Source organism: Pongo abelii, chromosome 6, assembly GCF_028885655.2.
Source record: "Pongo abelii isolate AG06213 chromosome 6, NHGRI_mPonAbe1-v2.0_pri, whole genome shotgun sequence".
Taxonomy (NCBI): domain Eukaryota; kingdom Metazoa; phylum Chordata; class Mammalia; order Primates; family Hominidae; genus Pongo; species Pongo abelii.
In genome coordinates this window covers 5,027,578-5,171,756 of record NC_071991.2, presented here as the reverse complement: position 1 = coordinate 5,171,756, position 144,179 = coordinate 5,027,578, and the positions used below count along the sequence as shown (strand labels likewise).

The 144,179-nt window shown below is 46.4% G+C and overlaps 1 protein-coding gene and 2 pseudogenes across 4 annotated transcripts; 1 reads left to right on the top strand and 2 right to left on the bottom strand.

The window, feature by feature from the left end:
- Positions 1-50,690: 50,690 nt before the first annotated feature.
- On the bottom strand, positions 50,691-119,566 carry RBAK (RB associated KRAB zinc finger). 4 transcript variants are annotated; one of them, XM_054545651.2, is made up of 9 exons: positions 77,288-77,904; positions 76,836-77,001; positions 75,612-75,670; positions 66,340-66,466; positions 65,982-66,077; positions 53,721-60,216; positions 51,684-52,681; positions 51,387-51,522; positions 50,691-50,990 (listed from the first exon to the last, which is right to left on the bottom strand). In XM_054545651.2, exons 3-6 carry the CDS (start codon positions 75,624-75,626, stop codon positions 58,307-58,309), a joined length of 2,148 nt encoding a protein of 715 aa, XP_054401626.1. In that variant the 5' UTR covers positions 75,627-75,670; positions 76,836-77,001; positions 77,288-77,904; the 3' UTR covers positions 50,691-50,990; positions 51,387-51,522; positions 51,684-52,681; positions 53,721-58,306. The 4 variants fall into 4 exon arrangements, with proteins under 4 accessions (XP_054401626.1, XP_063581969.1, XP_054401625.1 ...); XM_063725899.1 differs by having other exon boundaries at positions 76,836-76,929; positions 77,492-77,904; XM_054545650.2 differs by lacking the exons at positions 76,836-77,001; positions 77,288-77,904 and adding an exon at positions 119,402-119,566.
- Positions 77,938-92,436, top strand: LOC129047400 (speedy protein E18-like; annotated as a pseudogene).
- Positions 119,567-119,590: 24 nt separating the features above from the next.
- On the bottom strand, positions 119,591-130,381 carry LOC103891055 (XK-related protein 8-like; annotated as a pseudogene).
- Positions 130,382-144,179: the final 13,798 nt, after the last annotated feature.

The following is a 144,179-nucleotide window of genomic DNA, read 5'->3' as shown; positions in this document are numbered from 1 at the left end:
CATGAGCCACCACGCCTGGCCCGATGCCTTGTAAAATTTATTGATTTATTTATTTATTTTATTTTTTTGTTTTTTGAGATGGAGTCTCGCTCTGTCGCCCAGGCTGGAATGCAGTGGCGCGATCTCAGCTCACTGCAAGCTCCGCCTCCCAGGTTCACGCCATTCTCCTGCCTCAGCCTCCCGGGTAGCTGGGACTACAGGCGCCCGCCACCACGCCTGGCTAATTTTTTATATTTTTAGTAGAGATGGGGTTTTATCGTGGTCTCGATCTCCTGACCTCATGATCCGCCCACCTCGGCCTCCCAAAGTGCTGGGATTACAAGCGTGAGCCACCGCGCCCAGCCATGCCTTGTAAATTTATATCTGACATTCCTGTCACTTTAAAAAGGCACGCAGATTCCGTCTAATATATGACTTGTGTTGTCTGTTTTGGACAACCGTGTTTACTTCTCAGGGGAAATACAGCTCTTTCGGGCATTTAAAGATATATTTGATCTTTGTATGCAAGATGTAGCAGGCCCGTTCCTCAATAACAACCACCTGGAAAGAAACACAACAGGAAATCTCTTGTGACTGTTCTTCCTCTCTGTACCAACAGCAGATATTATGCCAAAGCAGCCATCTGTGATTCTGGTTATCTGGGGATGCAGAACACTCAGGTCTACAGAGACAGCCTTGTGTGGCACCAAGTGACCTGGATGTAACACTGCATTATCTAGAGGAACGAATGAATGAACTGCGTGTTCTTGAAACGGCCTGCCATGTCTACCGCCACACCACCCTGAACGTGCCTGATCTCGTCTGAAATTGCTTGCCATAATGGTTTTTATTTTTCAATTAAAAACAATTTTTTTTGAGATGGAGTCTGGCTCTGTCGCGCAGGCTGGAGTGCAGTGGCACGATCTTGGCTCACTGCAACTTCCACCTCCCGGGTTCAAGTGATTCCCCTGCCTCAGCCTCCCGAGTAGCTGGGAATATAGGCATGCGCCACCACGCCTGACTAATTTTTGTATTTTTAGAGATGGAGTTTCATCATATTAGCCAGGCTGGTCTTGAACTCCTGACCTCAGGTGATCCACCCACTTGGCTGTTACCTCTCTCTGCACGTGAGTGACATCATTGTTCTCCATCGGCCTGGAAGCATTCTCCTTCTTCCGCTCTTCACTCCAGGTTCTAGGAATGTGTGAGTGTGGAGTGCACTGGTTAGAAGTTCTAATCCTTGAAGTTGGAAGAGCCAGAAATCTAACTAGAAGCAGGTTAGGATTAAAAAAAAAAAAAGTAATTCTAGAACTTTGGGAAGGTGAGGCAGGAGGATTGCTTGAGGCCAGGAGTTCAAGACCAGCCTGGGTAATGTGGCAAGACCCCGTCTCTACAAAAAATACAAAAATTAGCCAGGCGTGGTGGCACATACCTGTACTCCCAGCTGCAGGGGAGGCTAAGGTGGGAGCCTAGGAGGTTGAGGCTGCAGTGAGCTGTGATCGTGCCACTGGACTCCAGCTTGAATGACAGAGGGAGAGTCTGTCTCCAAATCTTTAAGGCAGCACCCGAGCCCTGGGAAGAGCAGGTGTGCAGTTGGGTTCCAGAGGCATCTGGCAAACCAGGTATCGCCAGGAATCTTTGGTCCCTGTTCTGTGCTTCTGTGACTTTCTTCTCATGCTGACTTTGTCTGTGTGGCCAGAAATAGCATAGCCACAGCTCCTCTCCTCATGGCTGCAAGTTCTGCCGAATCTCCTTTCATTGATCTAATTTGAAAGCTCTTCGGGGAGGATTCCATGGGTCCAGCCTAGCTCAGGTGTATTAGGTCCTCTGTCCAGGCAGCTGTGCACAGGGGCAGGAAAGGACTGGTCCCAGAGGAAGATGAGGCCTCGTGAACATTACCACTGTCCACTCCAGGAAGGAAAACTTTGTTCACAGGGCCTGGGTTTCTTTGTGCTTTTTTGTTTGTTTGCTTGTTTTTGAGACGGAGTCTTGCTCTGTCACCCAGGCTGGAGTGCAGTGGCCCAATCTCGGCTCACCGCAAGCTCCGCCTCCCGGGTTCATGCCATTCTCCTGCCTCAGCCTCCCCAGTAGCTGGGACTACGGGCGCCCGCCACCACGCCAGGCTAATTTTTTGTATTTTTAGTAGAGATGAGGTTTCATCGTGTTAGCCAGGATGGTCTCGATCTCCTGACCTCGTGATCTGCCCGCCTCGGCCTCCCAAAGTTCTGGGATTACAAGCGTTGAGCCACTGCGCCCGGCCAGAAGCCACTGTTTTGTAGGAAGCCAAGTCCCACTGGGAATGACTCCCTGTTAGCGTTTAAACCGGTTATTGTCATCTTTAGTACACAGATTGCCCTGTCTATCCAGGACTTTCATGGTCTCTGTGCTTTTCATGTTATTTCATGAATAAACCCATGAGAGGCACATCTATAGAAATTATATTTACATGAAAATTATATATGAATAAATTACATAGAAATTAGACATATGTATTAACTATGTAGATGTTGTATATATATAAAAAATACATAGACATTGTCTATATATATATTAGACATGTATGTAAACTACATTGACTAATATATATGTATGTATATACATATACGTACAGTATGAAGACGCCAGGCATGATAGCTCATGCCTGTAATCCCAGCACTTTGGGAGGCTGAGGTAGGCGGACCACCTGAGGTCAGGAGTTTGAGACCAGCCTGGTCTCATGGTGAAACCCCGTCTCTACTAAAAATACATACATTAGCTGGTTGTGTGCCTGCAATCCCAGCTACTTGGGCAGCTGAGGCAGGAGAATCATTTGAACCCAGGAGGCACAGGTTGAAGTGAGCCGATATTGCACACTGCACTCCAGCCTGGGCAACACAGTGAGACCCCATCTCAAAAAAAAAAAAAAGTCACTGGCTTCAGCAGCCTTTAGCCCTTGGTCATAAGTTTTCTAGAGATCAGAGAGTGGTCTGGAAGAGAACCCAGGCTCCGTAGGGTGATTGGGGCTCTGGGCTTCTTTGTGGATTGTCTGTCCCCACTCCCACATAGCTCTCGGTCCCTGCTGCTGCCCCCGGGCTGTGCCCTGCTTCCTGCCCCTCTGCATGCGCTTGTCTCACTGTTGGGGAAACTTTGGGTCACCCATTTGCCTATGAACATCCCTCACCACCCCAGCAGCCTGTGTCCGGGGGGCCCACCGCAGCCCTTTCTACCTAGCATCCCCCCTTGACCTCTGCCACAGTGAGGAAAGCCCCCCAACCCTCACATGCTTTTTTTTTTTTTTTGAGATGGCGTCTCACTCTGTTGTACAGCCTGGAGTGCAAGGGCAGGATCTCGGCTCACTGCAACCTCCGCCTCCTGGGTTGAAGCGATTCTCCTGCCTGAGCCTCCCTAGTAGTTGGGATTACAGGCACCCGCCAGCACATCCATCTAATATATTTTTTGTAGAGATGGGGTTTCACCATGTTGGCCAGGCTGGTCTCAAACTCCTAACCTCAAACAATCCGCCTGTCTCAGCCTCCCAAAGTGCTGGGATTACAGGTGTGAGCGACTGCACCCGGTCGAGATTTTTTTTCTGATTTTTTTTTCTCTTCCACAAAGTGTAGTAAAGTTAGGGGTGTGCTCAGCTTCCTGTATAACCTAATATGGGGAAAGCTGACCTCGGAAGGGGGTAAGATCAATCTCCTCTACACCTTTGCCATGGTACCCAGTGCCAACCACTCCACGTTAATCAGCCATGTGCTGTTCCAGGGGTCACTGTCATTCGGGGGCATGGCTGTGGGCTTCACCCAGAAAGAGTGGCAGCAGCTGGACCTGGAGCAGAGGACCCTGTACCAGAATGTGATGCTGGAGAAGTACAGCCACCTGCTCTCTATAGGTGAGGAAGACTTCCCCGTGATCCTCAGGTTACGTGAACTGTTTTTGTTAGTTGTATAAAACTGGGAAACTGCTCACACACTAAAAGTGCTAGGCTGGGCATGGTGGCTCATGCCTGTGATCCCAGCACTTCAGGAGGCTGAGGTGGGAGGATTGCTTCAGCCACAGCTGTAAGACCTGACCTATACAAATTAAAAATAAAAAATTAGCCAGGTATGGTGGCATGTGCCTGCAGTCCCAGCTACTTGTGAGTCTCAAATGGAAGGATCACTTGAGGCCCGAGTTCAAGACTAGCCTGGGCAACATAGCAAAACCCCATCTCTACAAAAAAATTAAAAAATTAGTTGAGGGTGGTGATGCATGCCTGTAGTCCCAGCTACTCGGGAGGCTGAGATGGGAGGACCACTTGAGTGCAAGAGGTTGAGGCTGCAGTGAACTGTGATTGGGCCATTGCACTCCAACCTGGGCAACAGAGCAAGACCTTGTGTCAACAATAAATGTGCTTGGCCTTGGGTTTCAGTGGTCAGAGAGTCTCGATCCTACTTGGAGTCCTTGTGAAGTTACCTGCCAAGGGAAACAGCTCTCTGTGGCTGAGACGTCCACCTTTGGTTTTGCAGGCTGAACTGTCTGCTTGCTTGGAAGGCCCAGCTGGCTCAACACAAATCCTTTAACTGTTTCTCCCGGACAGGGTGACAAGTCAGCAAACCAGCTGTGATCTCCAGTTTGGAGCAGGGGAAGGAGCCGTGCATGGAGGAGGAAGAGATAAGGATGTGGAGCTTCCAGGTGAGCGGGTGGCCTGCAGGGGGCCGGGGGATGAGGCTCCTGCAAGTCTGCAAAGCAGAACCCATGGATGTTCTCTTGTTTTGTTTTTTGAGATGGAGTCTTAGTCGTCCAGGCTGGAGTGCGGTGGCGCAATCTCAGCTCACTGCAACCTCTGCCTCCCAGGTTCAAGCCATTCTCCTGCCTCAGCCTCCTGAGTAGCAGGGATTACAGGCGCCTGCCACCATGCCTGGCTAATTTTGTATTGTAGTAGAGACCGGGTTTCACCATGTTGGTCAGGCTGGTTTCAAACTCCTGACTTCAGGTGATCCACCCGCCTTGGCCTCCCAAAGTGCTGGGATTACAGGCATGAGCCATGGTGCCCGGCTGGATGTCCTCTTGTTTCAGGCAACTGTTTTTAAAAACCTGGGATCTTGGCTGGGCACGGTGGCTCATGCCTGTAATCCTAGCACTTTGGGAGGCCAAGGCAGGTGGATCATGAGGTCAGAAGATAGAGACCATCCTGGCTAACACGGTGAAACCCCGTCTCTACTAAAAATTACCCGGGTGTGGTGGTGGGCACCTGTAGTTCCAGCTACTCGGGAGGCTAAGGCAGGAGAATCGTTTGAACCCGGGAAGCAGAGGTTGCAGTGAGCCGAGACTGCACCACTGCTCTCCAGCCTGGTGACAGAGCAAGACTCATCTCAAAACAAAAAAAAAAGAAAAAAAGCCTGGGATCTTTGCAAGCAGCTGTGGACATTTGGCCTTAAACCTTGAGATGCCTCAGTGATCCTGCCACCTGCACACATCACTACATGATTCCTTTCCTGTCCCTGGATTTTAGAGAAAGTTATAGTCTATTTTTTTTCTTTTTTTTTTGAGACAGTCTGGCTGTTGCCCAGGCTGGAGTGTAGTGGTACGATCTTGGCTCACTGCAACCTCCACCTTCCAGATTCAAGCGATTCTCCTGCTTCAGCCTTTTGAGTAGCTGGGGTTACAAGCATGTGCCACCACCATGCTCAGCTAATTTTTTTTTTTTTTTTTTTTTTTTTTTAAATAGAGATGGGATTTCGCTACGTTGGCCAGGCTGGTCTTGAACCTCTGACCTCAGATGACCCTCCTACCTCTGCCTCCCAAGGTGCTGGGATTACAGGTGTAAGCCACCATGCCTGGCCCTCTTTTTTCTTGTTTTGAGAGAGGGTCTTGCTTTTTCACCCAGACTGGAGTGCAATGGAGTGATCGTAGCTCACTGCAGCCTCCAACTCTTGGGCTCAAGCAATCCTCTTACTTCAGCCTCCTGAGTAGCTGCTACTTCAGGCACATGCCGTCACACTGAGCTCACTTTTTTTTTTTTTCATTTTTGTAGAGATGGGGTCTCTCCCTATGTCATCCAGGATGGTCTCGAACTCCTGGGCTCAAGCGATCCTCCTGCCTTAGCCTCCCAAGTAGCTGGGACTACAGGCATGAGCCCTATGCCTGACCGTCTATTTTCATTTGTCCTTTGATTCTGCTCTACTGTCCCCACTAAGACCTCGATTGCTAAGTCTTCCTGTAGAATCTTCAGTATTTTCCCTGTGGTTATAAAACAGGCTTTCTCCTGTGTCCAGAGATTCATTGATCTGCCCTATGTTAAAGTAGCTGTTGTTTTGTGCCATTTGTTCTTCTTTTCATCATTTTCTTTCACTGTGAAATGCCTCAAAAACATATTTTCTACACGTATAATTTAGTCCCCTTTCTCTTCTTCACACCCACAAACTGGTGAAAGCCATTCCTGTCCTTTAGTGTACTTAATGACTTTATTTATTGTTGAATAAATAATCCAGTGTCACTCACACTGGAGTGTAGTGGCGTGATCTCGGCTCACTGCAACCTCCGCCTCCTGAGTAGCTGGGACTACAGGCGCGCACCACCACACCTGGCTAATTTTTGTATTTTTAGTAGAGATGCTGTTTCACCATGTTGGCCAGGATGGTCTTGATGTCCCGACCTCCTGATCTGCCCACCTCGGCCTCCTAAAGTGCTGGGATTACAGGCGTGAGCCACTGCACCTGGCCAACTTGATGACTTTAAATCACTGCTGTCTCCCTCCCAGCTCACCTTCGTGTGGCATTGATTCATGCTGATCACCAAGTTTCTGCTGTAGAAAACGAAGGGGCTGGGTTATTTGGAGCTGGCACCATCTTTTCTATTAAATGCTCATTCAGGGGCCAGGCATGGTAGCTCACGCCTGTAATCCCAGCACTCTGAGACGCTGAAGCAGGCAGATCACATGAGGTTTAGGAGTTCGAGACTAGCCTGGCCAACGTGGTGAAAATCCATTTCTACTAAAAATACAAAAATTAGCTGGGCGTGGTGGCATGTGCCTATAGTCTCATCTAATCAAGGGGCTGAGGGAGGAGGATCACTTGAGCCCCAGAGGTTGAGGCTACAGTGAGCTGTGGTTCCTCCAGCCTGGACAACAGTGCTTGACCCCATCTCAAAAAAAAAATCGAAGATCAGTTCGCACCAGTTATGGAATCAGAATTAAACCCTCCAGGCATGGCAGCTGTCACCTGTAGTCACAGCACTTTGGGAGGCTGAAGCTGGAGGACTGCTTGAGTCCAGGAGGTCGAGGTTGCAGTGAGCTATGATCACACCACTGCACTCCAGCCTGGGCGAGACCCTGTTTCTTAAAAAGAAAAAAAAGCAACTTGGCTCATCTTCAAGGTTTTTTTGTAGAGATGTCTCACGATGTTGCCCAGGATTGTGTTGAACTCCTGGGCTCAAGCAATCCTCCCATCCCGGCCTCTTAAAGTGCTGGGATTACAAGTGTGAGTCACTGTGCCTGGCCGATCTTAGAGGTTAATGTCAACTTCGTCTACTTCATCCATCTGGTTACTCTACTATCCAGCCTAGTATATTACCTTTTATATGACTTTTAAATTGTTTCAAAACCATGTAATATGGCTCCATTCTGCCAAATGAGCTGTACTCAGTATAACCCCATGGGGAGAAGAGCTGTTATTTCATTTGTCTGTGTTTCTTTGAGAAGCCCGGGGCGGGGACACTCCTTGAATCCCTCTTTGGATCAGGACAAGGATTCTTTGTCACGCGTTGGTTCAGGACGCTGCTAATTAATTGATGATCCACACCAAAATCACGTGGGGAACTTTAAAAATATCCCTGGCTGGATCTCACCCTAGAAATCTGACGGGGGAGATGGTCTTTACCTCTCAGAAATTCAGCAGTTCAGCTCAGGAACTTTTTTTTTTTTTTTGAGACGGAGTTTCACTCTTGTTGCCCAGGCTGGAGTGTAATGGCGCAATCTTGGCTCACTGCAACCTCCACCTCCCAGGTTCAAGCGATTCTCCTGCCTCAGCCTCCCTAGTAGCTGGGATTACAGGCATGTGCCACCATACCCGGCTAATTTTTTTGTATTTTTAGTAGAAATGGGGTTTCTCCATGTTGGTCAGGCTGGTCTCGAACTCCTGACCTCAGGTGATCCACCCGCCTTGGCCTCCCAAAGTGCTGGGATTACAGGCGTGAGCCACTTCAGCCAGGATATACTTAATTATACAGACAACTGTGTATATGAAGTTTTTTTTTTCTTTTGAGATAGAGTTTCACTCTTGTTGCCCAGGCTATGGGAAGAAATGAAATCATTACGACAAACAGATCTAAAAAGCATGAGAACATCCTAGAGGGATGCAGGGGTGTGTTCCGAGTGTGCTACAGACGGGTGATTTTTTTTTGTGTTGCACTGGTGAACAGAACATAATTGTGAATCTGTAGACATACATACCATAATATATAGAAGATCTATAGAGGCTTTCTATGCTAAATTATACCCTTCTGTATTTGTGATATAGAACTGGAATAAGATGAATATTATTAAACCAGAGAGGCCCACTGCAGCACCACATACCAGTTCTTCTGTTTGTCTTCACGTATTAGAGAGCCCCTGAACCTGGAAGCTAACAATTTCATGACATCTGATAACTTACAGTCGACTAAGTTATAAGTTATATTTCTGGCTGGGCTCGGTCACTCACACCTGTAAACCCAACACTTTGGGAGGCTGAGGTGGGTGGATCACCTGAGGTCAGGAGTTTGAGACTAGTCTGGCCAACATGGTGAAACCCCATCACTATGAAAAATACAAAAATTAGCCGAGCATGCTGGTGCATGCCTGTAATCCCAGCAACTTGGGAGGCTCAGGCAAGAGAATTGCTTGAGCCCAGGAGGCAGAGGTTGCAGTGAGCTGAGATCGTGCCACTGCATTCCAGCCTGGGTGACAGAGCAAGACTGTCTCAAAACAAGTTATATTTCTATATTAGGACTCTACTTTCTGGCAATACGATGGACTGTCTAAAGTGAAAATCACCGGGGCAGTGGCTCATGCCTGTGATCTCAGCACTTGGGAAAGTCAAGGTGGACAGGTCACTTGAGCCCAGGAGTTCAAGACCAGCCTGGGCAACATGGTGAGACCCTGTCTGTACCAAAAAAAAAAAAAAAAAAAAAAAAATTAGCTAGGTGTGGGGGCATGCGCCTGTAGGCCCAGCTACTTGGGAGGCTGAGGTGGGAGAATCCCTTGAGCCCAGGAGTTTGAGGCTGCAATGAGCCATGGTCGTGCCACTGCACACCAGCCTGAGCGACAGAGTGAGACTCTGTCTCAATAAAAATGAAGTGAAAACCCTTCCACTGAAAACAACTGGACGTGACAGACAACAACCGCTCACATCTTTTTAGGTGCGTAATTCAGCTCTCAGGAAAATAAGTTTCTAGGTGCCAGCTATGTAGAAGGTACTGAAAACCAGAAATAAAGTCTGTGAGTTGATGCTGTAGCTGTTTTATGGGTTTTTGTTTACTTGGAAGCTTGAATGTTAAATGGTATAGAAGGGTAAGAAACAAGAACTTGGGGGCTGCACAAGACAGAACTGGCCCTGAAATAACTCAGAAGCGCAGAACTTTCCAAAGCTGTACATCCAGGGAGACGGCAGACTGGAGACAGAAAGCTTGTCTGTCTCTCCTTGGGCTCTGGGTAGGGCAAAGTTTACCTGGATGAGTCCATATGCACTGGCCTGCATCTCATCTAAGAATTTGAACTTACCCTACTCATGTTCCAGTTGAGAAACTGAACAATCAGGCCAGGTGCAGTGGCTGTAATCCCAGCACTCTGGGAGGCTGAGGAGGGTGAATCACCTGAGGTCAAGAGTTCGAGACCAGCCTGCCCAGCATGGTGAAACCCCATCTCTACTACAAATACAAAAAGCTGGGCATGGTAGCACACACCTGTAGTCCCAGCTACTCGGGAGGCTGAGGCAGGGGAATCGCTTGAACCCAGGAGGCAGAGGTTGCAGTGAGCCGAGATCACACCACTGCACTCCAGCCTGGGTGGATTTTGTCTCAAAAACAAACAAAAAACCCATAACAGAAATGTGTCGTGGTCTTTGAAACAGCTTTTGGAAGCAAACAATATTTTGGAAAGAAGACTCCCTCAACCAGTGTTTCTCCAGAATCTAACATAACCTCAGTGAAGTGCATCTTGTTTAGGGACAGGGGTAAATGGGATGTTTCTGTACCTTCCTCTCAATTGTGCTGTGAACCTAAACTGCTCTAAAAAAGTCCTTAAAAAGAGCTGTCGTAGGCCAGGCGTGGTGGCTCATGACTGGAATTCCAGCACTTTGGGAGACCAAGGTGGGCGGATCACAAGGTCAGGAGTTCAAGACCAGCGTGGCCAACATAGTGAAACCATCTCTACTAAAAATACAAAAAATTAGCTGGGCATGGTGGTGGGCACCTGTAATCCCAGCTACTCCGGAGGCTGAGGCAGGAGAATCGCTTGAACCCAGAAGGCGGAGGTTGCAGTAAGCCGAGTTCGCACCATTGCTCTCCAGCCTGGGCAATAGCGTGAGCCTCCATCTAAAAAACAAAACAAAAAACAAAACACACACACACACACACAAAAACCCAGCTGTCTTAAATCTGTTTAGGGGCGATCATGTTCCACATATTGGTAGCATCTGGGGAGAAGGCTGGGAGGCTCTCCTGCTCCAGGGGTAGGGCTTTTGTGTTTCAGGTTCCCTGACACCAGCCTCAAAAAGCCACAGATAAGGATGGAAATCGTATGAAGAGACTCTTCCTCTTTCCCAAGACTCCTGAAGCCAGTGGCAGCTTCCATCTTGGCACTCCTCACTGGCATAGACAAAATTCTTCCCAATCAGCCTAGATAGGCATGCACGTTCGCCAGCCAGGAGGTTAGGTAGGCAGAGATTACCTGCACTGACTGTGCCTCTGAGGTTCCCGGCTCCTAAGTGGGCCCTTCAGCAGGTATTATCTGTTTTGAGACAGGGCTTTGCTCTGTCACCCAGGCTGGAGTACAGTGCTGCAATCATAGCTCACTGCAGCCTCCACCTCCTGTGCTCAAGTGATCCTCCCGCCTCAGCATCCCACGTAGCTGGGATTATAGGCACACAGCAGTATACCTGGCCAATTTTTGTAGAGGCGGGGTTTCACCGTGTTAGCCAGGCTGGTCTCAAACTCCTGGACTCGAGATCCTGTTGCCTTGGCTTCCCAAAGTGCTCCACTGCGCCGAGCCCAATAACATTTTTCATCCTCACACAGGGGAGTGGGGTAGAGGGTGCCACTGGCATCCAGTGAATACTCACTGAGCTGAGCATTTTATAATGCATGGGACATCCCCCAACAGCAAAGAACCATCCAGTGCAAGACGTCAACAGACGCAGCAGCACTAGGCTGGAGTTGGATGGGTGGTCCTTGCGTGCCATAATTAGGTTTACGTCCAGCAGACGTTGGGGAGGCTTAGATGGCTCCGAAATGGCGAGATTCTCCTCAGTGGGGGAAATCTCAGGACAGACACCACCTGGCACCCAGCATCAGGGAAAATCCGCCTGGAGGCCCATCCCCGGCGTCCTCTGGCCGACCATGCGTTGCAGGGCCTCCTGCATGTTCCGGTTCTTCAGTGTGTAGATGGCCAGGTACAGCAGCAGGGTGACGTTGATGTAGATGAGCGAGACCAGCTTGTCCTCCTCAAGGGAACGGCTGCTCAGGGGCCTGGCATACATGGACGTGGCACAGCCGTAGTGGAGCACGGCCACGGTGAGGTGGGACGCCACCGTGCTGAAGGCCTTGCGGCGGCCTGCGACTCCCCCCAACGCCCAGGATGACCACCAGCACCCGGGTGTAGGAAAGCAGGATGAGGAGCAGGGGTAGCACCAGCAGCAGCAGGCAGGCCACCAGGAGGACGTGCTCCTGCAGGGCCCGGCACCCACAGGCCAGCACCAGCACGGCCGGGAGGTCACAGAAGATGTGGTTGACCAGGCCGCCACGGCAGCTGGAAGATGGCCGCGGTGAGGCCCAGGGCCAAGACAGAGCCACCCACGCAGCAGGCGGCCAGCAGGCCCCAGCAGACATCCGTGGTCATGAGCCGAGGGCAGTAGAGTGGGTGGCCAGGTAGCGGTCTAGGGCCATGGCGGCCAGCAGCAGGCACTCGGAGCCCCCCAGAGCCACGAAGAGGCCCATCTGGGCGGCGCAGGTACAGGGGGCCACAGCCTGGCCCCTGGAGGGCAGGAGAAAGCCGGCCAGCATGCGTGGCGTGAGCACCAGTGTGTAGGCTGCCTCCACCGCGGACAGTGTCCCCAGGAAGAAGTACATTGGCGAGTGCAGGGTGGGGTCCACCAGGGCCAGGCCCAGGATCAGTAGGTTCCCCGCCAGGGTGGCCAGGTAGACTGGCAAGAAGAGGGCGAAGAGCAGCACGTGGAGCCCCGGGGACCACGCGGAGAAGCCCAGGATCACGAACTCCTGCAGGGCTGTCCCATTGGACTCAGGCCAGCAGCTCGCATTGGGGTCTGCGGCAGGGACAGGAGTGCAGGCTGGAGAGGTGTCAGTGTGACACCTCCCTCCCAGACACCTGTATGCCTTTTGCCTGTCCTAGGCCCCAGAACCCCACGCCCAGCCTTCCGAGGGTTACCCCTTCTCATTCTGACCCCACATTCTCCTAGGAACCCAGAATCCTCCCCTCAATCCATCCTGGGCACCCCTTACTTCCCCCCATCCAATGTCCCCCGGAAATTCAGATGGCCGGAGCTGCTGTGCTGTGCCCTGCATGCTTCCAGGCACCCAGGGGTCTCCTTCAGACCTGGCCACTCACCCTCCCAGTTCTATCCCGCCTCCTAAAACCCACCTTGTCCATACCTAGGGAGCCAGGTATCCTGGTTTCCAGCCTACAGTGAGGAGGATGAGCTGCACCCAGCAGGGAAGAAGGACTGGAGGGAGTCTGGGTTCTCCCAGGTGATCTCTGCATGGAGTGGGCTGGTTCTGAGTGGCAGGAACGACCAGTCCTGCAGACAGAGCCACGTGGGTGAAGGCTTAGAAGCAGCAGGAGAATCCTCTGTGCACAGAGGCTGCCTGACCCCCTGCACACCTCCCGGCCCTGAGCTGATAGAACAGTGCATCCGTCATTTCTCCTGCCCTGGGACGGGTGCTTTATGATTCCCTTTTCTTCCCCTTTGCTGGATTCAGGACAAACCCATTGCAATACTGGGTTCATCATTTCTCCCTCAGTCAGAGAGAAAATAACTACCAGGGAGGAGCATCCACCCTCTCCACGGGGGCAGCCGCCTCGTGAGGAAAAGCAGCCTTCACGAGTCAGAGCACCTGCTGCCATAGTCTTGAGGAGAATTCCAGTCCTTCCTCTCAGATGCAGAATCATATGTCATCATCATTGTTGAGACTGGGTCTTGCTGCGTTGCCCAGGCTGGAGGGCAGTGGTGTGATCTTGGCTCACTGCACTCTCCACCTCCTGGGTTCAAGCAGTTCTCCCATCTCAGCCCCCCAAATAGTTAGGACCACAAGTGTACACCACCTGATCTGGCTAATTTTTCTATTTTTTATTTTTTGAGACAGTGTCTCATATCACTCTGTCGCCCAGGCTGGAGTGCAGTGCCAGTGGTGCAATCTCAGCTCACTGCAGCCTCTGCCTCCCAGGTTCAAGTGATTCTCCTGCCTCAGCCTCCCGAGTAGCTGGGACTACAGGCATGTGCCACCACGCCCAGCTAATTTTTGTATTTTTAGTAGAGACGGGGTTTCACTATGTCGTCCAGGCTGGTCTCAAACTCCTGACCACAGCTGATCCACCTCAGCCTCCCAAAGTGCTGGGATTATAGGTGTGAGCCACCACACCCAGCCCATGTTTTAAAATTTTTAAAAACTTTACATTTTTTTAAATTTTAAAAGACTAACTTTTTTAATTTTAAAAAGCTTATTTTTTTAAAAAAAAAGCTTAAGCATTTTTAAAATTTAAGGAACTTTTAAAAAACAAAAATTAATTTTAAAAAACTTAAAAATTTTTAATTTTAAAAAAACTTTTAATTTTTTTAAGTTTAAAAAAAAAAAAAGCTTTGTAGAGATGGGGTCTAGCTGTGTTACCCAGGCTGGTTTCAAGCTGCCAGCTTCAAGTGAAACTCCTGCCTCAGCCTCTTGAGTAGCTGGGACTACAGGTGTGTACCACAATGATCAGTTAATTTTATTTATTTTATTTGTGTAGACATGGGAGTCTTGCTATGTCGCCCAGGCTGGTCTCGAACTCCTGGGTTCAAGTGAGCGTTAGCCTCCCAAAATGCTGGGATTACAGGCATGAGCCACCACACCCAGCCCAGAACCATATTTTCTACTGCCTCCTGAACAGTTCCATCAACCCTTCCAACTCAACCTGTCCCAAGCTCAATCTGTTATTTCTAACCCAAGCCTCCCCGCTCTTTCTGGGAATGGAGCTGGCCCAGTGACGAAATCAGAAAGATTCATTCCAGATTAATTCTCTTTCCTGCACCCTCTAATGCAACTGGGCACCACAGATGCACCTGCACCTTGGAAGTTCTGATCTCTTTCTCCCGAGTCCTGTTTTCTCTTTCCTTTCTGAGAAAGAGTCTTGTTCTGTCGCCCAGGCTGGAGTGCAGTGGCGCGATCTCGGCTCACTGCAACCTCCGCCTCCCTGGTTCAAGCAATTCTCCTGCCTTAGCTTTCCGAGTAGCTGGGATTACAGACATGTGCCACCACACCTGGCTAATTTTTGTATTTTCAGTAGAGAAAAGGTCTCACCCTGTTGGCCTGGCTGGTCTCGAACTCCTGACCTCAAGTGATCCTCCCGCCTTGACCTCCCAAAGTGAGCCACCAGGCCTGGCCCTGTTTTCTCTTTCCTAACAGATCCTCCCTGATCTTCCAGTCACAGCCAACTTCTGAATCACTTTTCCATGCCACCAATTAGAATGGCCCTTCTGATCCACAGGTATCAATTCTTTGCTAAACCATCCCTTTCGACCATCAGGGTCGAATCCACACTCCTTAGCATGGCACTCGTGTTTTTTTTTTTTTTTTTTTTTTTTGGAGATGGAGTTTCGCTCTTGTGGCCCAGGCTGGAGTGCAATGGCATGATCTCAGCTCACTGCAACCTCCGCCTCCTGGGTTCAAGCGATTCTCCTGCCTCAGCCTCCCAAGTAGCTGGGATTACAGGTGCCCACCAGAATACCTGGCCAATTTTTTGTGTTTTTAGTAGAGATACGGTTTCGCTATATTGGGCAGGCTGGTCTTGAACCCCTGACCTCAGGTGATCCACCCACCTCGGCTGCCCAAAGGCACTTGGGGTCTTTCACAAGGTCATGCCCCACATCATCTTTTGTTCCCTTCTCCTGTGCAACACGTACCCCGGTTGGAGTGAGGGACTCACGTTCTGAAGGCACCGTGACTTTGCTCAAGCTGTTCTCGTTTCCTGGATCTACCCACCTGGGAAAGTTCTAGTCATCCTCCAAGGCTGCATGCATACGCCACGTCCTGGGTGATGACTCTTGTTCCCCAGGCAGGCTCAGTGCCACCCTCTAATCCCACCATCATTTAGCCAACTCCACTAAACTCAGTTTCCTGCAATCAGAGATTTGAATTGTGTTTATCTGTGTTGTTTGCTGAATTATCAAAAGTGAAGGAATGGCCGGGCGTGCTGGCTTACACCTGTAATCCCAGCACTTTGAGAGGCCGAGGTGGGCAGACCACAAGGTCAGGAGTTGGAGACCAGCTTGGCCAACATGGTGAAACCCTGTCTGTACTAAAAATACAAAAATTAGCCAGGCGTGGTGGCGCATGCCTGTAATCCCAACTACTCGGGAGGCTGAGGCAGGAGAAACACTTGAACCCAGGAGGCGGAGATTTCAGTGAGCCGAGATCGCGCCACTGTGCTCCACCATGGGCGATAGAGTGAGACTCCGTCTCAAAATAAGTGAAGGAATTAGTTATGCTGTCCTTATTTCTCCCTAATGTGTGCCTCCTCTCAGTGTCCCCCTGACTTGGGGTTCTGGCCCTGGAACCTCAGAGAGCCAGAGGCTCCAGCCTTGTGCAGCAGTCAATTGCTTCAAATACTGTTGGATCCTCCCCTAAAAATGCCCCTTGGCATTTGCCATCAGTTACCATCAATCTCAGATGAGGTACCTTCAATAAATCAGCTTCAAATTACTAGAATCACATCCATCTGCACACCCAGCCAAAGGTCAGCCATCCAGCCTTCCTCTGGACTCATTCAACTGAGGCACATCCTTCTCCTCCTCCTCTTTTTCTTCCTATACCCCAATCCTTAAGACTTTGTACTCCTTTAAAGATGCCTTAAAGAACTAAAAGTAGATCTACCATTGGATCCAGCAACCCTACTCCTGAGTATCTACCCAGAGGAAAATACATCATTATATGAAAAAGACACGCATATTTATAGCAGCACAATTTGAAACTGCAAAACTGTGGAACCAGCCCAAATGCCCAACAATCAATGAATAAAGAAAATGTGGTATGTATATATATATCACAGACTACTACTTGGCCATAAAAAGGAATGAAATAATGACATTCGCAGCAACCTGGATGGAGTTGGAGACCATTCTTCTAAGTGAAGTAACTCAGGAATAGAAAACCGAACATCATATGTTCTCACTTATAAGTGGGAGCTAAGCTATGAAGATGCAAAGGCATAAGAATGATATAATGGGCTGGGCACGGTGGCTCATGCCTGTAATCCCAGCACTTTGGAAGGCTGAGGTGGGCGGATCACAAGGTCAAGAGATCGAGACCATCCTGGCCAACATGGTGAAACCCGGTCTCTACTAAAAATACAAAAATTAGCTGGGCATGGTGGCGCATGCTTGTAATCCTAACCACTCAGGAGGCTGAGGCAGGAGAATCACTTGAACCCTGGAGGTGGAGGTTGCAGTGAGCCGAGGTCACGCCAGTGCACTCCAGCCTGGCGACAGAGCGAGACTCTGTCTCAAAAAAAAAAAAAAAAAAAAAAAAAGATACAATAGACTTTGGGGACTCGGAGAGAAAGTTGGGATCGGGGTGGATAAAATACTACACATTGGGTACAGTGTACACTGCTTGGGTGACAGGTGCACGAAAATCTCAGAAATCGCCACTAAAGAGCTTATCCATGGAACCAACCACCACCTGTTCCCCAAATACCTATTGAAATAATTTTAAAAAGCTTTACTCCTTTGAAACTGAACACAAACTCGCCTTCCCTAAGAAGCCTTACCTGGCTAGGTTGACGCACTGCTTCAAGACACTTACACACCCACCAGGGCGGATGTCCACCAATGCCCATCAAACTACCGGATCAGGCTGATACTGACATTTCATCATCAGAGCCGTTCCTTGATATTTAACTAATGGTTCCTCTCCTCACAGGAGGCTGGTAGTATGTTGAGGTTGTTTTTGTAGAGCTTAGACCAACAGCCACTGCATTGAGAAGCATGAAATCCGTCTTTGAACATCTACCGTGTAAGGGTGAGCTGATCAGTGTATGAGCTCGTTTCCGCACGTGAAAATAAGAGTTGGACCAGACGATTTTTTTTTTTCTTTGAGACGGAGTCTTGCTCTGTCACCCAGGCTGGAGTGAAATGGCGCGATCTCGGCTCACTGCACGCTCTGCTTCCCGGGTTCAAGCGATTCTCCTGCCTCAGCCTCCCGAGTAGCTGGGACTAACAGGCGCCCGCCACCACCCCTGGCTAATTTTTTGTAAATTTTTTAAAAATTTTGTATTTTTGTAGAGACGGAGTTTCACCATGTTAGCCAGGATGGTCTCGATCTTCTGACCTCGTGATCCGCCCACCTTAGCCTCCCAAAGTGCTGGGATTACAGGCGTGAGCCACTGCGCCTGGCTTATTTATTTATTTTTGAGATGGAGTTTCTCTCTTGTCAGCCAGGCTGGAGTGCAGTGGCATGATCTCGGCTTATTGCAACCTCTGCCTCCAGGTTCAAGCAATTCTCCTGCCTCAGCCTCCTGAGTAGCTGGGATTACAGGCGTGTACCACCACACCTGGCTAAATTTTTTAAATTTTTTTTGTATTTTTAGTAGAGACTAGGTGTCACCATGTTGGCCAGGCTGCTCTTGAACTCTTGACTTCAGGTGATCCACCTGCCTTGGCCTCCCAAAGTGCTGGGATTACAGGTGTGAGCCACTGTGCCCGGCCTGATTTAGTGCTTAATTTAAATGATGTATAGAAAACATCTCCTGCAGTGGTTCCTGTATTTAGGAAGTCTTATTTTTTGTAGGGACAAGGTCTCACTCTGTCACCCAGGCTGGAGTGTGGTGGCATGATCACAGCTCACTGCAGCCTCAACTTCCCAGGCTCAAGTGATTCTCCCACCTAAGCCTCCTGAGCAGCCAGGACCACAGGTGCACACCACCATGCCCAGCTAATTTTTTAAATTATCTGTAGAGACAGGGGTCTCGCTATGTTGCTCAGGCTGGCCTCGAACTCCTGGCCTCAAGGAATCCTCCCACCTCAGCCTTCCAATGTGCTGGGATTATAGGCATGAGCCACTATGCCCGGCCCAGGAAGTGTTAAAGAATAAAAATTACCCAAATCGCAAGATGTCCTTAGTCCTTTTACTTTGCTTCTGCTCATCACATGCTTGTTACAATCTACACTGGTTGAAAATCTCAGGATGGAAGACATATCTGGAGAGATTAAATAACCAGTGGGGGAGAGAAGAAAATGCAGGCATCTGGGTGGCAGAGGCATGCGATAGTCAAGCATCACCTCCTACTGCTCCGATTCCAAGACCCTGGATGCCTTTACGTTTCCAGCCCGTCTCTTTCCCCTTTCCCAGTCCCCAGATCTCCAACCCCAGCTCTTCCTCCATGCTTTCCTGGACAATGGCCCAGAGACGCTGACACTGTCTCCAACTTTCCCTTCCTCGGCAATATCCCCATATTCCCTCTAAATACTGATGGAAGTGAGAGAACAGAAGACAATGCCTACTGCTGTTATTATTACTGCTATTTGTTGAGAAGTTACAATGGGCAAGTGATGTGCTAAGTGCACCATAAGCACACTATATTTATTTATTTACTTATTTTTTGACATGGAGTCTTGATCTGTCACCCAGGCTGGAGTACAGTGGTGAGATCTCAGCTTACTGCAACCTCCACCTCCTGGGTTCAAGCAATTCTCCTGCCTCAGCCTCCTGAGTAGCTGGGATTACAGGCGCCCACCATCACGCCCAGCTAATTTTTTGTATTTTTAGTAGAGATGGGGTTTCACCATGTTGGCCAGGATGGTCTCTAACTCCTGATCTCAAGTGATCCACCCGCCTCAGCCTCCCAAAGTGCTTGGATTACAGGTGTGAGCCACCGCGCCCGGCCAAGCACGATATTATTTAATCTTTGCAAGACTACTGTGTGGTAGTAGGCATTATTATTATTAATTTGCAGAGGAGAGGCCGGATGTGGTGGTGCAGGCCTGTAGTCTCAGCTGCTTGGGAGGCTGAGGCAGGAGGATCGCTTGAGCCTCAGAGTTTGAGGCTGCAGTGAGCTATGATTATACCACTGCACTCCAGCCTGGATGACAGAGCAATACTCTGGTCTCTTAAAAAATAAAGTAATTGATGATGGAAGAAGCTGAGCCTTAGAGAGACTGACTTGGTAAAGGAGTCACATAGCTTCTCTCTGAGCTGGGACCTGTCCCCAGGACTGACTGATTTCAAAGTCTGTTCTTGTATGTAGGGGGATCCTGCCGTTCTGTCTCTCTTATCAGTCTGTATCTTCCCACCCAAATGCGGAGAAAATGAAAAGGGACTGAAAGAAAGAGAAAGACTCAGAGGCACACAGAGAAAAAGAAGTGCAGAACCAGAATGAGGCACATGACCAGAGGTTGTATGTAGCAGGGAAATTAAAAGTGAAGACATTGGATGGAGTGCCCCCTGCTCAGGTAGCTCACCAGGCTCTGGGCTACAAAAGAGAAAGGAGGGATTAAGAGAGAGAGATTTGGAATCTTCCATGTCCCACCAGCCTTCTGTACCCAAGACTCCCTTTTTATAGGATTTTCTCTTTACTTTAAACATGGGTTTCAGTTGGGTGAATTCTTTTATATATATATTTTTCCCCAAGAGTCTCACTCTGTTATCCAAGGCTGGGGTGCAATGGCACGATCTCGGCTCATTGCAACTTCCGCCTCCCAGGTTCAAGCGATTCTCCTGCCTCAGCCTCCCAAATAGCTGGGATTACAAGCATGTGCCACCATGCTTGGCTAATTTTTGTATTTTTAGTAGAGATGGGGTTTCACCATGTTGGCCAGGCTGGTCTCAAACTCCTGACCCCAAGTGATCCACCCACCTCAGCCTCCCAAAGTGCTGGGATTACAGGCATGAGCCACCATGCTCAGCCATCGGTGAATCTTTTTTTAATTTATAAAGAACAGAAGTTTATTTAACTCATGGTTCTGGAGACTGGGATGTTGATGAATTCTTTTTTTATTTTGAGACTGAGTTTCACTCTTGTCACCCAGGCTGGAGTGCAACGGCACGACCTCAGCTCACTGCAACCTTTGCCTCCTGGGTTCAAGCGATTCTTGTGCTTCAGCCTCGTGAGTAAACTGGGATTACAGGTGCCTGCCACCGTGCCTGGCTAATTATTGTATGTTTAGTAGAGACGGGGTTTTACCATGTTGGCCAGGCTGGTCTTGAACTCCTGACCTCAGGCGATCCACCTGCCTCAGCTTCCCAAAGTGTTAGGATTACAGACGTGAGCCACCACGCCCAACCTCAGTTGGTGAATTCTATCAAGAGCTTTGAACTCAGTCCCCAGCACCCACACCCCAAAAGGAACCATCCCTGGAGGAAGAAGACTGGAGTATGTAACGTTCATTTAAAAGAGACATCTGGCCACTTTTTAATGAATGTCTGTAATCCCAGCACTTTGGGAAGCTGAGGCGGGCGGATCACGAGGTCAGGAATTCAAGACCAGCCTGGCCAACATGGTGAAACTCTGTCTATACTAAAAATACAAAAATTAGCTGGGGATGGTGGCAGGTGCCTGTAATCCCAGCTACTTGGGAGACTGAGGCAGGAGAATCGCTTGAACCTGGGAGGCGGAGGTTGCAGTGAGCCGAGATCATGCCATTGCACTCCAGCCTGGGCATCATGGCGAGACTCTGTCTCAAAAAAAATAAATTAAATAAAATAAAATAAGACATCAGGCCAGGCGTGGTGGCTCACACCTGTAATCCCAACACTTTGAGAGGCCAAGCTGGGAAGAGAGCTTGAGGCCAGGAATTCGAGACCAGTCTGGGAAACATAGAAAGATCTCGTCTTTACTAATTTTTTTTTTTAATTAGCCTGGTGCGCTGGAGTGCACCTGTAGTCCTGGAGTCCCAGCTACTTGGGAGGCTGAGGCGAGAGGATCACTTGAATCCAGGAATTCAAGGCTACACTGAGACGCGATCACACCATTGCACTCTAGTGTGGACGACGGAGCGAGACCCTGTCTCTAAAAATTTCATCTCACATACCAGCGTGAGACCCCCTAGCAGAGTGATTAGAGTGTGGGTTTAAGCCAGACTGCCTGGGTAAAAGCTCTCCCACTAACTAGAGACAAGTGACTTAACCCTCTGCCTCTGTTTCCTCAACTGCAAAATGAGGATCCCAGTGGAATCGATTTTTGTAGAGGGATGAAGACCGAATTAGTTAATGGATGTCAAGTGTTAGAACATAGGAAGTACTAAGTAAGCGTTGTTAAAGCATTGCTAATAGTGTTATTGACTCTACTTAGCTGGGAGGCTAAAAAACAAGCAAATAACAGACATGTCCAGACTCAAGACCGTCATACCTGAGTTCCAGCCCTCTCTAACTCTCCACTCTTTAGCTGGCCAGGCTCAACTGGTCACCTTCCTATCCTGGAAGGAATACAAGTTTAAGTATTAAGTTTAAGTTTGAGTTTAAGTTTGAGTTTAAGTTGAGGAGAAGATGACTTGGGTTCTGGATGGAAGAAGTCCAGGTTCCAACAGTCACAATATGGACCCAGCGTAGCTTTGTGGTCTCAGCCTCCACCATCTTCTACCTCACTCCTTACTAGCTACACAACAACCTGAATGTGCCCCAATCACTCATTTCTCCCAGATCTTTTTGTTTTTGTTTTTTGGATTTTTTTTTTTTTTTTTGGAGGTGGAGTTCCACTCTTGTTGCCTAGGCTGGAGTGCAATGGCACGCTCTCGGCACACTGCAACCTCCGCCTCCCAGGTTCAAGTGATTCTCTTGCCTCAGACTCCCAAGTATCTGTGATTACAGGCATGTGCCACTACGCCTGGCTAATTTTGTATTTTTAGTAGAGACGGGGTTTCACCATGGTTTTGAACTCCCTAACCTCAGGTGATCCACCTGCCTCGGCCTCCCAAAGTGCTGAGATTACAGGCATGAGCCACCATGCCGGATCATTTTCCCCGATCTTATACATACCTCTCCAATATCACAATGACCTTTTCCCACCTGGAAATTTACTCATTCTTCAGGCCCAGATGAAACATCAGCTCCTCTGTAAACAAAAGTAATACCGAGCAGAGTCAACTGTAGAAGGATTTTGTAGGAAATGGGAGGAGACAGACTCTACCACACCTTTCTCCCTCATCTCTGTCAATCTTTCAACTTCTATTCCCAGTAAGAAGGGAATACTTACACTCTTAATAAGAAAATAGTTACTTAATAGGTTTCCCAGGGCCCACTTAAGGGTCTGGCTTGATCCAAAGCCCCAGGGCCTCATTACTGATCTTCTCCCTCAACACCTTGGTGCCTAAGGGGCAGGATGGTCTCTGAAGGATGAGGGCTGGAGGGATGAGAGGGAGTGGAAGACTTGGGAATTCAAAACTGCTGAATCCTGGGGGAATCTGAAACTTCTGGGCTGCGGGATTAGGAGGCCACCTCCCTGCAGTGATGAAGAGACTATAGTAATTTTTTTTTTTTTTTGGGACAGCGTCTCAACTCTGTTGCCCTGGCTAGAGTACAGTGGTGCAATCTCGGCTCACTGCAACCTCCGCCTCCCAGGTTTAAGCGATTCTCCTGCTTCAGCCTCCTGAGTAGCTGGGACTACAGGCACGTGCCACCACGCCCGGCTAATTTTTGTATTTATAGTAGAGATGGGGTTTCACCATATTGGCCAGGCTGGTCTCAAACTCCCGACCTCGTGATCTGCCCACCTCAGCCTCCCAAAGTGTGGGATTACAGGCGTGAGCCAGTGCGCCCAGCTAGCAAGTCTTGGGATAAACTTGAACCTAGGGAAATGAATAGCCAAAATACCTATCTCCAGAGAGGTAGGCAGCTCTCTGGAGAGAGGAGAGGAAAGTTACAGCTCTGTCCACATTTTCTTAAAACGTAAACCAAAGGGTGGCCGGAAGACGGATGATCTCAGAGTGGACTGATTCTGGGTGTAATGTGAGCAAGATGGTGGACTAGGAGGTCCTAGCCGTTGTACTCCCACAAAAACAATGATTTAACAACTATCCACAGACTAAAATAGCTCTGGGAGAACTCCCAGAGTCCACTTAAGAAGAAGCAGCCGCTGAGTAGAGCACAAAAGCCAAGAACAACTGCATAGAAAAGAGACACGACACCACCAAAGGAACACAACACATTTCAACTGACCAAACCCAAAGAAGAGGAGATCTATGAATTAAAAGAAAAAGAATTCAAAATAACTGTTTCAAAGAAGCTCAGCATGTTACAAGAGAACAGATACAACTCGTCAAAATCAGATAAACAATATATGAACAAAATGTAAAGTTCAACAGAGATACAGAAATCACAAAAAAAGAATCAAATTCTAGAGCTGAAGTAAAAAGGGACTAAAATGAAAAAATGCCATATAGAGCTTCAACAGCAGTGGCTTATGCTTGTAATCTTAGAACTTTGGGAGGCTGAAGCAGGCAGATTGCTTGAGGGTAGGAGTTCAAGACCAGCATAAGCAACAGGGGAAAACCATCTTTAAAAAAAAAATTAAAAAATTAGGTTGGTATGGTGGTATATACCTGTAATCCCAGCTACCCAGGAGGCTGAGGTGGGAAAATCACCTGAGCCCAGGAAGTCAAGGCTGCATGCAGTGAGACATGATTACAGCACTGCACTCTAGCCTGGGTGACAAAGTGAGATCCTGTCTCAAAACAAAACAAAACAAAATCAGTGAACATGAAGATGAAGATAGGTCATTTAAAATTATTTAGTTAGAGGAGAAAAAGAGGCTACAGTGAGCCATGATCATGCTACTGCACTCCAGTGGGCAACAGAATGAAGGAGGGAGTGATGAGAAATTGGTTAACAAGTACACAAATACAGTTAGATAGAAGGAATAAATTCTAGTGTTTCATAGCACAGTTGGGTGACTATAGTTAGCAATAATTTATTGTATATTTCAAAATCGCTAGAAGAAAATATTTAAAATGTTTCCAACACAAAGAAATGACAAATAGTTGAGGTGATGGATATCCTAATTACCCTGATTTGATCAATACACATTGTATGCATGTATTATACCTTGAGGCCAGGGTTTTGAGACCAGCCTAGGCAACGAAGCAAGACCCTGTTCCTGTGGAAAAAAATTAAACAATTAACCAGGCATGATGGTATGCACCTGTGGTCTCAGCTACTTAGGAGGCTGAGGCAGAAGGATCACTTGAGCCCAGGAGTTCATGACTGCAGTAAGGCACGATCACACCACTATACTCCAGCCTGGCTGACAGAGCAAGACTTTGTCTAAAAAAAAAAAAAAGTCGGGCTAGGTGCGGTGGCTCACACCTGTAATCCCAGCACTTTGGGAGGCTGAGGTAGGTGAATCACAAGGTTAGGAGTTCGAGACCAGCCTGGCCAACGTGGTAAAACCCTGTCTCTACTAAAAATACAAACAATTAGCTGGGCATGGTAACAAGTGCCTGTAATCCCACCTACCTGGGAGCCTGAGGGAGGAGAATCGCTTGAACCCAGGAGGTGGAGGTTGCAGTGAGCCGAGATCGTGCCCCTGCACTCCAGTCCGGGCAACAGTGGGAGACTCTGTCTTAAAAAAAAAAACAAAAGTCAGCCGGGCCTGGTGGCTCACACCTGTAATCCCAGCACTTTGGGAGGCCGAAGCAGGCAGATCACCTGAGGTCAGTAGCTTGAGACCAGCCTGGCCAATGTGGTAAAACCCCGTCTTTACTAAAAATACAAAATTAGCTAGGCGTGGTGGCATGTGCCTGTAATCTGAGCTACTAGGGAGGCTGAGGCAAGAGAATCACTTGAACCTGGGAGGTGGAGGTTGCAGTGAGCCAAGATCGTGCCAATGCACTCCAGCCTGGGCAAAAAGAGCGAAACTCCATCTCAAAAAAAAGTCTCATCAAAGAAGAACCACAGATTCACTGCTGAATTCTACCAAACATTTAAAGTACCAATGCCAATTTTTCTCAAACTTTTCCAAAAATCGAGGGGAAGGAATTCTTCCAAAATCATTCTACAAGGCCAATATTACTCTAAGACGAAAACCAGACAAGAACACAACAAGAAAAGAAAACTACAGGCCAATACCCCTGATGAACACAGATGCAAAGATCCTTAACGAATTACTAGCAAACCAAATCCAGCAGCACATTATAAAGATCCTTCACAGCCAGGCACAGTGGCTCATGCCTGTAATCCCAGCACTTGGATTGGGAGGCCAAGGCAGGCAGATCACGAGGTCTGCAGTTCGAGACTAGCCTGGCCAACATGGTGAAACCCCATCTCTACTAAAAATACAAAAAATAGCTGGGCGTGGTGGCACGCACCTGTAATCCCAGCTACTGGGGAGGCTGAGGCAGGGGAATCACTTGAACTCAGGAGGCAGAGGTTGCAGTTAGCCAAAATCGCGCCATTGCATACCAGCCTGGACAACAAGAGTAAGACTCTGTCTCTCAAAAAAAAAAAAAAAAAAAAGCCAGGCACAGTGGCTCATGACTCTAATCTCAGCACTTTGGGAGGCTGAGGCAGGAGGAACACCTGAGGTCAGGAGCTCGAGACCAGCCTGGCCAACATGATGAAACCCTGTCCCTACCAAAAATACAAAAATTAGGTGGGTGTGGTGGCGGGTGCCTGTAATCCTAGCTACTCGGGAGGCTGAGGCAGGAGAATTGCTTGAACCGGGGAGTCAGAGGTTGCAGTGAGTGGAGATCATGCCACTGCACTCCAGCCTGGGCGAAAAGAGTGAAACTCCATCTCAAAAAAAAAAAAAAAAAAAAAAAAAAGCTATTATCAAATGACAAAAATAACAAATGCTGGTGAGGAGATGGAGAAATGGGAACTCTTATACACTGTTGATAGACTGTAAATTAGTACCATCATTGTAGAAAAGAGTATGGAAGTTCCTCAAAAAACTAAAAAATAGAACAACTATACGATCCAGCAATCCCCATCTTGCATATATAGCCAAAGAAAAGGAAGTCTCTGTGTTGAAGAGACACCCACACTCCCATGTTGATTGCAGCACTCTTCACAATAGCCAAGATTTGCAATCAGCCTGAGTGTTCATCAACAGATGAATGAATAAGTGTTATAGATACACAATGAAATACTATTCAGCCATAAAAAGAATAAAATCCTGTTATTTGGGGCCACATGGATGAGCCTAGAGAATATTAGATTAAGTGAAATAAGCCAGGCACAGGAAGATAAATACCACAAGTTCTCACTTGTATGTGAAAGCTAAAAGTGTTGATGTCGTGGAAGTGGAATAATGAGGTGGGAGGATCACCCGAGGTCGGGAGTTCGAGACCAGCCTTACCAACATGTAGAAACACATCTCTACTAAACACACACACACACACACACACACACACAAATATCTGGGCATGCTGGCTCATGCCTGTAGTCCCAGCTACTGGGGAGGCTGAGGCAGGAGAATCGCGTGAACCCAGGAGGCAGAGGTTGTGGTGAACAGAGATCACGCCATTGCACTCCAGCCTGGGCAACAAAAGTGAAACTCCATCTCAAAAAACCAAAAAAACAAACAACAACAACAACAACAACAAAAAAAACAAAAGAAAGTAGCATAATCGTTACTAGAGGCTGAGAAGGATGGGAGAGGATAGAGAGTGGTTGGTTAACAGATACAAAATTACAGATCAGGTGCGGTGGCTCATACCAGTAATCCCAGCACTTTAGGAAGCAGAGGCAGGCAGTTCACCTTGGCTCAAGAGTTCAAGACCAGCCTGGCCAACACAGTGAAACCCCGTCTCTACTAAAAATACAAAAATTAGCTGAGCATGGTGGTGCATGCCTATAGTCCCAGCTACTCAGGAGGCTAAGGCACAAGAATCACTTCAACCTGGGAGGTGGAGGTTGCAGTGAGCCGAGATGGCACCACTACACTCCAGCCTGGGTGACAGAGCTAGATTCTGTCTCAAAAAAAAAAAAAAAAAAATTACAGCTAGATAAGCAGAATTTTAATGTTCTATAGCACCATAGGGTGACTATAATTGACAATAATTTATGGTATATTTTCAAATAGAGCAGATTTTGTGTGTTTTTCAGTACAAAGAAATGATAAATGTTTGAGGTGATGAATGTGACAATTTTAGTGATTTGATCACTACACATCGTCTACCTGTATTCAAGTATCACACCGTGCCCATAAATATGTACAATGATTATTTGTCAATAAAATAAAAAAACCCACTTCACCAATATAACTGCATTTTCTTCCCCTTTTTGTGCTATTGTCATATAAATTATACCTTCTGAGATTATCAACACAGTTTTTATCATTGTTTCTTTTTTCATTGTAGTTATTTTTAGAGACAGGGTCTTGCTGTGTTACCAAGGATGGAGTGTGGTGGCTATACACAGATGCAGTCAGAACACACCACAGTCTCAAACTCTTGGGCTCAAATGATCCTCCTCCTGCCTCAGCCTCCCAAGTAGCTGGGTCTACAAGCACGTGCCACCATGCCTAGCTTATGCAGTTGTCTTACAAGAAAGAAATGAGTTACAAAAAAAAATACGTTTATACTATTTTTTTTTTAAATTCTTTTTGAGATGGAGTCTCGCTCTGTCACCTAGGCTGGAGGGCAGTGGTGTGGTCCTGGCTCACTGCAAGCTCCGCCTCCTGGGTTCACGCCATTCTCCTGCCTCAGCCTCCTGAGTAGCTGGGACTACAGGCACCTGCCACCATGCCTGGCTAATTTTTTGTGTTTTTAGTAGAGATGGGGTTTCACCTTGTTAGCCGGGATGGTCTCGATCTTTTGACCTCGTGATCCACCCACCTCAGCCTCCCAAAGTGCTGGGATTACAGGCATGAGCCACCATGCCTGGCCTCATTTATACTATTTCTTACATTCACCTAAGTGGTTGCCTTTATTGATGGCTATATTTTTTCATGTGGATTTGAGTTACTGCCTAGTGTCCTTATATTTCAGTCTGAGACTCCCTTTAGTATTTTTTTTTTTTTTTTTTGAGATGGAGTCTCACTCTGTCACCCAGGCTAGAGCGCAGTGGCACGATCTCAGCTTACTGCAACCTCTGCCTCCCAGGTTCAAGCAATTCTCCTGCCTCAACCTCCCTGAGTAGCTGGGACTACAGGTGCCTGTGCCACCACACCTGGCTAATTTTTGTATTTTTAGTAGAGACGGGGTTTCACCATGTTAGCCAGGATGGTCTCAAACTCCTGACCTCGTGATCCACCTGCGTCCGTCTCCCAAAGTGTTGGAATTACAGGCATGAGCCACTGCAAGTGGCCCCTTTAGTATTTCTCATAGGACAGGCATCCAAGTGATGAATTCTATCAGCTTTTCTTTATCTGGGAATGTCTTGATTTCTCCTTCATTTTTGAAGGATAATTTCACTGGTATAGAGTTCTTGGTTGACAGTCTTTTTCCTTCAGCACTTGTAATATTCATTCCATTGCTTCTGGTCTCCATGGTTTCTGATGAGAAGTCAGCTATTAATCTTATAAAGGTGTCCTTGTATATTATTTTTTCTCTTACTGCTTTCAAGGTTTTTCTGTCTGTAGCTTTCCACAGTTTTTTGTTTTATTTTTTTAAGATGGAGCCTCACTCTGTCACCCAGGCTGGAGTGCAGTGGCACGATTTTGGCTCACTGCAACCTCCGCCTCCTGGGTTCAAGCAATTCTCCCTGCCTTAGCCTCTTGAGTAGCTAGGATTACAGGCACCCACCACCATTCCATAAGGAGGGAACCTGGGAGGTGGAGGTTACAGTGAGCCAAGATCGTGCCACTGCACTCCAGCCTGGCGACAGAGAGACGCTTTGTCTCAGAAAAAAAAAAATTAGCCCGGCTAATTTTTGTGTATTTAGTAGAGATGGGATTTTGCCATGTTGGCTAGGAGGTCTCCAACTCCTGACCTCAGGTGATCCTCCAGCCTTGGCCTGCCAAAGTGCTGGGATTATAGGCGTGAGCCGCACCTGGCTGTTTTCCACAGTTTGACTATGATATAGTTAGGTGTGGATCTCTGAGTTTATCCTACTTGGAGTACATCAATCTTCTTGGCTATGTAGATGAATATTTTTCATCAAATTTATGGAGTTCTGGCCACTATTTCTTCAAATACTTTTTGTTCCCCTTTCTCTCTCCCCACTCCTTATGGAATTCCAATTATGCATATGTTGCTATGCTTGATGGTATAACACAGGTCTCATAAGCCTTTCTCCCCTCTTTCTGCTCCTCATACTGGTTAATTTCAATTTACCTATCCTCAAGTTTGATGATTCTTTCTGCTGCCAGTTCACATCTGCTGCTGAGCCCCTAAAGTTCTGACTCAAAATTTCTATTTAGTGTTTTTTGCTGTTACTGGATTTCTGTTTTTGATTTTTTGAGACAGGGTCTTACTCTGTCACCCAGCCTACAGTGCAGTGACATGATCATAGCTCACTGTAGCTTCAGTCTCCTGGGCTCAAGTGCTTCCTGAGTAGTTGGGACTACAGGAATGTGCCACCATGCCCAACTAATTTTTAAAACTTTTGTAGACATGGGGGTCTATGTTGCTGAGGCTAGTCCCGAAGTCCTGAGCTTAAGAAATCCTCCCACCTCAGCCTCCCAAAGTGTTGGGATTATAGGTGTGAGCCACTGCACCCAGCCTCTAATAGAGATACCTAATTTTGATATCTATTGATATTCTCTATTTGGTGGAACATTATTCTTCTGCTTTAACTGTTTAGACAACATTTCCTTTAGTTATTTGTACATATTTATAACAGCTTCAAGTCTTCATCTAGCAAGCCCAACCCTGGAACTCCTCAGGGCCAGTTTGTATTGACTACATTTTATACATTTTGTGTATGAGCCACACATTTCTGTTTCTTTGCACGTATCACTTTTTCCACATAAAAAGACTGGGCGTGGTGGCTCACGCCTGTAATCCCAGCACTTTGGGAGACCGAGGTGGGTGGATCACGAGGTCAGGAGTTCGAGGCCAGCCAGGCCAAGATGGTGAAACCCCGTCTCTACTAAAAATACAAAAATTAGCCGGGCACAGTGGCGGGTGCCTGTAATCCCAGCTACTCAGGATGCTGAGGCAGCAGAATCACTTGAACCAGGGAGACGGAGGTTGCAGTGAGCTGAGAATGTGCCACTGCACTCCAGCCTGGGCGACAGAGCAAGTATCCGTCTCAAAAAAAAAAAGAAAGAAAAAAGAAAAAACTGGAGATTTAAAATACTGTATTATGGTAACTCTGGTAATCAGATTTCCTTTCCCCTTTTCAGATTTTCTTGCTCTTGGTTCTCATCTCTGCTCAGTTTAGTGTTTAGCTACCAACTGTACAGCTTTCCTTAAATGCTTTAAGCGAATAAGTCTTCCAGTTTTTGCCAAGGGTCCTCTGTGTGTTGGGGCCCATCTTCAACACCCCAGCAGCTGACAACTGTGCACTTAGCTTTCACTTCTTGCTAGTTCAGTGTCTCAAGGACAGCAGATGTGAGACACTGGAGGTGTCCATGGTACTTCACAGGCATCTGCATGATCTTATACATTGTATGTCCTTCTAGATCACTGGAATATGTTAGACCTTTTCAAAACCCTGTATAGACCTCTCATGCTCGAAATGATCATTTTATGCTTTTTGGCCAGCCTCTTGTGTGTCTTAGCTGGTACTGTCACTCCAGGGAGCTGCAATGTTATCCAATTGCTACTGATTGTTTTTGAAAAATGTCCTGGGAATGGGGCTTTAACCTTCTAAGGGAGTTGTTACTGCAATTGAATAAAAGTCCTCTGAGGCCGGGTGTGGTGGCTCGCACCTATAATCGCTGCACTTTGGGAGGCCAAGGAGGGTGGATCATGAGGTCAAGAGATCCAGACCATCCTGGCCAACATGGTGAAACCCTGTTTCTACTAAAAATACAAAAATTAGCTGGACATGGTGGCACGTGCCTGTAGTCCCAGCTACTTGAGAGGCTGGGGCAGGAGAATCGCTTGAACCCAGGAGGTGGAGGTTGCAGTGAACCGAGATCGTGCCACTGCACTCCAGCCTGGCAACAGAGCAAGACTTTGTCTCAAAGGAAAAAAAATAAAGTCATTTGAGTCGGGCTTTTCTAGGCAGTTGCCTTATAGGTGAAGTACTGACAATTCTCTGAAGATAGGGCTTTTTGGCGAGTTTCAAACCCATTTTCTCTCAAATGGTTGCTCAATTTTTTTTTTTTTTTTTTGAGACAGAGTCTCACATTGTCACCCAGGCTGGAGTACAGTGGTGCGATCTCGGCTCACTGCAAGCTCTGCCTCCTGGGTTCACGCCATTCTCCTGCCTCAGCCTCCCAAGTAGCTGGGACTACAGGCGCCCACCACCACGCCCAGCAAATTTTTTGTATTTTTAGTAGAGATGGGGTTTCACCATGTTAGCCAGGATGGTCTCAATCTCCTGACCTCAAGATCTGCATGCCTCGGCTTCTCAAAGTGCTGGGATTACAGGTGTGAGCCACCGCGCCTGGCCCAAATTGCTGGTTTTTACAGCTACTGTGAGCAAAGGTTGTTGGGTTTTTTTTTCCGAGATGGAAGGGTCTCACCCCCATTGCTCAGATTGGAGTACGGTGGCATGGTCGTGGCTCACTGCAGCCTCGACTTCCTGGGTTCAGGCGATCCTCCCACCTCAGCCTCCCAAGTACCTGAGACTACAGGCTTGTGCCACCACGCCTACCTAATTTTTGTATTTTTTATAGACATGGGGTCTTGCCATCTTGCCCAGGCTTGTCTTAAACTCCTGGGCTCAAGCAATTTGCCCACCTTAGCCTCCCAAAGTCCTGGGATTACAAGTGTGCACCTGACCAAGCCTATTGGATTTTAAGGCTGTCAGAGTTGGGAAGAAGGAAATGGGAAGGTCACATGCCACAAAGCTCATTGGTCTTGTGAAAAGAAATTAAATCTTGGGACCCCAGGCTGGGCGTGGTGGTTTACGCCTGTAATTCCAACACTTTGGGAGGCCGAGGCGGGCAGATAACCTGAGGTCAGGAGTTTGTGACCAGCCTGGCCAACATGGTGAAACCCTGTCTCTGCTAAAAATACAAAAATGAGCTGGGTGTGGTGGTGCACACCTGTAATCCCAGCTACTCAGGAGGCTGAGGTGGGAGAACTGCTTGAACCCAGGAGGCAGAGGTTGCAGTGAGCCAAGATTGTGCCACTGCACTCCAGCCTGGGCAAAAGAGCAAGACTCCATCTCAAAAAAAAAAAAAAAAATCTTGGGACCTCAAACTCGTTAAGCCAAAGGGAAAAGTCAAGCTGGGAACTGGGTTGTGCAAACTTGCCTCCCCATTTTTGGGTTTCTAAATAAGATGGCTACAAGATGAAAAGCTACAAGCCTCCCTCACATTTTGCCCACAAGGAAATTCCTAGTGAGCTGCAAGATCTTTAAGGTGTTTCTGTTAAAATTTCACCGGGCAATGTAAACTGATAGCTTACCTTTTATAGGTGCAGTCAACCCCCTGCCCACCAGACACAAATGCATATCTGATTGCTCCCCTGCCCCATTTTGTCTATGTTATCTTATGTAAAAAAAAAAAATACAGGCCAGGCACGGTGGCTCATGCCTGTAATCCCAGCACTTTGGGAGGCTGAGGTGGGCGGATCACCTGAGGTCAGGAGTTCGAGACCAACCCCGGGCATCATGGTGAAACCCCGTCTCTACTAAAAATACATATATTAGCCAGGCGTGGTGGCAGGCACTTGTAATCCCAGCTACTTGTGAGGCTGAGGCAGGAGAATCGCTCGAACCCGGGAGGCGGAGGTTGCAGTGAGCCGAGTTTGTGCCACTGCACTCCAGCCTGGGCAACAGAATGAGACCCTCTTTGGGGGCAGGGAGAAGCAGATTCACTGAACCAGACAACAGGCATCAATGACTATGTTTCCTACCTCCTTCTTACATGAAAATTGTGTACTTCTCAATATCTTGCCCTTTCCCCTTTAAAGGTGGAGCCTCAAAATTATTTTTGGAGAAAGACATAGACCTGTCTCCCAGGTGTGCATCGTTAACTTTGGCGACTAAACCTCCTAAAATGATTGATGGTTGTCTCATCATTTTTCTCGACTGACAATCTTAGAGATATTCAGCTATTTTTCTTAAACTCCCCGAATTGTTATAAGCTTTTGGGTTAATTTCTAAAGTTAAGAAAAAATTTGGTTTTGACCATTTTTGCCAGGATTTGTGTGGCTTTTATGGAGGAGGAGATTTTCAGTTATTTTGGGGTTTTTTGTTTGTTTGGAGACGGAGTCTCGCTCTGTCGCCCAGGCTGCAGTGCAGTGGTGCAATCTCAGCTCACTTCAACCTCCGCCTCCCGGGTTCAAGCAATTCTCCTGCCTCAGCCTCCCAAATAGCTGGGACTATAGGCGTGCACCACCATGCCTGGCTAATTTTTGTATTTTTAGTAGAGATGGGGTTTCACCGTATTGGCCAGACTGGTCTCGAACTCCTGACGTCATGATCTGCCTGCCTCGGCCTCCCAAAGTGCTGGGATTACAAGCATGAGCCACTGCGCCTGGCCGATTATCAGAGGTGTTTATTCTGCTGTTCTGGAAATGATCCTGCCTCCCAACTTAACTTTGATTCAGTAAATGAAAAAATTGTAAATGCAATATTGTGTTTTTACAAAAATATTGGCAAAAAATTTGTTAGTTTCTAACCAGCCCGGCAGAGGTTAAAGGTTTTCCTGCATGCAGTTGGTGGAGGGTAATTTGTCAAGCTTTCTGGAAGGAAATTTGGCACTTGTCCCTACAAATTGGAATCCTGAATTTCCTGTTTGGTGGATCCCCTTGGGGCAGAGACTCCATGGAGTTAGAGAGGGAGCATTTTCCTCCCAGGCCTGAGGGCAGAAGGAGGGCGTTTGCGGAACAAAAATTAAGATTCAGGCCGGCGTGGTAGCTCACGCCTGTAATCTCAGCACTTTGGAGGGCCAAGGCGGGTGGATCACGAGGTCAGGAGATCAAAACCATCCCGGCCACCATGGTGAAACCTCGTCTCCACTAAAAATACAAAAATTAGCTGGGCGTGGTGGTGCGTGCCTATAATCTCAACTACTCAGGAGGCTGAGGCAGGAGAATTGCTTGAACCCAGGAGTCGGAGGTTGCGGTGAGCCGAGTTCACGCCACTGCACTCCAACCTGGTGACAAAGCAAGACTCTGTCTCGGTGGGGGAAAAAAAAAAAAAAAAAAAAAAATTAAAGCTCAGTGCTCCTGGGAAAAGCAACTGCAATTTGTCGTCAGAGGTCAGTGTTTTGCCCTGTTCCCCTGGAGAGAGGAGGGACTTCCTCCAGGTGTGTTCAGGAGTCCCCACAAATAGCTTCAGGAAATTAGAGGCCTGGAAGGGTCCCCCTGTCTTCACAAGCCCAGGCCGTATACTCTGGAGCCAAACACAGCAGCCCAAGAGGGCGGGAATCACATTCCCATGGGCGGTGCTATTTCTTCCTTCCTTCCTTTCTTTTTTTTTTCTTTGGAGACAGTTTCACTCTTGTTGCCCAGGCTGTAGTGCAATGGTGCGATCTCGGCTCACTGCAACCTCTGCCTCATGGGTCCTAGTGATTCTCCTGCCTCAGCCTCCTGAGTAATTGGGATTACAGGCATAAGCCACCATGCCCTACTAATTTTTGTAGTATTTGTAGAGATGGGGTTTTACCATATTGGCCAGGCCTGTCTCAAACTCCTGACCTCGTAATCCACTCACCTGGGCCTCCCAAAGTGCTGGGATTACAGGCGTGAGCCACCGCGCCTGGCCAAAGTGCTATTTCTGTTCCCATTTTGTGGAAGAAGAAATGAGATATTAATGGGGTATTTGGGGTACGGGCTGGAGGGGTTGCTTCTCAGCCAGTGTCTTTGCCTGTAATATTGTCCCCCATTTCATGCATACCCCAACACTGAAACTTACCCCATTGCTCTTGCAATAGACCGAACATGTTCCCCCCAACATTTATATGTTGAAACCTACCCTCCAAGGTAATGGTATTATGAGACACGGGCCTTTGGGAGGTGATTAGGTCATAAGGGTGTTACCCTCACGAATGGCATAGTGCCCTTATATTAATAAAAGGGATGGCTGGGCGTGGTGGCTCACACCTGTAATGCCTGCACTTAAGGAGGCTGAGGCGGGCAGATCACAAGGTCAGAAGTTCAAGACCAGCCTGCCCAACATGGTGAAACCCCGTCTCTACTAAAAATATAAAAAATTAGCTGGGTGTGGTGACGGATGACTGTAATCCCAGCTACTTGGGAGGCTGAAGCAGGAGAATGGCATGAACCCGGGAGGTGGAGGTTGCTGTGAGCCGAGATCACGCCACTGCACTCCAGCCTGGGTGACAAGAGTGAAACTCCATCTCAATCAGTCAATCGATCAATCAATGGGACCCCAGAGAGCTCCTTCCCTCTTTTTCCACCACATGAAGACACAACTAGAAGTCTGTGATCTGGAATCCAGAAGACAACCCTCACCAGAAGCTGACCATGTACCCTGATCTCAGATCTTCAGTCTCCAGAGTTGTGAGAAATAGATGTCTATTGTTGATAAGGCAGACAGTCTACGGGACTTTGTTATGGCAGCCCAGACTGTCAAAGACAGCTCTAGAGGGGCTATGTGTCCAGGAGGGGATGAATCAGTCTTTTACTTCTTAAGACAGGGTCTCGCTCGGTCACCCAGGCTGGAATGCAGTGGTGTGATCTCAGCACACTGCTACCTCTGCCTCCTGGGCTCAAGCGATCCTCCCACCTCAGCCTCCCAAGTAGCTGGGACTACAGGCACGTACCACCATGCCCAGCTAATTTTTGTAATTTTTGGTAGAGACAGGGTTTTGCCATGTTGCCCAGGCTGGCCTTGAACCCCTGAGCTCAAGTGATCTGCCCACCTCGGCCTCCCAAAGTGCTGGGATTACAGGCATGAGCCACCGCACCTGCCCTCTCCTTTACTTCTCAGCTATGAATGTTCTCCCACATCCTGGGACTCCCAGCCTGCTCCCAGGCTTCACAGAGTCCTATCTGATGAAGTAGGGGAGCACCAGCCACCCCCTTATCTCTCTAGCTCAGCCTATCCCCTCCAGAGGCTCTGGACTTCTCTCTAGGGCAGCCTGACCTAGGGGCGACACAGGAGTTTCCTTGACACAGGTACTATCTCTGAACATCTCTGCCTCCATCTCTGTTTTGAGGCTGGTCCATGGAGTCAACGAAGGGGTCCCCTCCTCTCCCCCCAAACCCTCATCTTAGCTCCTGCTTTTCCCAGGCCCTAAGATCCTGGGGGCAGGTCTTATGGAGGGGGAGCCCTTGTGGGGCTTCAGGGACCTGCACTCTTTAGGAACAGGCACAGGTCTGGATGTTGCAGGCACAGGTCTGGATATTGACGGGAAATTGCGGTCAGGGCGGACATACCACTGCCATGAGCGCCTCCCACCCAGAGCTGCTGCCAGGCAGACGCTGCACCACCCATTCCCGGCATCTCCCACGATTTGGTCTTCAAGCCTTCACCTCATTCTCTGCCCACCTGGGTCTTGTCAGCCCCAGAGAGAACCTGAGTCCAGAGGAGAAGCAGAACCCAGGCCACTGGGCAGTGGCAACCGCAGACGCACCGACATCCCTGGGAGAGCCTGAGTCCACCCCGAAGAGCTCAGAGCCTGGAATAAGCAGCCCAGCTGAGAGCCCCGCTCCACCGCCCAGAGGAGCACCAGAGTGAGCTCGGCCTGGAACCCAGAGACCATCTTCAAAATCTCATCCCCAACCTCTCACAGATGCCACCCTGTCCCTGGCCCCTCTGTAATTACTTTCTTCAGCCCCTTGTTCCCTTCACAGAATTTTTTTTTTTCTTTTTGAGACAGAGTCTGCCTCTGTCGCCCAGGCTGGAGTGCAGTGGTGCAATCTCGGCTCACTGCAACCTCCGCCTCCCGGGTTCAAGCAATGCTCCTTCCTCAGCCTCCCAAGTAGCTGGGATTATAGGCCCACACGCCAGACTAATTTTTTTTTTTTTTTTTTTTTTTTTAAGACGGAGTCTCACTCTGTCACCCAGGCTGGAGGGCAGCGGCGTGATCTCGGCTCACTGCAAGCTCCGCCTCCCGGGTTCACACCATTCTCCTGCCTCAGCCTCCAGAGTAGCTGGGACTACAGGTGCCCGCCACCAGACCCGGCTAATTTTTGTATTTTTAGTAGAGACGGGGTTTCACCGTGTTAGCCAGGGTGGTCTCAATCTCCTGACCTCGTGATGTGCCCGCCTTGGCCGCCCAAAGTGCTAGGATTACAGGCGTGAGCCACCGCACCCGGCCGATTATTTTAATAAGATGATTGACCATCTTCCTTATTAGATTGTAACCCACAAGGACGTTTATGTTGCCTGCGGTGTCCCCGGGTCCTAAGACAGCCCACCTGCTGATGCAGTTCTGAGTGCTGCCACCAGGGGACAGGGCTGCCTCACACTTGTCCTGGGGACAGAGCAGCCCTCACACCTTGAGGACTTTTCCCTTGGTTGGGCTCGTATCTGCACCGAGCCGTATCTGCACGTATCTGCACCCGGGAATACTCTACTCTCTCCCTGAGGTGTGAGTGGGGATGCTCCCAGCTCCAGGAGACACAGCTGTGGTGTCACTGGCCAGGGTGCAGCTTTCTAGAGAGGTTCTATTTTCACACCTCCAAGTTCAGACCTTTTCTTTCCCTCTTGCAGACTGGGGCAAGCGACCACCCAGCCCAGTGTAGAGGGGGTCTCCTGTCTTACCACTCTTCATTTAAACTTTTTCTTTTTTTTTTTTTAAGACATAGGGTTAGATCAGCCCTGTCATCCCAGCACTTTGGGAGCCCCAGGTAGGCAGATCACGAGGTCAGGAGATGGAGACCATCATGGCCAACATGGTGAAACCCCATCTCTACTAAAAATACAAAAATTAGCCGGGCATGGTGGCGGGCTCCTGTAGTCCCAGCTACTCATGATGCTGAGGCGGGAGAATTGCTTGAACCCAGGAGGCAGAGGTTGCAGTAAGCTGAGGTCATGCCATTGCATTCCAGCCTAGGCAACAGAGCAAGACTCCATCTCCTTAAAAAAAAAAAAAAAGGACACAGGGTCTGACTCTGTCCCCCAGGCTAGAGTGCAGTAGTGCAATCATAGCTCACTGCAGCCTCCAGCTCCTGGGCTCGAGCAATCCTCCCACCCCAGCCTTCTGAGTAGCTGGAACTACAGGTGTGCACTACCACACCCGGCTAATTTTTCTATTTTTATTTTTTGTAGAGATGAGGGTCTCACTATATGGCCCAGGCTGGTCTCGAACTGCTGGGCTCAAGAGAGTCTCCTGCCTTGGCTTCCCAAAGTGCTGGGGTTACAGGCATGAGCCACTGTGCCCAGCCTTCACTCTGACTTTGAACAGGTCTCCTGTTGGCAGCCCACTGCACATCTCCACCCTCTGGCGTATATGTTTCCTCCAATCCCAGAGCCTTTTCCTCTTTGGCTCCCCTCCCGAGGAGTGATTGCCTCTGAAGAACTTGGGCTTCAGGGTTGAGACAGTCTTGCTCTGTTGCCCAGGCTGGAGTGCAGTGGCGCGATCTCGGCCCACTGCAACCTCCGCCTCCTGGGTTTAAGCGATTCTCCTGCCTCAGCGTCCTAAGTAGCTGGGATTACAGGCACCCACCACCACACCCAGCTAATTTTTGTATTTTTAGTAGAGACGAGGTTTCACCATCTTGGCCAGGCTGGTCTTGAACTCCAGACTTCGTGATCTACCTGCCTCAACCTCCCAAAGTGCTGGGATTACAGGCATGAGCCACTGCACCCGGCCTGGGCTTCAGCTTTGCTCTCCCAGGCATTGCCATTAGTAATGTTTCTCCTAACACTGTGTGGAAGTCTCTCTTCTACCTTCAACTGTATTCATATTCCCTTTACGTTTGTGGGGTTAAGCCAGAAAAGGGGGGTGGGGGCTGGATGCAGTGACTCATGCCTGTAATCTCAGCCAAGGCAGGAGGATCACTTGAGCCTGGGAGCTCTAGACCAGCCTGAGAAATATAGCAAGACTCCGTCTCTACAAAATAAAATTAAGAAATTTGCTTGGTGTGGAGTGCATGCCTGTAGTCCCCACTACTCAGGAGGCTGAGGCAGGAGAATCACTGCAGCCCAGGAGTTTAAGCCCAGTCTGGGCGACAGAGCGAGACTCTGTCTCAAAAAAAAAAAAAAAAGTCCTCATTTTGGATTGAGTGAGTTACAGTGGGGATTGTTTGTGCCAAATCAGTTTCTTACAAGCTCCTCAGTAGGTTTCAGGGGAAGCTTCCATGTCATGTCCTTCATATTTTGGGGGACAGTTGCTGCTTTGGCATGGTGGTTATCATGAGGCAGTGGGATGGAGAGAAGCAAAGGCGATGCAGCTGGTCCATATCCCCAGCAAGTGCAAGCACACATAACGCAAGCGTCGCAAACACACATAACCATGCTAGACACATTGCAAGCGCACATAACAGACGCATTGCAAGCACTGATAACCATGCCAGACGCAATGCAATCACACATAACCGTGCCGGACACATTGCAAGCGCAGATAAGCATGCTGGATGCAGGCAAGCACACAAAACCTTGCCGTATGCGTTGCAAGCACAGATAATCATGCCGGAGCCATTGCAAGCGCTCATAACCCTGCTGGACACATTGCAAGCGCAAATAACCATGCCAGATGCAGCCAAGCGCACATAACCATGCCGGACCCATTGCAAGTGCAGGTAGCCATGCCAGACACATTGCGAGTGCAGATAACCACGCTGGACGAAGGCAAGCGCACATAACGGACGCATTGCGAGATTGCAGGCGCACATCAGCATGCCAGACTCCTTGCAATCCACGTAACCATGCTAGTTTGGGGGTTGATACCAACCCCTCTTCCTTTCCTAACTTTGTAATCCCCCAAGCCACAAACACCAGTGTCAGATGCATAGCAGTCAAAATCTGTTTTATTATGAACTACACTGAACTGGAGGAAGCAGATGGACCGGGGCGCGCGGGGGGGTGGGGGATGTTGGGGGGCGGGGCCGGGGCAGAGGGACCGCGTGGGTTTCCCAGCACTTTGCACCTGCCAGTCACAGGTGAAGTTAGAAAACCACAAAGGTCTTCTGTTAGGAAAAGCAGAAGGAACTGTGGACCAGGCTGTCCCAGAGAGACCAGCTAGGGAGGGGACAAGGTGTGCTTGGCTCACTCGGCACTTTTGCAGCACTCACCATCATGGCAAATCCAGGTGACAAGAGGGTTGTGGGACTGGAGACACACCCCTGCTTCCTGGAAGGCGTGAAAATACCCCCCACCCCCACCCCCGCAAGAGGAGACAGGAGCCCAATATCTGAGGCATTTCTATATCTCGGTTTCTTTCGCCCAGGCTGGCTGGAGTGCAGTTGTGCAATCTTGGCTCACTGCAACCTCCACCTCAAGCCATTCTCCTGCCTCAGCCTCTCGAGTAGATGGGATTACAGGCACCCACCACCATGCCCAGCTAATTTTCTCTCTTCTTTTTCAAAAATATATTTTAAGTAGAGATGGGGTTTTGCCATGTTGGCCAGGCTGGTCTTATACTCCTGGCCTCAAGTGATCTGCCTGCCTCGGCCTCCCGAAGTTCTGGGATTACAGGCATGAGCCACTGCGCCTGACCCAAATCCCAAATTTCTCAATGGCAAAACCTGGAAACCCAGTTTTTGGAAATAATTGAATCCCTGGCACTTCCTTCTCAGATGACTGGGCAGGATATACCCCAAACACATGGTAAATGGAAACTGGGGTACAGCAAATAGTGACTTTTTTTTTTTTTAAACAAAGAGGCCCAGCATGGTGACTCATGCCTATAATCCCAGCTCTTTGGGATGCCAAGTTGGGAGGATCACTTGAGCCCAGGAGTTTGAGACCAGCCTGAGCAATAGAGTAAGACCTTGTCTGTACAAAAAATAAACTAGCCAACATGGTGGCATGTGCCTGTAGTCCTAGCTACGTGGGAGGTTGAGGCAGGAGGATCGCTTGAGCCCAGGAGGTGGAGGCTGCAGTGAGGTATGATTGTGCCACTGCACTCCAGCCTAGGCAACACAGCGAGACTCCATCAAAAATAATAATAATAAAATTTAAAAATTAAAAAAAAACCACTTCACCAGAGAAATATCAACAGCCTAGAAGTCATCAACTGTGTGCTCCAGTGGACTCAGGCTGTGGGGAGGGATGTCTTTTCTGAAGAGTGGAAGGGAGCTGAAGAGCTCCATACCTTTCAGGTAACCCCAGAGAGAGTCCCAGCAGAAATACCCACGGGGAGAGGGAACCTGCCATTCTGCGGGTCTGAAGTGTGAAGAGGTCCCCCCATTCATTCAAGGCAAGAGCCAGGTCCTCAGAAGGCCATTTTCTAAAGTCTTAAAAGAAAAAAAAATAAAGAGACAGAGTCTCACTCCGTCACCCAGGCTAGAGTGCAGAGATGCAATCACAGCTCACTGCAGCCTCCACCTCCCGTGTCCAAACAATTCTTCCTCCTCACTTCCCAAGCAACTGGGACTACAGGCATGCACCACCATGCCCGGCTAATTTGGAAATTTTTTGTAGAGACAGGGGCGGGGTCTTGCTATGTTGCCCAGGGTGGTCTTGAACTTCTGGCCTCACGAGTTCTTCCCACCTTGTCCTCCCAAACTGCTGGGATTACAGGCATGTGCCACCATGCTGGGCCATGGCGGGGGGATTTTAAGTTACAGATTCAATTTCTTGTGTCAGTTTCAGTAATTTTCTAGAAAGTTGTTGGTTTTATCCACATATTTAAATTCATTGGCATGGCCAGGCACGGTGACTCACACTTGTAATCCCAGCACTTTGGGAGGCTGAGGTGGGTACATCACTTGAGGTCAGGGGTTGAAGACCAGTCTGGCCAACATGGTGAAACCCCGTCTCTACTAAAAATACAAAAATTAGCCAGGCGCGGTGGCACACGCCTGTAGTCCCAGATACTCAGGAGGCTGAGGTGGGAGGATTGGTTGAACCCAGGAGGTAGAGGTTGCAGTGAGCCGAGACCATGCCACCGCACTCCAGCCTGGGCGACAGAGCTAGACTCTATCTCAAAAAAAAAATAAATAAATAAATAAAATAAAAGCAAATTAACAAATAAAAAATAAATTGACATAGAATGTTGATAATGTCTTATAGGCTCTGCAATAATGTCTCACTTTTCCCCTTCCTAATGGACCGGAGGTGAGGACAGAGGCTGGCATTCCAGGCAGTGGAACAGTGTGAGCCAAGCTCTAGCACAAATGCTGGAACGGCATCTGGCCCTGCTCGTCTGGGGGTTTAGGCAAACACTGGGGATGCAGAGGAGGGTCCCAGTGCCAGGTCCTGCGGATACCTGATGGGCATTCACCTGGTGGTAGAAGTAGCTGCCATGTGATTGGGTGGTTTTATCAGCCTGGGGTCACAGAGACAACCAAAGTGCCACCTAAGCCACACTGTTGCGCAGCTGTCACATCTGCAGCCTCTCCTTGCACCATTCAGGGTCCCCCCTCGCTCCTGATGTCTGCACTACGCACATTCACCCAGGCCCAGTGCAGGCTGCTGCTCCACCAGCCACACCCGCCCCGCCTGAGCTCAGCTGATTGTCCCAGCCCTGCCTACCCATCACTCCCAGCCCTGCCATCCGCACAGTTCTGCCCTCTCTGAGGCCTCCAACTCAGGCCTCCCCATTTTTTTTTTTTTTTTTTTTTTTTTTTTTTTGAGATGGAGTCTCGTGCTGTCGCCCAGGCTGGAGTGCAGTGGTGCTATCTCGGCTCACTGCAAGCTCTGCCTCCCGGGTTCACACCATTCTCTGGCCTTAGCCTCCCGAGTAGCTGGGACTACAGGTGCCCGCCAACACGCCCGGCTAATTTTTTGTATTTTTAGTAGAGACGGGGTTTCCCTGTGTCAGCCAGGATTGTCTCAATCTCCTGACCTCGTGATCTGCCCGCCTTGGCCTCCCAAAGTGCTGGGATTACAGGAGTGAGCCACTGCGCCTGGCCCGCATTTTTTTTTGTTTTGTTTTGTTTAAAGAGATAGAGTCTTGCTCTGTTACCCAGGCTGGAGTGCAGTGGCATGATCATAGCTCACTCTAGCCTCAAACTCCTGGGCTCAAGCAATCCTCCTGCCTCAGCCTCCTGAGTAGCTGGGATTATAGACACAGGTAACAATGCCTAGCTAATTCTTAAATTTTTATGTAGAGATGGGGTCTTGCTTTGTTGCCCAGGCTGGAGTACAGTGGCATAATCATAGCTCACTGCAGCCTCCAACTCCTGGGCTCGAGCAATCCTCCCACCTCAGCCTCCTGAGTAGCTGGGACTGCAGGCCCCTGCCACCACACCAGGCTTAGTATTATTTTTTATAAAGATGGGGTCTTGCTATGTTGCCCAGGCTGGTCTCAAAATGCCTGGACTTAAGCAATCATCCCACCTCAGCCTCCCAAAGTGCTGGGATTACAGGTGTGACCACCATACTTACCCCTTTTCTTTTCTATTTTGAGACTGAGTCTCGCTCTATCACCCAGGCTGGAGTGTAGTGGCACGATCTTGGCTCACTGCAACCTCTGCCTCCCAAGTTCAAGCAATTCTCCTGTCTCAGCCTCCGAGTAGCTGGGATTACAGGCACCCACCACTATGCCCAGCTAATTTTTGTATTTTTGGTAGAGATGGGTTTTCACCATGTTGGCCAGGCTGGTCTTGAACTCTTGACCTCAAATGATCCACCTGCCTTGGCCTCCCAAAGTGCTGGGATTACAGGCGTGAGCCACCACGCCCAGCCTAACCCCTTTTCTAGATCCTCCCACATCTCCCCTGCTCGGCCACTGAGCCTGCTGAAGGCCAGTGTCACCCTGGGCCCGCTCCTCTGGCTTGGCTCAAGTGAAGACCTACCAGACAATGAGCCTGTGGCAGTGTAGAAATGCCCAGCTATGCCCCCAGCTATGCCCAGGACACAGCAGGAGGAGAAGGTGTCATCACTTTAACCACAAAGCTTTAAGAAATAGTGGTTTTAGGCCGGGCATGGTGGCTCACAGCTGTAATCCCAGCACTTTGGGAGGCCAAGGCAGGCAAATCACTTGAAGTCAGGAGTTCGAGACCAGCCTGGCCAACATGGTGAGACTCCGTCTCTACTAAAAATAGAAAAATTAGCTGGGCATGGTGGCTCACACCTGTAATCCCAGCTACTCGGGAGGCTAAGTCAGGAGAGTCACTTGAACCTGGGAGACGGAGGTTGCAGTGAGCTGAGATTATGCCACTGTACTCCAGCCTGGGTGATAGAGTGAGACCCTGTCAAAAGAAAGAAAGGAAAGAAAGGAAGAAAGGAATGAAAGAAAGAAAAGAAAGAAAAAGAAAGGAAAGAAAGGAAAGGAGGAAAGGAAAAAAAGGAAAGAAAGAAAGGAAAGAAAGGAAGAAAGGAAAGAGAAAGGAAAGAAAGGAAGGAAAGAAAATAAAGAAAGAAAGGTTGTAAGCTGGGTGCGCCTGTAATCCCAACACTCTGGCAAGCCGAGGCAGGTGGATTGCTTGAACCCAGGAGCTCCAGGCCAGCCTGGGCAATGTGACAAAACCCTGACTCTATTGAAAAGAATTGTAAAGAAATAGTGGTTCTTTACCTCCCAACAGAGAACAATGTGCTCCTGTGAGTAGTCAATTTATTTTTATTTACTTATTTTTTTTGAGACAGTCTTGCTCTGTCAGCCAGGATGGAGTGCAGTGGTGCGATCTCGGCTGACTGCAACCTCCGTCTCCCGGGTTCAAGCGATTCTCCTGCCTCAGCCTCCCGAGTAGCTAGGATGACAGGCGTCTGCCACCACGCCTGGCTAATTTTTGTATTTTTAGTAGAGATAGGGTTTCACCATGTTGGCCAGGCTGGTCTCGAACTCCTGACTTCAGATGGTCCGCACGCCTCGGCCTCCCAAAGTGTTGGGATTACAGGCATGAGCCACCATTCCCAGCCCCACTTATTTTCAATCATTGCCAACTTACCCATCTATCCATGAGTGTAAATTTCACTTTCCAGCCTTTGAACAACAGGACTCTAGCATTTTACGCAGTCCCACATGATCACCATTGGAGGCAATAGTAAAGTGGAAACGGGCTGGAGTGTCTGGCAACAGCCTCTCTGCATAGCGTCTGACAGACACAGCCACCTGCGTGCTTGTCCTCGGTGGGAGAAAAAGCCTTCGAGAACTGAACGCCTGCCAAGCTGAGCGTCGTGTGACACAGCAGGAACTACGGCCCATTTCTGCCGACAGGAGCTTGTGAAAGTGTTTATGGAAAAGAAAAGCAATCATTTTCGTGCACACACACACTTGTATGCAGAAGACAGCCCATCCTGGGTTTGCGGCTACAATAGTCAAATGCTGTTTCTGGAAACTATTGGTCAGGACTTTTCAGTTAAAACGGAAAACAGGGCTGGGTGTAGTGCCTCACGCCTGCAATCCCAGCATTTTGGGAGGCCAAGGTGGGCAGATCACTTGAGGCCAGGAGTTTGAGCCAGTCTGGGGCAACATACGAGACCCCCGCCTCAAAAAAAAAAAAAAAAAGAAAAAAAAATTTTTTTTTAAAAGATTAGCCAAGGGTGGTGGCGCATGCCTGTAGTCTCAGCTACTTGGGAGACTGACGCAAGAGGATCACTTGAGCCCAGGAGTTTAAGGCTGCAGTGAGCCATGATTGTACCACTGCACTCCAGCCTGGGCGACAGAGCCAGACTCTGTTGAGAGAAACAGGGAAAGGAAAAGGGAGGAGGAGAAGGAGAAAAGAAAACACTTTGGGAGGCTGAGGCGGGTGGATCACTTGAGGTCAGGAGTTCGAGACAAGCCTGGCCAACATGATGAAACCCCATCTCTACTGAAAATACAAAAATTAGCCTGTAATCCCAGCTACTCAGGAGGCTGAGACAGGATAATTGCTTGAACCTGGAAGGTGGAGGTTGCAGTGAGCTAGGATCACGCCACTGCACTCCAGCCTGGCGATAGAGCAAGACTTCGTCTCAAAAAAAGAAAAGAAAAAAGAGAAAAGAAAAGGAGAGAAGAGAAAGAGGAGAAAGGAGAAAAAGAGAGGGAGAGAGAGAAAGAAAGAGAGTGAGAAAGAAAAAGAAACAAAGATAGAAAAAGAGAAGAGAAAGAGAAAGAAAAAGAGAAAGAGAAGTAAAAAGAAGAGAAAGAAAAAGAAAAAGAGAAAGTAAAAAAAGAGAGGCCGGGCGCCCGGTGGCTCACGCCTGTAATCCCAGCACTTTGGGAGGCCAAGGCGGGCAGATCATGAGGTCAGGAGATCAAGACCATCCTGACCAACATGGGGAAACCCCTCTCTACTAAAAATACAAAAAATTAGCTGGGCGTGGTGGTGGGTGCCTGTGGTCCCAGCTGCTCCGGAGGCTGAGGCAGGAGAATGGCGTGAATCCGGGAAGCAGAGCTTGCAGTGAGTGGAGATCGCGCCACCACACTCCAGCCTGGGCGACAGAGTGAGATTCCATCTCCAAAAAAAAAAAGAAAATGGGAAGGGAAGAAAAGGAAGGAGGAAGGGAGGAAGGAAGAAAAGGAAGGAAGAAGGGAGGAAAGGAAGGAGGAAGGGAGGGAGGGAGGGAGGGAAGGAAAGGCAGAGAAAGAAAGGAGGCCAGGTGCGGTGGCTCACGCCTGTAATCTCAGCATTTTGGGAGGCTGAGGTGGGTGGATTACCTGAGATTGGGAGTTCGAGACCAGCCTGGCCAACATGGAGAAACCCCGTCTCTACTAAAACTACAAAATTAGCTGGGCATGGTTGCATATGCCTGTAATCCTAGCTACTCAGGAAGCTGAGGCAGGAAAATCGCTTGAACCTGGGAGGTGGAGGTTGCAGTGAGCTGAGATTGCACCATTGCACTCCAGCCTGGGCAACAAGAGCGAAACTCTGTCTCAAAAAAGAAAAAGAAGAGAAAGAAAGAAAAGGAAAGGAAACTCCTGTGAACTGATTTTCATGACGCAGGTGTTGGCCCGAAGGTTTCAGTGTGGTCAGCAGCTGTGGGTGTGTTGGGTTTGGGGGCGGGGGGTTGACGGGATAAGGAACAGGTGGGCTACATCACAATCAACCACTTGGGAGAGGAAGCTTTACCTGAGCTAAAGACGATGGGATACAACCGGGTCTCAATTTATATCAGGCCTAAAAACAGAATGCCAATTAGCAACCATACGAAGCAAATAGACAACACCAGGAGATGCCAGACCTCAAGGCAGCTCCCCTAAATTGCATCCCTCTTTGGGCACTGTGCCGTGGCAGAGCGGCCAGGCAGGAGGCCAGGGCAGACCTGCAGGGTGAGGCATGCCACACAGAGAGAGCAAAGGCTACGCCACTCTCAGTGTAGCTCTGGGGGTGCAGGGGCAGCGGCAGTGACAACCTCCCAGGCGTGATGATGGGCAGGGACGATCGGGGGGGCGCCTCCACCCACTCTCCATTCTCCATAGTGCAGAGGGAACCTGGCCCAGTTTCTCACGGAGACTGAGGGGACCGGGAGGAACAGACAAGGATCTGAAAAGGCTGCAGGGTCCCTTCCGGGCGGGGCTCCGAGCACAGAGCTGGCTTTGCTAGTTGACTGAGGTCTGATGGATATAGTAAACTGCATCCATTTAACTGTGTGGTTTCAATGAGTTTTGACATAGATATGTACACCTGTGAAACCGTCGCCACAAAGAAGATGGGCCAATCACCCCCTGTATTAGTCTGTTTTCATGTTGCTATAAAGAAATACCCAAGACTGGGTAATTTATAAATGAAAGAGGCTTAATTGACTCACGGTTCACATGGCTGGGAGATCTCAGGAAATTTACAGTCATAGCAGAAGGCGGAGCGAACACCTTCTTCACCAGAGTGGGTGGGAGGAACTGGCACTTATAAAACCATCAGATCTCGTGAGGACTCCCTATCACGAGAACGGCACGGAGGAAGCCACACTGATGACTCAACCACCTCCCACCTCCCACCACCACCTCCCACCCCTGACACCTGGGGATTACGATTCAGATTACAATTTGAGATGAGATTTGGGTGTGGACACAGCCCAACCATATCACCCCCAGAAGCTTCCCTGTGCCCCTGTCACCCCATCCTTTCCCACCCTCATCCCCAGGCAATCTCGGATCTGCTGTCAGTGTAGATTCCAGTTTTTTTTTGAGACAGGGTCTCACTCTATTGCCCAGGCTGGAGCACAGAGGTGCAATCACAGCTCACTGCAGCCTCAACCTCCTGGGCTCAAGCGATCCTCCCACCTCAGCCCCCTGAATAGGGACTACAGGAGCACACCATCACACCCCGTTAATTAATTAATTATTATTATTTTTGAGACAGAGTCTCACTCTGTTGCCCAGTCTGGATCTTGGCTCACTGCAACCTCCCCCTCCGAGGTTCAAGCGATTCTCCTGCCTCAGTCTCCCGAGTAGCTGGGATTACAGGTGCGCACCACAATGCCTGGCTAATTTTTTTGTATTTTTAGAAGAGACAGAGTTTCACCGTGTTGGTCAGGCTGGTCTTGAACCCCTGACCTCAATCCACCCACCTTAGCCTCCCAAAGTGCTGGGAGTACAGGTGTGAGCCATTGTGCCTGGCCTGCGATTTTGCCTTTTCTAGGATTTCATCAAGGATAGAATTATATGCAGTATTTGGCAGGGCGCGGTGGCTCACGCTTGTAATCCCAGCACTTTGGGAGGCTGAGGCGGGCGGATCACGAGGTCGGGAGATCGAGACCATCCTGGCTAACACGGTGAAACCCCGTCTCTACTAAAAATACAAAAAAAATTAGCCGGGCGCGGTGGCAGGCGCCTGTAGTGTCAGCTACTCGGGAGGCTGAGGCAGGAGAATGGCCAGGAGGCGGAACTCTCAGTGAGCCGAGATCGCGCCACTGCACTCCAGCCTGGGGCGACAGAGCGAGACTCCGTCTCAAAAAAAAAAAAAAAAGAATTATATGCAGTATTTTTTAGTGGCTTTTTTTTTTCAGAATATGTTTCTGAGACCCATTCATGTTGCATGTATCAGTAATTATTTTTATTGCTGATGAACATTCCCTCATGAGGCTATATCATGGTGTTTATCCATTCTACCTGTTGCTATTTGGGTTGTTTCTAAAATTCGGCAATTATAAATCAAGCTGCCATGAGCATTTGTGTACAAGTGTTTGTGAGGCGCGTGCTTTCATGCCTCTTGGGTAAGTGCCCAGGCCATGGAATGGCTGGGTCATAGGCAGGTATGGGTTTAACATTTTAAGAAACCACCTGCTGGGTGGGGTGGCTCACGCTTGTAATCCCAGCACTTTGAGAGGCCGAGGTGGGCGGATCACCTGAGGTCAGGAGCTCGAGACCAGCCTAACCAATATGATGAAACCCCTGTTTCTACTAAAAATACAAAAATTAGCTGGGCATGGTGGCACACGCCTACAATCTCAGCTACTCAGGAGGCTGAGGCAGGAGAATCACTTGAACCTGGGAGGCAGAGGTTGCAGTGAGCCGAGATTGTGCCATTGCACTCCAGCCTGGGCAACAAGAGCAAAACTCTGTCTCAAAAAAAAAGAAAAAAAAAAAAAAAGCCCACCAGGGCTGGTATTTTTGAAGTCATTAAAACAGAAAGTAACAAGGGTGGCTCCAGCATGTGCTGTTACTGAGGCTGAGGCCAGGAGGCTCAGTGTGGTGAGCAGTGCTCCGTGGGAGAGTAGGACTAGACACGCTTGCTGTGCCCAAGTCCGTCAGCATGCTCCTCTGAGATCTCAGGGGGCCTTGAGTAAGAGCCGAGTGCCCCACCATTGGAGAGGTTAGGGACCAGCAAATGGGACACCCACAGGCTGCAGCATCTAGAGGTGACAGAGTCAGGGGCAGAGTGTTCAGACAGGGCTACAAGTGACAGTTAAGGACAGAGCACAGAGTGGCTGCAGATGACAGGTCAGGGACCAGGTGCACAGATGGAGCTGCAGGGACCGGAAGCACAGGCAAGGCTGCAGGTGACAGGTCAGGGACGGAGTGCACAGACAGGGCTGCAGGTGACAGGGACCTAGTGTACAAACCCAGTGCAGGTGATGGACTGGGTGCACAGCTGGGGCTGCAGGTGACAGTCAGGGACCCGGTGGACAAATAGGACTGCAGGTGACATTGAGGGATCGAGTACACATGTGGGGCTTCAGGTGACATGGGCAGACTGAGTGCAGAGAAGGGTCTGGGGACGTCAGCATCAGGGACTGGAGGACACAGCTGCTTCGTCAGAAGACAGAGACAGTGCCTGAATAGGAACACGGGGCCCAGAGAACTCAACCAGTGCAGGTGCCTCCTGGAGACAGGGCCAGGCCTGGAGCTGGGAGGAACCCAGAACAGCCTGGCCTACCAGGCACGGGCCCATCCCAAAAGGAAACAGCACTGCTAGCTAAGAAAGAAGTTTATTATTTCTAATAAATGGATGTAGGGGTGGGGTCTGGAGAGGGCACACGGCCGTCCCCTGCCAATGCGTTGAGGCCCACACTCCTTGGGAGTGGACAGGGAAAGCCCCATGTTCCCCGGAGCCTGTCGCCGTGGCCTGCTGCCCTGGACGCCTCTCACGGAGCCGCAGGTCTTCCTCCCCGGCTTTCTGGTCGCATGGCCACCACAGCCCCATCAATACAGCCAGAGTCCGGGGCCAGGTGTGAGTCTGCCTGCAGCTCTCCGTCTCCGCCAGCCTCGACTCCTGGGGAAGGGGATAAAGGGGGGCTTCCTGGTGCTGGCTAGAAAGGGTGATGCTCTCCAGCCAGGCAGCCCCCTGGTCCTCTGTGCTGTCGCTGTTCCTGGGGGGGGGGGGGTGGGGGAATCGGGGACGCTGTCCTTGTCCCGCAGCAGGTGCCCTGGGGGTTCCAGGTGTGTGGTCGGCCTCGAAGCCAAGGGGCCCAGCAGCCCACCCCATGTTCTCCACCCTCTGACCCTCGGGGCCCCACCAGTCATCCTCCCACCCCTGTCTGGTCCCCTGTCCTCATCTTTCTGTCTCCTCTATGCCTTTCTCTGGGTCCCTGACTTCCTCTCTTCCCGTCCATCCCCCCGCCCCCAGTCCCCTTCCCCCCCCTCCACTCCAGCATGGGGCGGTTGAAACCTTGGAGCAGGTTCTGAAGGCCTTCCTGGGTGTTAGCATCCGGGAGGGGAGCGGCCTTGGCGGTGGGGACCGGGGCGACCGGGAGCAGCAGCAGCAGCAGCAACAGCAGGGGCCACATGGCCTGCGGGCAGGGCGGCTGTCGGGGGACAAGGTGGGCGTTAGAGGCCCCGCCCCCTCTTCACGCCCTTTCCTCTCTGCCCTCTCGCTTCTGCGTGCCAGGCTTGCACGTCCAGCACCCTTCACCTGCCCCCACGGCCCGCCTATGTCTCCCGAGCAGCCCTGAGTTAGCCCACAGACCAGTCACCGGTCTCCGGCTCCCCAGGGATTGTTAGATCCGGACAGTTGTGCCCCAGAGCTGCCCTGGAGCTCGGACGCCTCCACAAGCCTGAGCCGCGCCCCCGCGTGCTGGCCACGCCCTCGAGCCCGAGCCACGCCCACCCACTGTTAACGCTTCACCCAAGCACCTACGCAATGACCACGCCCTAGTACATAGCCACACCCATTCTCGGCCACGCCCCCAGAGTCACCAAAGTCTCCACTCACCAGCCACGCCCCCACTGCAGAAGACCACGCCCCTGAGCACGGCCCTGGAGACCCACGCGGGCCTGGCCCTCTTCAGTGATCCCCAGTCCAGCCCCAGTGCAACAGCCCAGGTCCCCGAGTTGAGCCTGGGCTCAGCATCCGGGCCAGCCTCTGCCAACCTCAGCATGGAACACAGTCGTTTCCGGTCCCTCACGCTGGTTCATTCTCCATTCTTCTTGAACATACGGGGAATATTCATAGTAGCTGTTTTAATGTCCTGATCACTAATTCCATCATCTATGCCATTTCTGGGTCTTTGTTACTTTTCTACTCATTATGGGTTCTGTTTTTCCGCTTCTTTGCATGCCTATTTTTTTGTTTTTGTGTTTTTGAGATAGGGTCTCACTGTTGCCTGAGCTGGAATGCAGTGGCATGATCATAGCTCACTGTCGCCTCAAATTCCTGGGCTCAAGCGATCCTCCCATCTCGGCCTCCTGAGTAGCTGGAACCACAGGTACACGCAGCCATGCCCAGCTAATTTTTAAAATTATCTTTTGTAGAGACGGAGTCTCACTATGTTGCCCAGGCAGGTCTTGAACCGCGGCCTCAAGAGATCCTCCTACCTCAGTCTCCCAAACATTACCAAAATATTCTTATTTCTTTGAGAATCTTTAGCATAGGTGGTGCAGTTTGTTCTTTGGTGACTGAGTTCCTCAAATGTCTGGTTATTTTTGCCACAACTCATTTTCTCCAGGGAAGTGCTGCAATCTTGCCTGGAAAGAAAAAATAATCACATAGCTACTTCCTGGTACGGGAGGTTAACCCCATTTCTGCTTTTTAGAAGCGGTTTATACAGGATGTTGGCCGGGCTCAGTGGCTCACACCTGTAATCCCAGCACTTTGGGAGGCCAAGGCGGGTGGATCACCTGAGGTCAGCAGTTTGAGACCAGCCTGGTCAACATGGTGAAACCCCGTCTCTACTAAAAATACAAAAATTAGGGCCGGGAACAGTGGCTCACGCCTGTAATCCCAGCACTTTGGGAGGCCGAGGCGGGAAGATCACGAGGTCAAGAGATCGAGACCATCCTGGCTAACATGGTGGAACCCCATCTCTACTAAAAATACAAAAAATAAGCCGGGCGTGGTGGCAGGCGCCTGTAGTCCCAGCTACTTGGGAGGCTGAGGCGGGAGAATGGCATGAACCTGGGAGGCGCAGCTTGCGGTGAGCCGAGATTGAGCCACTGCACTCCAGCCTGGGTGACAGAGCAAAACTCCATCTCAAAAAACAAAAACAAACAACACACACACACACACACACACACAATAAATAGAGATAGGGCCTGGCTGTGTTGCCCAGGCTGGTCTTGAACTCCTCAGCTCAAGATCCTCCCACCTCAGCCTCCCAAAGTGCTGGGATTACAGGTGTGCCTGGCCTGCTTCCCTTCTTTGAAGAGCCTAGCATCTTCATATCTGGACATAATTTGGGATGGAATAAGGAACAGTGGGTGAATTTTTGGCCTCAGGTATAAAGAAGTAGTCTTGCATTTATGTCTTTTGCCATAATTTAGAGACAACTGAAAAGTTCACCAACCTCAAGCCAAGCACCAGCAAATATGGGCGTGGGTGGAGAAAATCTCCTGTGAAATGGGCACTTCCGGTGGGGGTGAAGGGCGAGCCCCTGCCTTGCTTGAATACTGACTGGTGGTTCTGGCCAAAGGAGTGTGACAGCAAAGGGAGCCATTGTGGGGGAATCACACCCCCAAGTCCCAACCAACTCCCAGATTCCCCCTCCTTCAGCAAAGCATTAGTCACCTGTTCACACTTCAGCTTAACCCTCAATGAGTAAGGTGGAATGAAAAGCACATGGCCGGGCAAGGTGGCTCACTCCTGGAATCAATCCCAGGACTTTGGGCGGCCGAGTTGGATGGACCACTTGAGCCCAGGAGTTTGAGTCCAGCAACACAGCAAGACCCCGTCTCTACGAAAAAAACAACAAAAAAAATAAATTAGCCAGGTGTGGTGGCATGCACCTGTAGTCCCAGCTACTCAGGAGGCTGAGATGGGAGGATTATTTGAGCCTAGAAAGTCGGGGCTGCAGTGAGCTGTGATTGCACCACTGCACTGCAGGCTGTGGTGAGAACCAGACTCTAAAAATAAAAGAAAGAAAAACAAAAAACAAATGCCTTCCCACCAAAAAAAAAAAAAAAAAAATGAGGCATGCAGTCTATGCCATCCAATGTCACGTCCTTCTTGCTGTGCTTTTACAAGCTCAGCCAGCCCTCACCCAGAGTGCTTTTTTATCCCAATGGTGCAAAGTCTTGGTGCCCCGTTTCTTTCACTCACTTACATCTGTGCTGTTAACTGTGTATCTGACATTTGCTCAAAGGTTTAGCTGAATACTTTTTAAATAATTTTCCATCAAATCAAACTCAGCATTATATTCATTCACTGCCAAGAAAGGTCACCCCTATGGTAAAAGTTAAGATGAATCCCGAATTCAGAAATGCAAAAAACAATTTGTTTAGGGAAATATGAAATGTTACACATTAGCTTCTTTATTGAAGAGGCAGCTCAGACCTATTTATATATGCAAAAGTATAGGATGACAAAGTATGTAATGACTCTTTAACCTTCCCAAATATTTCACTTAAAATATACATTATGCTAAGCCTTAAGGACAGCGTAGGAAATCTTAGTAGTTGCCATCAAAATTACTATAAACATGTATTTCCTGCACAGAATTATGCAAAATCTGCCATTTAATTCCTGTTATGCAGCATATTCATACACATCTAGAAAAATATGATTAGAGTGATGAGCGACACAAATGTTAGCCATTTGTGATTTTAGAAAAAACTTTTATGGAAAGTGTAACACACATGCAGAAAAATACACATATCTTAAGTGCACAGCTCAGAACACACTCAAATATTTAGCACCTAGGTTTAGAAACAGATTATTCCCAGCACCAGATAAATGCCCCTTCAGCCTTGGCCAAGGGTAACCGCTATCCTGATTTTGAACCACGTATACAAGTTTTGCCCATCTTTATAATTTATATAGAAGGAATCATACAGCATGTTGGCTTTTGTGTCTGGAGTCTTTCATTCAGCAAGGTTTGTTAAATTCAACTGTTATTGCACGGACTTCTAGTTCATTCATGCTCACTGTTTTACAGTATTCCATGGAAATATGCCACTTCTTTATTCACTCCATTGCACATGTGCCTTAAGATAGTTCTGTTTTGTGCAGTTTTATGCTATAAATATTCTAGTACATGTCCTTTGGTGGACAGACACATGCATTTTTGCTGGGTTTGGATAAAACAGTATACATATGCTTGGCTTTAAGTGCCAGCTTTCAAAAATGGTTTTATCGATGAGCAATTCCACCAGTAGAGTACAGTTCCTCTTGCTTACATCCTTGCCAAAACGTGATGCTTTTTCATGCTTTTCATCTTAACCATTTCCATGGATGGGTAGCAGTGCTACATGTTTTAAATTTCCATTTCCCTGATTACTAATAAAGCTAACATATCTTTTCATGCTTATTGGCCGTCTGGATATCCTCTAAAGTGAGTGGATATCCTCTAAAGTCTTTTGCCTTTTCCAGTTTCCCCCTTGTTGATTTGTAGGTGCTCTTTACATATTCGAGATCAGGGACCAGAAAACTATGAGTGCAGACCAAATCCAGACTGCCACCTGGGATTGTGAATGGTTTTACTGGGAAGCAGCCATGCTCATTTTTTTTTAATGCATGGTGTACGGATGCTTTCACACAATAGCAAAGATGAGCAGTTGTGACAAAGCCAAAAATTTTCACCATCTGTTGCCTTGCTAAAAAGTTTGCCAACACTTTTGCTATACTCAGTGCTGTTGTCACATACATGAACTGCAAATATCTTCTCCTCCCCATGGTTTCCTATTCATTTTCTTACTGGTGGTCTTTCTGATAAATAGAAGTTCTCAAATTTAATATTAAGTTCTAATTTTATGGGTTAATACTTTTTGGGTCTCAATAAACCTTTGCTTACTCCAAGATTACAAACTGTCCTAAGATTTCTTTGTAAAGCTTTCATATTTCATATTCAGATCTGCAATCCACCTCCAAATAACTTTTTTTTAAATTAAAAAATTTAATTGGCAAAGTACATTTACTGGAAAGAACACCCTTTCCCCCACTACACTTCAATGTCACCTTTCTCAAAAGTCAGGTATTGGTACACATGTGGGTCTACTTTTGAATCTGTATGCTGTTCCACTAGTCAGTTTTTTCATCCTTGTGCCAAAATAACACCTTCATTATTTCTATGGCTTTATAACAGGTCTTGATATTTAGAAATTTCAATCCTCTCTGTCCATTCTACAGGGTAGCCTTGACAATTATTGGCCTTTTGAATATGCATATGAATGAATTCTAGAATTAGCTTGTTAATTTACATTAAAGAACTTGCTAGGATTTTAAGGTTGCAATGAATTTAGGAAAAAGCAATAGTTTTGAGATTGTCCTGGAATCCTATCCCTCTCCTCCTTTGTAATTTTCTTTTCTGGATACAGTTCTTCAAAGCATATTAACTCATTTTCTCCCCCTAGGCACTTGAGGGATCTTTTAAGTGGCATTGCTTTTCAAAATTTCATTTTCCATGTTTTTTGCTGGTATATCATAAAATGCTTTTTGCATAAATTTTATGCAGGGAACTTACCAAATTTACTCACGGCATCTGCAAATAGAGATTTATATTCTTTTTCGTTTTTAAAGTTTTACTTCTTTTCTAATCTCTATGCCTTTTGTTTGTTTCTTGCATTAGTTTTCTGGTTAGGTCCTTCTGAACAATGCTGAATAAAATCATTGACAGCAGATATCCTTGTCTTATTTTTATAATCTTAGGAGAAATGTTCACTATTTCATCATTAAGCATACTGTTTGTTGTAGTTTAAGTCTCCTTATGCAATTAAGGAAGTCCCTTTCAATCCATCATTTGCTAAGATCATAAACGAACATTAATTTTACCACAAGAATGTTCTGCATGCCAGATTACTTTTCTACAGGTGGTGTATAATAGCAACTGACTTGTGAATATTAAGCCACCTTTGCATTCCTGGAACACAATCTATTTGATTACCATTTTACCTTTTCCCAGAACAAATCCATCTTTGTTTTGTTTACCCAGTATCAGGTCATATGACCACTATAAAACAAGTTACTGGCAAAGAGAATGAAATCATTATTATTTTGACTAATCAGGATTCCCCTGTGTCACGTGAAGAAGCGGTAGGTACCTAAACTGTTCCAGCAAGAAATGGAGCGAGGACATTAAGTTAATTGATCAAAAAATATCTGCTAGAAACTTGAATCAATTTGTTCTGAAATACTGGGAAAAAGGAGAATGCACAAAACAATGACACTGTATTTGTATCAAACAGAAGTTTGTGAATAAAATTTATAAATTATAAAATATTGGCACTAGGCACACTCAAACCTATGGGTTAAAACAAGGGTGGTGTGAGAACTGGGGATATTTTAGAGTATGGGCAGTATGCTGTTCTCTTTCACTGAAATAGACTTAAACAATTCCAAATTATGTATGTATAGTTTATCAAAATAGTCTTTAGAAAATCTTATCTTACTCAGATGCAGTTGAAAACTTTACAAAACCACTGCCTCCTCTACTAATGAGGCATTTGTTAAAAACCCATTTGTAAATTCCTCTAAATAGAAAACTAGGTATTTTACCATTTTATACCTATTAAATATTATCTCGCCAACAATATGTCCTGTCTTAATACATTTTGCCATCCTAATACTCAAATAAGAAAACTGCCTCTTCACAAGTCGTCCAATTCCAAACTTGCATAGAATTACCATTAGATTGCATTTTTAAGACATGATAAAAAACGGCCATATACTTATGTAATGCTACTGTCCTCATGATCAACTCCTGACAATTTAAAAACTTCATTTTATACAATGAAGATTTATTCAGAGCTTATAGCCTCTGAGATCTTTCCTATAAACACCTGATTTTACATTAAAAATATGGCTTTTAGAACAAATTTCCAAGACAATATATTTTCCACATTCACCATATTGACAGATTTTGCCTTTGTATGATTCCCTGATATGTAAATACAATTTGAATCCAAAATAAATATTAAATATTTATAAAACTTCACTCCTGCATAAATTAGTGTCCGATGAGTTGTATGATCTTACTGAAGGCTTTGCTTCTTGTTACATTCTTCGGGATTCTTCTCTGTGAAAATTTGGATTAAAATGACTCTAACGCCTAAATGCTTCTCACCATTCAGGAACACGAACTCTCAGATAAATGCTTTGACTTCCTATTGGATTTCCCATATTCATTATATTCAGAGTTTTCTAAAAATTGAGATCTGACTTCAGAGATTTTCCACATCAAGTACGTTCATATTTCCTCTTCTATGAATTCTCTGATGGCTATTGAAGGCTGATCTGTGGTGGAATTTTTTCCCACATTCATTACATTCATAGGGTTTCTCTCCTGAATGAGTTCTATAGTGTACAGTGAGGTATGACTTCTGAGAAAAGACTTTCCCACATTCATTACATTCATAGGGTTTCTCTCCTGAATGGCTTCTGTAGTGGACAGTGAGGTTTGACATCCGAGAGAAGACTTTTCCACATTTACTACATTCATAGGGTTTCTCTCCTGAATGAATTCGATGATGTATGGTGAGATATGATTTCTGAGAGAAGAATTTTCCACATTCATAACATTCATAGGGTTTCTCACCTGTGTGTACTCTTTGATGTCTGAAGAGGGATGAATTATGGGAAAAGGTTTTCCCACATTCACTACATCCGTAAGGTTTCTCTTCTGAATGACTTCTATAATGTTCAGTAAAGTATGACAACTCAGTGAATAACTTTCCACATACATTACATTCATAGGATTTCTCCCCTTTTGGAAGTGGCTGGTGCCCATTGAAGGCTGAATTTACAAGGAAGGTTTTCCCACATTCATTACATTCATAGGGTTTCTCTCCTAAATGAGCTGTATGATGGTCAGTGAGATATGACAACTGAGAGAACTTTCCACATTCACTACATTCATGGGATTTCTCTTCTGTGTGTACTTTCCGATGTCTAATGAAGGCTGAATTTAAATTGAAGGTTTTGCCACATTCATTACATTCATAGGGTTTCTCTTCTAAATGACTTCTATAATGTATAGTGAGGTATGACACCCGAGAAAAGAATTTCCCACACTCGCTACACTGATAGGGCTTCTCTCCTGTGTGTGTTCTCTGATGTGTAATCAGAGTAGACTTTCGGTAGTAGGATTTCCCACATTCATTACATTTATAAAGCTTCTCCCCTGTGTGAGTTCTCTGATGGTCACTGAGAGCGGACTTGCGGGAGAAGGATTTCCCACATTCGTTACATGGATAGGGCCTCTCTCCTGAATGATTCCTCTGGTGTAGGGTGAGATGTGTCTTTTGGCAGAAGGTTTTCCCACATTCGCTACATTCGTAGGGTTTCTCTCCTGAATGAGTTCTTAGGTGTTGAGTGAGGTGTAACTTCTGACAAAAGGTTTTCCCACATTCATTACATTTATAGGGCTTTTCCTCTAAGTGTGATCTCCGATGTACAGTGAGGGTTCCCTTTTGGCTGAAGGATTTCCCACACACATTACATTCATAAGGTTTCTCTCCTGTGTGAGCCCTCTGGTGGATGATGAATTTTGACTTTTTACAAAAGGATTTTCCACATTCACTGCATTCAAAGGGCTTCATTTCCATTTGTGATCTCTGATATGCATTAAAATTTGACATCTGTATGAAGTCTGGTCCAGAATCATTCCACTCATAGGGCTTCTCCCCTATGTAAGCTCTCTTATGAGCAATAAAAACAGCCTCATTGTTTAAGGCTTCCATGCATTCGTTATATTCAAAGGGTTTCTCCAAAATATTAATTTTCTGAAGAATATTTTCTTCATTTTGAGAATAGGTGTCCTCATTTTGATTAAATTCATACATTTTCTCTCCATGATATGTTTTCCCACATTCATTACACTCATCAGGTTTTGTCCTGGCATAGCTTCCATCACTACTAATTAATTCTGAAATAGATTCTAAATTCTTTCCACATGAGACACAATTATGAGCTATTATGCTTGAAGGAACAAGGCTTGTTTCCATGTAAATTTGACTAAATGTATTCTCTTTCTCTTCAGTCAGGGTTTTGCTGTTGATACAAGCAGCTTGCCTTGAATGTTTGTCTTCGTTTTCTTGGATTCTCTCTATCAGGTCATCAACTTTCCAGACTTCTAAAAAGGAAAAATAGTAAACAAACTTTGTAAATCTGAACACACTAGCTATGGAAAGGTACTGGTATTCAAGAGCCCCCACTGTGGGGTTGACTCTGGCTTTAGAGCCAATTTCCATAAATAAAAATAATTACAAATGCATAGTTCTCTTTTTCCTTTGATTTGTAATACAAAACATAAACACACACACACACACACACACACACACACACACACACACACACGGTGAAAAAATTAAGGTGAGATAGTGGTAGAAAATAGAAGAGTAAATTCATATTGAATACAGGTAACTTTGTTGCTTTACAAATATTATGTTTCGAACTTTGGTAGAAAAGGTGAAATACAACCAAATGATGAGCAGAGAAGTGGTTGAAAGTGCACCAGATCCATGCAAAGATGGGAGGACTTAGATCAAATGGGATCAGGAGGAACAAAAACAGGTGCTAGGTCTCCATGCAAAGGAAACACTCCATTATGGATTACATTTGGGAGACATCTATTACAATTTATATTAAACTGCAAGATATTGCTTCATATCAAGACTACGATGGTGGCATCCCCACTAGCCTAGACCCTTCCAAAATCCATGCCTTACTAGTCTGCATATAAATGCAAATAAACATTCTGAATGCTCTGATTTCTTTATGTTTACAGAGAGGATTCACATTCATCTGGAGGAGAGATCCAGGCATGTGAACGTCCAAAAGAAACATAAGATAGACCAGAAGACAAAGTATCTTTTTTTTTTTAGATGGAGTCTTGCTCTGTCACCCAGGCTGGAGTACAATGGCATAATCTTGGTTCACTGCAACCTCCACTTCCCAGGCTCAAGCGATTCTTCTGCCTCAGCCTCCCAAGTAGCTGGGATTACAGGCACACGCCACCGTACCCGGCTAATTTTTGTATTTTTAGTAGAGACAAGGTTTCACCATGTTGCCCAGGCTGGTCTTGAACTCCTGACCTCAGGTGATCCACCCGCCTCAGCCTCCCAAAGTGCTGGGATTACAAGCATGAGCCACTTTGGCTGGCCAGGGAATATCTTAAAAATAAGATCATGCTGGGCATGGTGGCTCAGGCCTGTAATCCTAGCACTTTGGGAGGCCAAGGTGGGTGGATTGCCTGAGCTCTGGAGCTTGAGACAAGCCTGGGCAACATGCAAAACCCTGTCCCTACTAAAAAAAAAAAAAAAAAAAGAAGAAGAAGAAAAAGAAAAACTAAACAAAACAAAAAACCCAAGATCAGATAGTTGAAGTGTTTTGAAAGTCATATTTAATACTAGCTAACCTTCTTAGCCGTTAAATTCTGCTTTCCCTGCTTGCACAATATAGCACAGTGGTTAAGAGCATGACCACCAGAGCAGGACAAGTCAGTTCAAACCCCCAACAATTTACTAACTAGGGCACTTGGTCAAGTTACGTAACTGTGATGCAGTTTCACTCATCTGAAATATGAATATGAGTGCCTAAATCATAGGGTTGTCAAAGGACTGAATTAGTACATGTAAACTGCTTAGAACAGTTTATAACATAAAACAAATGCTCATTAAGTTGAGCCATTAATTTTCTTTCAATTTGCTGACTTAAATTTCCTAAAACCAGTCATGTCTCTGTATAATTATTTTACTTAATTCTGAATACAAACAAGAGTTCCCAAACTCCTGGGTTTCATTTGGTGTAAAATCTTATATCTCAGATTCCTAAAGCTGCCCCTATGATGTACTTTTATTTTTATGTATCTTAAAAACTTTTGGATCCACTAAACTATTGTTAGCTGCTATCACCCACATTCAATGCAACCCTGATGGTACTCTGCTCAGAAATCTACATCTCTGAGCTCCAGCATCCCAAACACCAACAGAAGAAACAGGTTATTAACGATATTTTTCACTACTTGGATTCACAATATATATCCAAGCTAGCATTCCATTAATCTGCCAACATCTTCTGCTCCTGGAAGCCTAGGCTATGCCTTGCTTATTCTCAGCCACAAGTCTGTGCTCGTGATCTTCCCCACTCAATTTGACTTCTGGTGTTGGCTATACTCAAAATCTATCTATACTTTGGGGGAAACTTGAAGACATTTATCAAATCTCTTTCCAGTTCATTGAATCTCTTCCCCTTACATTTTAAAATAGCTTCTTAAAGTTGCACAATGTGCATTGGAGTATAAATTTTCCATGTGAAAGCTGAATTTTAAAATAGTTCATGCAGCTATGATCTTATTTCCTAACCAAAACCTATGCCCCTGGAAAGTATTCATATTTTCTTTGAATCTCTCTGAATAGAAATTAAAGTAGTTCCTAATCTGATGGGTGCTTACAGGTTCTAATCTAACCCCTATCTGTTTTATCAGAATCCATGGTTCAGAATAAATGATCTCTCAATGGATTAATGATAAAGATCTTTCTTTTACCTAGCTCCTTGGTAAGTCAATAAAAACCTACTGAATGCCTACTGTATGTTGCATTATCAAAATTAAAAAGAAAATTAAAAAGGTCTTTCCTATTTGGAGGATTATAATTCAGGTAGAAGAAGCTCAAGCAACAAATATATGCACCTACCTATCAGAGCATATAATCATTTAGAGCATATATTCCTATCAAAGCATAGAATCACAGAGCATATACTCCTATCAGAACTTATATTCAGAGCATATAATCCTATCAGAGCATATACTCATAGAGCATACATTCCTATCACAGTATATAATCCTATCAGAACATATAATCTTTGAATATATAATCCTATCAGAGCTTATAGAGCATACACTCCTATCAGAGCATATAATCTTAGAATATAGAATCCTATCAGAGCATATACTCACAGAGCACATAATCCTATTAGAGCTTATACTCATAGAGCATACACTCCTATCAGAGCATATAATCTTAGCATATATAATCCTATCGATCATATAATCACAGAGCATATAATCCTATCAGAGCTTATACTCATAGAGTATACACTCCTATCAGAGCACATACTCCTATCAGAGCATATAATCTTAGAGCATATAATCCTATCAGAGTGTATAATCATATCAGAGTATATAATCATATCTAACTTTTTGTGGTAACAATCGCTGAGTGGAATAGATAGTAAGAGAAGGAAAAGACTGGTGGTCAATGAATCATGAAGGAAACTTCAAGGAGTCAACCTTTTAAGCTCAAATGTAAAGGATAAAGTTCTAAAGTTTATTGCTCAACAATGCAAATACAGTTAACATTACTGTATACTTAAAAATGGGTATGATGGTAAATTGTATGTTATGTGTTTTTTTTTGTTTTTTGTTTTTTGTTTTTTTTTGAGATGGAGTCTTGCTCTGTCACCCAGGCTGGAGTGCAGTGGCGTGATCTCGGCTCACTGCAAGCTCTGTCCCCTGGGTTCATGCCATTCTCCTGCCTCAGCCTCCTAAGTAGCTGGGACTACAGGTGCCAGCCACCACGCCTGGCTAATTTTTTTGTATTTTTAGTAGAGACGGGGTTTCACCGTGTTCACCAGGATGGTCTCGATCTCCTGACCTCATGACCTGTCCGCCTCGGCCTCCCAAAGTGCTGGGGTTACAGACGTGAGCCACTGCGCCCGGCCAAGTTACGTGTTTTTTTAACCACAATTTAAAATTAAATGAAGGGGGCCGGGTACAGTGGCTCACGCCTGTAATCCCAGCACTTTGGGAAGCTGAGGCAGGTAGATCACAAGGGTCTAGGCTAGTGGGGCAGTTCACTCTGTTGAACTCCTGGCCAACAGACTGAAACCCCGTCTGTACTAAAAATACACAAATAGGCCAGGTGTGATGGTGCATGCCTGTAATCCCAGCTACTCAGGAGGCTGCAGCACAAGAATCACTTGAACCTGGGAGGCAGAGTGTATCATGAGCCAAGATTGCGCCACTGCACTCCAGCCTCAGTGACACAGTGAGACTCTGTCTTAATAAATAAATAGGCTGGGCACAGTGGCTCAGGCCTGTAATCCCAGCACTATGAGAGGCCGAGGAAGGTGGATCACAAGGTCAGGAGTCAGAGACCAGCCTGACCAATATGGGGAAACCCTGTCTCTACTAAAAATATAAAAATTAGCCAGACATGGTGGCATGTGCCTGTAATCCCAGCTACTTTGGGAGGCTAAGGCAGGAGAATCACTTGAACTTGGGAGGCAGAGGCTGCAGTGAGCCGAGATTGTGCCATTGCACTCTAGCCTGGGCGACAAGAGTGAGACTCCATCTCAAAATGGAAGGAAGGAAGGAATGAAGGAAGGGAGGGAGGGAGGAGAGAAGAAAGGGAGGGAAACTATGTATTATCTGGGCAAGTAAAATGCAGATGAAGGAAAAGGACAATGATCATTTGAATGGAAGATGGATCCACTGTAATCCAGGTATGGGAGAATACTGAACACTAACGTCAAAAGAAACAGAATGTGCTGACGATCTGCAAGGCATTTCACAAAAGACAAAGAACACAAACCATCGAGAGAAGACTAGCACAGTCAAATACTGGGAGGTGAGGAAGGTAGACAGAATTCATGATTTTGGAATGTGCACAGTTTATCATCAGACATTCTGAGAAAGAAGGAAGTGAACTATCTCCCTGGTACTGCTATGTTGTCAAGTAAAATATTCAACTAGACTCCAGGTTAAAAGTGTCAGATATATGAATTTGGACGCAACTTGCAAAAATACACAGGAAAAAAGGTCTTAGAAGTTGAGATTAGATAAACTCTTTTAAGGGATACAAAGAAAACCAAAAAAGTGGAAAACAGGTTCTAGGGGGACACTCCTGAAAAGGCAAGAAAAGGAACCGACATTCACTTATGAAACTCACACTTCCTGAATGTCTACTATGGACATAGCATGATTCCAGTTATGGGGAAGGGGAAATGAACACACAGATGGGTCATAAATGAGCACTGGGGAAAGAGATGAAGGCTGAGGGAGTGCTATAGTGTCACATCAACTGAGCATGGACTTTGGGAAATAATGTACACCACAAGCTGTGACTCAATTCACAAGCATAGGTGGAGGACGAGGTTTTGGTATCTGAATGCCTGAAGAAGTAAATAAAATTGAGGGCAGAAAATAAGTCCAAGGTATTTTTAAAGCAAGGAAGGAAAGAAAATGGAAGATAGAATGAATATAAAAGTCTCAAGTTACTTTTTATGTCAGACTTCTGAATGCCCCAAAACAAAACAATTCTGTAAGGCCAGGTGCCTCAGGACTGTAATCTTAGCACTTTGGGAGGCTGAGGTGGGCGGATAACTTGAGGCCAGGAGTTCAAGACCAGTGTGGTCAACATGGTGAAACCCTGTGTCTACTAAAAATACAAAAATTAGCCAGGTTTGGTGGCAAGCGCCTGTAATCCCAGCTACTCGGGAGGCTGAGGAAGGAGAATCGCTTGAACTTGAGAGGTGGTGGTTGCAGTGAGCTGAGATCATACCACTGCACACCAGCCTGGGTGATGAACAAGACTCTGTCTCCAAAACAAACAAACAAACAAACAACCCACAAAAATTCTGTAATGGCAAGGGAGTAAATAAGTTACCGACAGTGCTGGAGAAAGAGGAAGTAAATGGGTCCCCTGTACAGGTTAGAATGAAAAAATCCCTACCAATGTAAATCAAATGTAAAATCAACAAAAGAGTTTAGGGAAGGAAAGTGATATTTGGGGGTTGGGAGGTGTTACTGAGGGTACCGAATACATATAAACAACTCTTTAGTCACTCCCAAAGGTTTGGGATGAGCGTTTTTTAACATTTGATACTCTACTAACTTACCTGGACTATGCTGACATGGAAATTCACCTTCCATTATCCACGGCTCCTCTCCCTGCTCCAACTTAATGATGACGTTTGGCTTGGTGATATCATACCCTGTTAATGGGAAAAGAAGAAGGACTTGGGCAAGCTGCTTGGCTTCAGAATCTCCGAAGTACAAGATGTTGCCACCTCACAGGCTGCATAACAGAAGTGCTCCATTTTTTACCTTATCAAAGTTAGAACCTTTCAATGAAGAATAATATAAACACTCCAGCTAGTGCCCACAAGGAATTAAATGGTGTCATCACTTATTTCTTCAAACTCAAGGATAAAACCCCATTCAACTGAGAGCATTCAGAAAGCAAGCCATCCTCACCCACAGAAACTAGATGGCTGTAGTTCTCCAACATCACATCCCTGTATGTTATCTTCTCATCAGGGTCCAGCTGCTGCCACTCCTCCTGGGTGAAATCCACAGCCACATCTTTGAATGACACGGGCCCCTGTAACAGCAACATGATCAGAATTGGGAGATATGGAAAAGGGATAGGGGGATAACATTTTACAAAGCTCACTGGTAAAGTTAACCATGAACATTGTATACCTTATTTTATGTTACAGATTATGGAAGGGAAATAATATTGGAAATCATATTGGAAACACATATCCTTTGGGGTCATATATATATATAAAATATATATATATATTACCCCCACAAAAATAAAAACCCAAAACACAACTGAGCTCCTATTTTGCAACTGAACTGAGTTTTGGGGATATAAGATGAGTAAAACACCATGCCTGCTCTCAAAAAGTGGACAACCTATTAAGGAGATAAACACATAAACAAACACAAGCATTTCACTCCTTGTCACTTCTTTTAGTCTTCCTTGCTGCCAGACCCTCCCCTTCTCCTGGACCTCTTCATGTTGGAGTGCCCACCACTCAGTTCCTGGTCTTCTTCGTCCTAACTCACTGCTCTGGGGCTCTCACCTAGTTTCAGCTCTTTGTTCTTTTGGCTCTTTTATTCTCATAGTCAGTGGCCTCTGGCTATCTGCATGGCTGAGTTTTATCTCAAACATCTCAATCTTGCAGCAATAAATATTGGTTAAATGAATGAATGCCCAAAGCTGTTATTAGGGTAATGCAGACAAGGTGCAGAATGATTTAACAAAAGAGGATCAAATTATTTTAATTTTATGCCATCAGATTAGGCTTCACAGACTCAGTTAACTCGGAGTCTTTAAAGATGAACTGTGTATTCTATGGGATGAAGGGGAAGAAGAATATGATGAGGTGTAAAAAGTACCAATGGCAAACAGGAAGCAGCTTCAATTTTTAAGAGGTTGGGGCTGGGCATGGTGACTCATGCCTATAATCCAAGCACTTTGGGAGGCCGAGATGGGAAGATCGTTTGGGCTCAGGAGTTCGAGACCAGCTTGGGCAACACAGTAAGACCTCATCTCTGCTAAAAATAGATTAAAAAAAAAAATTGGCTGGGCATCATGGCACATGCCTGTAGTTCTAGCTACTTGGGAAGCTAAGGCAGGAGGATTGCTTGAGCCTGAGAGGTCAAGGCTGCAGTAAGCTGTGAATGCAACACTGCACTCCAGCCTAGGCAACAGAGTGAGACCTTGTCTCAAGAAAGAAAAGAAAAAGAAAAACTCCTGGGCTCCAACAATCCACCTGCCTTGGCCTCCCAAAGTGTTGGGATTACAGGCTTGAGTCAGCATGCCCCGCCCAAACTTGTAATTTAGAAAAAGGAAGTGCCCAGTAAGCATGTTGCATTATCCTATTATTTATAAAGAATATTTCAACAAGGGGTTCAAATCCAGTGATACAGCTAGGACCATGTAGATCCCAAGAGATAGCAGAGGCAGAGCCGCTAGGCTGTGGGCTGAGAAACTAAAGCAGAACATACAAGCTTATCCACAGGCAAGCCACAGGAGCTGATAAAATCACCAAAAGAGAGTAATAACCTTCTGGGTTAAGTTAGTCCAGAAGGCAAGGAGGTGGAGAGGTTACAACACTGATCAACCAATCAATAACATAAAATTACATGCCAATACCACTTACATCAATACAAATACCCAAAATGAAACATAACCAAACAAAATCCAGTACCAGATTAAAAATATAATATACAATAGCCATATGAGACTCATTCCAATAATATAGACTAGTTTAATATTTGGAAATCTATTAATATGATAAGCCACTATAACACAGCAAAGAAGAAAAATCTCGTATCCATGAAGATACTTGAAAAATCTTGACAGAAAAAGCTGATTTAAAAAAACTAAAGAAAATAGAAACTGATGGATACTTCATTAACATCAATATTATGTATATACACAAATATAAATATTGCACCCTAATACGCAACAGCACGTATGATATATATGTGACATATGTATTTCAATTACACACAAGCACATATATGCAGTTTGCGTGTATACACACACACACACACACACACACACTTATGCCTCAGTCTTCTCAGTCCAAAAGTCAGGATTTTACTTGACAGGAAAAAACTACATACCTTCCCACTAAGATCAAGAACAAGGTATTAATAAAACGCTCATTATCTACAATTAGAGAAGAGAAAACAATTAGAGGAATATAACTAAGAAAAAGTAAAAGTGTTCGGGCATGGTAGCTCACGCCTGTAATCTCAACACTTTGGGAGGCCGAGGTGGGCAGATCACCTGAGGTCAGGAGTTCGAGACCAGCCTGGTCATCATGGTGAAACCCCATCTCTATTAAAAATCCAAAAAAAAAAAAAAAATTTGTTGTATTATTAAGGTCAACTTAATAATACAAAGATATCAGTTACTCTAAATTACTTTATAAATATGCAATCCTAATAAAAATACCAAAAAGCTTTTTCCTGGAACTAGATAAGCTGACACTACAGTTCATATGTGGTGGAAGAAAATCAAAAACAGGTCAGGGAAAAACACCATTTGGACATGGACAAAACTGGATCCAGGCCAGGTGCGGTGGCTCATGCCTGTAATCCCAGCACTCTGGAAAGCTGAGGCAGAAGGATTGCTTGAGGCCAGGAGTTTAAGACCAGCCTTGGCAACATAGCAGGACCCTGTCTCTACAAAGAAAAAAATATATATATTAGAAAAAATATATATAGAGAGACATGAGGACTTCTGCCCTCAGTTGTGATAAACTAACAGGTAACAGGTACTGGATATACCCTCCAACCTGAAACAGCACATACCAAAGAACAACAACAAAAAAAATCAAAACCAGACAGAAAAATAAAATGGAAAACATATATGAAGGAATGGTTTTTTTTCTTTTTTTTTTGAGGCGAAGTCTCGCTCTTGTCTTCTAGGCTGGAGTACAATGGCTCAATCTCGGCTCACTGCAACCTCCGTCTCCCAGGTTCCAGCGATTCTCCTGCCTCAGCCTCCCAAGTAGCTGGGATTACAGGCATGCACCAGCACGCCTGGCTAATTTTTGCATTTTTAGTACAGATGGGGTTTCACCATGTTGGCCAGGTTGGTCTTGAACTCCTGACCTTGTGATCTGCCTGCCTTGGCCTCCCAAAGTGCTGTGATTACAGGTATGAGCCACCACGCCCGGGCTGAAGCAATGGTTTTCAAGGCACTGATTATCAGGCAGTAGAGTTATCTATGAGTGACGGGAAATAAACAAGGTGAACCAATCAACTTCTGCCTTGAGTGTTTCCAGGCCATGGAGCAGGGAAGAAGAACAGAGGCAGATGTGAGGAGAAACAGTTGTGAGACGGGAAAATGGGCAGGAAATTACAACCCGTAAGGAAGAAAAGAATCAGTCCATCAAAACTGGCCCAGAATTGACACAGAGTTTACAACCCGCACAGAGCACTGAGTTCATCATTCTATTCCACATGTTCAAAAAAATTCAGACAGGCAAAATGTAAAAAAGACCCACGCTAACCTTCTACAGATAGAAACTACAATATCTGAGATGAAAATTATACTGGACAAGATTAACAGCATCGTGGAAAAAAGAGATTAGTGAATATAAAGACAGCAACAGAAGTTACATAAAATGAAACAGAGAAAAAAGAATTAAAAGCAAATAAAGAGCAACAGTGTGTTGTGGGAAAATTTCAAGTGGCCTAATATACAGGCAACAAGAATCAATGGAGGGGAGGTGGTGGGTATTTGAAGAAATAATGATAAAAATGTTCCCAAAGTGATGACACCATAAACCCAAGATCCAAGTTCAGTGATCCCCAAAACGGAAACATGAAAAAAATGATACCATGACATATTGCAATCAAATTGCCCAAAACTAGTGATAAAAAGTTTAAAACAGTAAGGGGAGAAAGACGAAAAGATATGTTATATATAGGGGAACAAAGATGAGTATGAGATTAGATTTCTCTTAGAAAAAAATGTAAGCAGGAAGACGATAGAGAAACATATTTGAAGCACTGTGAAGAAATATCCAGCAGAAACACCTTTAAAAGCTAAGACACAATGAGGACATTTGCAGACATACAAGAATTCGTCAACTAGAAGAAATGTTAAAGAAAGTCCTTGAGGCAGAAGTAAAATGACAGCAAATAAGAATTTAGATTTACACAAAGGAATGAAGAGTACCAGAAATGGTAACTGTGTATTTTCTCTCATTACTTAAATCTTTTTAAAAGATAACTGGGCTGGGTGTGGTGGCTCACACCTGTAATCCCAGCACTTTGGGAGGCTGAGGCAGATGGGTCACCTGAGGTCAGGAGTTTGAGACCAGCCTGGCCAACGTGGAGAAACCTCGTCTCTACTAAAAATACCAAAATTAGCCGGGCGTGGTGGTGGGTGTCTGTAATCCCAGTTACCCGGGAGGCTGAGGCAGGAGAATCACTTGAACCTGGGAGGTAGAGGTTGCAGTGAGCCGCGATCGCACCCCTGTACTCCAGCCTGGGGGACAGAGTGAGACTCCATCTCAAAATAAATAAATAAATAAATAAATAAATAAATAAATAAATAAAAGATAACTGTTTAATTAACAACAACGTAATAGATTCTGTGTGGCACTGATACCACCTGTAAAAATAAAATGAACAACAGTGTAAAGACCAAGAGGAGAGAAATGGAAGTATCCTATTGTAAGCTTCTCTTACTCTAAGAAAAATGGTATATTACTTAAGAATAAACTATGATAATTAAAGTTGCATACTATAAATTCTAACTCACTAAAATAACAAAACAGTGTGATAGCTAAAAACCCAACAAAAGATATAAAATAGAATCATAAAAAATTATCAATTAATCAAAAGGAAGGAAGACAAACAAAGACATTTTAAAAAGAAACAAAGAAGATGAGACTAAAAGAAAACAAAGACAATGGACTATAACCTAACTAGTTTTATCAATAATCACATTACATGTAAACAGTCTACACATTCCCAATTGAGACAGAAATAGACTGATAAAAACAAGCAAGATCCAAATCTTGCTGCCTACAAGAAATAATACTTTAGATATAAAGATGCAAATACATTAAAAGTAAAAGGATGGAATAAGATATACCATGCATGCATTACTCAAAAGAATGCTACATAAATAACAAAGTACATTTCAGCCTGGAATATTAGCAGGGATAAGGAAGGCCATTTTACAAAGTGGTTAATTAATCAACAGGACATAATAACCTTGAACATTTATGTATCTAATATAATACATAAAGCAAAAAGTGGCAAAATTACAAAGAGAAACAGAACCACAAATGCAGCAGATTTCAATCCCCTCTCCCCTACAATTGATACAAGTAGGCACACAATCAACAAGGATATAATACACCTGAACAACGCAACCAACCAACTTGATCTCATTAACATTTATCAAACACTCCGCCCAACCAGAGCAGAGCAAGCCATTTTCTCAAGCATGCGCAGAATTTTCCCAAGACAGATCCTATTCTGAGCCATAAATTTAAGAGGTTCCATGTAGTGTTCCAGACAAAAATTCACAATCCAAATCTAATCATGAAGAAAGATCAGGGAAACCTAAATTTAAAGACGTCTATAAAATCATTGGCCTGTATTCTTCAAATATTATAATGGCACTGAGGAACAAATCCGTATTAAAAGCCTTAAAAAGCATGAAAACTAAAGGCAATTGACAGTCCTAGACTGAATCTTCTACCAAAAATTAAAAATTGCTATAAAGGAAATTACTGGGAAATTGGCAAAACTGGAAAATGAACTATAGTTTAGATAAAAGTATTAAATCAATGATAAATTTCCTGAATTCAATTACTGTGCTATGGATATTTAATAGAATGTTCTTGATTTTATGAGATATAATCTAAAACTTTATACGGTAAAGAGACATGACAAATCATACCCACTATCAAATAGTTCAGAAAAAAAAATATAAATATATATACATACATATATGTATATATGCATATAAATGATTAATGTGGGAAAATGTTAAGAATGAAGTATCTGAACAAAAGGAAATATCTGGGATTTCTTTGTAAAATCCTTGCAATTTTTCTGAAAATCTGAAATGATTTCAAAATAAAATGCTGAACAGAAAATAATGCTATCAAATATATATTATATGTATAGATTTGCTATCAAATATATAAAATATATTTCAAAAGGACTCAGAAACCAACTTAAAGGGATTCCATCTGGCCAAAGATGGAGCCACTTAATTTTCAGAAAGAATCACAACTTCGATGTACTGAAATATTTACTATCTGTTTAAACCCACGAGCTCATAATGGTAACAAAACAAAAAAACCTTCCTGCTTAGAAGCCTCCTCAATATTTTAGAAACTGTCTTTCCTGCATGAATTACATAACCAAATAGAGAATAGAAATTTGTCTTTAGAAAAGTATTCTAGGCCAGCTATGGTGGCTCATGTCTATAATCCCAACACTGGCAGGTCAAAGAAGAGGATCACTTGAGCCCAGGAGTTCAAGACCAGCCTAGGCAACATAGTGAAACCTGTCTCTACTAAAAATTAAAAAATCTGCTGGGCATTGTGGCACATGACTGTACTCCCAGCTACTTGGGTGGCTGAAGTGGGAGGATCACTTGAGCACAGGAGTTTGAGGCTGCAGTGAGCCATAAATGGCCAGCTTGGGCGACAGAGTGAGACTCTGTCTCCAAAAAAAGAAAAGAAAAGAAAGGTATTTTCACTAGTAAATAAAGAAGAAATGGTAGAATTAGCAGATCGCCATTTTGCCTCCCCTAATGAACTAGTAAATCACAGCAATAATCAACAGTCAATAGTTCTTAACTTCACAAAAACAAAGAAGGTAACATGTGCCTCCAGAAGTAGACAAATGCCACGTATGGTACAGCTGTGTGAAAAGAACTGAACATAAACCTTATTAGACTTCCAGATCAAACTACCAATTTTACAAGGCATACAAGATATTTTTTAAAAATGTGCTAAAGGTGAAACAAGGGTAACACAATCCAAACTGAGGATAACCAACCCAGTTTCTTCAAAACAATGAGTACGCAAGAGACATACTATGGGAACTATTAAAAGATTTAACCCAACTGCCACATGGATTAAGAAAGAGAGTATTATGGGTTATTCCTAGCCCCTTTTAAAAGATTCCTTATTAGTCAGGTGTGGTGGCTTACACCTGTAATCCTAGCACTTTGGGAGGCCAAAGTGAAAGGATTGCTTGAGGTCAGGAGTTTGAGACCAGCCTGAGAAATACAGTGAGAATACATCTCTAGGCTGGGAGCAGTGGCTCACGCCTGTAATCCCAGCATTTTGGGAGGCTGAGGCAGGCAGATTGCCTGAGCTCAGGAGTTCGAGACCAGCCTGGGTGACCTGGTGAAACCCAGTCTCTACTAAAATACAAAAAAATTAGTCGGGTGTGGCAGCTTGCACCTGTAGTCCCAGCTATGTGGGAGGCTGAGGCAGGAGGATCTTGTGAGCCCAGGAGATTGAGGCTGCAGTGAGTTGTGATCACGTCTCTACACTCCAGCCTGGGTGACAGAGCAAGACTCTATCTCAAAAAAAGAAAAAAAGAAACAGAACAAAACAAAACAAAACAGACTTCATCATTTAAAGACAAACAGAAATACTTACAGATGAATGTTTTTAAAAGCCAAGAAAAGAGAGACTCCATGGAGAAAATATCAGTTTGGAAGTAACAGATGTCAAAGGCAGACAAATGGTCCTGGGAGGCAGGGGCTAGGAAATGCCCGCTGGATTTGACTGCAATTAAATCACTGGTAATCTTTACTGACTGACTCAGCAACGTGAAAAGGACAAAACTAAAACACTGAGAACTGAAATGAGAAACAGAAATGAGGAAATCTTCACAAGAGAGTAACTGTTTATATTGTTTGCTGTGCAACCCAAACAGAAAGATGAACAAATATTTGAAGGATGATCACGTCATTCATTCCCCCCATGATCTAGGACTCAACAGTAAAACAGAATTCTGTCCACTTGGATCACAATATTTCCGTCCCTGGAAAAATTACATGCACCAAGTTCTCCTTGGGCAGCAGGCCCTCTGCTTACATAAGCACCAACAATAAGCCATAAGTTACAGTAATTTGATGGTTGTTATTAGGAAAGCTATCCGCAATTATATCAACCGGAAAGAAGAAATTTTTCCAAGTCCTAGAAAATCTTTCAAATCCACAAGTAACAAAATTGGTTTCTCCTTATAATCAATGCAAACGATGCCATGGATGGTGATATGGTTTCGATTTGTGTCGCCGCCCAAATCTCATGTTCAATTGTAATCCCCAATGTTGGAGGTGGCGCCTGGTGGGAGGTGATTGCATCATGGGGGCAATTTCCCTTTTGGTGCTGTTCTCCTGACACTCAGTGACTTATCACAAGATGTGGTTGTTTAAAAGTGTGTAGCGCCTCCCCCTCCCTCTTCCTCCTGCTCTGGTGATGGAAGATGTACCCGCTTTCTCTTCACCTTCCACTATGACTGTAAGTTTCCTGAGGCCTCCCCAGCCATGCTTCCTATGATAGAGCCTGCAGGCATGAGCCAATTAAACCTCTTTTCTGGATAAATTACCCAGTCTTGGTTATTTCTCTATAGCAGTGTGAGAATGCACTAATACAGATGGCATTTTCCTTTTGTGATGACTGCCAAGAATATCAGTCCTGGGTGCGGCTCAATTTCAACAGCCTTAAAATATACTACCCACACATACAACCTTCACAAATTTTTTTTGGTGCTGATCTGCCACACTAACTACATTTTACAGGACAATGTCTATTTCCACATTCCCATTTTAAAATATGAATCCTGGCTGGGCGTGGTGGCTCATGCCTGTAATCCCAGCACTTTGGGAGGCTGAGGCGGGAGGATCACCTGAGGTCAGGAGTTTGAGACCAGCCTGGCCAACATGGTGAAACTCTGTCTCTTCTAAAAATACAAAAAATTAGTTGGGCATGGTGGTGCACGCCTGTAATCCCAGCTACTCGGGAGGCTGAGGCAGGAGAATCGCTTGAACCCAGGAGGTGGAGGTTGCAGTGAAGCAAGATCATGCCACCGCACTGCAGCCTGGCAACAGAGCAAGACTCCATCTCAAAAAAAAAAAAGAAAAAAAAAGTATGAATCCTTACAAACCTCTTAAAATGCATCATAAAATAAAGTTGAGGAACATATATACAAGCATGAAAACTCACCTGCAATGTGTTCATTTTCTGCTGCTCTTGGAAACGTGCAGAGACTGTGGCTGGTAGACCTAGAGGGGGAAAAGCAGGTCATTGAAGTCATGAGTGCTCTGGCCTGCAAAGGCAGGAATCTCCTGCAAAAGAACCACAAAAGAAAGCCCAATAGGCTAACACCCTGTGAACGCACGGCCTACAAACACTTAGAAGGGCCTAAAAGAGTGATACAAGGTTTCCCCATGTTGGCCAGGCTGGTCTCGAATTCTGGCCTGAAGTGATCCGCCTGCCTTGGCCAACATGGTGAAACCGCGTCTCTATTTAAAAATAACAAAAAAATTAGCCAGGCGTAGTGTCACATGCCTGTAGTCCCAGCTACTCAGGAGGCTGAGGCACCAGACTCCTTTGAACCTGGGAGGTGGAGGTTGCAGTGAGCCGAGACCACGCTGCTATACTCCAGACTGGGTGAGACACTGTCTCAAAAAAAAAAAAAAAAAAAAAGTGATAGGGGAAGCGTGCACTTGTAACTTTGTAACTCTAAGATAATCAGGTACTAATTAGATGAGTTAGACTCTCATGGGTAACACGACTCCTTTTACAAATAGTCTGCCATCATCAAATACAACCTGCAAAAAGAAAAAAAAAATTCCCATTATACGGCTCATGCTTTTTGTGGTTTGTTTGTTTGTTGAGACATGGTCTCAACCTGCCACCCAGGCTGGAGTGCACTGGTGCATTCACGGCTCCACTGCAGCCTCAACCTCCTGGGCTCCATTGATTCTCCCACCTCAGCCTCCTGAGTAGTTGGGACCACAGGTGCATCCCAGCATGCCCGGCTACTTTTGTATTTTTTGTAGAGTCAGGGTCTCCCTATGTTGCCTAGGCTGGTCTCTAACTCCTGGTCTCAAGGGATACTTTTGCCCTAGCCCCCGCAAAGTGCTGGGATTACAGGCGTGACCCACTGCATCCGGCCTGCATTCTCTTATTGTCTCTTTAAACTGGTTAAAATCAAAGAAGCCATAGGAATTGAGTATGTGAGCTCTCAGAAATGAAATGAATGTGTACAAAATATGGTTTTCTTTCTAAATTATCTAACTGAACTTGGTTATTGCTGCACCTAATAATCTTCTATTAAGAACACTAGGATATGGGAGAAAGAACACTGGCCTGGGAGATAAGACTCCTGAGTTCTACTATGAGCAACTCTACCCACAAAGCCGGTGACCCGGTCAAGTCACCCACCTGCTAAGGCCCAGTCTCTTCCCCTAGCAACTGAGGCAGCAGGACAGAATCCCTGCAGACTGTTTCTGCATTACTACGAGTCTCCAGGGCAGATCTAACGGGGGAATCAGCAGACACTCAAATGAGAGAACAGAGGTGCTGAAGGACGTTTAGAGGCGGTCGAAACCTGGAGCACGGAAAGGAGGAGGAAGGGCTGTTAGGGGTTAGGGGGGAGTGGAGACGACGTCCGCAGCTGAGGCTGGTGACACCCTCCACGCCCCCGTAAGACTCGTCCTCCCAGATCTTCCCATGCAGCGCCTGTTCGGTGCAGCAGGACCCTGCCCTCAAACCCAAACACACGTCTCTCTCGAAAGCGATCGGGACCCTCCCCCTGCCCCACACTCTAAGGTCCCCAACACACGGTGACTTCACCCAGGCCCTTCTCGTTCCGGGCCCGAAAACCCAAGACCTACCCTCCTAGGGCTCCGCAGCCTCTGCCCCACAGCTCCCGAGAGGCCGGGGCGGGGCTGCTGTCGCTGGCGCGCGTCTGCTCTCGAAGTCCCCTCTTGTCCACCTCCCCAAGGCTGTTCTGCTCCCGAGGGGCCCGGGCCGGGCCTAAGGGGCAAATCCAGGCGGGTGTCCTTCCCGGGACCCAGATACGCCTCCCTGGGGCTCACCGTACAGCAGCGGCCTGGGCCAGGGGCCTCCAGGACACACACGGGCCAGGCCCGGGTCCCGCCCCTCTTCGCCTCCGCCGCCACCTCCACCACCTCCCGCCCGGCCCCTCTGGCCCCAGCGCCGCCGGCTCCGGGGCTCACGCTCGGGGATCCCCGCTCGAGCCTCCACCCGGCCCGCGCGAACCCTGGCCCGCACAGCCCCGCGCCCGCCTAGTTGCTGGCCGGGCGGTCAGCGTCCAGCCCCGCAGACTCCGCGATTCTCGTCCACTGGAGGCCAAAGCCTGGGAACCAGAGCAAGCGGTGACCTGAGGACGCACAGGAAGCGAGGGCAGTGCGGCGGCAGCGCGCGTGCGCGAACACGCACACAGGGAGAGGTGCACACGCGCAAGAGTGCACCGGAAGTCCGCCTCCAAGGCCCACCGCTGGTCCCAGGACAAGTACCGTACTCGGTATTTCCCATGAGCCTACGCGCCCTCCAAGTTTAGGGGCCGTTTTAAATGTCTCTACCCTGCCTAAAGGTTAAGAAGCTCCAGGCTATATGAGCTTTGGCAGCCCTGATCCCCGGACTGAACTTCGCATTTGTCTTTACTCCCTTTTAGGGTCAAGTCCAGGGCTGCGGGATTGGGTCCTGGAGCCCAAGGCCTCTGGGTTAGAACCGAGTTTCCCACAATGAGAAGGAAAGGAAAGAGTGTATCGTGGTCACTGCGCTGAAATGCTAAGAGAAGTTTCACTCAAATACTAGGACAGGATAAACGCCCAGCGATGCTTTCCAACGAAGAGAAAGAAAATAGAATTTGTGGCTGGGCGCGGTGGCTCACGCCTGTAATCCCAGGACTTTGGGAGGCCAAGGAGGGCGGATCGCGAGGTCAAGAGATAGAGATCATCCTGGCCAACATGGTGAAACCCCGTCTCTACTAAAAATACGAAAATCAGCTGGTCGTGGTGGCTGCGTGCCCGTAATCCCAGCTACTCGGGAGGCTGAGGCAAGAGAATCGCTTGAACCCGGGAGGCGGAGGTTGCAGTGAGCCGAGATCGCGTCACTGCACTCCAGCCTGGCGACGGAGCGAGACTCCCTAGCTTTTCTAGATCACACAGCGAATGCCTAAAAACTGTAGAGAAATCAGGAAATACACAGATCGCACAAAGAAAAGAGATACCTGTGATCTTACCTTCCCCAGGAGGATTATGTTTAGGGTTAGGTTATGTTGACCAAAACGAGTCAAAGTCTGTAAAGAGTTTTGTTCTGGGCCTCCTATTTGAGTGACCATGGCTGGTGACACAGCCTCAGGGCGTCCTGAGAACGTGAGCCCAAAGTGGTTGGGTTATAGCTTGGTTTTATACATCTTTGGCAGTTACAGGCAAAGACATAAATCAATACATGGGAGGTATACATTGGGTGAGTCAGGAAAGGCTTTCAGGTCACTAGTAGATTCAAAGATTGGCAGTTGGTTCAGAGTTAAGCGTTGGCTGAACAGTTGGAAGACGACATAAAGAAATGGGCCATTGCGGTGGCTCATGCCTGTAATCCCAGCATTTTGGGAGGGTGAGCTGGGAGGATCCCTTGAGGCCAGGAGTTCAAGGACAGCCTGGGCAACACAGCGAGACCCCCACCTCTACAAAAAAAAAATTATCCAGGTGTGGTGGTGCATGCCTGTAGTCCCAGCTACTCAGGAGGCTGAGATGGGAGGATCACTTGAGCCTGGGAAGTTGAGGCTACAGTGAGCCATGATGGTGCCACTGCACCCCAGCTTAGGCAACAAAGAAGAAAAGAAAGAAAGAGACAGAAAAAGAGAGAGAGGAAGGAAGGAAAAGAAAGAGGGAGGGAAAGAAAAGAAAAAAAAAGAAAAGAAAAGCTTGAGTTAAGATAAGGGGGATTGTGGAAACCAAGGTTCTTGTTATGTAGGTGAAGCCTCAGAACAGGCTTTAGAGAGAACAGATGATAAATATCTCTTGTTGGATCTTAAAAAGTGTCAGACTCTCCAGAAAAGATCTGGAGTCTTTTCTGTAAGGGAAGGAGATTCTCTACGGCATGCAAATTTCCCCCAAAGAGATGGCTTTGCAGGACTATTTTAAAGTGTGTCAAAGAAAATATATTATGGGGTAAAATACTATGATTTCCTTCAGGGACTGCTATCTGTCATGTGATGCTATATCAGAGTCTGGATGGAGTTGGGTATCTTACTGATACAAAGAGCCTGTTTTGTCAGTCTTATGATCTCTATTCTAGTGTTAATAATGTTGGTCAGCTGTGCCTAAACTCTGAAGGGAGGAGAGTATGACAAGGCATGTCCGACCCCCTCCTTCCCGTCATGACCTGAATTAGTTTTTCATGTTTATTTTGGATCCTGCTGGCCAACAGGGGAGTCCATTCAGTTGTCGGGGCTTAGAATTTTATTTTTGCTTTACAATTAAAATGTCAATTTTCAAAAATGGGATCATAAGGACAATGATTCATCACAATTTTTTGGTGAAATCTAACAGTGTTCTTGCCCAGTTGTTTCATAAAAACTGGTAAGGAAAAGACTAAAAATAAATTCTTCTGAGGCCAGGCACAGTGGCTCACACCTGTAATCCCAGCACCTTGGGAGGCCCAGGTGGGCAGATCATGAGGTCAGGAGATCAAGACCATCCTGGCCAACATGGTGAAACCCCGTCTCGACTAAAACACAAAAAATCAGCTGGTGTGGTGGTGCACGCCTGTAGTCCCAGCTACTTGGGAGGCTGAGGCAGGGGAATCACTTGAACCCAGGAGGCGGAGAATGCAGTGAGCTGAGATCATGCCACTGCACTCCAGCCTGGTGACAGAGCAAGACTCCATCTCAAAATAAATAAATAAATAAATTCTTCTGTTAACCTAGAATATTCTTTCCACAAGCTCAGAAAATAAAACAATTTTATTATGGAATAAACATTAAACCAGACTGTGATGCCCATCACAGGTGATCAATTAATGAGATGCAAAGAGAAATGAAGCCTCCTTTTTTTTTTTTTTTTTGAGACACAGTCTCGCTCTGTCGCCCAGACTGGAGTGCAGTGGTGCGATCTCGGCTCACTGCAACCTCTGCCTCCCCAGTTTAAGTGATTCTGCTGCCTCAGCCTCCCAAGTAACTGGGACTACAGGCACGTGCCACCACGCCTGGCTAATTTTTTGTATTTTTAGTAGAGACGGGGTTTCGTCATGTTAGCTAGGATGGTCTCGAAATCCTGACCTTGTAGTGTGCCCGCCTAGGCCTCCCAAAGTGCTGGGATTATAGGTGTGAGCCATGGCGCCCAGCCAAAACCTCCTTTTTATATAGCCTGGCAGATATGATCCATTGCATACATGCTCTCAAGATAAACAGTAACTCATCCTCATGTAAAACGACTTGCTATGCATTTTTTTTTTTTTTTGAGACAGGGTCTCATTCTGTCATCCACGCTGGAGTGCAGTGGTGTGATCTTGGCTCACTGTAAACTCCACCTCCTGGGTTCAAGTGATCCTCGTGCCTAAGCCTCCCGAGTAGCTGGAATTACAGACATGTGCCATCATGCCCAGCTAATATTTGTATTTTAGTAGAGACAGAGTTTCGCCATATTGGCCAGGCTGGACTCAAACTCCTTTCGATTTCTGTGTGGCTTCAAGTGATCTGCCCGTCTTGGCCTCCCCCAGAGTGCTGGGATTACAGGTGTGAGCCACCGCGCCTGGCCTGCTATGCATTCTTAAACACTCATCCTAAATTCACCTGGAAATCAAGGTGGCCACCCATGCTAGTTAATTACCTGTATCCGATGAAAAAACAAAACTTCTCATATCTCCTTGACAAGCAGGTAGTAACTGCTCAAGGTGCCTAGGCTAAACTCCCCAGGTAACAGGAATATAGGGACACTATCTTCCTCGAGGTTTACATTTCAAAGACAAGACTCTCAGGCTCTTAAGAAAAAAATTCCTGGGTTGTGGCCAGGCGTCGTGGGTCATGCCGGTATCCCAGCACTTTGGGAGCCCGAGGCGGGTGGATCACCTGAGGTCAGGAGTTCAAGACCAGCCAGACCAACAAGGTGAAACCCCGTCTCTACTAAAAATACAAAAATTAGCCAGGCGTGGTGGCGGGTGCTGTAGTCTCAGCTACTCAGGAGGTTGAGGTGGGAGAATTGCTTGAACCCAGGAAGAGGAGGTTGCAGTGAGCCGAGATCGCACCACTGCACTCCAGCCTGGGCAACAGAGTGAGACTCTGTCTCCAAAAAAAAAAAAAAAATATATATATATATATTCATTCCTGGGTTGTAATGTTGGCAAGAAGTTCATTTACCTTTTTAAAAGATTTAGATACATATCAAAGGCACAAAAGTTATTCATATTACAAGGCTTATCAAGGAAATACTCTTTAAAAAGGAGAGGAGAAAAGGTTAATTTACCTTTTGGCAAATAAGACAAATTTAATTTTAATTTTAATTTTTTATTTTTATTTATTTATTTATTTATTAGAAAATCCATACAGTGAGGGCTGGGAACGGTGGCTCACATCTGCAGTCCCAGCACTTTGGGAGGCCAAGGCAGGCGGATTGCTTGAGGCCGGGAGTTCGAGACCAGCCTGGGCAACATGGGGAAACCCCATCTCTACTACAAATACAAAAATTAGCTGGGCGTGGTGGTGCGCACCTATTGTCCCAGCTACTCTGGAGGCTGAGGCACGAGAACCGTTTGAACATGGGAGGCAGAGGTTGCAGTGAGCCAAGATTGAGCCATTACAATCCAGTCTTGGCAACAAGAGCAAAACTCTGTCTCAAAAAACAAAAAACAAAAACAAAGAGCCTCTTTTCCATCTCTCCGCCACAGAGTTGTCTGCAGTAATTTCATTCACTTTTCTCCTCAGGGTTTACTGGGTTTCTGGGTCCCAGAAGGGGAAGTTCTCTTCAAGGTACAGAAACCACAACTCCGCAGAGAACTGCAGAGATGGCAGCGTGACCAGACCCTGGTCAGGTGTGGCGAGGCTGCTAGGCTGAGACTTGGGCTGAACTTCCTCTGCAGGACTTATTCCCATCAGCACCAAAGCCGCTGGAGGGGGTCATCCAACAGCAAAGGAAGCGGGGGCACAGCTTGGAGGCTGTTTCAGAAGGTCCCACTGAGCCAACGACTCAAGGCCTGGCCACAGCCCTCCCAAGTGAGGCCCAGATCATATTTCACCATGCTCAGAAAACCTTGTCTGCGGCCAGGCGCGGTGGCTCACGCCTGTAATCCCAGCACTTTGGGAGGCTGAGGCGGGCGGATCATGAGATCAGATCAAGACCATCCTGGCTAACACGGTGAAACCCTGTCTCTACTAAAAATACAAAAAAATTAGCTGGGCGAGGTGGCGGGCGCCTGTAGTCCCAGCTACTCGGGAGGCTGAGGTAGGAGAATGGCGTGAACCTGGGAGGCAAAGCTTGCAGTGAGCCGAGATCACGCCACTGCACTCCAGCCTGGGCGACACAGCGAGACTCTGTCTCCAAAAAAAGAAAGAAAACCTTGTCTACTCATTTCAGTCCATAGTGACTTTGCTTTCTTTAGGATCTCTCTTACGCTGTCCAACCCAGAGAGTTCCAAATCTGAATGGAGTCCAATGATGGAGTTAAATCAGGCCCCACCTCAGTTTTTGAATTATAATCAATAGGGCTGGGTCCCAGCATCTATATCTTAATGTTCTTCCATGTGATCCTCATGCTGAAAGGCTGGTATTTGCAAATCCCTTTTTTTGGGGAGTGAAGGGTTTTTTTAGAGATGGGCCTCACTCTGAGGCCCAGCCTGGAATGCAGTGGTGGGATCACAGCTCACTGCAGCCTGGAACTCCTGGCCGCAAGAAATCCTGCCACCTTGGCCAACCAAAGTGTTGGGATTACAGGAGTGACCACTGTGTCCGGCCAGGAAAGCCCTTCTGTTTCACTTGAATGGTGTTTCTGCAGCACACCTACAGCCATTGCTGTATTAAACTGCATCATTGCGGGAAAAGAAAAGGCAAGAGGTGACTGTTTTGCTTTTTTCTGAACATATCAGACCAAACCTGGGCTGTTCAGCCTTTTTTTTTTTTTTTGAGATGGTGTCTCGCTCTGTCACCCAGGCTGGAGTGCAGTGGCACAATCTCGGCTCTCTGCAACCTCTGCCTGCCAGGTTCTAGTGATTCTCCTGCCTCAGCCTCCCAAGTAGCTGGGATTACAAATGTGCACCCCCACACCCAGCTAATTTTTTCTATATTTTTAGTAGAGATGGATTTCAACATGTTGGCCAGGCTGGTCTCGAACTTCTGACCTCTGGTGATCTGTCTGCCTCGGCTTCTTAAAGTGGTAGGATTACAGGCATGAGCCACCGCGCCTGGTTTGCCCATTTTTTGACAATGTATAAACATCATTTAAGATGGGCACTGCCTCAGTGTAGTGTGTCTAGACAAGGTGGCCAGAAGAGGGGAATATGCAAACCAGACTTGAAGACGGGTTAAATCAGAGCTTTTCACTTCACAAAAGAGAAATTGTAACAGGGTCAGAACATTGATCTTCTAATATTTGAAAGCCTGTTAACTAGGAGAGAGATAGCAAACTGTTTTGTTGTAGGAGGACCCACTCAGCTCTGATGGCTTAAAGCATCATGAATGCAAATTTAAACTCCAGAAAAGCAGAGTTTCCTAACAATGGGACTTCCACAGCAATGGGATCTGCTTCCTCGTTCAGTCTGTGCCTTCCCCATGAGCAAGAGAATCCTAGGAGAGCCACAGCCCATTAGGAAGCTGTGTGGGAACTCACAGGTTCTTTGTTTATTTTTTTTGAGATGGAGTTTTGCTTTTGTTGCCCAGGTTGGAGTGCAATGTTGCGATCTTGGCTCACTGCAACCTCTGCACCCCGAGTTCAAGTGATTCTCCAGCACCCCCTCACCCAAGTAGCTGGGATTACAGGCACCGCCACCATGCCTGGCTAATTTTTTGTATTTTTAGTAGAGATGGAGTTTCACCATGTTGGCTAAGCTGGTCTCAAACTCCTGACCTCAAGTGATCCACTCCCTTTGGCCTCCCAAAGTGCTGGGATTACAGACGTGAGCCACTGAGCCTGGCCGGGAACCCACAGGTTTTTTGGATGGTCTCTGAATGTCATGCAACTCTTTTATTTTTTATCAAAAAAATTTTTTTTGCCACAACGTCTTGCTGTATTGCCCAGACTGGAGTGCGGTGGCCAGATCATAGCTCACTGCAGCTTCTAACTCCTGGGCTCAAGCGATCTTCCTGTCACGTGAGTCTCCCAAGTAGCTGGAACACAGGTGCCAGCCACCACACCTGGCTAATTTGGTTTGGATTTGTTTTTTTAGAGATGGGGTCTTGCTATGTTGCCTACACTGGTCTTGAACTGCTGGCCTCAGGCAATCTTCTTTCCTTGGCCACCCAAAGTGCTGGGATTACAAGCATGAGCCACTGTGCACAGCTGAGATTTTTTGACTTAGTCTTTTTGTACATGCGATACTTTATTCATAGAATCCATAAATGGTAGGGAAATTTCTGAGTTCAGAGCAATACATATGATACAAACTTGATATATAGACTAGAGTTTCTTAGCCGAATTGGAGGGGCTGGCTTTAGGTAATCCATGGACTTCCTGAAATTGGGGACACCATTGGAAATATGTGTGAGCTCATGGGCAGTTGCCTATGATTTTCAGTCCTTAAAATGTCTCTTGAACTTAAAGATGACTTAAGGCAGAGGGCGCGTGTACCCCTAGCGTAGAATCTTGGACAGTGAATGTCAGTAAACATTCGGCAAAAAAGCTCTGCCAAATTGAGTGCTCTGATGTGACTTTTTCATCAAGTCAGTGTTCCTGGGATCTCTTGTACATGATCACCTCACTCTTGTAAGGTTTCATCGTTTCTGCTTACCCTAGTTTTCTTTCCCACCTTGTTCTCTCTCCCACCAGACTGGACTCTGAAATGGGCATGTACAGAGAAGAGGAGACCCCACCATGCTTCAGGCTTTGAGTGGAGAGGAGACAGCCTCTGCTTGGACAGGGAACAGAGGGATGCGGAGACCCTGAAGATGCTTTTGGACAGTGGTCTGAGGTTGGGACAGTGGCAGGAGATACCATTAACTCAGGATCTCCAGGACAAGAGATCAGCTTGGCAGTTACATGTGTTTTTCTTCCAATGGTTGCCAGGTTGGAATGACCAATGACATCAGAGATTCCAACCTTCCTAGGAAGGACCGGACTCCGTGGGCGCCTGGGAGCTCAGGTGGACAACAGCATCTTCTCAGAGGTGTTCTCCCCTCCTGACTTCTCCCAGCCTCGAGAATTCATAACACTTTCTTCTGGGTCCTAGCAGAGTCCAGAAGAAGGCCATGGACAGAACAGAGACTAGGTTCTGTGGGATGGGACAGATTTTGGGAAAGATCATGACCATCCTGCTCCCCGAGGATGAGCAGCAGAGCCCCCAGCCGAGCACCTCGGGGTACCCCCTCCAGGAGGTGGTGGATGATGAAGTGTCAGGACCATCAGGTGAGGGGACTGGAGGAAGAAGAGGTGGGATAGGATTGACTAAGATGAAGGAAGGGGGCTGGGCGCAGTGGCTCACGCCTGTAACCCCAACACTTTGGGAGGCCGAGGCGGGCGGATCACCTAAGGTCAGGAGTTCAAGACTAGCTTGGCCAATATGGTGAAACTCCATCTCTACTAAAAGTACAAAAATTAGCCAGGTGGTAGTGGTGCGCGCCTGTAATCCCAGCTACTCGGGAGGCTGAGACAGGAGCATCGCTTGAGCCTGGGAGGAAGAGGTTGCAGTGAGCCAAGATCACACTACTGCACTCCAGTCTGGATGAGAGACAGACATTGTCTCAAAAAAAAAAAAAAAAAAAAAAAAGGTCAGAGATCAGGAAGGAGAACCTGAGGAGGGTGTGTGGGAAGAATGGAGAAATTCAGGCCAGGTGCAGTGGCTCACACCGGTAATCCCAGCACTTTGGGAGGCCAAGGCAGGCGGTTCACTTGGCCTGCCAGGAATTTGAGACCAGACTGGCCAACATGGTGAAACCCAGTCTCTACTAAAAGTACAAAACTGAGCTGGGCATTATAGCAGACACCTGTAATCCCAGCTACCTGAGAGCTGAGAGAATAAGTGGAATCCGGGAGATGGATGTTGCAGTGAGCTGAGATTGCACCACTACACTCCAGCCCCGGAGACAAGGTAAGATTCTGTCTCAAAACAAAACAACCAAACAAATAAACAAACAGAAAAAGAGGGACTCAGAGAGCCAGGGACCAGGGAAGGACATGAGGAGGGGTTCTGAGGACAGAGACACGGAAGAATGGGGAGGGAAAGGAGCGGCACATGGGGCTCAGCAGAGGAGAAATTCAGAAAGATGGCTTGGAGAAGCCAAGAGTCTGTGAGGCTGGGGAGGATGGAGAGTAGTTTGGGGTTTTGGGTCGAGGTCTAAGGTGATCAGTTGCAGAAGCATTACACTGTGGCCTGGTTTCTTTACTCAGCCCCTGGGGTAGATCCCAGCCCCTGGCGTAGGTCCCTTTGCTGGAAAAGGAAGAAGGAGTGGTCGGACGAATCTGAGGAGGAGTCAGAGAAGGAGCTCGCCTCTGAGCCTGAGGAGACCTGGGTGGCAGAGACACTGTGTGGGCTCAAGATGAAGCTGAAGTGACGGCGAGTGTCACCCGTGCTCCCTGAGCATCATGAGGCCTTCAACAGGCTGCTTGGTAGGAGGACACCCCAGAGAGCACCTCCAATCCTGTTCTTTCTAAAAAGAGGAAACTTCCAATAACCACACTTTTCCAATGGGAAAAATATGCCCCCAGTGGGTGAGCTCTCCATGCAGGAGGACTCAGAAGTGATCACTCATGAGGGATGTTTAGGAAGTTATCACTCATGAGGGACGTTTAGGAGACGATAGAGGATTAGGATTAGGTCAGCGCTTGGGATGAGAAAGCCTGGTTTTGGGCTAAGTGCGGGGGCTCACGCCTGAGATCCCAGCACGTTGGGAGGCTGAGGCAAGAGGATTGCTTCAACTCTGGACTTTGAGGCTGCAATGAGCTATGATGGCACCACTGCACTCCAGCTTGGGTGACAGAGCAAAACTCTGTCTCAAAAGAAAAAGCAAGGCCGGGCGCGGTAGCTCATACCTGTAATCCCAGCACTTTGGGAGGCCGAGGCAGGTGGATCACCTAAGGTCAGGAGCTAGAGACCAGTCTGACCGACATAGTAAAACCTGATCTCTACTAAAAATACAAAAATTAGCCGGGCGTGGTGGCACACGCCTGTAATCCCAGCTACTCAGGGGACTGAGACAGGAGAATTGCTTGAACTTGGGAGGCCGAGGTTGCAGTGAGCTGAGATTGTGCCACTGCATTCCAGCCTGGCCCACAGAGCGAGACTCCATCTCAATAAGTAGGTAAATAAATAAATAAATAAAACAAAATAAAAAATCAAAGAAAGTGGCTTCAGCTGTGCCCTCTGAAACTTAATGTCTCTTACTGACTTTTCTAAACCTAAGTGTCTCCATCCATAGAGGGGGATACCAAGGCCATGGTCACATCCTGATGTGACTGTCTCATGGGGAAATGATGGGAATTCCTTTATGACTCTGCAGTGGTCCCTCCGTGTCTGCTGGGAGGGCGTCCTGGCTTATTCCCAGCTCTACATCCCGTAGATTCTCACACCCAGGGCCTCCTTCAGCCTCTTCTCAGGGGAGTCTCAGAGCAGGAGCCTCTCTCCCTTGCCCAGTGAAAGTCATTCTCCCCTCTCCCATCCACCTCACCCGTGGCAGCAATCCTGAGACTTCTCCCTGGGAGGCACACTTCTCCTCGCTGCCCTGCTGCTCCCACAGAAACCCTGTCCTGCTTCTCATGCTGACATCTGCTGTCTAATCACAGAGGATCCTGTCGTTAAAAGATTCCTGGCCTGGGACAAAGATCTGAGGGTGTCGGACAAGGTAAGGTTGTTCTCTACGGAACTGTGTTCCTGCTTCAACACACTGCCCGGGGGAGGGCACAGCTTCCAAACCCACAGTTCCTCTCCTCTCTCCCTCCAGCACCTCCCACCAGATGCTCCCACAGTCTTTTTCTTTTCTTTTTGTGAGACAGAGTCTCGCTCTGTTGCCCAGGCTGGGGGGCAGTGCCTCAACCTTGCCTCACTGCAGCCGACGCCTCCCGAGTTCAAGGCATTCTCCTGCCTCAGCCTCTCAGGCAGGTGGAATTACAGGCATGTACCACCACGGCTGGCTCATTTTTGTGGTTTTAGTAGAGACAGGGTTTTGCCATGTTGACCTGGCTGGTCTTGAACACCTGACCTCAGGTGTTCCGCTCACCATGGCCTCCCAAAATGCTGGGATTACAGACATCAGCCACTGTGCCCCTCCAGCTCCCACAGTCTTGAGTCTTGGTGCCCACCTTTTTTTTTTTTTTTTTTCGAGACAGAATCGAGCTGTGCTCCCCAGGATGGAGTGCAGTGGCATGATCACAGCTCACTGCAGCCTCTAATTCCTGGGCTCAAGCAATCCTCCTGCCTCAGCCTCCTGAGTAGCTGGGAGTACAGGCACATGCCATCATGCTTGAATAATTTTTATACAAACAGGGTCTTGCTATGTTGCCCAGGTTGTTCTCGAACTGCTGGGCTCACGTGATCCTCCTATCTCAGCCTCTCAAACTACTGGGATCACAGGCTTAAGCCACCACTCCTGGCTATTCTTGGTTTTTTTATGATTTGTCAGCATCTCCCTCAGGACTCTGCTGGTCTGTTGCCGAGTGAATGAGTAGCCCCTGCCTCTCCTACAGATCGTTTGGGATCTGAGCCCTGGGCCGCAGTCTGGCCGCAGCCCTGAAGCTCCTGGCCCCTCTACTCTCAGCTCTTTGGGACAGTTCTCTGCCTGGCACACAAAAGACCCTCCTGACACCAGCTGACCTAGACACGCCCCCTCCAAAGATCCCATCAGAGCCCACCATCCTGGGAGCACCACCGAAAACCCTTCCTCCGGCTTCTCGGATTTGCCTCCAACCATCAAATACCCCTCCACCCCGCAATTTGCACATGAGCACAGTCACCCCAACACTGAGGTCCCTTCTTTGATGGGCACCCCCTCCCCAGACCCCCATTCCACCATCTCCACGATCTTCCTCTCCCAAGATGTGACCTCTCCCTCTCTGTGTTCCCGTCTCTCCATCAGTATCTCCTGGCTATGGTCATAGCGTATTTTAGCCGGGCCGGCCTCTTCTCCTGGCAATACCAATGCATCCATTTCTTCCTGGCTGTGTGAGTGGTTTGCTGCCTCCTATCGGTCAATACCCAACGCCCTGGGACAGCGGGGGAAGTGGGATTCCAGCCTTTCATTTATTCTTTCACCTATTTGTCCTCTTTACTCTGTGTACAAAAAAGACAAGATTATACTATCTTGTTCTTAGACTGTTGTTTCTAAAAGGAAACTCAGGCTGGGAGCGGTGGCTTATGCCTGTAATCCGAGCACTTTGGGAGGCCCAGGCAGGTGGATCACCTGAGGTTAGGAGTTCGAGACCAGCCTGGCCAACATGGCCAAACCCTGTCTCTACTAAAAATAGAAAAATTAGCCGGGCATGGTGGTGTGCACTTGTAATCCAAGCTGGGGCAAGAGAACCCCTTGAACCCAGGAGGTGGAGGTTGCAGTAAGCTAAGGTTGAGTCACTGCACTCCAGCCTGGGCAACAGAGAGAGACTTTTTCTCAAAAAAAAGGCAAAAAAAAAAAAAAAAAAAGCCAAAAAACCAAATTCCAACACCAGTGTACAAATAAAAGAATAAAACAAAAGGAACCATAAACCGCTCCTAAGGGGAGAAGAAAAGGAGCGAAGGAGCGGACACGACACTTCCCCCAGCAAGCAGACGTTTCCAGTTCTTCTCTCTCTCTCCTTCCCACATCAACCGCAAACGTCATCGACCTCCTCCGGGTTCCCACGACAGAGGCCACAGTTCAGGTCCCCCTCGCATCACTCGAATCCGCTGTCAAATGCTCCCTGTTGGCGTCTCCTGGAGTCTCTCCCCAAGCCAGGGGGCTCCCTAGTGCAGCCTGAGCATCTTTCCAAAGCACAACGCCCTCAATGCCCACCTGAACAACTTCCTTAGCTGATGTCTTGCTAAATCGAGGCCAGGGTCCTCAGTGCCAATTCCACCCTCTCTACAATCTCTACAAGCACACTGGCTCGCCTTCTTGGTGTTTCCTGGCTTGGCTTCACCGCTCCTTCCAAATGCCCTCCACTCGACTTTGCGTTTGTGTTTTCTGTTTGGGTGTCCCGCACACGTGGTTCTGAAGGGAAGGACCCATTCCTTGAAGTCAGTTCACTCCACAGCCTCTGTGATGCCTTCCCTCATCTTCCAACTTCTGCATGCCCGTAGCTCTCCAGTTACATCCTATTATAATGTGACACTGGGATTAGGTCATCTCCCCTGATTCCTACCAGTCCCATTAGACTAGATGCCTGTAGAAGGCAGGGTCCTGGCAAAATATCAATGTATTCAATTTCTTTTATTTTTTTGAGACAGACTTGCCCTGTCCCCCAAGCTGGAGTACAGTGGTGAGATCATAGCTCACTGCAGCCTCCATATCCTGGGCTCAAGCGATCCTCCCACCTCAGCCCCTTGATTAGCTCTGACTACAGGGCTGTGCCACCACACCGGGACAGTTATTTATTTATTTATTTATTGAGACAGAGTGTTGCTCTGCCTCTCAGACTGGAATGGAGTGACCCAATCTTGGCTCACTGCAACCTCCGCCTCCTGGGTTCACATAATTCTTATGCTTCAGCCTCTTGAGTAGCTAGGACTAATGGGTGTGCCACCGCACCAGGCTGATTTTTGTATTTTTAGTAGAGATGGGGTTTCTCCATGTTGACCAGGCTTGTCTCGAACTCCTGGTATCAAGCGATCCACCTGCTTCAGCCTTCTAAAGTACTGAGATTACAGGCATGAGCCACCATGTCTGGCTTGTTTTTCACATTTTTTATAGAGACCAGGGTCTTGCTATGTTGCCCAGGCCTGTCTCAAACTCCTGGCCTCAAGTGATCCTCCTGCTTTGGCCTCCCAATGTGCTGGGATTCCTCGCATAAGCCACCACTCTTGGTCACCAGTTGGGTTTTTGTCTCCATCCTGAAGGAATGGGAGATGCCCTTCAGCAGATCTCTGTCCAGCAGAGCCCTCCTGAGGAAGGCATGGCTCTCCGCAGGGTGGGTGCCCGTCCTGAGCTGAGGACGGTCCCCTGCCCTCCTCTCTAGGAAGCTGACCTCAGCCGGAGGTCTCTCCTGGTGGTGCCCCTGAGCAGTAACCTGATAGCTGTCCCCAGCTACCTGGTCAATGACACGGAGGAGGACAGTGAGACCCCCAAACAAAACATCTTCTACTTCCTGTACGGGAAGAACCGCTCTCAGATCCCTTGTTCCAGAAGCTTCGGTTCCGGTTCTTCCGTTCCGTGCACTGCAGGGCTTGGGTTTTCCTGGAGGAGTTGGAGGAGGTGGGTGGGGCCTGGGGAGGTGGAGGAGGTGGGGAGGAATCGGGTGGGCTGGAGGCTGGATGAGGGGAGGGAGGAGTATCCTGGGGAGTCCCCATCTCCTTAAGGGGCGTTTGTTTTTCCAGATCCAGGCTTATGACCCAGGGCACTGGGTGTGGGCATGAGATCGTGCCCACCTTTCCTAGAGCTCCAGGGACCGTGGAGGCCTGAGGTCATCAGCCTGAGGGAAGGTACACCTGCGTCCTCTGGGATAAAGGCAGAATATTAGGGTCTATTTCAGAAATCTGAGGAACCCAACTGCTTGATCTGGCTTCAAGCCTGGGCAATGTGGCGAGATCCCCTCTCCACAAAAATACAAAAAGTAGCCAGGCGATGTGGGAGGCATCTCTACTCCCAACTACTCAGGAAGCTGAGGCGGGAGGATCGCTGGAGCCTGGGAGGTTGGGGCTGCAGGGAGCCCTGATCCTGCCACTGCACTCCAGCCCGGACAACAGAGTGAGACCCTGCCTCAAAAATAATCATGAATACTGAGTTCGGGAAGGTTCATTATGATGGACGCACTTGAGTGACCGATTTGGGTCGAGGGTCCAGTGAAGCTTTGGTTTACATCTTGTGCAGCTAACCACGTTGAGCACAGAGCATGAGACTTCATCATGAGGAGGTAGGATTATGGATTAGGCTTCTGGACTCGGGGTTCGTGATGTTGTCACATTAGAAACAGATCTAGCATGGTTACAAGTTTAGCTCTTAAGTGACACTAAAGGCCCCAGCTGTGATGAAGTCCAAAGCCACATTCTCTGAGGGTGCCCTACTCCCTGGGCAGACCCACCCAAAGTCCTTGCTATGAAGCAGATCACTGGGGCTGACCTTGGGTGTATTGAGTTTCGGAGTCAGGGTCATCAAAGTGTGAGTTTCACAGTTGAACACGATGGTTCAGAAGCAGGCTATGGAATGAAGGACAGGAGATAAAATTGGATTTCTCAATTGCTCTGAACTCTTGTTAGACTTGACGTGGGATGTGAATAACCTTCCTGTCTAGACAGCTGCCTCCTTGAAGTGTGACGTCCTCTCTCTCACTTCCAGAACACCGGGCCCAGGGGAGATGTGGATTTTCAGCAAGAACTTTATTCCAATGCTAATGGCAGGCACCAGGAAGGAGGACAGGAGCCGTTTGTGCAGGTCATCTAGAAGAACCCGGACTGTTCTAGACTGAGTTGAATAGAGTGATCACATTGTCCTCCTAGGACTGGAGTGGGGGTACTTCTAGGAATCCATAGAGAACAATGAGAAACCAGGGGTGTTTCCGGTTCCACCCCTTCCTGCAGCGCCATCTCCCTTTTTATATTGCTGAATTCCAACCTCCCTGGGGCGGAACCTGGAGATCCTGTTTCCTATGGACTTGCTTGCCGCAGCCCAGGAGCATTTGAAGGCACACAGCAGACCCTCAGATTGGCACGGAATTCTTTGTAAAATATGAGGGCCATAGACTGTAACAGACAGCTTCATGCACACTATGCATTTATTGGTTTGTTTGGAAAATGTTGGCCATTGAATTATTAATAGGTTTATTTCAAATAGTTTGGAAATTGTTGTACTTTTGAAAACATGCTACTCCTGTAGATTTTTTGATGAGAGTTATAGCTGTTATATATACATAAAGATAATTTTATTTTCATTTTAAGAGAGAATCCTTTTTATCCTAAATCTTTTATTATCTTTAAATTGTTTTCTGTATTATTATATGTGCCTCTGAAGCGAGTACACTTTTTATCTATGATACTTCCATAATAATCTCTTCTATTTATAGCTATTGGTAGTTCCCCTAAATTCCTGTGATACAAATTTTTATTTGCTGTTTAGATTTGTGACTGAATTGTGAGAATTCAGTTGTGATTTTTAACATGTCTTAGATATATACTAACATGTCTAATATATACTATTTTATTGGTTTATTTTGAAAAAGATGGGCATAGAATTATTATGACATTTATTTAAAATATTTTGAAAATACTGGTATTTTTGAATAGACACCGTTCCTACAAAGTTGTGAGATGGGTGTTATAGCTGCTATATACACATAAATATAATTTTGTTTTCCTTTTTAAGAGAAGATTCTTTTTATCCTAAATCTTTTACCTTTAAATCTTTGTACCTATTATTACATGTGCTGCTGAAGGGAGCACTCTTTTTATCTATGATACTTAATATATGTATTACACTTACAGCTACATGATAGTTCCCCTAAATTCTTATAAAAATAAATTTTTATTTGATGTTTACTGTATGTTTTTGAAATGTGAGAATTCAGATGTAATTTTTTACCTTGTATTGGCATGTTTGTACGTTACTTTAAAGAGGATGTGTGTTCTAAGGGAGGACATGAGCTATGTGTTTTCAAGAGAACAGTGCAGTGCGTCTCTTGGGGAAACGTAATAAAGATGAAGTTTTCTCACTTCACAGCGAGTGTGATCATATTGGTCTGGATTGATTATTTGCTGTCATGACATTTTTCCTCAATGGGGTTTTGGTTATTTGAACATATTAATTAGCTCTAGAAGATAATCGTGCATTATTTTTTATGTAGAGAAAACACAAGGCTGGGTGCAGTGCTCACACCTACATTCCCAGCACTTCTGGAGGTCATGGCAGGAGGATCACTTGAGGCCAGGAGTTTGAGGCCAGCCTGGGCAACATAGCATCAACATTTATCTATTTTTTTAAAATTTTTTTAAAAAGAAAAATAATAGAAGAGAAGGCTGATCCCAAGCTAGAGGTTTTGTTTGTTTGTTTGTTTTGGAGACAGAGTCTCACTCTGTCTCCCAGGCTGCAGTGCAGTGGCACGACCTCAGCTCACTGCAACTTTCACCTCGATTCAAGTGAATTCTCCTATCTCAGCCTCCTAAGTAGCTGCGACTACAGGCACCCAACCGTACATCCAACTAACTTTTGTAAAAATAGTAGAAATGGGTTTTCACCATGTTGGCCAGACTGGTCTCCAACTCCTGACCTCAAGTGATTCGCCCGTCTCGGCCTTCCAAAGTGCTGGGATTAAGGGAGGAGACCACCCCTCATATTGTCTTATGCCCAATTTCTGCCTCCAAAGAAAGAAAAAGTAACAACTAAAAGGCAGAAATGAAATCCACAAGCAGACAGCCCGGTGCCACACCCTGGGCCTGGTAGTTAAAGATCGACCCCTGATCTAATCGGTTATGTTATTTATAGATTACAGACATTGTACAGAAAAGCGCTGTGAAAATCCCTATCTTGTTTTGTTCTGATCTAATTACCAGTGCATGCAGCCCCCAGTCACATACCCACTGCTTGCTCAATCGATCACAACCCTCTCACGCGCACCCCCTTAGAGTTGTGAGCCCTTAAAAGGGACAGGAATTGCTCACTCGGGGAGCTCGGCTCTTGAGACAGGAGTCTTGCCGATGCCCCCGGCCGAATAAACCCCTTCCTTCTTTAACTCGGTGTCTGAGGAGTTTTGTCTGAGGCTTGTCCTGCTACAGGATTACAGGCATGAGCTACTGCACCCAGACCCCAAGCTAGAGTTTTAAAGCAGGAAATGAGGGAAAGATATTGAGAGAGGAAAACCAGGTGGTAAGAAAACTCTAAAGGTGGCAGGGCGCGGTGGCTCACTCCATTGATGCCAGCAGGAGTTCGAGACCAGCCTGGCCAACATGGTGAAACCCTGTCTCTAGCAAAAATACAAAAATTAGCCAGGCATGGTGGTGCATACCTCTAATCCCAGCTATTTGGGAGGCTGAGGCAGGAGAATCACTTGAACCTGGAAAGTGGAGGTTGTAGAGATTGCACCACTGCACTCCAGCCTGGGCAACAGAGCGAGACTCTGTCTCCCCCTGCAAAAAAACAAACTAAAAAAACCAGTTCCTGCAACAGTTAAAGCTGTTAAAGACAGGCACTCTGCCATGCAATTCTTTGTGATTTTTCTTTTTTATTTCTGGAATCGGGGTCTTGTCCTGTCACCCAGTCTGGGGTGCAGTGGTGCGGTCATAGCTCACTGTGGCCTCAGACTCAAGCTCAAGCGATCCTCTTACCTTGCCTCCCAAAGTGCTGGGATTACAAGCATGAGCCACCACACCTGGCCTGTGTGACGCAATTCTGATGTCAACTCCCTGATGTTACGTCAAATGCCACAGGTCAAATGCCACCAGCCCCCACCAGGCTGTCCTCGCTTCAGATGCAGCTGCAAGCTTGGGTGTCCTCAGACCACATGTACTTCTCACCAACTGGCTGCAAATTTGGAGATTCCCACCGTGCCCTCAGGTTTGATAATTATAACAACTCGCAGAACTCAGAAGAGCTGACACTTTTGCTTTTTCTTTTTTTTTCTTTTTTTTTTTTTTGAGATGGAGTCTCTCTCTGTCGCCCAGGCTAGAGTGCAGTTGCGCAATCTCAGCTCACTGCAAACTCCGCCTCCCGTTCAAGTGATTCTCTTGCCTCAGCCTCCCGAGTAGCTGGGATTACAAGTGATCACCCCCAGCTAATTTTTGTATTTTTAGTAGAGACAGGGGGTTTCACCATGTTGGCCAGTTTGGCCTCGAACTCTTGACCTCAGGTGATCTGCCCGCCTCGGTCTTCCAAAGTGCTGGGATTACCAGCGTGAGCCAATGTTCTCGACCAAGGATGATACTTTCATTACAGTTTTATATAAGAAAAACACTGACAAAAGTTAAGACCGGACAAAAGCAGAGACACATAGTGGAAACTCTGAGAGGGTCCCACAGATGACATTTCTGTGTCCTCAGGACGAGTCATCCTCTCAGCACATTGATGTGCATCACCGACCAAGGAAGTTCACCTGGGCCTCCACATCCGGGGCTTTGATTACATTGGCCTGGTTGACTCAATCATTGGCCAGGCAGTGGAGTCATCCTCCAGCCCCCCAGTTCCTTTCTGGATGTCAGCCTGATACCATGTGGCTCAAAGTTGCAACCTTCAAATCACATGGTCGGTCTTTCTGGTGTGGTTGACCAGAGTCAATCACAAGTCTCCTGGTTGGCATAAACTCAGGTGTGACCCTGGGGGGGTCACCATGAGTAACAGACACATCACCCAGGAAATTCCAAGGATTTAGAGGCTGTCTCCAAGAATCAGAGACAAAGGCCAGAAACAACTGGGAAAAGAAGGGCAGGGAAGTGTCAGAACAGCAAAGAAACATGAAAATTCCTTTCTATATGTCCATATAGATAATGTATATAAAACAGATATTTAATGTATTAATGTATTAAATATATAGATTGCTTTATAAATATAAACATGACATATTTATATATAACTTATATTTATATATATAAATATTGTAAATATAGAGAGAAATATATAAATATCCCTCTTTATCTATTTATTTTTGAGTTGGAGTCTCGCTCTGATGCCCAGGCTGTAGTGCCGTGGCTCGATCTTGGCTAACTGCAACCTCCACCTCCCAGGTTCACGTGATTCTCCTGCCTCAGCCTCCCGAGTTGGTGGAAATACAGGCACCCACCACCACGACCAGTGAATTGTTGTATATTTAGTAGAGATGGGGTTTTACTATTATGGCCAGGCTGGTCTTGAACTGCTGACCTCATGTGATCCACCTGCCTCGGCCTCCCAAAGTGCTAGGATTACAAGTGTGAGCCACTGCACCTGGTCAAATTTCTCTCTATATTTATATTTATAAAGGAAACATATGTGTTTGTGGTGGTGGTGGGGAGGGAGGTCTTGGGCTACCATAACAAAATACCATAACTAGGCGGCTTAAATAGCAGAAATTCATTTTCTCACAGTTCTGGAGGCCGGAAGTCCAAGACCCAGACGCCATCAGGATTGGTATCTGTTGAGGCCTCTCTTCCTGGATTGCAGGTGGCTGGGCAAACAGCAATGTCTGTCTCCAGCTCTGGGAGGTTGAGAGACATCCTGAGTCTGGTGAAAAGCAGTGCAATCCATCTTGAGTGTGGACCCAATGTCAGAACAGCGAGGGAACCTTTAGAACACTCCCAGAATATGTTGTTGAGAGAAATCAAAGAAATTAGCAAACCCCCTTTTAATGGGAGTAAGCTAAGGGGGAGGTTCAACTGATGACAACATGTCAGCATTTCTAGAATGACTGAGAAAGTGCCTCCAGGACTTGATGTCCTGGGACCCCGAGGCAAAAAGTGTCAGGTGGTCCTCAGCACCGACTTCATATCTCAGAATGCCCCAGATAACTCCAGAAAGCTCCACAAATGGCCGTAGGCCCTGACATTAACCCCTCCCAGTTAGTAGAGGCAGACATTTTTTTTTTTTGATATGGAGTTTGCTGTTGCCCAGGTTGGAGTGCAGTGGGCTCAATCTCAGCTCACTGCAACCTCTGCCTTCTGGGTTCAAGCAATTCTTCTGCCTCAGCTTCCCTAGAAACTGGGATTACAGGTGTCCACCACCACACCTGGCTAATTTTTGTATTTTTAGTAGAGACGGGGTTTTGCCATGTTGGCCAGGCTGGTCTTCAATTCCTGACCTCAGGTGATCCGCCCACCTCGGCCTCCCAAAGTGCTGGGATTACAGACATGACCCACCACACCCAGCCGACTTCTAGAGTTTCAATAACAGAGATGTGGTTAAAGAAGAAAGGGAGACATCGTTTGTGGAAGGCAGGAGCTTCATGAAAAGAGGCCAATGAAAGGCAGGACGTGTAGCTGTCAACGTACGGGAAACCAGTCAGGAGCCTCCCCGCAGGGACTTCAGCACAGATGGCCGGGAAAATCTGCATTAACCTGAGCCCTGGGCCTAAGAGAGTACAAGGCCTTGACTGTTTCTACAGACTCACAAGACGCAATCTCTGTGGTCCATGCCCACGGTGTGATCTGGAAAACAGGGGGACTTCAAAACGCCAGCAACAAGGAAATCAAATGTGCAACAAGCAGAAATACTGGCATTGATGTGGGCCATGGGAAGGCCTAAACAGATGACTGCAGTCCATTGCCAAGGTCATCAAAGGGGTGACTCTGAAATAATAAATTTCAAATGCCATGGCCCAAACAACTGCACAGGGTGGGGAAGTCCTCCACATGCCTCTGCTTCCTTCAGTACCTCTTTACGAAATAAGCCGAGGTACTTCCCTGAGGAATTTCCTTTTTCTTTCTTTAGAGATGGAGTCTTGCTCTGTCGCCCAGGCTAGAGTGCAGTGGCACGATCTCGGCTCACTGCAACCTCTCCCTCCTGGGTTTTAGCAATTGTCCTGCATCAGACTTCTGAGTAGCTGAGAATACAGGTGCGTGCCACCATGCCCAGCTAATATTTGTATTTTTAGTAGAGACACGGTTTCACCATCTAGGCCAGGCTGGTCTTGAACTCCTGACCTCATGATCCAGCTGCCTTAGTGCTGGGATCCACCTACCAAAGTGCTGGGATTACAGGCATAAGCCACCGCACCCGGACTTCTTTTTTTATTTTTTGAGATGAAGTTTCATCTTGTTGCCCAAGCTGGAGTGCAATGGTGCGATCTCGATTCACTGCCACCTCCTCCTCCCAGGTTTAAGCGATTATCCTGCCTCAGCTTCCTGAGTAGCTGGGATTACAGGCACCCACCACCAAACCCCGCTAACTTTTTGTATTTTTAGTAGAGATGGGATGTCACCATGTTGGCCAGGATGGTCTTGAACCCCTGACCTCTAATGATCCACCCGAATTGGTCTCCCAAAATGCTGGGATTACAGGCGTGAGCCACTGCGCCCGGCCCCTCCCATACCCCTTTTGGCCAAGGCAGTACAATTCAGAAGAATCTTGCCAGGGAAGACTGGTAAATGGACGTCAACGTGATGCCTATGGCTCCTGGAGGATTTAGATACCTCCTGGTGCTCATTGATACCTTTACCAGTCACATGGGGCTTTTCCATGCCAGACTGAAAATGCAGGAGATCACTGATCAACCTTCAACTATTCACTAGCAGAACACTGAGGGGACTGTGCGGTCACCAATACCTCCTATTGCACTGGGATAAACATCTCCCGGGAAATAGAGCTGAATAGAAAGGAAATAGTCAAACAAGCAGAATGGCCGCATTCCTTCAACCAGAAGGGTCCATTAGTCTGTTTTCATACTGCTATAAAGAACTAGCTGAAACTGGTTAATTTATGAAGAAAAGAGGTTTAATTGACTCACAGTTCTGCAGGCTGTACAGGAAGCATGGCTGGGGGGCCTCAGGAAACTGACAATCATGCAGAAGGCGAAGGGGAAGCAGGCACGTCTGGCCATGGTGGAGCAGGAGAGACAGAGAGAGTGAAGCGGGAGGTGATGCACGCTTTTAAACAAACAGATCCCGTGAGCGCTCACTCACTATCACGAGAACAGCAAGGGGGAAGTCGGCCTCCATGAGCCAATCACCTCCCACCAGGTCCCTCCCTCAACACTGGGAATTACAATTTGACATGAGATTTGGGTGGGGACACAGAGCTGAACCATGTCAAAGGTAGTTCAAGCACTGAGAGAGAGAGATAGATCGATTGAGATGGAGTCCTGCTCTGTTACCCAGGCTGGAGTGCAGTGGCACAATCTCGGCTCACTGCAACCTCCGCCTCCCGGGTTCAAGCGATTCTCCTGCCTCAGCCTCCCGAGTAGCTGGGACTACAGCACACACCACCACGCCTGGCTAATTTTTGTATTTTTAGTAGAAATAGGGCTTCACCATGTTTGCCAGGCTGGTCTTGAACTCCTGACCTCATGATCACCCTGCGCTGGCTTTTCTTTTGCTGGAATTACAGGCATAAGCCACCGCACCCGGCCAACCACTGAGATTTAGAAGGCAGTCGAGTCCACTATACCACACCTCACCTGGTTTCTTCCTCTGTTGGGGCCCCTCGTGGCCACTGTTCTGTTACTTTTCGGTCCTATTTAAATAGATGGTGAGCTGTCTGTCCTCCAGGCTCCAACACTTCCACCTTCAGCTCGTATTACAACAATACCAGCCCTTCAAGCTACTCCAGGTGACCCCAGAACTCATTTGAACTCAGAAGCCCAAGAGTTTCATTCCTCTTACTTTAGGGGACTCAGTGCCCCTGGTCAGCATGAAGTCGATACAGAAGCATGACCTCCATCCCTAATCCCTCAAGAATGAGGAGTGGAAGGTGTCGGCAGGAAGGCAGGGGCACGGTTTGTAAATCTGCAACTGCATCAGACCCAATCTAGTTCAACTTTTTTTTTCTTTCTTTCTTTTGACGGAGTTTCGCTCATGTCACCCAGGCTGGAGTGCAATGGCACGATCTCAGCTCACTGCAACCTCCACCTCCTAGGTTCAAGCGACTCTGCTGCCTCAGCCTCCGGAGTAGCTGGGATTACAAGGGTGCGCCACAGCGCCTGGCTAATATTTGTATTTTTAGTAGAGATGGGGTTTCACCATTTTGGCCAGGCTGGTCTTGAACTCCTGACCTCAGGTGATCCACCTGCCTTGGCCTCCCAAAGTGCTGGGATTACACATCTCAGCTCAAGTCATCCTGAGCTGCTTGTACTTCCTCAAGTGTAGCTGCTGTTACATTCACCCTCTGCCTCTCTTCTTTCTGGTGAATCCCTTTTTTCCTGGTTCACTTGTTCTATGAAGACTTTTTTTGACCAATATTGTATTTCTCAGGACTCTTGACTTTAAGGGACAGAAACCCAACACAAACTAGCTTCAGTTAAAAGGGGATGTATTAACTCATATAAGTAAGGACTGGACAAAGCCACCACCGGAACGGCTAGATCCAGACACTCAAACAATGCTGCCAGCTCTCTCTCTTTCTCTCACACACACTCATATGTACATGTATTTTGGCTTCTTATTATGAGTTGCTCTCATCCCTTCTTGCTAGGGGAGACTACTCACAGGGAACTCTAGACTTACATACAGTTTGATCACCCCAGGAGAGAGTGAGGCTTCTTTCTCGCAGTCTCAGGTTATTAAAATTATGGGAAAGGCTAAGAGTAGCCTGGCTGGTGACGTGTGCCCAGCACTTGGCCCGTGACTGGAGGGACAGCGTTGTGATTGACCATGCCTTGGACCCTCTTTCTTGATCTAGGAAGAAAGAATGGGTATTCCTCTTGTCAGGGAGCAGCTGTCAGATAAAAGAGGGAGTCTGTTATCACATAAAGAGAGTAGACCACTGTTGTCTCCTTCTTACCCCTCCCTCCGCCTCCATTCATGTTCCCACTGCCCTTTGTGCATAGGCACAGAAGGGGACAAAACAGATTTTGGAGTCACATAGACATAGAGCCAGTTACTGGCTTTATAGTAACTGTGTAACTTTGGGGATGTTTTAAGCCTCTTTGTGCCTCTGCTTTTTCATCTGTACAATGTTTTAGGGATGTGTTGTAAGGGTTAAAAACCTAGACAAAGTATCTGGCACATAGTAGGTACTATGGCAGTCATAACAATTATATTTGACCATCTCCCCTTTCTAAACCATGACTTGGCCGGGCGTGATGGCTCACGCCTGTAATCCCAGCACTTTGGGAGGCCGAGGTGGGAGGATCACTTGAGGCCAGGAGTTCAAGACCAGCCTGGCCAACATGGTGAAACCCCGTCTCTACTAAAAATACAAAAATTAGCCAGGCATGGTGGTGCATGCCTGTAATCCCAGCTACTTGGGAGGCTGAGGTGAGACTCACTTGAACCCAGGAGGTGGAGGTTGTGGTGAGAGGAGATTGCACCACTGCACTCCAGCCTGGGTGACAGAGTGAGACTCCATCTCAAAAAAAATAAAATAAAATAAAATAAACCCATGATCTCCTTGAGGCAGGGCCTTATTTTAGGCAAAATTTAACTTGGTTATAAGACCAGGACTCAAATATATGATGGCTTGATTTCTGTCCACTGAAACAGGATGATACTGAAAGATAAGGCAAGATTTGCAGATGAGGGAGGCATTCAGTTATGTCTTCTTCAATCTTGGCTTTATGATACTGGCCCATTGCCATTATGTAGTCTTCTGTTTCAAGCTCTCCAAAGCGTCTCCACATCTGTTACTTGACTTCACTGTGTCACCCTGGAGGGAGGACCTTGCATTAGGCTTCACGAACAGATCTGATGAGGGACCCACAAGACACAAAGTCAACCAAGAATGGGCAGCAGGGGGCGCTGTGGACAAGCCCCGGGAAAGCCAAGGGAAAAACTGCGGAGGTTCTGAACCTAGACGTGCCCAGCGTCCTGCCGACTGACTCAGACACCTCCGGACCTGGGTGTCTGGCTATTGATCAGGTACACGCCAAAGCACGCTTGCCTTCCAGGGCATCTCATCACAAATTAGGCCCCAGCTCTGGAATCTGGCCCAACGCACGCCCTCTCCCATGTATAGGAGCTGTGGGGACAACACAGGTTAATGGGAGCCCGACCAGGATCCCAGGAAATAAAGCGCTGAGGTTTGATACATTGGTGGGCACACTGTGGACAGCAGGCTGGCTGGACTGGGGCAGGTGGAGTGTTATGTGAGGTTTCAGTCACATGCCCTCGCCGAAGCCCCCGTCTCTTACATTCTTATGCTTCCTCTGGCTTCGGTTGCCAGGAGTAGGTGCTTGTATTCTACAGAGTCGTTTATATTTGAAATCCTGCATGGATGCGTTTGGTTCTCATCGCATCCTTCCTCCCTTCCGGAAACTGTACGCTCCCCTCCTTTGGAGAAGGGTCACTTCTCCACTCCATGGGGTTCCAGTGGGGCTGCCAATCACAATGCGCTCACATCTCCACCCTGACCCCACCCCCCAGCCCACCCAGCCACTGGAGGTGGGAAAGACCTAGGGCTTGTCAGAAGGCAGACCTTGAAGGAGAAGACCCTCCCAGTAGGGAGATCAGGAATATGCTCAAAATCCAGACTCAGATGTCTTCAAAAGCCTGGAGAGATGTCACCCACCAGGCACTGCGGTCTTTGGCAACTCATGTGCGACAGATATAGACTAAAGAATGTTCTGCCCCATTCTCTTGTGGAAGACAGAGCAGGGGAGAGTAGAGCTCCTTCCAAATTCGAATTTCCCTTTCTCTTCTTCACGGCACGGGGTCTGACCATTGTGTTCCTCCATCAAGTGGAATTTGTGCTGCGGGGTAGACAGCGAAAGCTGCTGAGACAACCCTTTTTCCCCTTCTTTCTTTTTGTGAAAGGCAAAACTCCTCAAAGTCCTAAACTGTTAAGAGAGTTAGGTGCCCCAGGAGGAGAGGGGAGAAACGTGATGCCTTCAGGGCAGCAGCAGAAGCAATGGAAGGATGGATGAGGAATCCCGCAAACAGGAGAGAGCTCTGGAGTCTGTGAAGAGCAGGGAGCTGAGACCCAGCTCACCATGTTACAGGTTGTGTGTTGCTGGATCCAGCAGGTAACAGCTTGCTGGACTGAATGTTAAAGTCCCAAGAGTTTTACAAACTGGTTGACTTTACTTTTTAAATTGGCTTTATTGAGGTACAATTTACATACTTGGAAGCAGCTATGGTGGAAGTGTTTTTACACCATGGAGATCGGCACATGCTACAATCCAGGGCTTTCTCGCTGCCCCAAAGCCAGCTGCTAAACATTTACCAGCACACCACCGAACGTAAGAGTGACTTCTTCCAGTCATATCATCCACATATCGCTTCTTCCTTGGGGAGAATGAGTGACAGAAATGGGAGAGAGAGAGCCAGAAAGTGTGTTACACCAACAACACACCCCTGAAAATGGACTGGAGGTTCTTCATGGAAACAGAGAACGGAGATAGAGGGGCTCCCTCTACGTACCTACCTACCTACCTTCCTTCCTTTCTTCCTTCCTCTTTTTTTTCTTCATAATAATGACTATACTGAAGATTTCAGGAAATAATAGGAGGCATCAGAGTGGTGGTTGAGAGTAAGGCTTTGGAGTCAGACAGCATTCGGGTTCCCAGGGCAGCTCTGCCACTCTCGAGCTGTGTGGTGTTGTATAAAGTAGAGCAAGGTCAGAGTGAGAAATATCGTGATGTGTATTTAGGGTAGAAGCCAGTCCACTCTGGTCATCTGAGCTCTGTTGAGGATCTTCATTGGCCACAAAGAGTCCTCTTTTCATCTTCTCTGAGCCACTGCAATGAATGAATGGTGGTAGGCGTCCACAAACCTGGTGCACAAAATGTGGATAGGATTTAGGTGATATCTTGACAGCTCAAGCAGAACCAGGTTTCAACAGTCCAAGAAGCTGTTGTCTCCCTCTTCTAGGCACATCTGAAAACGAAATGCCAAACGGGAGGTCCTGTCGCGAATGTTGGTCCTTCGGTTCTTTATGAGGGAGTGGGTAGATCCCATGGCCTGTCTGAATGTCAGTTTCCTCATCCATAGGGTAGAAATGAGAGGATAGCCTCATTATCTTTTGTGAATCCATATTAAAAGGCCCAGAACCGTTGCAAATTTGTTACTGAAACTTTCTGGAGTTCCCCAGTTGGATCCAATTAGGATCATTACTGAGGTGGTTGCCTCGGCTGAAAGAAAAATGCCACCGTTAACCTTTAATCATTCACAACAAACCCAAAGGAAAAGTCCTTGGCCTAGGTCCTAACAGGGCTATTAAAGCTCTTTTCCTATTCAGCTGCTTAGACTCGGGGTGAATAACCCGGTAATTTTCTACTGCTTCTCCCCCACGGAATGTAAAGGACCAAGAGTGAACTTGTTTTCCTCTGGGTAGATACCTGGTAGTGGGATTGCTGGATCAAACGGTAGATCTATTTTTAGTTCTTTAAGGAATCTACATACCGTTTTCCACAGTGGTTGTACTAGTTTACATTCCCACCAACAGCGTGAAAGTGTTCCCTTTTCACCACATCCACACCAACATCTATTATTTTTTTATTTCTGATTATGGCCATTCTTGCAGGAGTAAGGTGGTATCACATTGTGGTTTTGATTTGCATTTCCCTGATTATTAGTGATGTTGAGCATTTTTCCATATGCTTGTTGGCCATTTGTATATCTTCTTTTGAGAACTGTCTATTCATGTACTTATCCCACTTTTTGATGGAATTGCTTGTTTTGTTCTTGCTAATTTGTTTGAGTTCTGGATTCTGGATATTAGTCCTTTGTTGGATGTATAGATTGTGAAGATTTTTCTCCCACTCTGTGGGTTGTCTGTTAACTCTGCTGATTTTTTTTTTTTTTTTTTTTTTTTGCTGTGCAGAAGCTTTTTAGTTTAATTAACTCTCATCTATTTATCTTCGTTTTTGTTGCATTTGCTTTTGAGTTCTTGGTCATGAAGTCTTTGCCTAGGCCAAAGTTTAGAAGGGTTTCTCCGATGTTATCTTCTAGAATTTTTATGCTTTCAGGTCTTAGATTTAAGTGTCTGATCCATCTTGAGTTGATTTTTGTGTAAGGTGAGAGATGAGGATCGTTTCATTCTTCTACATGTGGCTTGCCAATTATCCCAGCACCATTTGTTGAATAGGGTGTCCTTTCCCCACTTTAAGTTTTTGTTTACTTTGTCGATGATCTGTTGGCTGTATTATTTGGCTTTATTTCTGGGCTCTTTATTCTGTTCCATTGGTCTATTTTTATACCAGTGGTATACTTTGGAAAAAATTTTTATCATAATTACCAAAGTTGAAGTTACATATAACTTACAATTCAACAACCCCATTCATAGGAATATACCCAACAGAAATAGGCACACATGTTCTCTAAGAGACATATACATGAATGTTCATAGCAGCTCTATTTTTAATTATCTCAAACTAGAAACTGGCTTAAAGTCTGTCAACTTAAGAATGAATAAACAAAGAGTGGTATGCTCAAAAAATAAAATAAAAAAATATTGAACAAAGAGTAACAACAGCGACACATAACATTCTTTTTTTTTTTTTTTTTTTTGAGATGGAGTCTTGCTTATCACCCAGGCTGGAATGTAGTGGTGCTATCTCAGCTCAGCTCACTGCAACCTCCATCTGGGGTTCAAGTGATTCTCCTGCCTCAAACTCCTGAGTAGCTGGGATTATAAGCACGTGTGGCCATTCCCGGCTGATTTTTGTATTTTTAGTAGAGACAGGGTTTCACCATGTTGACCAGGCTGGTTTCGAACTCCTGGCCTCAGATGATCTGCCTGCCTAGGTGGATGGGATGCAGATGCAGTCCAGGCACAAAGAGGCTGACCTCGAGTACACAGGCACCCTCGATTGTTGGAGGACCATCTTCAGAGAGGAAAGGGGCAAAGCTTTCTTCAAGGGCGTGTGGTCCTCAGAAACAGGGACCTGCTGGTCCTGTAGGATGAGCTGAAGAAAATCACCTAAATGCATCTGTCTCCCCAGTAAAAGAAGAGAGTCTCATGAAGAATACTTTTCTCTCTCTCTCGACCCCCGCCTCTCTTTCTCTCTCTCTCCCCGCCTCCCGCCCACTCTCTCTCTCTCTTTCTTCTCCCAGGCTCAAGTGATCCTCTCACCTCAGCCTCCCGAGCAGCTGGGATTAGAGGCAGGTGCCACCAGCCTGGCTAATTTTTGTATTTCTTGTAGAGACGGGGTTTCGCCATGGACAGGCTTAAAATACTTAACTGGTACACATCACTGACCGAAAAATTCTAATCGTCTTTATCCTGGCCAGTTCGTGTCTGTAGAGGGTTGCGGAAGGCTCTAGAAAAGGAGCTTATTGTGATCACGTTTGACCATTGGCACTTGATGCCACGTATTGATCACTGAGAGGAAGGTGGAAATCATGACATCATTGTGGGCCCAAGCAGGAGTCAGCTCCACTACTCAGACCTAGAGTCCAGATACTTGTAGGACCTGAGTTGTGTTTAAGTATTTATTTAAAGCAAAAGAATCATGTCTCCTGTTTGTGCTTAAGTGCTAGCACCTCTTTTGCACAGTGGAATATTTGCGATTATGTTCTGTTGGGCACTCTGCTGCAAAATACTGAAAACAGGACATGGGGGGAGAAAACCATGTTGCTGAGTGGAACAAGCCAGTCCATAAGAATAAATATTGTGTAACTTCATTTATATAAAATTTAAATATAGCGATAGAGAGTAGGAGGATGGTTACCAGAGGCTGGCAAGGGTAGTGGAGGTGGTTGTGGGTGGTGGGCATGGTTAATGGGTACAAAAAAATAGAAAGAATAAAACCTAGTATTTGATAGCATGACAGAGTGATTATAGTCAATAATAATTTAATTGTACATTAAAAATAACTAAAAGAGTATAAATGGGTTGTTTGTAACACAAAGGATAAATGCTTGAGGGGATGGATACCCCATTTTATATGATGTGATTGTTATGTGTAGCATGCCTGTATCAAAACATCTCATGTACCCCATAAATATATACACCTACTATGTACCTACAAAAACTAAAATTAAATTTTTTTACATTTAAATACAGGCGAAGAACAACTATTGTGTTTGGGGTTCCATGGTTATGAGATAAAACTATAAAGAAAAGCAAGGAAATAATTATCACTGAAATTAAGGTAATAATTACTTTGGAAAGAAAATAAGCAGTGATTGGGAGCCATCACCAGTGCGATTCCTGGAATACTGGCAATTTTGTATTTCTTGACCTGGGTGTTTTTTGTTTTGTTTTGTTTTGTTTTGAGACGGAGTCTCGCTCTGTCGCCCAGGCTGGAGTGCAGTGGAGCGATCTCGACTCACTGCAACCTCCGCCTCCCGGGTTCAAGCAATTCTTCTGCCTCAGCCTCCCGAGTAGCTGGGACTACAGGTGCCCGCCACCACACCCGGCTAATTTTTTGTACTTTTAGTAGAGACGGGGTTTCACCATGTTAGTCAGGATGGTCTCGATCTCCTGACCTCGTGATCCACCCGCCTCGGCCTCCCAAAGTGCTGGGATTACAGGTGTGAGCCACTGCACCCGGCCAGACCTGCGTATTGTTTTGTGATATCTCATCAGACTGTTTTGTACACATTACTGCTTGCACATTAGACTGACCCAGGAAGAAGCAGAAAGATTGGATAAACCAATAACTAGAGAGGAAACTGAAATACTAGGTGAGACCTACTTTCCAAAAGGGAACAGATCCTATGACTTCTATGGCTAGGGTCTATCAGACTTTTAAGGAAGAAATATTTCCTGCCTTATACAAATGTTACTGTGCTAGCATAACCCTATACCAGAGCTAAATGAGGAAAGCAAAAGAAATATAAAACATAGGCTAAGCTCATTTATTGAAAGATACCAGTGTTCTACATAGAATACTAGCAAATCGAATCTAGCAATTTATTAAATGAATAATAATCACCACCAAGTCAAGTGTATCTCAGGAACAAAAGGGTTTTCTAACACCAGAATATCTATAATGTAATCCACTAGAGATGTGAAATAAAGGAGGAAGACGATACAAACATTAACTTGGTTGATGCCGTAAAAGCATTTCTATGTGGTCTATCCATACAATGAGAAATTATTCGGTCATAACAAGGAATGATGTACTGACACATGATACAGCATAGAGGAAACTTGAAAACACGCTAAGTGAAATAAGCTAGACACAAAAGGTCATGTATAGTATGATTCCATTTCTATGAAATGTCCAGAATAGGTAGATGTATGGAGACATAATTGTTCTACACCAGCAATAACAAAAAAACTCCTCAACTCAGTGAGCTTCCAGAAATGCAGGCATGGTCCATTATTAGGAATGGTACCAGCTGGGCATGGTGGCTCATGCCTGTAATCCCAGCACTTTGGGAGGCCGAGGCGGGTGGATCACCTGAGGTCAGGAGTTCGAGACCAGCCTGGCCAACCTGGTGAAACCCTGTCTCTACTAAAAATGCAAAAATTAGCCAGGCACCTATGATCCCAGCTACTCGGGAGGCTGAGGCAGGAGAATCGCTTGAACCCAGGAGGCAGAGTTTGCAGTGAGCCAAGATCGAACTACTGCACCCCAGCCTGGGTGACAGAGTGAGACTCCTCAAAAAAAAAAAAAAAAAAAAAAAAAAGAATTGTACCAATGTGCTACTATATTAACAGATCAAAGGAAAAAGTATAATCATCACACTAGATACTGAAATGCCATTTAGCAAAATTGAACATTCATTCCTGATTTAACAAACAAACCAAAATCAAAACAAAAACGAGTCTTAGTATCTTAGAAATAGCTAGATTATTTTTGCCATTATAAAAATTCAGCATCGGTCAGGTGCGGTGGCTCAGGCCTGTAATCCCAGCACTTTGGGAGGCTGAGGGTGGGCAGATCACGAGGTCAGGAGATCGAGACCATCCTGGTTATCATGGTGAAACCCTGTCTCTACTAAAAATACAAAAAATTAGCCGGGCGTGGTGGTGGCGGGCACCTGTAGTCCCAGCTACATGGGAGGCTGAGGCAGGAGAATGGCATGAACCTGGGAGGTGGAGCTTGCAGAGAGCCCAGATCGCGCCACTGCACTCCAGCCTGGGTGACAGAGCAAGACTGCATCTCAAAAAAGAAAAAAAAAAAATCAGCATCATACTTTAATCTCCATTAAAGTAAGAAAGACGATATTATGCTTTTTCTTTTTTTGTTCTCACACTACACAGATGTATTTTTTTTAATAAAAATTTTAATAAAAAAATTAACGTGTACCATATGGCACTTTGAGGAAGTATGTGTTTTGTTTTGCTTTTTTGAGACAAAGTCTTGCTCTGTTACCCAGGCTGGAGTCCAATGGCATGATCTCGGCTCACTGCAACCTCCACCTCCTGGGTTCAAACGATTGTCCTGCCTCAGCCTCCCAAGTAGCTGGGACTACAGGTGCCTGGCACCAGGCCTGGCTAATTTTTGTATTTTTAATAGAGACAGGGTCTCATCATGTTGGCCAGGCTGGTCTCGAACCTCTGACCTCAAGTGATCCACCCGCCTTGGCCTCCCAAAGTGCTGGGATTACAGGAATGTGCCACTGCTCCCAGCCAGAAGTATGTGCTTAAAAGACATGTAAGAAAATATTATAAAATCAAAAATGTTAATACGTTAACAACTACAAAATCTTTAGATTATAAGGAGACTCCAATTCCAAATTGTAGAATAAAGATTCTGGTTACAACCAAGATGGTTACTGTGGCTTACACTTTGGGGTGAACTGGGACGCTCTGAGCCATCCCAAAGTGATGGTGTGCCAACAAACGAACGATTTTATTATATAAGTAACACATATTCACTGTAGAAAAAGTAAAGACTAGCAAGAAGCAAAACAATAAAAAGGAAGCCCTGTAATCCCATGACCCCATTAGATAACCATTAGTAACTTTTTTCTTTCTTTTTTTGAGACAGTGTCTCACTCTGTCACCCAGGCTGGAGTGCAGTGGCACGATCTTGGCTCACTGAAGCCTAGACCTCTCAGGCTCAAGTGATCCTCCCACCTCAGCCTCTCAAGTAGCTGGGACCACAGTCGCACACCACCACGCTCGGCTAATTTTTTAATTTTTTTGTAGAAATAGTGGGCAGTCTCTCTATGTCACCCAGGCTGGTCTCAAATTCCTGGCCTCCAGTGATCCTCCTCCCTCAGCCTCCAAAAGTCCTAGAATTACAGGCCCATCAGTAACCTTTTAAAGTAAGATATTATACTTTAATAATGTTTTGGAAATCCTAACCAGTACGATTAAGTAAGAAAATAAAGAGTTAAAATTACCTCTTAAGGGAGGATTTATTAATTTAAATGGTATCAAATAATAACTAGAAACCTGACGAAAACAGGCCAAAAAGAAATGTTAGGAATCTGGGGGAGACTGCAAAAACAGCTACAATCTTTTGCAGTTCTCAGAAATGAAGTATATTTCTTCACACTAGGAGCTCAACCATGTGACTTTCTTTAGAACAATGGGACATTAGCAAACATGATGCAAGCAGAAACTTGAAAAGTGTTTGTGTGTTGGGACTTGCCCTTTTTTTTACCATTTTAAGAGACTGAGCCCACTGCTCTGTGAATGAGCCTAGGTTAGCCCCGGCATGATGAGAAACACAGAGCCTCTTCATCCCTGTTGCTCCAGCTGACACAGAACCAACTACCGGACATCTGAAGGAAGCCACTCTCATCTATCAAGGCCAATTAAAGTGCCAGGTTTCTGCAGAAATAAACCGAGTTGGCCCAGACCAGAAGAACTGCCAGTTGACCCACAGAGTTGAGAAATAACGTTTCTTATTTTAAGACACTAAGTATTGGGTGGTTTGTTTTGCCAGAAAAGCTAACAGAAATTATAACACAATTTTAGTAGTTAGTTACTTTTTGTATAATTACTGTACAAAATGGCTAGTTAGAAAATACAATGAAAGAAAAGATCCCATTTAAATAGCAATACTATCATCGATTTATCTGAAAATAAACTTAACTAGAAATAGGCAGGACCATATAAAGAAAATATAAAATCTCTGTTAAGGGGTATTAATTCTTGCTAAATTTAATCTATCAACTCAATGTGATCCCAATAAAAATATTTAAAAATTTCTTTTCAACATTTTACAAGATAATATTGGGTTCATCTGTAGAAATAAACAAGAAAGAATAGCCAGGAAGAAAATCTCAACAGAAAGATATTAGGCGAGAGGAGGCAGTTAGATTAAATATTTAAATACATTTTGAAGTTACAAGAATTAAAACATTTAAGCTGGGTGGGGTGGCACGCACCTGTAGTCCCAGCTACTTGGAAGGCTGAGGCAGGATGGGTTGAAGCCAGCCTGAGCAACATAGGAAGACTCCATCACTAAAATAAGTAAATAAGTGAAAAAAAACCTAGTTTGATTCTAGCAAAGATTTAGATAGATAATGGAATAAAATAGGAAATCCAGAAATAAACTAAAATGAGAATTTAGTAGATGATAATGGTGACATTTCTAATCCATGAGAGGAAAGATGAATTATTCAGAAAACAGTGTTGAGACTATGGCAGGACTATCTGGGAGAAAAAAAGAGTCAAGCTGTATAACTCCACTTCTTTCATCAAAGTAAATTCCATAAAGAGTATGATGTAAAATGTTAAAATGAAACTCTAAAAGTACTAGCAATAAAGAAGTCAGACACAAAAGGCCACATACTTTGATTCTATTTCTACGAAATGTCTTGGGAATCCATAGAGACAAAGATTAGTGGTTGCCAGGGACTCGGGGGAGATGAAAATGGGAAGTGATCACTTAATGGGTGGAAGATTTCTTTTGGGGGTGATGAAAAAAATGTAAAATTAGATAATGGCAAGGATTGCACAACTGTGAATATACTGAAATCACTGAATTGCACACTTTAAAAGGGTACTTTTATATGTGAATTATGTTTTAATAACACTCTCACTAAAAAAAAAAAAAAAAAAAAAAAAAAAGGAAGCCAGAGGCGAAGGAGTCCATAGGAGGCTCTGACCCACATAGTGAGGTCGGGAAGGTTGTCTACAAAAGGAACAGGAGGACAGGGTCTGCCATGAAACATCTACTGTTTCATGGCAGTAGATGTTCTACAGGTGAGAAAGGGGGCAGGGAAATTCACTCTCTTGGCTCTGATGACCCTGTGACTGTCTCTTTCCAGGACTTAAGAACTTTGCATGCACTGGACAATAATTTTGAATTTAAAGAATGGTTTCTGAGTAAAATAAATGCTAGAAGAAAACAAGGGTGAATTTATTTATAATATTGTTATGAAGACTTTGTAAGCAAGGCACAAAACTCAGAAACCATATAGAAAATGATTGATGTTTGCTTAGAAATGAACAGTTTTATATTTAAAAACTACATACATATGATTATAGTTTTATAGTTACATTTTAAAAAAATTTTGTCTTTAGAGGTATACACTGAAAATACTTGTGGATGAAATGATGTCTGGGATCTGCTTCAAAATAATTTTTTATTAAGAGACAGGGTGTCACTCTGTCACCCAGACTGGAGTACAGTGGTACAATCATACCTCACTTAACCTCCAACTCTTGGGCTCAAGTGATCATCCCTCCTCAGCCTCCAGAGTAGCCAAGACTACAGGTGCACACCACCACACTCAGCTAATTTTTTTAGAGATGGGGTCTCACTATATTGCCCAGGCTGGTTCCAGCTCCTGGCTTCAAGTGACCCACCTACCTCTGCCTCCCAAGTGCTGGGATTACAAGTGTGAGTCACCATGCCTGGCCCTCAAAATAATTGGAGGTGTGGTAGAGATTAAACTTGGTAATGGGTACATAGAGTACTCTTTTCTCTACTTTTTTAATATATTTGATTTATATATTTTTATATTTTGGATTTTTCCATAATAAAATGTAAAAAATAGGTCAGGCACGGTGGCTCACACCTGTATCCCAGCAGTTTGGGAGGCCGAGGCAGGCAGACCATTTGAGGTCAGGAGTTCAATACCAGCCTGGCCAACATGGCAAAACCCTGTCTCTACTAAAAACACAAAAAAATGAGCCGCGGGTGGTGGCGCACACCTGTAATCCCAGCTACTCAGGAGGCTGAGGCAGGAGAACTGCTTGAACCCAGGAGGTGTAGGCTGTAGTGAGCTGAGATCGCACCACTGCACTCCAGCCTGGGTGACAGAGTGAGACCCCGTCTCAAAAAAATATATAAATAAAATAAAAAGTAAACAGCAAGAAGATCTATGTACAAAGTAAAAAGATAAACTGGGAACAGATATTTGCAACATAAGATATTCAAAGGGCTAATTTCTTAATATATTAAGAACACATACAAATTAATAAGAAAAAGACAGCCCAAGAGAAAACAGGGGGTAAAGATAACAGGAGGAACAATAAAAAAAAAAAGTTGCCAATAAATCTGTAAAAGAGTGACCAGCCTTACTCATACATGCAAAGGAAAACAATAACCAGATTCCTCTTCCATGGAGTAAACTGGCAACATGAAGAGGCTAGATAGTAAGCAGGATTGGTGAGGGTGGGGGAAGTGCGGTTGGACCTACTTGCTGTGGTGGGAGTAAAGGTATCACCTTTTAGAAGGACAATTTCAGAATATCTGTCTGCAAATTTAAAATATATACCTCCATACAGTGAATATATTATTATTCAGCCTTAAAAGGAAGGAATTTCTGATACATGCTGTAACACGAATATTGAGGACATTATGCTAAGTGAAATCAGCCAGTCAGAAAAAGACAAATGATTCTGCTTTTACAAGGTAGCCAAAGTAGTCAAAATCATACAGATAGAAAACAGAATGGTGTTTGCTAGCAGGAGGGACACGGAGGGCAGTGGGGAGAATGGGGAGTTCATGTTGAATGAGCACAGAGTTTCAGTCCGAGATGAGGAAAAGAGTTCTGGAGATGGCTGGTGGTGAGGGTTGCACAACAATATGAATGTACTTAAAACCACTCACCTGTACACTGAACAAATGATTCAGATAGTAATTTTTAGGTGTGTTTTGCCACAATTAAAAAAAAAAATTAAGCCAGGCACAGTGGCTCACTCCTGTAACCCCAGCACTTTTGGGAGGCTGAGGCGGGCAGATAACTTGAGGTCAGGAGTTCGAGAGCAGCCTGGCCAACATGGTGAAACCCTGTCTCTACTAAAAATACAAAAAAATTAGCCGGGTGTGGTGGCAGGCACCTGTAATCCCCGCTACTTGGGAGGCTGAGGCAGGAGAATTGCTTGAATCTGGGAGGCGGAGGTTGCAGTGAGCCAAGATCACACCACTGCACTCCAGCCTGGGTGACAGAGCAGGACTCTGTCTCAAAAAAAGAAAGAAAGAATGAGAGAGAGAGAGAGAGAGAGAGAGAAAGAGAAAGAAAACAAAGAAAGAAAAGAAAACAAAAGAGAAGAAAGAAAGAAAGAAAGAAAAAGAAAGAAAGAGAAAGGACATACCCCTTGACCAAGTGATTCCACTGCCAAACATTGACCTTAGGTTACACAAGAAAAAAAAAGCCAAGTATGTTCATTTCTATAGCTCTAACATCAAAATCTTCAAACAACTTAAATGCCCATCAATGGTAAATTCACTAAATAATGATGTAATACCATATAGCACACTACTCCGTAGAGATTTTGAAAAGGTGGTTTGAGCTCTGAGATATATTACTATGCAATCATGCTACAGAATGTGTACTGTACGACCCGTGTGTACACATTTCTAAAAGTGTGTGTGTTGTGTATGAATGTGATAAATTATGAGTAATTTCCATATAATCGTAACATACTTTTCTGCAGTCACAAATAAATTGTTAATAGTGGGAAGAGTATGGATGGTGGTAGTGATAGTAAGACTTTTTAAACCTTTTTGTAGTGCTTGGACTTTTTACTTTATTTGAATGTAATTATTTTTATTTATTTATTTAGAGACAGCCTTGCTCTGTCACCCAAGCTGGAGTGCAGTGGCTCCATAGCTCACTGTAGCCTCCAACTCCTGGGCTCAAGAGATCCTCCCGCCTCAGCCTCCTGGGCAGCTGGGACTATAGGCATGCTTCACCACATCTGGCATTTTTAATATTTTAAGTTTAAAAAAAAAAGTGACATTCTGTACTCATAGGCTGTGAGCTTTGTCATGGTTTACAAGACATATTTCTATTTGGATATTTTATCTAACTACTTTCTTTAAAAAAATTTACATTTCCTCATGCTGCCTTGTCTAAAATCATAATGTTAAACCTTATTTTTGTCTTTCTACACATTTCTTCAGTTTTCCCTCTCTCCTTCCATTCTCTCTGGGAGCTCACTTTCCTGACTAGCTTAACTGCCTGTGGCTGTTATACACTGTGTTGGGATGTCTTTGGAATGGTTGCCTTCCTGCTGGGGTGACTAAATTCCCTGGAGGTCGCCATCTTCAGCCTTTTTGTAGCACTCCTTGCATCTGGTACATGCACAGCATGTGCTGAAAATTTTTTCTTGGTCATGATGGACCCTCTTCCCTTGAAAGCCTCAAAGCTGCAGTCTTGGATTCTTTGTTCCTGGCACCTCAACCTGCACCTCTTTTTTACCCCTCAGTTTTTAGGAGTATCAAGTCCAACTCAAGTGGTAAGCCTAAATTCGATTTTTTTTTTTTTTTTGAGACAGGGTCTCACTCTGTCATCTAGGCTGGAACACAGTGGCATGATCACAGCTCACTACAGCCTGGGTTCAAGCAATCCTCCCTTCTCAGTGTCCTGAGCAGCTGAGACTTCAGGTTCACACCACCACGCCTGGCTTATTTCTTATTTTTTGTAGAATAAGGTCTCACTATGTTGCCAGGGCTGGTCTTGAACTCCTGGGCTCAAGTGATCCTCCCACCTCGGTCTCCAAAGTGCTGGGATTACAGGTGTGAGCCACCGCACCTGGCCCTAAGTTTCTTACTATGTGGGTGTCCTCTTAACTTTTCATATGTGCTTTCCACATCTTTGATCTTTTAACTACCTTCTCCAAGTGCACAAAATAGAGAAAAGAGCCCTGGAAGGTGGGGCCAGGAGACCAAAGTTTAACCCGGCTCTGCCACCAGTTTACTGAGTGGCTCTAGGCCCAGGTCCTCCTTTATGTCGTGAACATGAGCGCTAGACCCCGCCCCACACACTCCCACTGCCAGTGCTGGCGCTTGGCAAAGACCATCACACCCTCCTCTTTACCCATGATTCATACCTTCAGTTGTCCCCCCCCTCACCGGAATCTTTTCTTCAATCCATCAGCCTTTTAAGATATTAGTCTATTTTCCAGGCTTTGTTGTTTAGCTCTTGTTCCACCTTTCCTGCCTTATCCTCTTATTTCCTTTTGATTCTTTCAATCAATATTCCAAAACATAAAAATAAACCTAGTTTCTTTCTACTTCTTCTTCCCCCTCTTCATTGAAATTACAACTCAAAACCACCACCCTCTTGAAGAGCTTTATGAATGAGTAGTTTTATCACCACCTTGAGAAGCAGAGACAAAGCTTGGTTAGCGCAGAAAGGACACCCGCCTCAGAGTGACAAGGATCAGAATTGAATCCCCCTCATGACCGAGTCTCAGTTCCTTCATTTGCATAATGCATACAGTAATAGTTTACACCACCCCGCCCCACCTAGTCAGAGCCGACAATGCAGCTTGTCCCCAGCATCCCTTCCCTTCATAGGTGACACTCCTGCCCCCAGGCCCTCTGGTCATCCTTCTCTGCCGCCCTAGGCTCCCACTAGCTGCACCTCATGGCTCTCCCCACTCTGTTTCGGCTTCTCAATGAATCAAAGCTCCCTGTGGAGAAACAACAGGGAGATGTGGGGGAAGAGGCCAGCCAAGGAAAGGGAGGGAGTTGAAGGGCAGTTTTTTAGCTCAATTCTATACAAAGCTGTAATTCCCACCCCCAACACACAAATACCTACTCTCTCTCCACATCCGTTTCCCTTTTTCTTTTAGCACTTAACACCGTCTGATATACTCAATGTTTTACTCATCCTGGTTTTTGTGTCTCCACCAGAATAGTAACAGAGCTGAGACTATCCTGGATCTCATCACAGCGGTGACTGGAACCTTTTCTTCTCCATCTCAAGTGACTTTTCTGTCCCTTGTTTCTCCAAACCACAGACCTCCTAGAACAGCAAAAGGTTCCACTTCCCCAGCACCATCACCCACCACATCCGCATCTCCTAAGGCACCTCATCACTTAACCTCTCAGAGCTCCCAGCAAAAAGACGTTTCTTCGCCAGGCTCCTATATTGACTTCCTGGCCCTAAATGTGTTTGTGGCCACTCCCGCTGGGCCCAGCAGCAGAGCTGGTGGTGAAGAGGATGCACTAAGTCAGCCCAGATCTGGATTCTGATCTCCAGCTGAGCTGTTAACCCCAGGCTGGCTCACCAGCTCCTGAAACTTTACGAGTTTGAGAAGCCCCACCTAAGCCAGTCCTCTCTGTTCCGTGGACCTTGACTGATTTTGAGAGGTAGATTTTATGTCCCTGACCTCTTCCAGTTCAGGCTCTGAACTCCATAGGAGATTTCGTTTGATGACAGACTACGTTGGAAGATTTCATGAGGCTTTAATCATAACCTAATAATACTGTTAAAAACAACACATCTGTCACTTGCGGAGACCCACAGGGACACACATTCTCTCCCTCTCACGTAGACTCTGAGGTAGGAGGTACACTGGCTAAGGAATAAAAAATACTCAGTGGCTGTGCAAGGCTCAGACCAGGCTCACAAGCCTCTTGGTTGAAAAGCAGCCCCCTGAGAGGAGGAGCAGAGGCCAGGCCAGCTTCACTGAGATCCTAGAGATTCTGACTGGGGCTGCCCAGAGTTGGGCATCCCTGGCTTTTGGCATTTGAGATCTAACCGGGACTGGTTGGTGCAAGTAGGGGATGAAGCTAAGGTGGTAGCTTGTCCTGTTCCAGGTTGCAAGGACAGAATGATGTTCCTGGCACATAAACTGTTCTCGGCGAAGATTTGTTTCATGAATTGAATGAATGGTGTGGGAGAGGGGAGGAAGAATTCTAGAGGACAGCCCCTGTGGCCTTCTAGCCCAGGACAGGGTAGCTAAGGGGGGCAGCCCCTGTAGCAATCATTTTAGAGGTGGCCAGGGAGTGAGGTGGAAGTTTTGGGGCACCAGCTATACCAATGGCAGGGGGAAAAGAAAAGGTAGTCTTCTTTCCTCCCAAAGTGTCTTGTATGTAATTGGGGCTCTTGACCCTGCAGGACCCAGCCCTTCTCACCTTGTTCACTGTGAACTCCTTGGAGGCAGGCCTCTCTGCCCCACTCAGCACCATCCCTGGTGCCCGGCCCCGCACAGGCGTCCCACTCTTGCTGAGTGCATGGAGGCCACAGCAGCATCCTTAGCTTATCCTCGCCTGCCTTCTGCCAGCAGTCACTCTCCATCTCTGCCGGCTGGGTCTGATCCTGCTTCAAAGGACGCCGTTCACCTCTCCCTTCACTGGCGAAGCAGCCTCAGCCTTAGCCTTGGGGAAAAAGTTCTGTGCTAACTGTGTCGTGCGCCTGTTCTGAGGCAGCTGATACCCCTCTGAGGAAAGTAGACTCCGGGCCCTGTCCACCTGGTCAGGGTCGGGCTCACAGCAGCAGCTAGGGTACAGCCATCAATAGCACACAAGCCACAGAGCCAGGCCCAGAAAGAAGCAGCCGCCTCCCACAGGCAGCCACAGCTGCAGTGGAATCCCGCTGGGCAGCCAGGAGCTATGAGTCACCCAGGTGGCCACCAGGAGAATGCTGTCACTCAGGAGGAAGGCCAAGTGGATGGTGGCCCGGCCTCAGGTGTGGCCCTCAGCCACGCTGAACCAGGAGAAATAGAGGATGGTGGCCACTGTCACCCGGTACAGCCACTCGGAGCTGGGGTCCGGCATGAAGTCTGTGCCCTGAAGCCAGACCCAGAGCAGCAGTACCAGCCACAGGCCCAGGCAGTGCAGGGCTATATAGCTGGGGAAGAGGGCTGAGAACACGGCCACAGCCAGGACTCAGGGCCACAGCAGCAGCAGGGCCACGGCTAGGACTCAGGGCCACAGCAGCAGCAGGTTCCACAGGAAGTAGATCATGGAGGAGCCCAGGCCCAGGAGGGGCTTGGAGGGGAGGCAGGTGTGCAAGGCCTGGTGGTAGTCGAGCAGTGCCCACGAGATGCCCAGGAAGGACGTGCAGATGCCAACCCCTGCAAGGAGTAGGAGGGAACAGTGAGTCCTGGAGCCAGCCTGCTTGGCACTCCCCAGAGGTCACGGGTACCGTGGGGGCCCTCCCAGCAACCCTGGGGTAGGTATTAGAATCCTCGTCTGTTGAAGGAAAATCTGAAGCTGGAGAAGACCCAGTGAGTTCCCATAACCAAAAACAAAGCTACGACTCCTAATATGGAACCTGCCCCTCACCAAAGTGCTTTGCTGCATAGGTGCTATATCCAGGTGGTATTTGTCAAAGATGAGAGGGTGTGACTTGTGGCCCACCCAGCACTCAGCACCCCCTGGGCCTTGGCTGTACCCTGGGCGTCTTCCAGGGCCCCATAACCCTTTCTTTCTGGGAAGAACACAAGCCTTTCTTGTGTCTGAAAATCAACAGTCTCAGTTCCGTCTTTCTTAGTCTCAAAAAGGGAGTAGAAAATCCTATGGGGTGGCAACAGGCTCTGGCTAAAGCTGCCCTCAGGGCCAGGAGAGATGTCCCTGCTGTGTGGACAGAAGGTCTCCCCACTCCCCTCCCCTCCCCTCCAAGACCAAAGGCCATTGGACTGACCCCTAGTCTTGATTTTCCAAGATCCAGAAGTTTACAACAGGGGTCGGTCCTAGGGTCCTATCCCACCTCCTGGTTGTCCATCCTGGAGCAGAAGCACAAGGGCCTCCAGAGAGGGATGCAAGTGGCACCGGCACATCTCCTGACTGCTTCCTCCTGTCCCCGTCCACCGCAGTCATTCGACAGATGTTTACTGGGAACCTATTAGGCACCCAGAACCCACTCCTAGCCTGGAAACAGATCTGTGCCTGTTACCCTCACCCAGGTCTCAGCAGGGCTGATGTTCCTCCAGTTTCCCCAGCATGCCACCTTCCATGACCTTGACAAGCTCTGCCCAGGCTGTTAGGTCGCCAGAAGCACATGCCCCACTTCCCCAGCCTACTCCTCCATTACCCCGCAGGCCCCAGCCTGAAGAGCCCCTGGTGTCACCCACCCCGACCCTATGCCACCCACTCAGCTGTGTCAGGTATCCCTGTAACATGCCACCCACCTCTGTCTGGAGTCTCATCACACAGTAATTATCTATTTCCTTATCTCTGAGCTCCTCGAGGGTAGAAAACAGATTCTGCTCACTTGGGATCCCCCAGCAGCCCAGTACCTGGCACATAACAGCAGCGAAAGAGATGTTTGCTAAATAAAAAGTAGGGAAAATCTGTTTCGCCACCCTCCCCCTGCCACACATGCAGTGCAGACTGTCTGCACTTCGCCCTGGTTCTAGATATCCCCCACCCTCAACAGACAAAAACATGTGCCTAGTGAGTGCCCAGTGACCCAGAGCAAGTCTCTCACCTTTCTGCACCTCTTTAAAAATGGAGATCAATATAGCACAAACCTACAGGGCTGCTGTGAACATGAGCAATGATGACTATAAGCGCTTCCCACCGGGCCTGGCTAATAGCTGGCACCTGGCTAATAGTGACAGCCGCTATTATTGTTTTTTCAATCAATATATAGACTCAGACTAGCAAGATGAAAGGGCCCTTGGAGATCAAGTCCAACCTCCATCTTCCACAGGAAGGCTCTCCGGGTCACACAGCAAGTGACGGCAGAATGAGGACTGGTTCCTTGAGAGGCTATGGCATTTATGGCAGCGGTGAAGGAAGGCAAAGGGGAAGGCTTGGACCCTGAATCGGATGTGAGTGGGGGCCCTGTTTAGCTTGGCCACTGTCTGGGTCTGTGAGAATGGGCAAGTCACCTTCCTTTTATGGGCAAAAACCCTCCCAAAGCTCCTCACTATAAACTTCACCCATGCTTAGGTGGCCCTGTGAGCCTCTGCCACCTGCCTCTCCCTTTTCCAGTCACTCAACATGCTGTACAGTAGCTACTTGTTTTAGTTTATCATCCTGGCAGGGCAGGGGCTGGGTTCATCTTGTTCACTGCTGTGTCCTCGGCACAGTAACAGGCACAAAAGAGATGTACAATGAAAACCTGACTGGATGAAGGCATTCAATATATTGTTTGTTTCTTTTTTAAAAATTTGAAGAGATGAGGTCTCACTATGTTACCCAAGATGGTCTCCAACTCTGACCTCACGCAACCTGTGCACCTCCCAATGTATTAAATTGTTTCTTAACAAAAAAGTTACCTACTCTGTATCAGGCACCTTACACACTTTATTATCTTCAAAATTATAAAAGTTACAATTAAGACTTGTGGGCCAGGCACAGTGGCCGACACCTATAATCCCAGCACCTTAGGAGGCTGAGATAGGTGGTTACTTGAGCTCAGGAGTTCAAGACCAGCCTGGGTAACAAAGTGGGACCTCGTCTCTACCAAAAAAAAAGAAAAGAAAAGAAAAGAAAAATTAGCCAGCATGGTGACACATGCCTGTAGTCCCAGCTACTCAGGAGGCTGAGACAGGAGGATCACTTGAGCCTGGGAGGTCAAGGCTGCAGTGAGCAATGATCAGGCCACTGTACTCCACTATGGGCAATGACAGAGTGAGACTGTACCAGGAAGTTATGTACCAGGAAATGGGCTTTCTTTGCATCACCTCACTTAATCCTTTCATCAACCTTATGAGGCAGGAGGATTTATGTCCATTTTTCAGATGAGAACAAACATACTCAGAGAGGTCAAGGCATTTGTCCAAACTCAAACAGCTGCAGAGTGACTTTAGGTTTCAAGCCAGATCTGCCTGACTAAAGCCTGTTCTCCTGTTTTCTAAGCAGCCTTTATAAAAGAATAAAAACAGTTCTGACATTTGAGAGAGACTCCCCAAGCCACGACAGGGGGGCCAGCCACTGGCCTTCACTCACACTGGTAGTACTCAGCCTGGCCGCTCTGCAGCATGATGGCCAGCACCAGCGTGAGCTGTGGTGCCGTCTCCAAGAAGGTCTCAAAGAGCCGCAGCATGCTGATGTCCAGGGGGAGGAAGTCGGCGTAGGCCAAGTCAAACTCAGAGGGCTCCTCCTGCTGCCACACCAGCAGCCCCTGCCGCAGCTCCTGCATGCACCTAGGCAGCACACACAGATGCCCAGAAGGCCAGGTTAGTGTCCTGTGAATTCCTCAGCCTCCCACCCATCTAATGAATGCACACAGGCTCCAACCTGGCTCCTCACATCCATGCTATGGGGCCTTCGGCGATGTCCTAACCTCACTGAACTTGTTTGATCTGTAAAACAGGGATCGAGGCCAGGCGCGGTGGCTCACACCTGTAATCCCAGCACTTTGGCAGGCCGAGGTGGGTCGATCACAATGTCAGGAGATCAAGACCATCCTGGCTAACACGGTGAAGCCCCGCCTCTACTAAAAATACAAAAAATTGGCTGGCTGTGGTGGTGCATGCCTGTAGTCCCAGCTACTCAGGAGGCTGAGTCAGGAGGATCTCTTGAACCTGCAAGGCGGAGGTTACAGTGAGCCGAGATCTTGCCACTGCACTCCAGCCTGGCGACAGAACGAGACTCCATCTCAAAAAAATAAAAGGTGGGGGGATTGATACACCTTCTACTCCTGCTGGCTAAGCACTGTCCCAAGCTCATCACAAACCTTGTCCTGTTTACTACTCACAAGAGCCTATTTTACAGATGCAGAAACAGGATCAAGAAGCTAATAAGGTCTGGGTGCAGTGGCTCATGCCTGTAATCCCAACACTTTGACAGGGCAAGGCAACAAGATCACTGGAGGCCAGGAGTTTGAGACCACCCTGGACAACACAGCAACCCCATCTCTACAAAGAATTTTTTAAAATTAGTTGGGCCTGGTGGTACGAGCTTGTAGTCCAAGCTACTCCGGAGGCTGATGCAGGAGGACTGCCTGAGCCCAGTCAGTTCAAGGCCACTGTGAGCCATGATTGTGCCACTGTACTCCAGCCCAGGCAACAGAGACCCTGCCTTTTTTTTTTTTTTCTGAGACAGAGTCTGCTTCTGTCACCTGTTGCCCAGGCTAGAGTACAGTGGCACAAACTCGGCTCACTGCAACTTCCACCTCCCAGGTTCAAGCGATTCTCCTGCCTCAGCCTCCGGAGTAGCTGGGATCACAGACATGCGCCACCACACCTAGCTAATTTTTGTATTTTTAGTAGAGATGAGCTTTTGCCATTTTCAGCAGGCTGGTCTCGAACTCCCGACCTCAAGTGATCCACCCACCTCAGCCTCCCAGACTGCTACGATTACAGGCATGAGCCACCAAGCCTGACCAGACCCTGCCTCTTTAAAACAAAGAAAAAATTATAACCAGCTAATAAGTACTGGAATGAGGATTTGGATCCAAACCTGAATTGGAAAGGCATGTTATAAAGTTGCCTGAGGCAGTAGTTCTCAAACTTCAGTGTGCCCATGATCTCCTGGGGTCCTGTGGGCAAGAGGACACTTGCCTCTTGGGCACTTCTGGTCACAGGCCAGATGGGATCAGACTCTGCCTTACCCCGGCCACACAGGGGAGGGGCTGGAGGAGGGTTAGATTGGAAGGAGGAATCCCATGTAAGAGGCTGGCCCTGAGTGGTTAAGGATGGAGACTGGGGCAGAATTAAGAAAGTCCAGAGGTTGGACAGGCAGGCCTGGGGTACCCACTGGCATGAAGAGTAAGTGGAGGATGCACCAAGGACCCTCCACCCAGAACTTTGCTCTCAGTTGCCTATTGGGAGGGAATCCCATTCACTCATCACAAGCTCATTGACCAGACATGTACTGTCACTTCCCCTGGAAGGACCCAATAACATACTGAAGAGCAGGCAGGCAGGGTGGGCTTGTCTGTTCTTGGTAATCTCTTGATTTTAACATTTATTATCTGGTTCCTAATACATTTTATTTTGATTCTCCTTTTCTCTTGCTCATTCTCACATATTTTTAAAACCAAACTTTTTCTTCAGAAAACAAGTTTTTGGGGCCAGGCGCAGTGGCTCATGCCTGTAATCCCAGCACTTTAGGAGGCCGAGGAGGGCGCATCATCTGAGGTCAGGAGTTCGAGACCAACCTGTGGAACATGGTGAAACCCCCCCAGGCGTGATGGCACACACCTGTAATTAATCCCAGCTACTTGAGAGGCTGAGGCAGGAGAATCGCTTGAGCTTGGGAAGCGGACTCCATCTCAAAATTTGAAAAAAAAAAATACAAAAAAACAAAACCAGTTTTTGGTATTATGGGAACAGAAAAGCACATGGTTAGAGAGTAAGCTTTGAAGCCAGATTCCCAGCTCGGCTACTCGCTAGCTGTGTAACATCTGCCAAGTTACTTAACCTCTCTGTGCTTCAGTTTTTTCTATAAAATGATAACAATGACACATATATCTCATAAGGCTATCTGAAACATAAATGAAATAATCCATTAAAGCACTTAGAAAAGTGACTGGTACATATTAAGTGCTCAATAAATGTTAATTACTATAATTATCAATGCTACAAATTAAAAAAAATTTTCACCCTCTATTATTTCTTTCATCTTTACTCAGTTCTTTTTGTAGTTTATCATGTTAAAGTAGTAAGATTTATTTTCAGTCCTTTCTTTCTATTTATTTACTTTTTTTGAAACGGAGCCTCGCTCTGTTGCCCAGGCTGGAGTACAGTGGCACGATCTTGGCTCACTGCAAGCACCGCCTCCTGGGTTCACGCCATTCTCTTGCCTAAGCCTCCTGAGTAGCTGGACTACAGGCGCCCGCCACCACGCCCAGCTAATTTTTTGTATTTTTAGTAGAGACGGGGTTTCACAGTGTTAGCCAGGATGGTATCAATCTCCTGACCTCGTGATCTGCCCACCTCGGCCTCCCAAAGTGCTGGGATTACAGGCGTGAGCCACCATGCCCAGCCTCAGTCCTTTATTTTTAAAAATAAATGCAATTAAGTCTACAAACTTCCCTCTAATGTATTTTCCTGCATGACCATAAAAAGGACAGAGGAGGGAGAACCCTGTCTCACTGTTTGAGTCAAGCAATTATAGCTCAAAGAGCAGTGCTTAGATGGAAAACAAACTGAAAAGGAGAAAAATGGGATGCCTGGAACACATGAGGGATTCTTAGCCTGTGTCCTTATAAAAAGCTGTTAAAAAAGGCTAAATGTGAGTCATAAACATTAAACTACTAACGTAAATCAAGTGTATTTTCTATCTTATACTTCCAGGGTCCTTAAAGATTATCTGATAAGTAAAATTAAAGAATCAGCATCTAAATTAAAGTGCTATACCTAAAACAAGGGACTGAATCAAATAAAATGAAGTTAACGGCAAAATGTGAGATGCAGCAAAACTGAGAGACGTTTATGACCTGACAGCAATGTGGGCGAAAAGAGCAAGGCTGAATGTGAGCAGACCTCATGTGGAGTATGATGTGCAGTCTTCTATACCCCAACTTTCAAAAAGACCCTGACAAGCTAGAGAAGGGCACACAGGGAAGAGGAGAAGGGCAGTCAGGTTGACGAAGGGGCAACAGCCAGAATCTCTCTCCACAAGCAAGAACTACAACCATGGCAGGACATTTCAGGAAGTACATGCTGACAAATATAAAGAACTGTCTAAAACACAGAGCTGACCAACAAGGGAGTCAACTATCTTGCAAAGTAGCACTTTCTCCACCACTGAAGTCAGAAACAAACGCTGTATGGCTATGTACAAGGATGCCTGTTCTGAACTCTGGGTAAATTTGGCTGAATGAAAAACCACCTGCACATTGTCCCTAGTTCTACATTCTGCCACAGGCCAGGGCGAATGTCATGTCAGCAGAGCACTGCTCCACAGACTGGCTTAGGAATCTCAGGAGTCAGAGCCTAAGGGATTTTCCTTTAGATCCTGAAAAGTTCATAGTAAATACAAATACTTTCCAGCTTTATAGTTACCTGAGTTTCCACTTAGTCATACCTGAAATCAAGTGTGGTAATTAAGTACACATGTAACAAAAAGGATGATCTCTAGAAAAGTTGTAGTAAACTCCTTTACTGGGTGGAAGCAACTCAGATAAAATCTGAGTTGTTATAAAACTCAAGTTTACATTTTTGGGGATCAGACCTGAAGTAACCTCTTTAAAAGGGTTTTCAGCAGTTATTTCATCAATAAGAATGACAGAATTTTGGAGAAACATGTGGCTATTAGCCATTCTCTCAGTTGCATAAGCGACCCTCTGCAGTAAGCTCTTATTCACAAGTGTGGGTAGTTTTTACCTAATAACACAGTCAATTCTCATCAAACTTTCAAGACCAGTTTTTTCCCCCAAGCTTAACAGCACACTCAAATACCTTCTCACACATGAATTTTCTACCACCACACAAAATTTTCCTATCATGGTTTATCTTAAGTAGGAAGAAGGAAGCCAACAAGTGCAGCCACTTTCTAAAAATTTTGATGTGCTGAGAAAATAGTTCCTGTCAGTCACTCCTTGGACTGTCCTGGCCAGATGCTCGGCAGACACCTGTAGCACGGCTTCCTTCACTGACTGTGAAGAAGAAAAGGTACAGTGTTGCAGCTACACACTGCCAGCAACACAGTTTGCATTACCTTGTTCAAACTTGAAATCAATTTAAGAATACTGATTCATTTCTTTTCTCTTCTTCCTTTTTCCACTGGTTTCTGGTGATAGTTCCTGCCATTTTTTAATGGCATCAGAAAAGGCCTAAAAATTGAGAAAGGGAAAGGTTACTTCTGTAAATGGAAAATAAGAATACACGAGACAGGCAACCCCCAAACGCCATTTTAACACAGTTTCAGCTTTCTTCCCAGCATGGCTAACAATTGGTAGTGGCAGCTGGGTGCGGTGGCTCAAGCCTGTAATCCCAACACTTTGGGAGGCCAAGGCGGATGGATCCTTTGAGATCAGGAGTTCGAGACCAGCCTGGCCAACATGGTGAAACCCGGCCTATAATAAAAATACAAAAATTAGCCAGGCATGGTGGTGCACGCCTGTAATCCCAGCTACTCAGGAGGCTGAGGCAGGAGAATGGCTTGAACCTGGGAGGCGGAGGTTGCAGTGAGCCAAGATTGCACCACTGCACTCCAGCCTGGGCAAGAGTGAGACTATGTCTCAAAAAAAAAAAAAAAAAAAAAAAAGGAATAGGCAGTGGTAAAATAAATAGGCAGCATTTCTTTATTTTCATTTTCTCTGACTTTCATAAACTGGTATAGTGGTGGAAGCAAAACACTTACTGATAGATTAAAGAGTAGCTAGGGAAAAGAAAAACTGCTGGCTGGGTGCAGCGGCTCACACCTGTAATCCTAGCACTGTAGGAGGCTGAGGGGGGTGGATCGCTTGAGCTTAGGTGTTCAAGGCTTGCCTGGGCAACATGGGGACATCCCACCTCTACTAAAAATACAAAAAAATAGCTGGGCGTTGTGGTCCACAGCTGTGGTCCCAGGTACTCGGAGGCTAAGATAGGACAATCACTTGAGCCTGAGAGGCAGGGTTGCAGTGAGCCATGATTGCGCCACTGCACTCCATCCTGGGTAACACATCCTGTCTCAAACAAAACAACACTGTCCAAGCTGTCCTTGAATAAATACAGGTTAAATTACACGACAATGGGCTGGTGAGTCCCATTCTGTAGGCAAATCTTCCATGTTGTTTGTCTGGTCAATGCTCCTCTTTACTCTCCCCTAACCTGCTTCCCCCACGCTCTTCTCTGCGTGCACCTATATCCACCCCACCCTTCGACAGGATGCTGGAGTTCAAAATCCTTCCACTGGTGAGGATCCCTTTTCTTTCCTACCTTCAGCTTCTCCCTGTTAGATTTTCTTTATCAGGATTTAAATGTGTTCAAGTCAGGGCGGGGGCGGCGGCTCATGCCTGTAATCCCAGCACTTTGGGAGGCTGAGGCAGGTGGACCACCTGAGGTCAGGAGTTCGAGACCAGCCTGGACAACATGGCAAAACCCCGTCTCTACTAAAAATACAAAAAATTAGCTGGACGTGGTGGCATGCGCCTGTAATCCCAGCTACTTGGGAGGCTGAGGCAGGAGAAATCGGTGAACCTGGAAACCGGAGGTTGCAGTGAGCTGAGATCGCGCCACTGCACTCCAGCCTAGGTGACAGAGCGTGACTCTGTCTAAAAAAAAAACCAAAAGTGCTCAAGTCTTTGCCATCCTAAAAATAGGACGGAGAAGGGGTACCTGATATGAACAGGAAGGAACGGTGTGTGAGGTAGGGCCATTCTGCCTGGAAGAGAAGAAGGAAGAGTGGGAGCCTTTCAGGGAGACCGGGTGGGACTCCTGACTGTGGTAGGGGATAGGAGGCCTTGGGGCTCATGTCCTGTGGCTACGCTGTTAGGGTGCAGGGCAGGCTGGGGTCCCAGTCTGGGTGGCAATGAGAAAGGGGGTGGCTATGATGCAGTGTTTGTCTGAAACTCCTGCTGAAACTTAATCCCCAGTGTGGCGGTGTTGAGAAGGGGATCTCATCTCTCTTTCAATGCCTGCACCTCTTTCTTCTTACCCTCTTTGTAGAGAAACTTACCAAAGGACCTGTTTATCTGCTGTTTCACCACCTCACCCTTATGACCGCAAGCTTTCCAGCTGTCTCTAATTTGGCATCTACCCTGCCTTTGCACTTACTAATCTATGCTTATTATTGAGTGGCCAAGTCTACAAGCCTACCATCTACATTTTAGTCCTCATCTTGCACAAACTCTTAGCAGCATTTAATAACATAGGCTGGGCATGGTGGCAACCCAGTGCTTTAGGAGGTTGAAGTGGGAGGATAGCCTGAGGCCAGGAGTTCAAGACCAGCCTGCACAATCTAGCAAGACCCCATTTCTACAAAAAATAAAAAGATCATCCAGGTGTGGTGGCGCACACCCGTGGTCCGAGCTACATGGGAAGCTGAGGCAGGAGGATGGCTTGAGCCCAGAAGGCCAAGGTTGCAATAAGCCATGATTGGGCCACTGTACTCCAGCCTGGGTGACAGAGAGAGACCCTGTTTCTAAACAAGAACAACCATGATGATGAGATTAATAATACAGACTGCTCCAGTCTCTCAAATTCCTCCTTCCTGTCTGCCCGCTTCCTCCGCTTGGTCTTTGCATGTCAGGAGTCCTCTCTTCTCACCTGGTATCTCTGGGTACCTCATCCTGGCTGGTGAGATTTTCCATATGCTGATGACTCTCAAAGTCCTATCACCATAAAACCCAAGGAGATAAAAAAAAAATCCTATCTACAGTCTGTATTTTCCAAACTTTCTAGTCCATTCAACCTCCCAATGAATTATTTTTACTCAGATGTCTCACAGGCCCTTCTCAGCATATTGGCAACCAACGTTTCCCCGACTGAATTCGTGATTATTTCTCTCCAAAGCAGGTTTTTATACTAGTTCTCATCCCAGTAAATGACACTAACATCTCCCACGACCCCTTTCACCAAACTCCTACTTGGGTCTGTGATTAAATGTCCCTTGCTCAGGGAGGCCCTTCTGGAGACCCTTGGTCTACCTTAGGTTGCCTCTTGTTTTACCCTTTCAAAGCCCCTCTATTTTTCTTTCAGTCTTTTTTTGGCCGGGCGCAGTGGCTCATGAGGTTATCCCAGCACTTTGGGAGGCTGAGGCAGGCAGATCATCTGAGGTCAGGAGTTGCCGACCAGCCTGGCCAACGTGGTGAAACCCCATCTTTACTAAAAATACGAAAATCAGCCAGGCGTGGTGGTGAGCATCTGTAGTCCCAGCTACTCAGGAGGCTGAGGCAGGAGAATCGCTTGAACTGGGGAGGCAGAGGCTGCAGTGAGCTGAGATCACGCCATTGCACTCCAGCCTGGGCAACAGAGCGAGACTCCATCTCAAAAAAAAAAAAAAAAAAAAAAAGGTGGAAGGGTCTTGGCCCAGACCTCAGCATGAGCCACAGTCCTTGGCTTGGTTCTTCCCTTCCTACAGTTAAGACCCAATGAGTATTTTAACCACTACAATAACTCCACATTTGTCCTTTGGACAAAAGAAACATCACTGTGTTTGCTGAGAATCAGAAGAATTTCAGTAGAATAGAATTTAATGGCAGTAAGAGTGACCAAGAGGATTAAGTCAAGGTCTCTGCTGGTGCATGCGCTCCTGTTCTGGCCACAGCTACAAAGCAGGCACCGTGTGCTGTCCTTCAAGGAAGACGTCTGTATTACCGACCACAAACCAGCACCCTTCTCACCCTTAACCAAGGCCTTTAAGTGCTATCTATTTTAGGATCCTGGGGGGAGAACGCTGGGAGCTGTCAGTAGCTGCCCATTCTCTTCTGAGGGGGCGCTGCTGTGTTCCCAGACTCTTTACAGACCTTACGTCCTATCACTGATAACTGAGCCACCTGGGGGATGGATGGTCGTGTGACCTGTCCCAAGTCGGAAAGCAAATCAGGAAGGAGCAGGATTAGAACACATCTTCCATACTCCTGCATTCCACAGTAGAATGTATTACCCTCCGTGTTTTTACGGTCAAAGCAGAACTTCTCTACTTCTCATCTATCATTTCTTTTCATTTAGCCCTTCACGATCAGCAAATACCCATCTATTTATCTTCACCCTAATAAATTCCTTAGCAATCACAAACCATCCCAGTTTCCACAAGCTGAACTGTTCATTCTGTTATCATAGGAAGATGTAGTCAAGAGGTGTGACCCCAACAGGAAGACCAAGTAGAGTACCTTTCAGGTGATTGCATAGTGTCCTTTGAACTCGTGCAGGGCCCACTTATGTCCTGACTACTGAGCACTTTGAAGTCAGCCATGAGGAGGTCAGCAGCTTGGATGAAGCAGCGCTGGTCAAGAGGAGTCAATTTAGAATAGTCAAAAAAGTCTATTTTAGGCAACTGAAACGAGAGAGAAGCATAAAATCAGAGGCCAGGCAGTACATTTCCCATGTAGGGGAAATCATTTTAAGAATTACATGTGTAGAAAAGAATAACATTTGTTCTAATTACTCTATAAGGAAGTTACCAACCCTATAAGAGAGATGAGAAAATGGTGGCTCAGAGAGGTTAAACAAACCTGTCTGGAGCCGACAGACTACTTTTACTAGTTATAACTAGTAAAGAAGTATAGTTCGGGATTTAAACCAATCTTACAGCCATCTTCTTTCCATACCATATTTACAAACCACTATTTTTTTTCTATTATAGAATACGTAAGACAGATAATCAAAGAATCTATGGGGAGTTGGAAGATCAAGCAACAGATCTTAATAAAGTTAGTTCTCAACCATACTTTACCATATAACTCACTAAATGCCAGTTTGGATCACAAATAATGACAATGATTATAGTTTTTAAAAACCAAACTGTTTACACCTTGATATGAGATCTGGTTAAACAGACGTATAGTATACACTGTATACAAATCTCATGTCAAAAGAAAAAAGATATTCCACTCTGGGTAATGATCTGCAGGCTAAAGTACTTACAGGGAAGTGTACTGATGTTTTTGCAATTTACTTTGAAATGCATTATCATGAAATGAAACATAACAAAGATGTGCTGATGGACAGACAGAGGACACATGTATGATAAAGAGGATACAGTAAACTGTTAACTTTTTAGTAGCACCAGTGGTAGGTATATAGGTGATCAACATAAAATATTTCCATTTTTCTGTAGGTTTGAAAATTTTCATAATAAAATGTTAAGAGTTTTGGCCAATTCTTGTTTTGCTTTAGGAATCTGCTTTGTAGGATTAAAGATATGGAGGATTCATTTAATTCTTTATGGGAAAAGGAAGATAAGAATTACAAGGAAAGATAGAAGTTAAAGACAGAATTCAAAGTGGCTCAGACTGGGAGATTGCACTGAAGTATAGATATATTCTGAAATCCTATGTCCCTCGGCTACTCTTTAAAAACTTGTCCCAACAAAGCACTTTATTCCCATAGAGATAACAATAACAACAACAAAGGAGAGCATTTCCAGGCAGCGACTGCAAAACAAGAACATGACACTTGCCTTTGTCTCATCTTGGCTGGCAGCAGACTGCTACTGGGATTTATAATGATTCTATCTTCTCTCTTTGGACAATCTGGGTTTTCCAGAAGAAAATTACAAAGTCTGCAAAAACAAATGATGTTACTTTCATACTGCTTCCAAATCCCACACCTGCCCATTGCTCCAAATGCAATGTGTGAAGAATATAGTCCTTAGTCACACATTACAACTGGCCTATCAAGAAATTAAGATGTTTGTAGCCCAGAAAAACTAAACAAATAAACAAACAACTGCACTGAATTCCTATCTTTGTGAAAGATAAAAAATTTAAAAAGCAATGAACATACTGACTAAGGGAAACTCCTCCAAAGTTTATGTATCAGTTGGGTGTTAATGTAATGAAGTCACTGAAACTATTATTGTTTAAACTACAAAATTGGAAAATTTGTAAGAAAAGTAGCAACTCTTTGTCAAGAAAACTATGAACAAGTAAGAAGTGGAAAACTGTATTCACATTTACAATAAAAAACAGTCTGCTAAGAGATGTAATAAATAAATGAAATATAAAAGACCTTCTGTTAATTCATTAATACTTTTTATACCTCTCTGGTAACATAAATCTCTGTGGTAATATAAAGCTCTATGAGCCATAGAGTTACACTTGGTTTATTTAGCTAGCTGCTAAGCCAGACTGATGAAAAGATCATGTTTTCCTATGAACAGACTCTCTTCACACCAAACCCATTAGCTTTGTCTATTACCAGCATGAAATACTTCCAAAGTAAGGATACATAGAGTGAGATAACACACACTGATGTATCACCACCCAGACCCAACAGATGTTAACTATCCAGGCTCTTCACAGTCAAATCAGAAAACCACCTTGGAACGACTGCACAGTAGTGAAAAGAGTGGGTGGGGTACAGCTCTAGCCACATTCAGTAGCAAGGAAGCTTCTTTGCTCGGAGGGTAATGGGGACTTCCCCTTTTCTCTGTTCTTTCTCTTGCTCCAGTAGATTCCTAAGATGACCTCCTAGGTGCTATACCTGCAGTTCTCACACACTTCCCTTTCTACTGGTTCTCTTTTGCCAGATGTCAGTAGTAAGGCCTGTAATAGTAGAACAGGGACTGGCAGAAAGAGGGCAGAGAAAAAGTGCCCAGCTCTGGCTCCTTTTCTCATCCAGGTGCCAGTGTTTGGGGACTGGTTTGGAGAGGTTCGTTTATTCTGCAACCCCCACCGGGGACCCATGTCAAAGCTTTCTCCCTCATCCTGACATCTCAATGCATTTCCCTTTGCTGTTACTTCCAGGAGTCCCATATACTTTTCATCTCTAAGCTCCACCCTTCCCTACCACCACAGCCTGCCCAGTCCAGGGAACACAACACCAGAGGCCCAAAGAGAGGAAAAAAAGCAGGAAACTCCTCCTATTACAGAGGGCGACAAGAATTCAGAGTACATTTTCCTTTAAAACCATTGTCATCAGTGGTAATTCTCTGTCCTAGAACTCACTGGTGTGCACTGAGGTTATGCAAACCTTTGAAGGCTGACCTGAGACTTAGCCACCAGCAAAAATCCCGTCTGTAGGGAAAGGCCTGAGTTCCAGACAACTCATTACATGTGCATATTTGACGTGGCGACAAACCAGACACGGACTAGCTTTAAAATGGTCTGTTTTTACATGTTTTCTCAAGTACATGATACATAAGTACACCTCTACATGAAATACAGGTGGAACAGTAGATATGATTTCTTGAAAAAACAAACAAGTTTGAGAGGTTCATCTCTCCCCAATTCATTTTTTATTTTCAGCAATATTAAGAACTTCAAATACTGAAATGCTACAGATATGAAGTTCCACATGGCAGAAATCAGAAGCTCTCACTATAAACTGTCAAAATTCATTTCTAGTTTAATCCCTTCATTTATGCTTACCAACAGAACTCTTCTGGAGGTTAAGTGACATTTGGAGGCACAGAAAATGAAGGACAAAGTTTTTCTTCTACAGAAACAAGTGGTAGCCTCTGTTCTAATATCTGCACCCTGGAGCAAAAGCAGTGGGGAAGCCTGTCGGACTTCAATCTGCCCACCTCTTCATATGACCTCATGCTTGAGCTGATCTGACATGCTAGCGGTTCTAGAGAAGTCACTCCTGCAAAGTAAGCCAGGCTAGTACTCCAATTTTTTTTTTTTTTGAGACTGAGTCTCGCTCTGTTGCCCAGGCTGGAGTGCAGTGGTGCAAGCTCCGCCTCCTGCAAGCTACAAGCTCCACTTCCTGGGTTCATGCCATTCTCCCGCCTCAGCCTCCTGAGTAGCTGGCACTACAGGTACCCGCCACCACGCCCGGCTAATTTTTTTGTATTTTTAGTAGAGACGGGGTTTCACCGTGTCAACCAGGATGGTCTTGATCTCCTGACCTTGTCATCCGCCTGTCTCGGCCTCCCAAAGTGCGGGGATTACTGGCGTGAGCCACCGTGCCCAGCCGTACTCCAACCTTTCAACCCTTAGATAGTTGCTGCTGCCTTCATCCAACTGAAGTTGACCACGTGTGAGTGAAAGGTCTAAGTTAACCAGCCAGAGTAGATTACCTGCCATGCGGTTCTCTAATGAATAGGCCCTTCCTGCTTAAAATGGCCAGATGGTTCCATCTGAAGGCCATTTAAAGACGCACATAAAGCAACCGAGACTGAGCTACAACAAAATCCCAGCCTGCTCAACTCAGCTTTGGGCCTTATTTCCAGTTTCCATTAACATTTTAGTCTAGTTGTGGAATTAACATTGTCCTAGGAGCCCAGAGACTAATGGAAAGGAAAGCAGTGTCAGGAAAACAAGATTGGCTTGAAAAGATGCAACACAATAACTGTACATTCCCTTGCTTCTTGGATTTCACGAGAATTTTAATGTGTTTAAGGATCAATGTTTGTTTCTGAGTGACACAAAAAGCACAGAGGGTCAGCAAGTCCCTAAAAATAAGTACACGTGTGAGACTCAGGAAGCAGAACAGAACTGTTAAGGTGTCAATTTGATTACAATTTAGTGATTTTTATAGACAATCTTGAAGATATATTTAAACATGACATTCATTTGCAGCAGGAGACAAAAACATTGAAGTATACTCAATTTCTATGAGGTTAAATTGTTAAAAAATACTAAAACATGGTATCTGGTATTCAAACCATTGTTCTATAAATGAGCTAAGTTTATACTTTTCTCTATCATTTACATTTTCTGTAATGAACAAACCTGTATTACATTTCATAACCAGGAAAACATTAACCAAAAAAAAAAAAAAAAACAGGAATTCAAAGAGAAGAGAGAAGTAAACAATTTACATACAAGGGAAATACAATTACTAAACAAATATATGAAAAACACAGCCAATTAGCAAAGAAATGTCACTTATGCTACTTCATGCCTACCCTAGTTAACTAGAAAAATAACATCATAACTCAGTATTGTCGAAGAGTTGTTAAAGCAATTCACACATATGAATTGCTTTTTAGATGAGTAGAAGCCTACAAGAAAGTTTTCATTGTAAAAATGTAGTCATTGCTGCTCAATTTTCCTGTAAACCTAAAACTGCTCTAAAAAATAAAGCTTAGTAATAAAAAAAAAATGTAGTTATTATCATGCCACTTAGAAACCCAAAAACAAAGTATGTTAAAAGCTTAGGAGGGGAAAAAAATCTCCAACAAACAATTCTGCTGGAAGACACAAACACAGCCAACAGGAAGGTGGATGCCAGGGTGTGGCGCAAGTAGAGTTCAGGAGACAAGCAGGAGAATGTTCACAGCTACATTATTTGTGACAGTCAGAACTCAAATGCCTACCAAAAGTACATGGAAAATTTCATTGCTAAGTGGTATAAATGGAATACCACTTAACAATGAAAAATATATAAACTGTGGTTCTACCCCACATGAATAAACCTAACATAATGCTGAGTGAAAAGAAATCAGACTCAAGACTATAGACTATACAAAATCTTTATGTAGTGTTTAAAGAGGATGGCAGCGTTCTATTTCTTGAAGATTTCTGGGTTGTGGTTCCATAAATGTTTGGTTTGTGATAAATTATTGAGCTGTGCATCTTTATTTTGTTCATTTTTCTTTATGTATACTATATTCTACAATAACCAAGTTTAAAAACTATACACAATAAAGAATATGTGGAAAGGCTTGAGAAGAGTGAGTAACTGGCATGTAAATAACCAAATGGCTTTCTTTCCTCACTGTACCGAAGATTAAATACCCAGGTAGAGTCTCTCGTTGAAAAATAAAAAAATGCTTTAAGAGTTTGGGTAATCGAAGCCAGGTGAGGTAACACATGCCTGTAATCCCAGCTATTCGGGAGGCTGAGGCAGGAGAATCACCTGAACCTGGGAGGCGAAGGTTGCAGTGAGCTGAGATCATGCCATTGCACTCCAGCTCGGGCGACAAGGGCAAAACTCTCTCAAAAAAAAAAATAAATAAATAAATAAATAAAATCAAAGGTTTGCTGGGCACAGTGGCTCACATCTCCCAGCACTTTGGGAGGCTGAGGCAGGGGGATAACTTGAGGTCAGGAGTTCGAGACCAGCCTGGCCAACATGGTGAAATCCCATCTCTACTAAAAATACAAAAATTAGCTGGGCATGGTGGTAGCTTACTGAGAAGCATGTTAAGTAAAATTGATAAAGATTAAGGGAAGGCCAGGTGCAGTGGCTCACATCTGTAATCCCAGCACTTTGGGAGGCCGAGGTAGGTGTATCACTTGAGGTCAGGAGTTCAAGACCAGCCTGGCCAACATGGGAAACTCCGTCTCTACTAAAAATACAAAAATTAGCCAGACATGATGGTGCATGCCTGTAATCCCAGCTACCTGGGAGACTGAGGCAGGAGAATCACTTGAACCTGGAAGGCAGAGACTGCAGTGAGCTGAGATCACACCATTGCACTCTAGCCTAGGTGACAGAGTGAGACTCTGTCTCAAAAATAAATAAATAAATATAAAAAAATAAATCTGATGACAGTAGTTGCCTCTGTACAGAAGTGGGATCAGACAAGGCCACTACTGGCTCCAACAGTGTCATTGTACAAATTAGAAAAAAGTATCCACATTGGGCTAAGCACCTGGAAAGGGGCCCTTCCTTCTCAGCCTTGGCAGGGAAGAAACCCACCTGCACCCCTGACTGAGAACTACAGTATAAGATAGGAACTTTGAGGACAGGTGTTCAGTGAACTGTCTATTTTGTTTAAATTTACCACCAGGCTGGGCATGGTGGCTCATGGCTGTAATCCCAGCACTCTGGGAGGCCGAGGCAAGCAGATCACGAGGTCAGGGATTCAAGACCAGCCTGACCAACATGGTGAAACCCTGTCTCTACTAAAAATACAAAAATTAGCCAGGCGTGGTGGAGTACGCCTGTAATGCCAGCTACTCAGGAGACTGAGGCAGGAGAATTGCTTGAACCTGGGAGGCAGAGATTGCTGTAAGCCAAGATCACACCACTGCACTCCAGCCTGGGCAACAGAACGAGACTCCGTCTTCAAAAAAAAAAAAAAAAAATTTTACAACTATTTCACCTCTGCAGATCAGAAGGAGGGGAAAGAGTATATTTTTCATTTTATATTCTTCAGGACAACTTATTTTTTAAAACAGCATATTTATCACTTATAACAAATTTTTTTTAAATAGAGACAAGGTCTCACTCTGTCTCCCAGGCTTGAGTGCAGTAGCATAACACAGCTCACTGCAGCCTTGAATTCCTGGATTCAGGCAAATCCTCTTGCCTCAGCCTCCCAAAATGCCAGGATTAAAGGTGTGAGCCATGTGTCTGGCCCATATTTATCCCTTTTATAATGAAAATTAAGAAATGTGGCCAGGCAGGTGGCTCACGCCAGCACTTTGGGAGGCCGAGGCAGGCGGATCACCTGAGGTCGGGAGATCAAGACCAGCCTGAACAACATGGAGAAACGCCATCTCTACTAAAAATACAAAATTAGCAGGGCACAGTGGCACATGCCTATAACCCAGCTACTCGGGAGGCTGAGGCAGGAGAATCGCTTGAACCCGGGACGTGCAGGGTGCGGTGAGCCGAGATTACACCATTGCACTCCAGCCTGAGCAATGAGCGAAATTCCGTCTCAAAAAAAGAAAGAAAAAACAAAACTGTAGAACAAAAAAATACATGTTCCAAAATTCCCCTCAAGGCTAAGCCAGAATCTTCCGGCAAAAAAGAAATTAAGCATCATGGGAAGACAAGACTGTTTCAGCATCACCTGTAGTATTTCAGATCATAAAGGCCTAGTGGAGCACTCCTTTATAATCACCACGCCTTCAAAAACTGATGATGACACTGTCTCTTAAGACTCAATGACTGCATATTAACAGTGTCTTGCCAGTAAATTAATAGCTTATTAATTTAGTTGTAATGAATGAGTCTTACACTTCATTCATGCCAGCAATATCATTATCTGACATAATTCTAGTCTAACTAGTCTTTTTATGTCAAAAATGAAATGTCCCTGGATTCTAAATGGTCCAAAATAGGTTCATTTCAAAAGATATAGATGTGATACTGAAAGAAAAAGCCACAGGGAAAGGGATGAAGTGAGAGCAAACAACTCACCTTGTCCCCGATGGCAGTGAAAGTTGTTCAAGTGAATTACCTCTTCATTGTTGTTTCCCTCTTCCATTTTCAAATGCAGACATGCACATACGGGACTGCTAATATCTAAACATGGTGACCATCTGTTTCAAAAGGGCTGAAAAGGAAGCAAAGAGGAACAGTAAGAATGAGGGAGTATCAAAACTCTTGCCATGTAACTGGTCAGGGGAACATCTGAAGCTTATGCTGAAAACATTCCTTAAGAAAACATATCCAAGGAGGTGGGTCAAAAAAAACCCACACAAACTCAAAACGTATGACATTAAAACATATTTTTAAAATACACGCATTAAAGAGACAAAGTACTGACAGACAATTCACATCTTGATACAAATATGCTAACAAAGAAATGGGATAAGGGTATTAATAGGCAATTCACAAAAAAGAAAACACAGAAGATGCTCAACCTCACTAATAATCAGGGAAAGGCAAATTAGAAAATGAATTATGTTTCAGCCAGACGCAGTGGCTCACGCCTGTAATCCCAGCACTTTGGGAGGCCGAGGCGGGCAGGTCACAAGATCAGGAGTTCGACACCAGCCTGACCAACATGGTGAAACCCCAGCTCTACTAAAAATAGAAAAATTAGCCGGGCGTGGTGGCATGCGCCTGTAATCCCAGCTACTCCGGACACTGCCGCAAGAGAATCGCTTGAACCCGGGAGGCTGAAGTTGCAGTGAGCCAAGACCGCAGCACTGCACTCCAGCCTGGGCAACAGAGTGGGACTCCATCTCAAAAAAAAAAAAAAAAAGAAAAAGAATTCTGTTTCAAACCACTGGGGTGGCAAAAAAGGCAAGTATGTAAGACATGGGAAATCTTATACATTGCTGGTTTGGAGAGTAACTTGGAAAAGATATCTGAATAGCAATTGGCAATACGCCCTAAATTACAAATGTACATTCCCTGTAACTTAGCAATTCCACTTCCAGGTATATCAGCTAAAGAAACCTCTGTGTGTTCTCCAAGAAATATGCATAATAGAATATACGGACAGGGATGGTCATTACAGCAAATATGTAATAAAAGCAATTGGAAATGACCTTATTGGACATCAGTAAAGGAATAAATAAAATTCATGAGGATACAACACAGTTAAATTAACTAATGTTAAATGAAAGTATGATACCATTTATGTACATTCATACACAAATTTTAAATACATATTTAAATATTAAATTAAAAAATACAGCCAGGCGCGGTGGCTCACACCTGTAATCCCAGCTCTTAGGAAGGCTGAGGTGGATGGATCACCTAAGGTGAGGAGTTCGAGACCAGCCTGGCCAACACGGTGAAACCCCATCTCTATCAAAAACACACAGGTCGGGCGCGGTGGCTCACGCCTGTAATCCCAGAACTTTGGGAGGCCGAGGCGGGCGGATCACGAGGTCAGGAGATTGAGACCACCCTGGTTAACACGGTGAAACCCCGTCTCTACTAAAAAATACAAAAAATTAGCCGGGCGTGGTGGCGGGCGCCTGTAGTCCCAGCTACTCGGGAGGCTGAGGCAGGAGAAGGGCGTGAACCCGGGAGGCAGAGCTTGCAGTGAGCCGGGATCGCGCCACTGTACTCCAGCCTGGGCGACAGAGCGGGATTCCGTCTCAAAACAAGGAAAAGAAAAAAAAAAAAAAAAAAAAAGAACGTTCTCTTTGCACGATCAAAGTACCTAGGACAACTGCTACCCAGGCCCTTAGGGATTCACAGAGCCTCGGCGGATTTGTCAGAAATTTCTGTAACCCGCACGCCGCGCACGCTCCACGTTGGCTGCAAGTGGCCCAGAGTCTTGGATCCCTGGTCCCGTTCCACCGGGAGCAGAGCCACCTCGACGCGGGGACAGCGGCCTCGCTCCCTGCCCAGCGCCCGGACACCCGAGCCGGGCCAGCCCCCAGCGCCCCGCAGAAGGGTTTGACGCACTTGCTGCGCCCTCGCCGAGTGCCGGGTGACAGTCGCCAACTTTCGCGGAACAACAAGCGCTCCAGATGTGAGGGGAGAGGAGGGAAAACGCCGCCCGCCTGGGCTGCGGTTCACAGGCACGGGCCGCCTCCCGCCGCTCCTCCAGGCCGCGCTCGGGTGCACGGACGCCGCCTCCGCGGCGGCCTCGGGCCCGGGGGAGGGAAGCGGCCCGAGGGGCCGGCTCGCGAAACTTCGCGAAGTGGCGGGAGGGGGTCGCTCCCGCCTCGCCACCGCACGGGGCTTGGAGACGCCCAGCCCAGCTCCCCGGCCCGATCCCGCCCGGGCCTCGGCCCGCGCCCCTCAGCTCTGTGGCGCTCACGGCCCCCGCCCCCGCCCCCGCCCCCTCCCCCACCCCCACCCCCGAAGCTCAACGGAGGCGCCCCACAGAGAGGCCGCCTCGCCTCAGAGACCCGCCCAGGAGCTCGAGCGCGCCCCGCAGCCGACACTCACTCGCCACTCTATTCGCCGACTAGCCAGGCGGGTTCGGCGGCCTTCGCTACCGCGCCGCTCACTCCTCGGCAGCCGCAGCACTCCTTCCGGCCCTGTCGCGGCGTCACCTCGCGCTTGAGCACAGCGCCCCCTCCCGACTAAGGACAGGAAGAACCATAGAGGCACTCGGGGTGTTGCGGAGGAGGGACCCAGGGGCTCACCATAGAGAGGGCCGCCTAGCCGCGCCTGCATCCGGGCTCTCCGCCTGCGGAGACTTGACTCCCCCACGAGGCGGGAGGATGAAAGGAACGGAGACCCCCAATCCCCGACCCCACAGGAGCCACCATCTCCTCAGAGCAGAAAAGGGTATGGGGCAGGTGGTTGTGGATGTTTACTCGATATCTACTTATTTGCCCTAATTCCTTTGGCAAGTCATTCATTCATTCTGCAAATATATTCTGCGGATGTCCTGTGGGCCACGCACTGTTCTAGGAATTGGGGAAATTAAGAGTAAAGTGGGTCCCATGGCTGGGCACAGTGGCTCACGCCTGTAATCCCAGCACTTTCGGAGGCCGAGGCAGAGGGATCACTTGAGGTCAGGAGTTCCAGACCAGCCTGGCCAATATGGTGAAACCCCGTCTCTACTAAAAATAAAAAAATTAGCTGGGCATAGTGGCGGATGCCTATAGTCCCAGCTACTCTGGAGGCTGAGGCAGGAGAATGACGTGAACCCAGGAGGCGGAGCTTGCAATGAGCAGAGATCGCGCCACTGCACTCCGGCCTGGGCGACAGAGCAAGGCCCTGTCACACACACAAAAAAAGAAAAAAAAAAAAGAAACAGAATCTCGCTTTGTTGCCCAGGCTGGTCTTGAACTCTTGGCTCCAAGTTATCCTTCCGTCTTGCCCTCCTAAAGTGGTGGGATGGCAGGTGTGAACTGCCATGTCTTGCTGGGATTTTTTTATTAGTAAAATGGGAATTTTAAGATATTATCTGTTGCTTGGTATTCTTGCAAGGATGAAATGGGATCACGTGTGAATTGAGAAGCTCTCATTGGAGTTATTTGTTGACATGTTCTTGTCTTAAGCATTTTTGGAGTCATAAAGACAATTATCCTATCTCTGCATTTCTCCCAGTGAGGGCGAGAGGAAGCTACTCCTTCCTTCTAGGTAGTCTGGAATCATTCAGGTTGTTTTTGAAGCCTCTGGCTTTTTTTTTTTTTTTTTTTTTTTTGAGATGGAGTTTCACTCTTGTGCCCATGCTGGAGTGCAATGGCATGATCTTGGCTCACTGCAACCTCTGCCTCCCAGATTCAAGTGATTCTCGTGCCTCAGCCTCCCATGTAGCTGAGATTATAGGCGCCCGCCACCACATCTGCCTAATTTTTGTATTTTTAGTAGAGGCAGGGTTTCACCATGTTGGCCAAGCTAGTCTCGAACTCCTGACCTCAGGTGATCTGCCTGATTCGGCCTCCCAAAGTGTTGGCATTACAGGTGTGAGCCACTGTGCCTGGCCCTGTTTTTTTTTGGGGGGGCGGGGTGTTGGGGTCTCACTCTTTCAGCGAGGCTAGAGTGCAGTGACTCAGTCAATCACAGTTCACTGCAGCCTTGACCTCCCAGGCTCAAGTGACCCTCCCATCCCAGCCTCCTGAGTAGCTGGGACTACAGGTGTGTGCCACCACATCCGGCTAATTTTTTAATTTTTTTATATAGATGGGGTCTTTCTATGTTGCTCAGGTTGGTCTCAAACTGCTGGCCTCAAGTGATCCTCCTGCCTCGGCCTCTCAAAGTGCTGAGATTATAGGCTTGAGCCACCGCACCTGGCCTGTTTTTGTTTGTTTTTTTGAGGCGGAGTTTCACTCTTGTTACCCAGGCTGGAGTGCAATGGCACGATCTTGGCTCACCGCAACCCCTGCCTCCCAGGTTCAAGTGATTCTCCTGCTTCAGCCTCCTGAGTAACTGGG

What these genes read in the sequence shown, in the direction of transcription:
- RBAK (XM_054545650.2), bottom strand. Translation starts at nt 119,564, where the DNA reads ATGGAGAGTGACTGCTGGCAGAAGGCAGGCGAGGATAAGCTAAGGATG. An exon ending in AGAAAATGAACACATTGCAG is followed by an intron (nt 66,467 to 75,611) that starts GTGAGTTTTCAT and finishes TTGCTGTTACAG; the next exon opens with GGGCCCGTGTCATTCAAAGA. An exon ending in TCCATGTCAGCATAGTCCAG is followed by an intron (nt 60,217 to 65,981) that starts GTAAGTTAGTAG and finishes TTTCCTTTTTAG; the next exon opens with AAGTCTGGAAAGTTGATGAC.